The sequence below is a fragment of the Cottoperca gobio genome, chromosome 8 (assembly GCF_900634415.1).
Source record: "Cottoperca gobio chromosome 8, fCotGob3.1, whole genome shotgun sequence".
NCBI classification, from domain to species: Eukaryota; Metazoa; Chordata; class Actinopteri; order Perciformes; family Bovichtidae; genus Cottoperca; species Cottoperca gobio.
The window spans coordinates 13394814-13501500 of NC_041362.1; the positions used below are offsets into that span (position 1 = coordinate 13394814).

General features: G+C 41.5%; 5 protein-coding genes across 7 annotated transcripts; 1 reads left to right on the forward strand and 4 right to left on the reverse strand.

Moving 5' to 3' along the window:
* The first annotated feature begins 1441 nt into the window (after window positions 1–1441).
* rabep2 (rabaptin, RAB GTPase binding effector protein 2) lies at window positions 1442–7201 on the forward strand. The gene is made up of 12 exons (XM_029437041.1): window positions 1442–1456; window positions 1796–1952; window positions 2238–2320; window positions 2394–2750; window positions 2921–3016; window positions 3128–3226; window positions 3901–4005; window positions 4692–4770; window positions 4906–4917; window positions 5100–5254; window positions 6042–6158; window positions 6322–7201. The coding sequence occupies exons 1-12, from the start codon at window positions 1442–1444 to the stop codon at window positions 6424–6426; spliced, it is 1380 nt and encodes a 459-aa protein (XP_029292901.1). The 3' UTR covers window positions 6427–7201.
* A 760-nt stretch (window positions 7202–7961) lies between these two features.
* atp2a1 (ATPase sarcoplasmic/endoplasmic reticulum Ca2+ transporting 1) lies at window positions 7962–27057 on the reverse strand. The gene is given in 26 exon segments (XM_029437467.1): window positions 7962–8098; window positions 9766–9883; window positions 10805–10922; window positions 11682–11815; window positions 12001–12086; window positions 12498–12700; window positions 12856–12878; window positions 12880–13077; window positions 13178–13401; window positions 13971–14082; window positions 14262–14480; window positions 14873–14998; window positions 15419–15550; window positions 15660–15762; window positions 15862–15950; window positions 16054–16220; window positions 17652–17793; window positions 17966–18121; window positions 19174–19259; window positions 19339–19419; window positions 20698–20836; window positions 22166–22270; window positions 24597–24679; window positions 25353–25370; window positions 26688–26824; window positions 26935–27057. Coding segments are annotated over 25 exon segments (2991 nt in total). The 5' UTR covers window positions 26806–26824; window positions 26935–27057; the 3' UTR covers window positions 7962–8087.
* Window positions 27058–39549: 12492 nt separating this feature from the next.
* On the reverse strand, window positions 39550–66085 carry nherf1b (NHERF family PDZ scaffold protein 1b). The gene is given in 7 exon segments (XM_029437973.1): window positions 39550–40833; window positions 41119–41238; window positions 43279–43322; window positions 46096–46249; window positions 49200–49373; window positions 64965–65113; window positions 65116–66085. Coding segments are annotated over 7 exon segments (1155 nt in total). The 5' UTR covers window positions 65492–66085; the 3' UTR covers window positions 39550–40695.
* A 3031-nt stretch (window positions 66086–69116) lies between these two features.
* On the reverse strand, window positions 69117–80053 carry LOC115012473 (ras-related protein Rab-37-like). Its single transcript, XM_029438103.1, has 9 exons — window positions 79603–80053; window positions 78640–78750; window positions 76709–76750; window positions 75343–75409; window positions 75116–75168; window positions 74666–74731; window positions 73829–73885; window positions 73679–73755; window positions 69117–71476 (listed from the first exon to the last, which is right to left on the reverse strand). The coding sequence occupies exons 1-9, from the start codon at window positions 79711–79713 to the stop codon at window positions 71371–71373; spliced, it is 690 nt and encodes a 229-aa protein (XP_029293963.1). The 5' UTR covers window positions 79714–80053; the 3' UTR covers window positions 69117–71370.
* An 8133-nt stretch (window positions 80054–88186) lies between these two features.
* xylt2 (xylosyltransferase II) lies at window positions 88187–104924 on the reverse strand. Of its 3 annotated transcripts, none has more exons than XM_029438111.1 (11): window positions 104760–104924; window positions 99896–100430; window positions 99245–99420; window positions 97105–97307; window positions 96267–96347; window positions 95699–95915; window positions 95134–95310; window positions 94286–94542; window positions 93574–93769; window positions 92648–92981; window positions 88187–90737 (listed from the first exon to the last, which is right to left on the reverse strand). In XM_029438111.1, exons 1-11 carry the CDS (start codon window positions 104889–104891, stop codon window positions 90418–90420), a joined length of 2628 nt encoding a protein of 875 aa, XP_029293971.1. In that variant the 5' UTR covers window positions 104892–104924; the 3' UTR covers window positions 88187–90417. The 3 variants fall into 3 exon arrangements, with proteins under 3 accessions (XP_029293971.1, XP_029293970.1, XP_029293973.1); XM_029438110.1 differs by having other exon boundaries at window positions 88187–90740; XM_029438113.1 differs by lacking the exon at window positions 104760–104924 and having other exon boundaries at window positions 88187–90740; window positions 99245–99406; window positions 99896–100311.
* Window positions 104925–106687: the final 1763 nt, after the last annotated feature.

Here is a 106687-nt window from a genome sequence, read left to right on the forward strand (position 1 = left end):
TTTAATCTGCTTTACTTCTAACCGGATTGGTTGTAAGGTGATTATGATCTTTACAGCTTGAATTTTAGTGAACATTAACTTGTTGCTTGTCTTTACTGTAAAGTGAAACCTGTTGATTGTGAAGCAGCTGTGGTCAGTTAACTGGTAAACGGCCTGTTAGCATCGCTGACCATAGAAATGAACGGGCGCTGCTAGCCGTTAGCTAACACCTTAGCTTAACTTGTATCCAAACTGGACCTCATGTAACTTAAACCACGCTAACGCAATGCGAGAGCTCTGTCTCACTTCTTTTATGTGCTATTATCATAGCCATGGGACTACTGTACCAAGTCATATGTCTTACAACAAATTCATCTCTAGGTAGGCTGCTTTTTGAGACGAGATCCTTCAGTGGCAGTGTAGCAACTGCAGTCCCTTGTAATGCTAATGCCACTTGCATAAACTGCAGCAACAAGTGTTGCTGTGAAGTTGTCCAACACAAGCAGATCCTCATCTCTGGTCAAAGAAAGATAAATATTATTGTGTGAGCTGGAGTCTTCACATAAAAATGACAGCAACTGTTTTTTTTGTTAAAGAATAATGATGCTGAATTTAAAATGCATTTGCAATATGTAGGTCCATACAAATTAAAGTTTGTTCAAAAAAGGAAAACACATATAAAGGTACAAAAACACCAAATATACTTGAAGAAAAAATGTGTTATTGTATACATGAACTTAAATATATATTGAAGTAAAATAGTGATAATTACATTTATGACATATTAATAATAGTAAACCTAAACTATACCATAAGGAAACGTTAATCTAAATGTAATTAATATAAAGTAAATAATTAAACACACTCGCATAAAAATACATATAGAAAATAATACATTTATATTTTTTAATGAATACAATAAAAATGTAATAATGGAAAAAAAGAAAAATACACAAACTTAAGTCAAATACGCACGCACATGTGAACGCACCAGACAAAAACAGGCGTGGAAGCTCAAAAACATACTTAATATTATCATATCACCTTGATACTTTTGATTTACTTTTCCTAATATTAAGAGAATATCTTATAAACCTGCTTTTATGAAAGTTGCTTCATCACCTCTGACCCCAGACCTAAGCAATGAACAGTAAGATTACATACTGTACATTTCTTTGTCTGTAAATGTTAAGCCTAGTTTGTGGCAAACAGAGGGGTTAACACTTTAATTCCTTCCTCATATTAAGTTTTAGCATGGTTTAGAAAAAAAGTGGTTGGTTATATAATTATGATTACTATTTTTACACTTACAGCATTTGAGTCTGTAGGACTTTGCCTTTAGTTTATATTCCAATGTACTCAATCATTCTTAGATGGGGTTCATTCTCCTCATTGATCTTCTGGGGAACTAAAGAATTTAATCAATTGCTCATGTTCCCTGTCAAACACTCAAACAACTATCATGTTGTCAGGTCGGGTCATTCATGGTCTAAACCCTGACTCATGGAAATGTCAAAATACACGTAGACAGGACTGGCAGACCTATATTTAAAGGATTTGTGTGCGTCTTTCAGACGGCTCAAGCTACCTTGTGCTCACCTAACAATGATGACATAAACATACGTTGTAGCTTTACAAAACTGAATAATGCAAAAAAATAGAGTTGTATGCTGCAAAGTCCCAAACGTATAGAGACGAGACATTAGGTAAGCTTTATTCTTATCCTATAGTAAGGTATTTACATGTATTGTCTGATTGTTAGTAATTCTGAGTCCTTTATGAAGGCTAAACACAGCAACTTCTTTATCATTTTTAGAGGCTGAGCCTGCAGGCCCAGCTAGCCGAGTGCAGAGCTCAGGTCGAACACTGGCAGGGCGTGGCGACGATCTGTGAGCTGAGCAAACAGGAGGAACTGGCAGAGCTGCAGAAACAATGTGATCAAGAGATCCAGTCTCTGCAGGAGGCTCTCAGAGGTGTGTGTGTGTGTGTGTGTGTGTGTGTGTGTGTGTGTGTGTGTGTGTGTACACGGGGAAACGGTTACGTGTAGGGTTACGTATGCTCCTTTAAAAACAATATAAGTGTGTTTTATATATATAGTAACTTTAATAACTATATTATTATAATAACAGCTACAGTCTTTAAAAGTATTTTGGACTTATAAAAGCTTCAAATTTTTCCTTTATCTCAACCATTGAGGCAAACTGGATACTGTTCATCTGACTGGAGAATTTACTCATTATTTCATGTTGTGTTTACAGAGACCGCAGAGCAGTATGAGGCGAGGATATCGGTCCTTCAGTCTCAGCCGGTGGAGTGGAGGAGAGCCAGTGGACAGAACATGGTCAGTATTTATTTATTTTTTCCAATATTGTTCCCAAATGTTCTGGACTTAATACCTGCATTTGTTTTCATAGATCAGTGGGAGGAAAGGCTATAATGAATCCCCGACATCGATCACTAACAGCCTGGCAGAGGCCGAGGCCACAGCGTCGACGGACAGGAGGCACAACCAGCCAGCAGAGCTCGAGGCGGCGGCAGAGGGAGAAGGGACGCCGCCCACAACAGAAGCGTATTTTTCACTACGGCACTGCGACTCGGCCTCGCTGTCCTCCTTCTCCTTAGACACGCCCTCTCTGCCCAGAAAACTGCACGCTCAGGAAGACACCGACTCTCTGGTCTCCACAGGAACTCTGGTGCCTGAAGCCATCTACCTGCCGCCGGCCGGGCACCGGCTGGTCACGCACGGCGACTGGGATGCACTCAGCGCTCAGGTATGGATTTAAAGCCTTGAGAAACTGAGATGGACATTTTTCACTATTTCCCAACATTTTATAGATCAAAGGATTAATCTAGAAACTATTTGTCCGTTTACTTGAAATACCTAATACGAAAAAAAAAGTGATGATTTGCGGTGTAATGAAGGTGTTATATGAATGTGCAGGTGTCAGAGCTGCGAGGGGAAGTGAGTCGGCTGCAGGCTGAGAAAGAGGAGCTGGAGAAAGAACTGGACACACAGACCAACCACACACACAAACAGGTGAGCAGCGCTGCTCTGACTGTGGGCATGCCGCAGGGAGTGTGAGTGGATATGATGTGTGCAGATTTATACACATGTTAATTTTGTTTGTGTGTGTGTGTGTGTGTTCAGGTGTCGCTGCTCCAGTGTCAGGTCCACACTTCAGAGGCCCTCCTCCAGGATTTGCAGAAATCTTTTAGCCAATCACAGAATGCAGTCCAGAGTCGGCTGGTGAGTGATGTGTGTGTGTGTGTGTGTGTGTGTGTGACTGTCAGGGATGTGCATTTCCCTTAAAGAAAGAATTTAAAATTTTCGCTTTGCTTAGTTGCCGAGAGTGAAATTGACACACACACACACGACTGTACAGTAATGGTGACGCTACAGCTTGTTATCTTAGCAAGGTTGTCAGGCAATCAGGATAGGACAGATTACACAAACGGCAGAGATTAATAGTTTAGATACAATGTTTTAAATTAGTGATCTTTAGAAGTACTTTAGACAGAGCCAGGCTAGCTGTTTCTATTTGTTATGCTAAGTGAAGCTAATCGGCTGCTGGCTGTAGCTACATATTCACCGTACAGACATACGAGTGGTGTAGATTCTTTTTATTTAACTCTGTAACAAAGGGAATAATACCCAAAATATCCACCTTTTTAAATGTTCTTATGGTTTTATTTCAACCATCTTGATACAAACAAAAAGATGCCAATAACAGAAATGAAGTATCGGCTCTTAAATTGTGTTTTTGCCATAAATGTGTAACCCAGGCCCACGAAGACTCGCTCACAATGATCAACAGTAGTCACTTGATTCCTAGGGCTGTATAATTACTCATACAGTAAGATAAGGTTCGTTAACATGTTATTCAGTACGAGAAATTGTGACATTTGCATTTGTGTGTCCAGGCAGAGTTATCCTTCTCCCAGAGGAAAGTGTGCAGTGAGCTGTCCCGGCTGAAAGGAGAGGAGGTCGAGGATGAGCCAGACTCATCGTTTCCAGCAACACTGCAGGTAAAATGACCGTCATAGGTGTTCAGTGACAGTCTGCTCCTTGAGTGCTGCGCCAGGGCAAACTCACTTTAAATCCATTTTCTAAAAACTCGTATAAACATAGACCCTAGCACAATTAGTAAAGTAATCTATTTGACGTCAATCGCGTCCAGTTTAATTGAGAAAGCTGTGATTAACAGTTTCACATAGCTTTGTAAAGGGAACTGAAACCTGTGGAAACAAATCTGTTTGTTTGTTTGTGCGACTTCCTTTTAGTTTCTTCATCTCCGATAGATGTAGGGATGACTGAGGTGGCTCACATAGTTTACTTAATTCTTCAGAAAGTTTTGCTTTTGTGAACTTTCTTGTGTGATTGTTCAATCTTGTTAGCAAGTTGCCAATGTCCTGGAAGTATTTTGATCTTGTGTTGGTAGTTTTTATGTGTTTATTTGGATTCTTTTAATTTGAAAAGTCTTACAGGTGGTCGGATAGTGTTTGTGCTTTGACACCTTAATTGCTCTAAAGGTGCAGCCTCATTGCTGTGTGTGTGTGTGTGTGTGTGTGTGTGTGTGTGTGTGTGTGTGTGTGTGTGTGTGTGTGTGTGTGTGTGTGTGTGTGTGTGTGTGTGTGTGTGTGTGTGTGTGTGTGTGTGTGTGTGTGTGTGTGTGTGTGTGTGTGTGTGCTGACTGTTGACCTTTAACCTGCAGGGGGCGCACTGTGAGGAGCGTCTTCGCATTGAGATTGTCAACCTGAGGGAGCAGCTGGACACACGGACAGAGGAGAACGGTCTGTGGATATTATTATTATTATTATTATTATTTAGGGCAGGTTTTCAACACGGACTGTTTTCACACTGAAACATGTTTTATTTTCTCCCTTTCTCTCTTCCTGCCTGCTCCCATTTGCAACTCCTGTCATCAGAAGTTTTAGAAGGTGAGGCCTTGTGATTGGTGTAGGGTTACATTTAATTAACTTTATTTCACCTTTTAACCCTTGGTGAGTACAGTGTTATCTAAGCAATAGAACTGATGGTCAAACTAAGAAAATGAGAGCCAACTTGTAATAAGAGGGAGTTTTCCGTTAATAATAATAATCATCCCAGTTTGTGCGTGCAGTGCAGCTGTCCAGTCTGAAGACGGAGACGGAGAGGATCCAGGCTCGGAAGGAGCAGCTGCAGGCTGAACTGCAGGTCTGCCGCACTGAACTGGAAGCCCTGCGGGTGGCACTGTCTCATGTGCAGAGCACCAACAAGGCCCTCGGTAATGATAAAGTAAGTCCAACCGGCCTTTAACATTAAACTTGGTGTTAATGTCGATGCTTGCACAGTTGACTGCTGTGTGTGTGTGTTTCTCAGTGAATACTGTAGTGTTTGTACTGGTCATTCTCAGAAATGCTAATCCTGAAACATGTTTCTTTAGCATTAATAATCATATCTCAACACAAGATGCAACTTACTTGTTGTTTTTAAAAGCTTTCCACCACCTCTTGTGGCCTACCTCAGCTCATTTCATCCTGAACAGAAACAAGAGTTACAATCTTGCCCACATTGCGTATGAACATTTGACTTTTGGTAATGACAACTGAGTAACTCAATCTGCCGAGGAAGGCCAAGAGACGTGCTTGAAAGCTTTGGAAACGACAAGTAAATCTGACCTTGTGTTTTTTTTTTTTTTTTTTTTTGCAACGCTGGTGTTCCAAGGTCAAGAATGAACCATTAAGCTCAATTATTTATCATGATCCTTGTTCTCCGTTTCAGGAAAGGAATTAAGAATGAATGATTTACACATGCACACCTCCATATTTGACTTAATTCTTAATAGTTGCAGCAACTAAAAAAAATATTGTTTTCAGTCCCCGATTGTGATCCTGCTTTACAATATATACAGATTAAGACAGTGATGGGTAATATATTAATAATACTGAATTCTGGTTACATTTACATTGTGAATAGTATAAATAATCGCATGAATGTTGTCGATACTACCTCCAGGAGTTGTCAAAGTAATGCATTTTTCCAATCTGACACTTAATTTGACTGTTCTCTCTGTGGCCGTCAGGCGGCTCTGCATCAACAGTGTCTGGAGCTGCGTAGTCAAGTGATCAGTATGCGCTCCCAAGTCGACACCAGCCAGACTGTGCAGAGGGACTTTGTGCAGCTCTCCCAGTCGCTGCAGGTAACAAGCAGACCGTTAGTTGAGGAGTGAAGGGAAAAAAAATCCTGAGTGAAAGAAATTGGCAAACCTTTTTCTTGCTCTTGCACAAACTGATACAGATCAGTTACGCAGGTATATCAGGGACACCTTTTTATATTTTACTGACCTTTCTCTGCCCCTTCAGATGAAGCTGGAGGTGATTCGGCAGGCGGAGAGTATTGAACAAGTCAAGGAGATCCTGGAGGAGGGAGTCAGTGAAGCTGGTTCCTCGCCTGCAGACGCCTCGTGAGTAATGGAGAGACTCACTGGAACCAAAGAACACAGACCAAGAGACAACATCTCAAAAGTGACCGACGAGGACCAACAAGCCATCACCGCGTGAAACACTGTCGTGAAACACTGGGATTATTCAGATGGTGCTGCTAACACGTCATAACATTTGATGGATATTCCTAAAGAGACATTATTTTTGTGTTTTGTTTCAGAGGTGATGGTTCGGTTCCAATGACCGAAACTGCGACCAAAGCGATTTTTTTATTTAAAACCAGGAATGGTTTGGGGACACAAGTTCACATTCCCTTTATCTTACATCCAGTAACATGTTTATTCCTCTACTAATACATATGTACATTTATTTTGTTGTTTAAACTGACATGACTCCAGCAAAGCACTCAACAGTCCTAACACTTGATTTTGCACTCTTATCAGTTATTGATATGCAAACTACACAATCATTTTTGCAAACATTTATTTGCATGTTCTCTGAGAAGGCGGACCTCTAAAAGCAACGGATCACTGCAATAACGAAAAATAGTGATACTTAGTAGAAACTCACCTAAATTAACTACATTTCAGGTGTGATTTTTAAATATAAACAATAATTTGTCTTTTTATTTTAGCATTGTTAGCTGCTCCTTTTTAGCACAGCCAGAGTTGCTTTTTAGTCTTCAAGCTAATTTATGATTGTGGATTAGGACAGAAGCTAAGTACCAATATCTATGAAGAAATGTGAATGTGTAACATCTTGTCAATTTGTTCTGTGTTAATACATATTGAAAAAGTAAGACGGGCTGTCACAATGTTTTCATAATGAAATATTATGAGAGAGTTTCTCAACCCTGGACTCCATGCAGTCGGATTAATATGCAAAAGAGGTCACAGGAAATGTATAAGACTGATCTGCATAATAATATATTTCCTTACACTTTTCCTAAAATAGGATTTAATATACTGTATAATTTGATCATTTCCATTTTACCCAGGACATGAAGGCATGATCTTGAAATCTTAATACAAAATACGGCCGCTGCGTATTCAAGCAATGAAAGCTTGAAAAACCCTGAATGATGTAAATTGTTAACTTTTTACAGATGATACAATGAGTCTTAAAGTATTAGTATACATTTTAATTGTTACTTAATTGTAATAGCTGTATCCATCTCGCCTGTGCAACTGTCAGAAACTAAACTACATTCATAAATGTGTTTGTTTTTACGTTAATGCCACACAGCTGTAGAGGTCTCTGGGTTTAATGTTAGTTATTGACCACATTATTATTTCTGCTGAGTAACAGAACCTGGTTCAATGTCAGGAAATAGTGTTGAACATCAATTCACAGCATTGTATACAAAAAACAACCACACCGACGTCCGAGTCTGACATTTTCTTTAATACATATCTTTATTCTTTAAGAATAGAATCAACACAGAATATTTTTAATAACTCTCACCTATATATTAACTTCAGTACATACACAGAAAAAAATATTTTGCAGCTTTCTCTTGGTGTATTTTTAGATGGCTTGATGTTTTTATTTTGTATTCATGCCACTAGATGTTTTGATCACGTCAGGTGACAGTTGGCAGGCTCTCTTTCAGTCAGAGCGCTCAGCCGTCTTCTCTCCATCCTGTGTGTCTCAGCTCTTCAGCCGCTCTCTGTCGCACTTCGCCTCTAGACTTTCCCTGTAGAGGGAAACACGAGCATGTCAGTTGTGAGGTAAAGGCAGTGTGCTGAGGTTTAGTACTTAAATGCATTGAGTGAGAAGTCCTTTTATTTTGGGAAATACGCTAATTAGATTTTTAGCATAGAGAATATTGATGGTGCTCTTCAGCATCTTTCTATCTTCACACAACCAAACAGCTGGTCTGTGTCTGTCTTCATCTGCCTTTTAGCGCCTGTAAAACTCAAATAACTTTTGAACAAAAACCAAAGTGTACAAATTAAAATGTGCGTTTTATTTATAGGGGACTGTGTGTGTGGGATAATTGTTTTGGCTGAGACCATTAACTTCCTGCTCAAAGACAAGAGATAGTCCGATGCAACACCCGTAAAAGAGCAAAATTGTACAAATTAACGCATACATTGACCCGTCCGTCCACTTGTTTCCAGCATGGATGTATTCTCTAGGCAAGAAAGTGAAAATAGCATATTTCCCAAAATCATATCTTTACATATACATTGTTAGTCCGTTATTGAGCCTCTTACCAGTGCCACATAGTATGAAAAAGATGAGCTAAAATACGTTAATAAAATAAAGAAAAATATAAAATCGACTTAAACTAAATACAGAACTTATAAAGAAAAAGTCAGAAAAATCAAACATTTTTAGTATTATTTCTACATTTGTATATATAAAAGCAATGTCTGAGAATTAATATGACAACATTTTGACCAAAATGCACAAAGTCAAAGTGTGCTAATGTTACTATTTCTCCTTTCAGAGGATCTACAAACTACTGTAAGCAATAAGCTAATGTAATATTTCCAAGCTTCCAACAATAAACACCAATTATGCAAATACTATGTATGATGCTGAGATCAATTTCTCAGGATCCAAATGCATTAAAACAGAAACATTTGCAAGACAGGAAAAAAACTCAACAAAACCTACGTGCACGATGCAGAGTGCTTAAATCTTTAGCATGAGTCAGGGGAATACCTTGTTTTGTTACAGGGGCATGGAGGAAGGGGAGGTTTAGACTGAATTGTCAGAGAGGGAATAGTAAAAAAATTAATAAAAGAGCATCCAAGGAAAAGGAAAGTTAGATAAACGTCATCAGAATAAACAGATTAGAGGGTGGGAGATCATTAAAACTGAGTCAGGAATAAGAGAAGAGGTTAAAAATAGCAGTTCAAATACATTAAAAGAAAGTTTAATTGGGAGGTAAATTATGACATTCCATTAATCGATCATATATTCCATACAAATGAATACAGAAGAAGAAGTGGCTCAGGTTCAGGTTGAAATGTTAAAGGAGGATACAGTTGTGTAAAATATTGTGTAAAAACACATGTACATTTTAAAAGCAGGTCTTGTAAATCATCCCAGGTAAATGTTGAGGCTGCATACACACTCTTAATTAAATAATAATGTGACCAGCATCAGTCATGTGCAAAGCCTCTTTAAAATGTGTATATGTGGTGCGGAGATTGCACTCTGGATCATAAACTTCACCTGTAGATATATATTATATAGTGTAGTCGTAATATAATCACATCTGTTTTTGTACAGTGTGTGTATGTAAATACAGACTGACCAGCCAACATCTGTTCCAGAACCTTGTTTCCACACTAAACACCACACAGACACGGAATAAGGGAAAGATGTGTTGACAAGTGTTTAGCTCACCCTCCAGATATGTGCGAGCCACAAACTTGAGAACCTCATCAATGAGGATGACGGGGAAGGAGAGCTTCAGCACCATCAGCCACTGCTCCACATTCAAGTGGGTGAGCTTGAAGATCATCTGTGGACGAGAGAAACACGGCGTTAAAGCTGCCAAACTAGATGCACGACGTCCAGTAAGAAACAAGATGTATATTTATTATACTATTAACTTTGATGCTCTTATGACTACTCTTTTTAAATGTGAAGAAGAAGAAGACATATAAATGGTAACACTTTCTATAACGCTTAAGTGTACAGTGTATTATAAACTGCTTATAGCACTGTATAATTATAAGCACTCATACATATTCATAATACTTTCTAACTATAATAACACATTATAATGACATAAGGTCAAGTATCATAATACTTCATAATTGATCACTCAATGACATTTGTTTAGCATAGATCGTAGTGTATTATCATTCCCATAGTTGTAATACATTATGTTTCTTATAATACATTATAATCATATACTATACGCAGTATAATCATACAACATGTATTTTTATAATGCATTATCGACATGGGATTGCAAAACACCAACTATGAAGTATTATATTGTTATAAAGCATTATGAATATTTTACGAGTGTATATAAGTATATAGTGCTATACTCCAATTATAAAGCATTATAAGTATGTTTATAATTCATTATAGACATGGGCGTCTGTGTGAGTGTCTGCATTGTTCCCACTGAAGAATGTTATTTCTGTGAATATGTATCTGACTGTTTCTTCAACTACGATAGTGTGAAGAAACATTTTAAACAAAATATATAAAGTATAAAGTTTTTATTTGGCCACAGTATTTCCAGGTGTCCAGAAAGCTGAGCAGCTGGTTTGATCGTCTGCCACCTCTGTTAGTAATTTGGGCAGCTGAGCGTTGCATTTAAGCAATGAGAACATGGAGGTTGGAGCGGCAGTGTGTGAGGTGTGTGTGTGTGTGAGGGAGGAGTAGAGGGAGATGGATGTTTGTTTTGGCAGGAGGCCAGACTCACGGGCAGGGGGTCGACGTAGATGATCATGAAGTGAAGGGACATGGAGAGGGTCATGGCGCCCACCAGCCAGCAGTTGCTCCAGGGGGGCATGCGCACCAGGGACTGGTTCTCAGACAAGCTGGGGGGGAGGGAGGAGGAGGAGGAGGAAGGTGGGGTTGGATGGGGAGGTGGAGGGGTACGTTAATGCAGACTGAAAATGTGTGAGGGCATGTGAAAGAATGTGCAGGAAAATAAATGTGTACAAAAGGATGTGAGGAATGTGACACATTTATATGGTGAATATTGAAGGAGGACGTCTTTAACATGTTATATATTGTGTTTCTATCATCATCATAGTTGCAGTATCATACTCCCGATATGTTGCATTCACCCACTTGATCCTGGTAGCCTCTCTTTGGAAAGTTTAAACGTAAAAGTACTCAGTACATAAAAACGGCCCCCATCAGTGATTACTATTGCTGCTGCTTAAGGTGACAGGAGCATTTTACTGTTGTTGTTGTGGTTTGATGGGGATCTAATTTTATACTTTTTTCTTTTTAAATACTGTTACGTAGTTTACTCAGTGGTGAAAGTCCTTAAATATAAGTCTTGCATTTAAACCCCATACTTAAATAAGCGTACAGGAGTATTATCAGCTATCTAGCAGTACTGAAAGTATCAAAAGCTTTTCTTATTCTGCAGAAAATAGAGCTACTGAATTGTAGTGGAATAGAAGTACAAAGTGGCATCAAATGCACAAGCATGTTAAATGATTACCGTAGGTCTAGTACTTGAGTTAAATATACTTTACACCACTGGGTAGAATATCGTCTATTGTGCATTAGCAGTGTCGAGGTGAGTGTTTGGCTGTCAGTATGAGTTCACTGTGAAGTCAGACCTGTTGAGAGCGTTGCACATCTCGATGGTGACCAGCACAGACAGAGCCATGGTCATTGGGGGAGCCGCCTCAAACACCTCGCAGTGGATGCCTTCAAAGTCCTCGTTGTCCTCGCTGCACTGCATGAAGTGAGACTGAAAAAGAAAATAGAGACATGAAATCTTGCGGCACGGTCTCTGAGAAGCTGAGGTCCTTCCATGAAGTGTGTTTGTAGAGAGCCGTTGCCGTTTTGCATTAAAGTTTCACAGCAGCTGGATGGAGTCCACAGATGCATCATTTGCAGGAAAAGTACACAAATAATAAAGTGTAAAATACTAACCAGCTGGTGGAAGCTAACACCTGGGCCTTCGTCACAGTACAAGAACCACCAGGCAGCTGCTGCGACAGTTGCAGCACCAACATAACCTGGAGGAGAAATAACGGCGTTAAATAAAGAAGATCTGAGGCTTTCATCCGAAGTCGATCAAAGTTCAAATCTAAAATCTCAAATAAACATGTGGATGGTACTCGTATAATGGCTGCCAGAGAGCTTTTGATGGTATTGTGAAAGAAATCCATATTAATCTGGTGCCTGGTACCCAGGAGGCGGATGTGTTACCATGGCAACAACATCATTTAGATGGAAATCCTAGCGACAACGTTATCGAAAATCACTGGAGGCCATTTTACACAGAATAAAAAGGAAATTGCCACAATACACGGATGCTTCAACCACCAGGGAGGAGGGATTTATCTGCAGTGTCAGTAATACTCAAAACAAATCAAATGCTTCACTGGATGAGACGGTGAGAGAGAGCGAGCGAGCATGTGTTTTACCTCCGATGGCCATGTATCTGAAGAAGAGCCAGCCAGAGATGAGGGGCTCTTTGGGCGAGCGGGGGGCTTTGCTCATGATGTCCAGGTCAGGGGGGTTGAAGCCCAGCGCAGTGGCGGGCAGACCGTCAGTCACAAGGTTGACCCACAGCAGCTGGACGGGGATCAGAGCCTCGGGCAGACCCAGGGCAGCGGTCAGGAAGATACTGAGGCAGAGAGAGTGGCAGAGGGGAAATTATTGTATGACTAAAAACTCCAAGGCACTCTCTTTTTAAACAATTAAACTGCTTTATTGTCATGGCATGTCATGTCGGACAAGGTCTGACACTCCTCACCTCCATCTACACAAGTGTGTACTCACCAGACGACCTCGCCTACATTGGAAGGAGATGAGGTAACGGATGAACTGCTTCATGTTGTTGTAAATGGCTCTGCCCTCCTCAACAGCAGACACAATGGAGGAAAAGTTGTCGTCAGCCAGGACCATCTCAGAGGCAGACTTGGCAACGGCAGTGCCAGAGCCCATGGCGATGCCAATCTCCGCCTTCTTCAAGGCGGGGGCATCGTTCACTCCGTCACCAGTCTTGAAGAAGGGTACAGGGAGATAAGTTAATGTTACTTAAAGTTGTTATGGTTTCATTCCATCTTCAGTACAACAAAGTACGCTCTTTTCTTCTTCTCACCATAGCGGTAATCTCATCAAAGCTTTGCAGGATCTCAACGATCTTGGACTTGTGAGACGGTTCCACTCTGGCGAAGCAGCAAGCCTTTTGGACGGCGACCTTCTGATCGTATTGAGAGAGATCATCGAACTCACGACCGGTGAAGGCCTTGAAAGTGACATCCTCATCCTCAGTGAAGATGCCAATACGACGGCAGATGGCCACAGCTGTGCCTTTATTGTCACCTGGCAGAAAAGAAGATTTTATTGTTTCTGTTAAGACTTTGCTTGTTTTCTTATACGATGAGATTAAAAAACTGTCAGGCGCATTCACAAAGAATGGATTGCAGCCACTAATAGCACCTTGGATTGCGCATCATTTGCAACCACTATCTGCACCGTCTCAAGGTCCGATTCACCAAAGATATTGCGCTAATGATATAACAGCGCAACCATGCCCACTAAGTTTTGCAGTTGAGTGCAATTTGCCCCTTTTTTGCATCTGATTTTTATCATGTTGCAGTTAACAACAGCTACTGTCCAAGTTATGTCAAAAGACAGCTCAGCTGATCTTTGAGAATTGGGCTGTTTTTGCAATGAGGCTCATTTGCACAGAGAAGGGCCAATTTTGCACCAAATGCCAGCCTATTATCTATTCAAATATGTGCTCATAGCTCAGGAGCAAAAGAGGCTCTATTTTCTTGGCAGCGCAGTTAGCGATGCATTTCACCCTTTGTGGCGGCTTTTGGTCCTATTTGCACAGGTTTAGTGGACACAAAAGCTGCACAATCTTTATGTATGATACGTATACTGACCAGTGATCATGATGACACGGATGCCAGCAGCCCTGCACAGCTCGATGGAGCTCATGACTTCCTTACGGGGAGGGTCGAGCATGCCAACACAGCCGACAAAGGTCAAGTCAGTCTGACGAAATAAAAGGACAACAAAAGGTTTAGTTTCCTTTGGAGTTACTTGCAAGCAAGAAAATAAACGACTTCAACCTTCCAACAATTGTTATAGTGATATCCACTGCCACCAATGAGATGTATGTTTGTACAAATATCATATTTGTAGTGTCTTTCATTTCTTTATCAATCTCCTACCTCATAGTCTGCAAACTTGGTGGCGTCCTCCAGGTTCATCTCCTCCCTCCTCAGAGGTGAGTCGCAGGTGGCCAGTGCCAGACAGCGGAGGGTGTCCCGCCCGGTGCCCCACTCCTTGATGACTGACAGGATGTGGTCTTTGACCGGGCCGGTCAGAGGTACACGGGAGGTGCCCATACGAACGTACGAACAACGGTCAATGACTCCTTCTGGAGCACCCTGTTGACAAAAAGAAAAATGTAAAGTCACATGAATATGACTGTTCACACTGAGGTCGCATTACCAAAAATCAGACCTGTATATGTTTTAGGATCACATATGAAAGTGGCTAAAATCAGAATTGAAACGATCAGATTCCATGTGCTGTTCACACTGTTGTGAAACTAAAAAGATCTGAGTCACAAATGTGCAGAAAGAAATAATCAGATTTGGGACACTCTTGCCTGCAGTTTCATTTGCAACTCCCATTGGCCTCACATGTACTTTGTGTTTAGTGTTAATTAGCAAATGGTAGCGCCAGCTCAAAGCACTGCTGTGCCGAAGTTCAGCCTCACACAGCCGCTAGCAGGACTGTAAACTCTTTACAGTATAGTCTTGTGTCACACACTCACTTTGATAAACATCTTGTTTCCCACAGGGGCTTTGGCGGACTTGGCAGGAGAGCAGTAAACTGACATGGACTTTCTGTCTCTGGAGAACTCCAGCGTGAACTCTTTCTTCATCAGTTGCTTGATCACCTGTTAGAAAAGGCAAAGAAGGTGAACTGGAGGAAAAGGATCAAGGTTGTACTCTTTATGTTTGTGATTGTGATTTTGTTCCACTAATTAAACCTGCAATAACTGTTTTTTTACCACTTGGATTTGGGCAGTGGACATTGACATCAACTTTTAAGTTGATATGGCAAACTTGAGATAATTCTCTATGGGTTTGTCACTTTGAGCGACCCATTTCACGTACAAGTAGTCTTTTGATCCATTGTTTATATAAAAATATTGACTATCGGCACTTTCAATTTTTTCCTAAATTGATGTTGATGCAAACATGAAATTAAAACTGTAAAAGATTAGGTAAAACTTAAATGGACCTATGTTACACTTCAACATCTTTGTATACAAGATAACATATTACATACTGTATGGAATCTTTTGTGGACTTACAGAGCAGCAAGCGTTTGCCCTTTCCACCTTGGACAGGCCCCGCACTTCAGTGTTGAACACGTTCATCTTCTCCACCAGACAGGACAGCGCTGTTTCAGTGGCCTCACCCACTTTCTCATAAATACCCTTGGACTGCATCATAGAGAAATACGAGAGAACACATGTACATTTGAAGTTGGTAGTGCGTCACATTTAAACATAAATGTCATGAACACAGAATTCCCCAGAATGCTCTGCAGACCTCGTTGTAGTCCAGAGAAGAGTCGTTGCACAGAGCGCAGATTGTAGCCAGCTCAACCAGTCCATCATACTGGCCACACTTCATAGACATGCCATTTTTGGTACTGGTAGAAAAAGATTGACAAAAATATTTAGTCCAAAAAATTGTTGTTATGTGCATGCATGGTCTTAGAACATAAATGTTAAACTCTTTTGACACTTACACTTCTCCCTCGGGGGTGTACTTTGAGCCTGAGATGTCAAACTGGCCAAGGGAAACATTTTCACCATCGACTTTATCAATAACGAACATCTGCATGACAAAAAAACAAACATCTGCATTAGATCTTCTCTCATTTTCAGTCACTTTTCTGGATTGACAATGATTGTACTTGTACTTGTGAGTATGAACCTACCTTAGTTACACACATCTGGTTGGTGGTGAGGGTGCCGGTCTTGTCGGAGCAGATGACTGAGGTGCAGCCGAGGGTCTCCACAGAGGGCAGGCTTCTGACGATGGCGTTCTTCTTGGCCATACGACGTGTTCCCAAAGCCAGGCAGGTGGTGATGACAGCGGGCAGACCTGCGATGGACGGATATTGGATAAGATAGCCGCAGATAGGCAGGAAAGGGGGAGAGTGAGTAGGGGACATGCAGCAATGGGCAGCAGATCGTATTTGAACCCAGGCCACTACAGTAACGACTCAGACTTAGTAAATGGGGAGACCGCTCTACCAGGTTACCTCAATTAATCAAGACTTTTCTTTGTTTTTTGATTCTTCTGAGGAGGCATGCAAGAAAAACAAAGTTTTCTTCACGCATTCAAGTCACACGGAGTGAGTAATTGAAATACAAAATGATCATTTTGGGGCTGAAGTATTCATTTAGGCCAAAGAACCAGGTAACAAGAAAGAATGATCTGACATGTCTGTTCAAAACAACCTAGACAGTAAACCACCTGCCACTGGGCAGGCAGACAACAGCGGTGTTCCCCTCACAGCCCTTACTTAACACATCGGCTGGAGCACACCCAAACTAAGGTATTCCTGTGGGAGGGGGCTGCTGCACAGTCAGATCTGTGTTCAGATTCTTGGCAAAAAACAACTCTGGTGTGGAGAAGTTCTGGAGAGTTTCCAGTTGAGTGGCATTATGATGGCATCTGTTTGCAGATGATGTTGTCCTTTTGGCATCATCGGACTGTGACTGTAATGGGCATTGGCACAGTTTGCAGCTGACTGTGGTGTGACGTGGAGGAATGTAAACACCTCCGAATCTCAGACGGTTTCTGTCCCAGAATATTTAATCAGTCTCATTCAGACGGGAAAAGAAGTGTCTGTTTCAAGTGTAGGAGTTTTATGTTTTTAGGTTCTTAATCACAACTGTGGGTAAACCAGTTAGATATCAAGACAGAGCCGAGTAATCATGTAAACTCTTGATTAATTGACAACACGTCTTTCCAAGTGTCATCTATTGTTGGAGTTGGGTAGTCACCAACAATTAGTTCAAGGAAAAAAGGATTATTTGGCTTCCTGTCTATGACAAACAGCTGCTTCTCCAAGTTAAGAGGAGCCAGATAATCTACTTCAGCCACCAGCGGAAGAACCTTTAGGAGTTTATTAGAAAGGCGGACTGGGCAGGGATCCCAGGCCAGACCAGGACACCTCCTAGCAGAACACAAACAGAAGGTTTGGAACAAAATCCTAAAGAAAAAAGCTTCTCTGTTTACCTTCACTGCCACCAAAACCACCAAAAAATGAAGATGCATTTACTTATTTTTACTCTTCTAGACAGTTCATACCTTGAGGACCATCAACGTGACAAAATCCAAAGACCATGAATACTCCACTGATTAAGCATTGCGCTAAACTTTTATAACATTGTCGGGAAAAAGATCAGAATCGATGCAGCAGAACCAGAGACATCATCTTTTTAATGATTTTTAATTACACAAGATGAATCTTAGATATGATAATCTTCTTTGACAACTAAGTGGAAATCAAAACCAGGGGCTTACCTTCAGGGATGGCAGCCACAGCCAGAGCCACGGCAATCTTGAAATAGTAAACAGCACCACGGATCCAGGAGCCTCCGTGGACGGGGTCATTGAAATGGCCAATGTTGATTATCCACACAGCCACACAGATGAGGGAGATGACCTGGAGAACAGGCAGAGGGATGTGTGAGACACTGGTTGTAGCTTTGTTTTATATACCGGTACAAATGTTCTATCTTAAGTTATATCACGTCTCTATTTTGCAAAATGAATAAATAGACAAAAACTGTCACTGTGGTGATACAGTTTCAAATTCGTCCATCTGCCTCACCCACCTTGGACAGCTGCTCTCCAAACTCGTCCATTTTCTGCTGCAGAGGGGTCTTCTCCTGCTCAGTGGCAGCCATCTGGTCACGAATCTTACCGATCTCAGTGGAGACACCAGTTGCAATAGCAATACCAGTGGCTCTTCCTGCAGAGATGTTGGTGCCCTGAACGGCGGGAGAAAACCATTAGAGAGTTAGTCAATCTGGACCAAACGGATTGTCATGTTTCCCAGAGGAAGAGTCCTACTGATGTTGGTGATCACCTGACTTTTCATTTAGCGCCACCATGAGGTTGACATTTGTTGTTTTTAGTCACTGACTTTTCGTAAAGCACCATAATCATGTCAACAATTTGCTTTGTCCAATACTTTGGTTTATGAGCAAAAGTATCACATTCCCATCAGCCTGGGGTGGGCTTTGTGTTTGGTCCTAATTAGCAAATGTTAGCCTGCTAACACGCTAAACTAGGGTGGTGAACATGGTTAATGTTACATCAACATGTTAGCATTATCATTGTGAGAATGTTAGCATGTTAGCATGTTGACATTAGCTTGTAGCTAAAAGCACAGTGGTGCTTTGGCTTCATTGCATTAGATAAAACAAATAATCTCTATAAACAGATATCTTCATATGAATGCAGAATCTGTTCTGGTTTCTATTTGTGGTCTGTTTGTAGTCTGAGTAGTATTGACCAATAATGTTTGACCGGGCTTTGGTTGAATGCAGTAAACGTGTTTCCGTGTTTAAATCAAGAGAGGCAGAACACACTGGCTAAAATACAATCTCAGCACACTGAGATTAACTGCTAAATGAGTGTACACTGACTACTTGTGAAACAATCCGGTCGTAGACGTCGTCTCTCAACTCCATTCTTGCGTCTCTATTTGCTTATCGATTCTAAACAATGACCTACACATGGAAAAGGAAGTCTTGGCCTGGCCCCCCAAAAACATTGGCCGTTGCCCCCAGAGACAAAATTGTCGTCAAACTGATAGCCAATGGAATCTGAGATCGTGAAACAGCAATTGGCAGGAACTTTGTTTAGTATGTACAGTTTATGAACTGTTGTGGGCCTGTAGCTATGGCAAGTGAAAACTTTGATTGTGATAAAGAAAGAGGGGGGTTGAGAAAAGAGTTTAGGAGAATGAACGGCAAGGTGAGTGTGATGAAAGATAAACGTGGTAAAGGAAGGGTCAAGCAAAGAGAGCAGGACTCACGGAGAACAGCATGTTCTTCTTGTCCTGGTTGACGGCTCGGGGGTCTGGGATGGCATCAGTGTGTTTGATCACACTCACAGACTCACCTATAGGAGACACACATTTTGGGTGGTAAGGAAACAGACATCAAAAAGGCATCATGTCCGTCTGTCCTGTTACACCTACCAGTGAGAATGGACTGGTCCACACGCAGAGTTGTAGATTTGATGGAGATGAGCCTGATGTCAGCTGGCACTTTGTCACCAACTAGTGTCCACACAAACACAAACACAGAAATGCAGATTATTTATTTACTTAAAATTATTTTATATGATTTGATACAGCAGCTTTTGCCTTTTGCTGCATGAAGTCCAAACAGTTTCATATCAATCTGCCTGCAGCATTACAGCCGGATGGAGGGTGGGGAAGGGTTGATTGACTGGTTTTAGCACTCTGGATGCATAGTGTTGTTGTTGAAAACTGATACCACAGTCAGAGACAGAGGGAGAGGGAGACCTTGGGGAGATCATGAAATGAAAAGAACAGGTGTACAGCAAACAGAGGGAGAGGGAGAGACAGAGGAGTGAGTCCGGCCGTCGATATTAAGTGTATTTATACTCAAGCATGTTTTTTTTCTTCTCGCCGCAAGTTCCTTCAGTTCCCCTCCACCCCTTTTTTCTGTGACTGCCTTAAAAGGGCCCATTTCTATTCTCAAGGACATCAGGAGACATGTAGCTCTTCATACACACACACGCACACACACACACACACACACACACACACACACACACACACACACACACACACACACACACACACACACACACACACACACACACACACACACACACACACACACACACACACACACACACACACTCACACGCAACTCTTTTGAAGTTTATGAGTGAATAAGCCCAGAAGCTTGATTTCTTCTTCATGTGAAATCAGGAGTCAAACAAATAAGAGCTTCTAGTGCAACAGTCGTCTGTTTGAAATGTTTTCATCTCAAACTTGGAGTCGAACATTATTACTGTGAGATTGTAAAACCCTTGCTGTCTCGATTCAAGGTTGACAAGTCCTAAATAAGTCACAGAGATGAGCTTTGGCTGAGAAGAAGACTTTTTAAAATATATTTTTCTATGCTACAGACTTAAATTTCTCAATGTCCACGGTTACTTCTTTTGCTAGAAAACACAACACAGACCAGTGGCTCCATTTTTAACAATTGGGCAGATGCTTTTTCTTCTCCTGCGTTACAGCACTCACGTGTTAGTTAGTTAGTTTCAGGAAGTTGGCCTTGACCTTTAACCATGCGTGGCGTAGATTACTTTGAGTCACTATATTACACTCAAATGACAGGATTTCCTGCGCGACGTCGTACACCAAGTTTATTCTGTGACCCTGAACATCACTGCTGCAGCTGCAGCCGAACTGCTATGGCTTCTGACTGCTTCTGGAGCGTTTTCAGTGGCTGAATGGAATTTGAGTCCATGCAGCAGGTAAAGCTGTGAAAAGAAAGCCCTTCAGCTTTGGAAATCTTACCGGAAATCTCCACCACATCACCAGGGACAATCTCCCTAGCCTTGATTCTCTGCACGCTCTTCCTGTCCGACCGGTAAACCTTCCCCATCTCAGGCTCGTACTCCTTCAGAGCCTCAATGGCACTCTCTGCATTGCGCTCCTGTTGCAACACACAGAACAAAACATCAAATAATATGATAATTTTAGTACCACGACCTCCCTGACCATGCAATCAACTCTAGACAAACGCTGCCAGTGTCAGTGTCAGTGTCAGTCCTTGTGCTATAGAGTGTGAAACTCCATATACTAGTATGACACTGTAATGAAGTGTGAAACATAATAAGTTAAGGAGTCACCTAAAAAAGCTCTGTAAATGTGCAAGTCAATTGTAGTCTATATCACTATATCACTCTCATGGTGGACAAAATAACCTTATATAATCCCGTAAATATATAAAAATGACTAGAGTTGGTCATGTGTGAGTTCAGTTTTGACATATTGTTGCATTTTATGTTATTTTAGGTTTTCCGGTCATATCAAAAAGTCATAGCATCTGCTATATCATTCACATCAAGTGAAGGAAAATACTGTGTAAGAATTTCTTGGTTTTGTGCAGACAGAGAGTTTAGCTACTTCATCTGCTATTTACCATTTATTTTACATTAAATATCCACGACTAAAGAGGCAACAATCATAGTTGAAGTTTGGGGAGAATAGCTATTAGACAATATCTATTTTTTTATGTTTAACATTCAAAAACTCAGCTAAACTGCTTCATCAGTGCTTTGAGGGTTTGGTTTGGTCCGATTTGATTGACAGTGTTGGCAACATGAGCAAACAACTCTTCAGTGACCGCCATGTGTGCTTGCAGTGTGAGGGGTCTGTCTGCTGAACAACAGCTTGATGTTCAGTTCAGTCTGTGGTTTCTTCCAAGGCTGCCCTCCACCGCCTCAAAGTGTAAAGCCCAATTTATGCCAGCCGCCCTCCGTCGCTCCATTCTTCCCCATACCCCCCCATGTGTGAATCCTTGTGCATAGTTTCCAAATGACTGCCGCAGGATTATAATGAACCCCCCTACCACGCACACACGCACAGTCCCCAGGCCTGTGGTAACCGGATCGTCTCTCTGTATTTTTACTGTGGATTGCACAGTGTGGATTGTAACAAAGCAGACTGCAGTTTGAGCCTTCAAGGGTCCCAGTCCGCCACCCCTCCCCCCTTCACTCGCTCCCGTTGGCTTAACCTTTCGCCTTTTCACCTCCGGCTGACGTCAAGCCTCTCATTCCGGACTCCCTCGAACTCTGTGCTCTTGTGTGCTCGCTGTAAAGGACAAAAGCTGCGACCTGAACAGGCCGTTCATCGTTTGTGATTTATTGTGTGTGACTGTGTGTAAGAGTCTATTTAGGTGTGTGTAAAAGACAGCATTCAGGGGCAGGCATGTGTCCTTGTGATTGTGTGTGTGTGTGTGTGTGTGTGTGTGTTTCCTGACCTGCCACACTCCAACGATAGCATTTGCAATGAGGATGAGGAGGATGACGAAGGGCTCGACAAAGGCAGTGACAGTCTCCTCACCGTCCTCGAACAAAGCTAGTACCTGAGAGAGAAAGTACATATCAGAATGCAAATATGTCCCAAAACCTCTTTAAGTTAAATGATGAACATCTCTGGGAACTTGTATTGTATCAAAACATAGAAAATAGTCATTAGTTGCAGCCTCAATAAGGTTTTTTTATTTTGATATAGCAGCACAATTGTATAACGAACTGAAGTACTTTTTGAATCTCATTATATACATCACTCAACAAATCAAGTAATTCATTATTACTGTTGGTTTGCTGTTGGTTTGTTGAGCACCTGTTGCTCAGGGTTACAGTGTTATCTTTTACTGCTGGTCAGCATTAAACATAAACATGAAATAGTCAGGGCGAGTAGCTATTTATGAGAGTTATGAACGGGATCAAATGACATTGGTCATTGTTCTCTTATGTCATCCTATGTGTGAAATCCCCATGTGACTTTCTTTCCAAACCTATAGTCTAACACGTGTGGCGCCCCTGTGAGTGGGAGGGGGAGTCTGTTTCGGAAAGGCTTCGTGTTGACATTGACACAGATTTGTTGCAGGCCAGCGGAGCACAGAGAAGAGCCCCATCTCTCTCTCTCTCTCTCGTAGCATTTCACTTTTTGCTCCTCATCATAATCTGCCGTGTTTTTCTTTCGCCTGCTTTTCATCTCACATCTTTTCTCACCCCTTTTCCAAAAATAGTCTGTTGCTCACTCTCTCCAGTCTGTCTTCACCCTGCCTCTCTTCAAAGACACAATCGATCTCCAGAATAAAAGTTTGAGGCTGTCAGCACGCTGCAGCGGCATGACATTCTTGTGTATGAATAGGATGACCATGTATTTGCAGTATTTAGTGTTCCCTCTTTTAGACACCGTATACGACTCTGAATCTATTGCTCTCCTTTGTCATCGTAACAAACAATGCCATTGTGCAACTCAATCCCTGACCTCCCTCCCCTCCCTCCCTCCACCCTCCTCTGTGTCTCTCACTCTCCTCCGCTGCTGCAAGCCATCCCTCTTTCCTTCCATCCCTGACCTTTTTCCAAGGATACAGTTTCTCGTCCTGGCTTGAGACTTTCTTAAAATAAAGCTTCTGCTATGAATATGTGCACACACGCACACTCTCTTTCTCTTTATCTTCCTCTCTCTATCTCACACACACACACACACACACACACACACACACACACGCACGCACGCACGCACGCACACACACACACACACACACACACACACACACACACACCACACACACACACACACACACACACACACACACACACACACAGCCCATCAGGCCTTCTAAGGCCATAATGACAGCTGTGCAGGGAGGCCAGAGGGCAGAGATGGAGGATTAAGACAATGTGTCCAGCCTACACTCCTCCACAAAACACTTTTGGAGAGCAACTGGGGAGGGGAGGAGGGAGAGAGAGGGATTCCTTGTGTAAATGAGAGTGAGGACATGGATCCAAATGTAATTTAATAACTCAGCGATGTACACGCTGTGTTTGTCGGCCCCAGTGTGTGTGTACGTGTGTTTGTGTGTGTGTGTGTGTGTGTGCGTGTGTGTGTGTGTGTGTGTGTGTGTGTGTGTGTGTGTAATCACAAAGAAAACAGGTGAGAGGTCAGAAAAGATACAGCTCAGAGTTTGCTCTTCTTACGTCATGGTCAGGTTCTTTACTGTCCCTGAACGTGCACTTTTGTAATGAACATCACGCCCCGTTTACATGCAAGAAATGACCTTGTTTGCAACGACTTTGAGCAGCTAATATTTGACTTTGTCGCCTCTCAAGCAGCTCTTCCAGTATCGGTCGCCTCTACATTCAGACTAATCCAAATATTAACCTTAATATAACCATTGACCATTTGAGGGTTCTCAGGATTACATTTCTACTAAATATCTTCTTTATATATAATGTAAATATTATTATATTTTTTTATATTTTGTGTCAGATTGTAAAATGTAAAAACAGTTTAAAGGGGAAAATACTGAGATATAGTATAGAAATAAGTAATTCTATGAAAGAAACACAACTATTACAAACTGTTCAACGACAGGTCTGAACTCTAACTTGAGAGTTTTGAGAACATACACTCTTTTCTTTCTTTTCTTCATATTAATGAAAACAGTTTGTTCCATCTGTTTGTATGGAGTCTGTTACTGGGACTTATTAGGAACAGAATGATAGTAAAGTAAATGATCTAAATGGGATCAAACATCTCTGTCTTTTCACCATATGGTCCTTAAATACACAAGGACCATGTTCTAAAACCTTTGCAGGCTCCCTGCATGTACGCACTGTACCATGTAAATAGCAAATGCACTGTACCATGTAAAAGGGAAAAGTGAGCAAACTCACAAAAGAGATGCAGGCGGCCAGCAGTAAGATTCTGACCAACAGGTCCTCAAACTGTTCCGCCACCAACTCCCAGATAGTCTTTCCTGTTAAAGAAAAATACATCAAATCACATGCAGTATTTAAGTTTGTGTTTGTCCTTGCTGTATATGTTAGTATATTTATATATTTACATGATAAGTGGTTTAAATGTTATGGAATGTCACTATAACCTCATTATGTCACATGATTTTGCATGCAAGATAGATACAAATAGATAAAGTAGAAGATTAGGTTGGAAAAACATTGATTTTGATAAAGCAAAGGATAAATATTTGGAAAGTGATGATTCATTTTGCAAAGCATCTAAATGATGTGTATGATCTCAAACTCTCTTACTCTGTGTGCACAACACTAGTTTCCATGCGCTGCTTGTCTTTGGGCCAAGTTAATGAAGCTGACTAATCTGTAAAACCATCGGTGCAGATAAAAAAATAAATAAATGTTAGCTTGGGTTTAAAAGCACAACATTCATAATAACCACACAAACCAAAGACACTGAATGGCTTTGGATCAACTGATTTTTTAAAGTTGTATCCGTGTGAACATATTAGAAGTAGTTTGGGTCCCAATAACTATCTCAAAGCAGAGCACAAAAGCCAACGACAGACGTTAGACAAACAACTGTGTGACTTGTCAACACAGGAAGTGACCACCCGGACATGTGATTGAAACAGGAATAATTGAAAAGCAGGTGCTTCAGGCTTAAAGGGAACTCACCCTCCTCAGCTGGCAGCTCTGTGGGTGAAGAGAGACAAACGATATTAATAAAGCATAGCTGCATGCCACTTTTACTGCATAGTTTTTAATGTTTGCAACGTGAAATATCAACAAGGACACAACCATTTGGACACATTTATGAATGAAAACAAACATTACATGAAATAAACTATACTCTATTCCACTCCTCCCTTTATAATAAACTATTGGCAGGACTCTAAGTGATTAATTAATGTTAAGTAGCAGCCGCTTCGTTCAGGCCACCTGGTCCCCCTGTGCCAGTTTATGACACAAATATAGTGACTTTAACTGACCTTTACAGTGACCTTAATTACTCTGTTATTCTAGTTTGCTGCTACTCTGTCAACATCCTTTTGTCAGCTGAGGTGCTCCACAACAAACACAGAGTCACTGCAATGTGTGGAGCACAATTTGATGCAACAATATGAGACAGTAAAAAGTAGAAACCCCAGTAGGGATGCTCACAAACACTCTAGTTGTTGTTACATATAGGCTTTTTAACAGCACATATAATTACACAGGTGTAATTCATTAACATGAACAATTGCCATGTACTGCAGGTGTCCCAGTTACAGGGACACTTAAAGGCAACAGAGATAGTTAATGATATTAATTACACCTGTTATGACGTGCCCCTGCTATGACGAGGTTAAATGGCCTGCCCTATAGGATGCAAGTGTTTTCTCAAATGCCAGGATGGAGATCAATTTTACTCAGTTTGACAGAAAAACATCAACTCAAGGTCCACTTAAAAGTATTTTCAAGGGCATTAAGCTGCATTTCATGGCCTTCCTCTGCAGGTACAGTTTCCTCAACTCCATCCCACTGAGGGAGGCCACTGTATGAGACACAGTTGAAAAAGAAAGGAAATAAGTTGACCTTGAGTTGTTTCCAAAGTCAAGAATGAACTGTCATGCTTTAATTCACTAACAAATAAAGAATCTTCAATCAAAACTAAAGCCAGTAGCTATCGTCAGAAACCTGAAACTCTAATGCACCTGCTCCACAAACATCACACCACCTCCCTTTGTTTCCCGTTATTAGACCATCATCAAAAACATCACACAGTGCCAGTTCATCTGTCAGTCATCCCACTACATCTCCTCTTTCTTCTCCCCTTCAGTGTCTGTTTGTGCCATTTTATCTTCCTCAACCTCTCACTGTGTTTCTGCCTCCACTCACTCTTCCAAACTAAATCCAATGATACATGTGTTCCTCCATCCTGTAATTCCTCACTCCCTTCATTCATACTCTTCCTCTACACCCTCCAATGCTCCATCCATCCATTTCTCTCTCTCTTTCTCTCTCCCTCACCATTGTAGCCATACTTGTCCAGGTTCTTCTTGAACTGCTCAGGTGAAAGGCCGGTTTCTTCAGTAACGCCAAAGTGGGACAGAACGTCCGGCGACTCTTTCATGTGTGCGTTCTCCATCCTCGCTGAAACGGAGAGGCTTCAGGAACGAAAGGAATAGAAAACACAGAAACATTCACATCAAGTCTGAGCGGCCCAGCTGGCCTGATACTGAAAGTTAAAACAAGGGAAGCTCAAATGTTCACCCACCACTTTCTTGAAGTGTGGGATTGGGATTAAAAACTGGCAACCCCCCTGCGTTCACACTGGCTCTCGCTCTACCCCCTCTCTCTCTCTCTCTCTCTCTCTCTCTGGGCTGTTGTTCTCCTCTCGGAGCCCTGGACTGACAGAAAGTGCAACCCGGCAAACTGTCCTGAAAAGTTTTATACAGATGAAAAAGTTATCTCATTGGTGCTTGCTCACCATGCACTCATCCCTCATTGGCTGAGAACGTCGCAAATAGGTGGACAGGGATGGCCCTGTGGTAAAGAATAGTCGTCAGGGGGGTGGGAGAGGGCAACAACTGCAGAGGGGTCTACTGCCTGGCAAGCTGGAAATAAGATGTGCATTAGAGAACATGCATGGTCAGGGGCAACACAACAGCTTTCTGAATGAGAAGTAGGGGACACTGATGAGCCCACGACAGAGGACTATTTAGTGTATGTGTGTGCATGTTTGTGGACACGTGGACACTACTCAACAAGTGAATTAAATGAAAGGTTGTGACACTTCACTTCCAAGACATTTCCAGCGGGGGAAGGTTTGAGGTTCTTCACTTGAGTATTTATGATACTTTAGTTAGGCTACTACGTACTACAAATAAAAAATGTATATTAAAAAACAACATATTATAAGCTTAAGAAATACATTGCATTATTTCTTTCCCTCTTTCCCGTTAATCTTCTCACAATCCCTCAGATTTATATTAAATCCGTTTGGAGGGGGCAGGCCCCTAGGATAGGAACCACTGGACTAAACTAACACAATATTATAGTTAAAACTCCAACAGTCAAGTACAACTTAAGTACTTATAATGTAATAATCACATAAATAAGGTGCCATTTTTCTGCAGAAATAGTACTTTAACTTTTGATACTTTAAGTAAATCTTTCTGTACTGTGCTTTTAGATGCACTTTTTTTTTACTTGTAATGGAGTTTTAAGGGTCTGAATACTTCCACTTTTAGTCTTTTCATATCATAACTAAACATCTACCAGAGGGAGAGTAATCATGAAGACGTTAGGAAGCAGCAGTCGTATTATAGATGCCCTAATGCCCTCATAATTACACAATCACACATATAGATGAGAAAAAGGAAGGGAGGAGGGAAGAGCAAAGAGAAGAGCAGTGTTGTTGTAGGATCTTTGAACAGCATTCACTTAAGCCCCATTCATTGCTTTGGAAAGTACGTTAATGCTTCAGTTTGTGTGAGACAAATTGTTGATCACAACTTTTACTGTTGCCTGTTCTCGGTAACCTTGTCTTCTCATCGCGCCGTGTCACGCGACAGAACAAAAGGTCTGAAATGCTTGTGTATGTTCATGTTATGGTATAATGCATCACCAAATGCAAACCCTGTAGGAATCTGTCATCGCTCACAAATTGGCTTGGTCTTTAAACATTGACACATCATGACCTTTTAAATTCATATGGCGAACTGACACGTCCAACAGTCACGGAGCAACATTATCATTCATTAAGAAATGTGTTTCTGGTGAACATAAGTCCAAGATTCACTCTCTTTTAGCTCTGATCTCCATCAACTCCTGAAGGACATATCTGGCAAGTTAACTGCTAAGTGCTCCACTATGTTCACCAGCTAGTTGATAACTTTGTCTACCTGCTGTTTGGTGCGGAGCAGGGAGTGTACAGAGGCTTTTTACTGCTTTTTCACTGATAACAGCTGCCTGCTGTGGCCCAAAACACAATGCTATGAGAGCAGCTATGGGACTGGCATATTCAGGTAATAATATAGAATGTAATGAAATGACAATTTATAAACTGACCAGTCATTGTCATCAGAGTATAAACCCTCCTCACCAGTCTTTTCTCATTCCTCATCTCTCTCTTTCTCTTTGTTGTTTCTTCCCTCTATCTACCTCTATTGCTTGTCTCGCTCCAGGCCAGCGTCTGCTGCTCCGCGTGTTTCCCCTCTGAAACCGTGGTGCTGTTGTGGGCCGGCTGTAGCAGTGCAAAGCTCAAGGTGGCTCACTGACATTTAGCTCAATCTCCCTTTGGGATCAGGTTACTGTTGCTCATCCTAAGCACTGTGCTCTAATGCTAATAAAACACAGCAGTGATAATGATGCACACACACACACACACACACACACGCACACACACACACACACACACACACACACACACACACACACACACACACACACACACACACACACAGGTATTCTTGCACATTGATCGGGTCGGGTTGGTGTGTATCATGCACATCAAGTCATTTGAACTGTTTGTGATGAGATTTTACTTCAAAAGGACACAAATATATAAATAGAAATTATATAATTCCATGATATATTTCATTTATTGTACTGATATTATCCTTCCATAATTAATATAATTAGCTTTGCTTGGCTAAAGTGGGCCATTCTACCTGTAAGTTGATGTTTTCAAAGTGCCATCGCCCACAGGAGCTTGACATGTTGTCATGTTTCCTGTTGTGATTGTTGACTTAAGGATATTTAAGTCCTGGGATATCATGAGACAAGAGAGAGGACACAGGAGTCCTAAAACAGGACGTCCTCTGCTGTCGACCCCTCAGTGCCCTGTAGTCCATATCATACCTTCAAAAAGCTTCAACACTTTCACTATTCATATTTTTTTAATGAAAGGAATTATGGAAGATACGAGTAGATTTGTCTTATTTGAACTTTAGTGTATTTCTCATGGCCATAGGTGCCAACGTTACAGCAACAATGACAAGCCATAACTACAAGAACACATTAAATTCTCTTATCATTTTCTGGTCTCTTTAAAATGGTAATGCTGCTCTTTGAATCAACATCCACTATCTTAACGTTTGACTCAACGCAAAATGTAACTAACAATTCTTTATATTATCGATTCATCTACTGATTATTCTCAATTGATATTTTCTTTGGTGTATAAAATGTCCTGAATGTCACAGTTTCTCAGAGTCCAAGGTGACGTCTTCAAATGTCTTGTTTTGACCGACCAACCCCAAAGATATTCAAATCAATTTACTAAACAAATAACTCTTTAACAAATAGTTGCCAATTATTATTCTGTTAATTGACTAATACATTAATCAATTGTTGCAGCTGTGGATGAATGAATCAACATAAACATATCTTACATTAAATTTAAAGGCTTGAACATAGTAAAAATGTTAAACCTGTCTGATACATGAACCTGTTGATGAAATCTGCTCAAAAAAGACATTATTTTATTGAATTACAAAAGTACATTTCATGTGTTAAAAAAAAACATTTAATGTCAAAATGCAAACAGTTTTCTCTAGTGATGAGTGATCTAAAATAATTACAAAAACACTTGTAAGTGTAAGAGCAGCTTGTTGGTTTCGGAAGGCACATAATTAGTTAAATGGATATCACCTGTGTGTAGTCGGAGGGTTTCAACTGATCGACGTACAAAGAATTCACCTGTGTGACATTAAAGGGTATTTTTCTTTGATTCAATGTTGTAAGACTTTTTATAGGCACTGCATGTCTGACCGTACGAATATGTTTTCTAATATGTACACAATATGTTTGTGTTTTGGGAGGCTGGTAAGAGCAAACGGTGAAACTAAAGAAATTCAGCTTGATGATTGTCTCTTAATTACAGTATCTTCTTGCCCTTTTTTTGTTTGTTGGTTTGCTTGTTTTTTTATTTTTACTGTGGACCTCCACATTCTCCTTCCCCCCTGAAACGATTATGTGCATAATGATTTGGAGCTGGGACGGGAACATGCTCAGTCGTGATGTAACGAGCCTGTGTGAGAGCTTGTTGGCAGGCGGCTCGGTGTGGGAGGTGGGCATGTCAGGCCTGCCTGCCTGTGGCCGCTCATCAATGTGATAGATACAGGAAGCACTTTGAGAGAGGATGATGAGGGCCAAAAGTAGCAGCAGAGAAAGCATTGGAGTGTGTGTGTGTGTGTGTGTGTGTGTGTGTGTGTGTGTGTAGGTAGTGTGTATACTGCATCGTATTATTAGCTGAGGCAGGGCAGCTGGGGTTTGAAGTGCCCCACTGTAACTGTACCTATAGCAGCAGTTGTGAGCCTCTGGTATAAATAGTGTAGTGGGCATGTGGGCAGGCAGTTATGACACAATGGCAGAATTTCTGTGTTCTTTCAGGGAGGTTTGAGAATGTGACACCCTGCAGACGAGGACCCCACTAGATGCTACACTGAGGCTTGAAGGTTACACCAAGGTGGGGATGAGTGTGCAGAGCGTTTACATGCACAGCATATTATAGTTTCACCATGTAAACCGAAAACACCCCTTTTAAATGATAAAGAATTAAGATTAACATTTAAAAGAATAGTTAAAATTTTTCAAAACTATGCTTATATGATTAACTTAGCTTAGCACAAAGACCAAAATCAGACTACCAGCTCCTCAAAACTGTATTTGTTTATTATGTACAAAAATCAATGTGTAAAAGCAAGACGACTCCTGTTTCACGGGGGGTTTTGAGGTCTATTTTATTGGCTCGGAGCAGTAGCTTCCTATAGTCTCCACTTGTTGCCTGGCAACTGCTCAGAGACTCCTGGAAAACTACAACTTGTCATTTTTACTATTAAGTTATGTACGAATTAAACAAACAAGATATAAAATGTAGCTTTAAAGGGGCTGGTAGTCAAATGTGTTGTACCTTTAGACTGAGCCAGGCTAGCTGTTTCCCCTTGTTTCCAGTCTTTATGCTAAGCTAAGCTAAGCTAAGCTAAGCTAAGCTAAGCTAACCGGCAGCTGGCTCAAACTCATATTTATATTTTAACATGAGAGTGGTGTCAATCTTCACATTTAACTCTCAGCAAGAAAGGCCAGCTATTTCTGCTGATAAAGAGCAAACGTGGTCATTCAAGCAATAGCTGGTAGCTTCAAAGTAACATCATGTTGAACAAGATGGTTTTAATAAGATGGTGCACAATAAACACTGCAGCTAACAACTTAATTGCTTTCTCTGCAAGGTCCATCCTAATAAAAGACAGTTATGAATTCTGAATACTGATGGAAAAATGAACTCCGTCCGCACCTATCTCTCTACGCTGATGACAGTAATCTGTTTTTATGTGTATCTAAATGTAGTCGCCCATTAAACATCCACCATTAGCATTATTGACTAATGCTAATATTATTTCTAAAATAAAAAGGTTTTTATTAAGGATTTTATTAGTTTGAAAATGATTGTTTTGGGCAAAACAATAGTGCTGGAGAAATCTGTGTACAGATGAACAAAATAATGCATGTTCAAGTTACTCACATTCTTTCTCATTACAAACCTTTCAAATATGAAACTGTGCTGTGGTAGTGTTTACAAAGGTAACTATTGTATCTCAGATCATATGTGTGTTATAGACTCATCTCCTGCCAGCCAAACAATCTCTTGGCTGAAATCTGCCTGTTCTCTGTTTCACCAGCTCATGATTCTTGTCCTCTCCTGCACTCACTTCATCACTTTGCTGCCACGTGCCCCGAAAACTGTCCCTGGAAGTAAACCAAGGCCAGACGCTCGTCCCAAGTAAGTGTGTCCCTGAGAACATAAAGTGAGGACACACTCCAGGTTCTCTTGTTGCTCTGTTATGTCACCATATCTCAGGCTGAGGAACCCCCCCCCCCCCCCCTTCTTCTCACTGGTCCAAGGAGAGAGTAGAAACTGATAAAGGGCTCTTCCCCCTCAGAAGATCTGTAGTGAAGCAGAGCCAGCACGTTTTGTTTACAGAGGCCTGTCCAGTCTTTTATAAGACTTATGACATAAATAAAGGGCTCGGTTCCAGCTACTGCACAGCTTGTATTACATATTTAAATCTCTTTGATTTATAACTTGTTGAAGTGTGAACACTTGTTTGGGTTTGTTGCAGTTTCACAGTTCAATTCAAATCAAACTATTGAAATTAGGTGTGTGTTTCATAACGGGCATATTCTGTCAGATAATTACATAATGTTAGCTAAATAGTCCTTAACCTTTTTAGTCCGACAGATTCTTAAGATGGGACCTTCAATTTGAACTTATTATGTATATACAAGTGCTGTTCACTCTTACAGAGCCCTATTTTAAATTGGACACTTCACTTCATGTCAAAAAGGAAGAAAAAAGTTAGAATGTAAAAGTTAAATTGATAAATGAATTAGAAAAAAATCAACATGATAAAGAAATGTGCATCTTTTTGGTTTATGTTCTAAACTGGGGGTGTGTTGAAGTGACCTATCACCTCAGAATTTCTAAAATCCTGCATATGACCCTGCAAAGAGAGTAAATGTATCATGGTGAATAAGGAAATATGTATAGAATGATGCAGCTATAAAACATAATGTTTTAGGTTAGAAGTTGTTGTTGTTTTTATCAGTGTTTGTGAATTTATTGATGCAATGGTAGCCAAAACAGAATGAGTTCTTTTGTCAACTAATGTTTCTTTCAACTTGAAGGTACATACGGGAGACTTAAGGTAAATATTGGCATTAGAGTTAAGGTTGTTAATATTTTCTTAAAGTGGATGAAGAGTTTTAACATTCCTAAATAGATGGAATTTTTTTATAAGAATTGTTGCAGAAAATGCTTACGCTAATGAGACTATGAGCCCATTGTGTGTGTTAGCCCCCCCTCTGATCCGCGGTGCAGCTCTCTCTGGCAGGTTAGCTGGAGGAGTTTGGCATTCTTGGAGCTTCAGAGTATATTTAACCCTGTGGCTCCCCTGCCGGATGGCCCCGCCATATACGGGCCTGAGCGCGGGCAGGCTGGGAATGACTGAGTGCACATGGGCTGGTGAAACAGCAGCGGTGACAGGATGATGGATATGTGTTGAGCAAGATGGGAGGAAGTCCACTATGCAGAGGTTGAGAGAGGCAGACCTGGAGGACAAGAGAGTGTTTATCGCCCCCTTTGCTTGTTTTTTATTGACCAGCTGTGGCAGGATGAAAACAAACTGAAAACAGCTGCATGGCAAAGCGATGAGGAGGACTGAAAGATGCTCCAGCTGCAGGTTCAATTGCATTTGATTGGTGGCTTTTATCAACTGATGTCTCTTTTGACAAAACATAATGTGACGCACACACACAACCCCAGCCCACTAAAAAGGTCTGTCAGAAGCTCTTGGCAGTACGATGCAGGCTTTAATCACAAAAACAAGCGGACATGTGAGAGAATATAGAAATGTGACCTTGCAGGCACAAGTGTCAACATTTCTGAGCATGTCACAGTGTGTTCAAGTGTGAGTGTGAGACACACAGACAGACAGAAAGTATGGTATGCATCAGTGTGTGTGTTTGTGTGTGTGACAGGTGTTTAACTGGAATGGTGCTAAGCTTTAAGTGCTGTCCCAAACCAAGCCCTATTCCTGGGGTACACACACACACACACACACACACACACACACACACACACACACACACACACACGTTTTGTTTCACAGAGGACTGATCGCTCACTGAACCACTCCCTCGAATGGTGATTGTCCAATCATAGCTTAACAACCGTACCGTAACTAGGCACAGCAGGTCTGTCTTTGGATTTCTTCGCAGTGTTTTGGGAATGTAGTACGAGAAATACTCCGTATATTAAAAGTTTGGAGGGTGCAAACTTGTTTTACCCTCTCCAAAACCAAAATAAGAGAAAGAGTCAAAAGAATTGAATGAACTGTGTTTTTGACTTCTTTAATTGAGGCTGCTAATGTTAGCATGTCTAAGCTAACCCACAGTCATGAACTGGAGGTTTACGGTTTTAACGAGTAAAAAAAACAATTATATAAATTCACGGGTACTGCACAGGTGAAAAATAAACTCCTTGTCTCCGCTCCAAAAGTCCAAATTTATTGAAAAAAGATAGATGTAATCATTTCAAAGAACTTCAATTGTTTTCATATTCCCAAATATTCTGCTTCAATTCATATTCTTCCATAACCTTTTCACTGCAATCAAAACATTATTTGCTCTCCCGCTTGCTGCACACAATTTCACGCACCTGTAATAGCAGGGCGGTTTAGCAGCAATCTAACGGCCCCATAAATTACATTTATATAATCACAATAACACAAAATCAACAGACATTCGAAGCTTTACTTAAAAACTTAAATAAAAGCTTAAAAAATAAAAAGACATTCCCTACAGCCCTTGTGCCCGCCATCCCTGACACAGCCATCGAGCGCAGCCAGTGAAAGAGACTTTTCCTCGGGCTGGATTTGATATTTAAGAACAGAGAACCCAGAGTGAAAATAAAGCACTTTGTGGGTTTAATCATGGGTCGGGTTGAGTCCGGATTTGACTTGGAGATCATTGCGGGTAACGGGTCGGTTTGTGGTACTGAGCTGTGCGGGTGCGCAAAACTGGACCAGTTTAGCTAAGTATTGTAAAATATAAAGAATATCTTTCTGTAGGCTACTGCGTGCATATTACTATCCCATGTATATCTGATTGTTCATGTCATGTGAAAGTATTTTTAACAGGCTCAAGGTGGATGCTACTTAAGTAGCTAACAGCTATAGTAATATCTCACTTATGTCACAGTGTGCATGCATTGACTCAAAAACACTGGACACAGATTACTGTATATGCAGTCAGATTGTAGCGCTCGGGGTATAGCTGAGGGCAGGCCTACAGGACGGTAACCCCGGGGTCCATAAATCACTGGCAGTATGCGCGGAGCTCGATTACCGCTCCAGAGCTGGAACTAAAAGAGCCCAGTGCTGAAAGAGGAGCCAAGTAAATAATATAACACTGAGTCCATCACTGCTGCTCTGGAACAATTCTCTGTGGGAGCCTATGATGGGCAGAAAAACACTGACCATGGTGCATGAGCAGATTAAATATTTTAATGCTATCATCATTTTTCTTCATAAAAGTAAGAAAAACTTTTGTTCTTGAGATTATTTGACACAGCATTTAGGATTTATTTGAAAAGGTATATAGATTAAAGCAGTTTTTGTTTTTAATAGTCTGGAAAATGAAGGTAATTGACAGTGAAAGGGGTCATGGCTACAAAGGACCGCAAAAATAGTTAGCTGAACAGAAGGTCTCATTTCTCCAGAGCCAGTTGACAACACTTCCTATTAATAGTGAGGATTGTCCTTGGGTATTTTTATAAAAGGAGATGGGGTGTGAGAGTGTGCATGAGGAAAGTAAGGCAGAAGGGGATAAAGCTTTCTCAGAGAAGACAGAGAGAAAGGAGCTCGTATTACAGCAGCCTTACGCACCGCTCGGCTAATGCGTCAGACTTTGCCTTCACTCATTGACTTTTAACACCTTCCCCAAATCTTCCCCGTCCTTCTCAGTACACTTGATATCAGTAGGTGCGATTGCATCTACCTATTTTTATGCACAGTTTCAATTTGTGCATTAAAAAGCCGGAGTTGAAACACAGAACATTTGAAAAATCTTAAAATTACGCAACATTTTTAAGATACACTCGGATTCTTGGATTGGCTGACGTGCAAAAGCAGTCGATGAAAGCAAAATGCGATGCAGTGCAGTGGAATTTAGCGAATAAATGATGACATACATGATGCATGTGACTTCAACGTCCACAGAAGCTTCAGCGCCTCTAAAGAACAAAAAGTAGCTGCAGTTTAAAACCGTCTCCTCATCGCTGCACACAGAACTGACGTAACCTTCCTCACATTACTACATGTAACAAACAGAATCATATTACCATCCAGTTTTCTACATTGTTTTTCAGCGTTTGAGGTTCGACTGGTGCTTTTTTAATTACGTCATCTTGTGGCCTCTTCTTCTGCAACGGTATAATGGTTTTCCGATCAGGAGAATTAGCGACACCTACTGTTTATCTCAATAAAACAACTCATAATCACAGCATAACCGTAGTGGATGGAAAACAAGCATTTTCTTTTGCTGATTTTTGCGAAGTTTTGTTAAAATGTGCGATACATCCGGAGGGAAGACTGGGAACTTATTACGTGCATCTGCGTCATTTTCTCCACAGAGCTTTCTACACACACACACACGCACACACACACACACACACACACACACACACACACACACACACACACACACACACACACACACACACACACACACACACACCCCTGGTCTATTTTTAGCGTGCTGTGGGGTTTGAAGGTAGAGTTGTGTCGACCCCTTGTCTCACCCCAGCTCCAGGCCTTACAAGGACCCCCCGGCGGACACCGTAACCTAGCAACCAGCTGTGTTTGCACCTAAGCTGTGAAGGTCCAGCGCACGACCCGCACCTGCCCTTCATCATCTTAATTATTATGTTATTAACGCCACCATCCCCCATCCTCCTTCATATCATCATTTTGATCGGGCTTCAGTGTGCTAATGCAGCTGACAGTGTGGAGTTACAAGTTATATCTGGTTAGAGTGTAACGACTTACTGAGACGTCAAGAAGATGACACGCCAGCCTTCATATGTGTGAATAATGCATGTGGTGCTCTTTGAAAAGAACACTTCAAAAGAAATTAAAGTTCCACAATTTCTTAAGCACATTTGACCCGTTCTAGGGAGGTCTTTGATTACTTGATTAATCACTGTCAATAATTCAACGGATTAAAAATACATTAACTGATAATGCGCGAAACTGTCAACAAATGTTGTGTAGATGTATCTGCAGTATGCGGTCGTGCCACTAGTTGGAGCCTCGTACATTTGAATGAGATTGACTTACGGGTGTGTTTGGTGACTGCCTGGAGGGGCTTGAACCTGTGACACTCCAGTCCCAGAGCCAAACAATGCAACTTGCTTTGCGTTGTATGAAAAATAAAAAAATGGGACTTTTAAACAAAAGAAAATGATATATAATTTATTGTCCTTTAAAGATGCTTGGTTTGGTTTGGTGATCACTTTAGGTCAGTATGCGTAAGTAACTTCCAAGTGTGTGATGTGTGAAGTCAACTTTGTTTTAGACCAGAAGGAGGTCCGAGCTGTCGGAGTCTGATGAGTGCCCTCTTTAAATATATCGTATGTTCGAGCTGGTACCAATCCAGGTGATTGCTGCGATCCTACCACAAAGTAGCTCATCCAGCTGTTGCAGTGATGATTTAGATTCTTTATAACTTTATTATTTTCTATTTTAACCCGTTTTGTTCAGCTGCGTTAGGCCTACACAGAGTTGGAAGTAGCTGGCTCCGTCCAAAGGTAATAAAATGTGCCTACAGGGACATGATCTTGCTTGTTTAACCTGTATAGAAGTGCCGGTCTGTATCCCCCTTGTGCATGTTTCCAGTCTTTGTGCTATGCTAAGCTAACTGGCTGCTCATTCTTTGCCTTTATTTGCACAATAAAGGTGATTAACAGTCTAACAGTTCTGTAATCCAATGATCAATGTCATCATCATTATCTCCACAAGGTTGAAAGTTATTACAACACTCACACCTTTGAACATCATCCTTGCAATTATAATCAGAATCACACTGCTGTAATATCTTTAATAGCTAATTATAACAACCATCATCATTATCTTTCTATGCCTAGTCACCATTTTATGTCATTTAACCCTGATGTCCGTCAATGTCATGAAGTCCAATTATGTTAATTATCCCAGCGAGACACAGAGGGAGCAGCACAGAGTGTGACAGTGAGCTGTGATTATGATGGCAGGGCTGGAAGTGGAGTGGAGGAGCAGAAAGGTCGAGGCCATTAGAAAGAGACAGCTGTTGGAGACAGAGCTGAGACATGTTGGAGGGGAGGAGGAGCACAGACACTCAACTGCAACCATGAGTCCTGGGAAAATGAAATATCCACACAGCTTGAGGGCATACAATATGACAATAACACAGAATGTTCCAATCAATTAAGGGGTCAAAATGGGTGGTGGTGCTTTACAAACTACTTCAGTGTAAGGCTAATATTTAGAATACTATTTTACACTAGGTGTCAGATTGTTGAAATAAGAAATTAATTAAATTGAGGCTTCCAGGTCCAAGTGATTCTGCTTCCACAGAGAGGAAGAATTAAATGCAAAGGATTGTTGTTTCTTCTTCACTTTTTTCAACCTTGAAATAACATAAAACAGTTTGAACGAGCAGAAAGCTGCTGCTGCGCTGTTCTCTATGGGATGACAGTTGTTGCATCTCTGATCACAGATCACTTATCTTGCTTTGATGGACGACAGGTCTCAGAGAGAGAAGTGCAGCAGTTTTCTGTCCCGTGTGTGTGTCAATGTTGACACTTTAAACCTGCAATGACTCAAGATTTTGGCCACTTGGGGGCAAAAGAAACCGGCTATGAACACAACATTTATCAACTGTCGGTGGTTTCATCATTACGGGGACTCGTGATGATATACAAATATTGAGTATAGCTGCTTTCATGCATCTGCAGAAACATGCACACACAGTAAAGTACAAACTTGTTGCAATTGCTTATTTTTGCATATGAATGGTGTTCATATCAGCTAAACGTTTGGATTATTGAAAGACAGTACGTTGTATTACTGCTCTAGTTAATGTGCAGACTTAATTACACTTACTGATTCAATGCTTTTGAGTGCATATACAGTCTGACCAATATACTATATGTAATGCTGTGAGGTCATTATTGTTTTATAAAGCAGGTTATGATTATGCAATGTCAGATTAACTGTGTAGAACAACATCATTTTGCCACATTCAGAGATGAATTATTAAGCAAAAATAAATAAACACCCAGCTCCCTGGATAATGTTGTGATGACTGATTTATTACAGTATAGAAATTACTTCTTACACAAGCTACAAAAATCCTTCATATAATTAAATCTTTCATTTTGAAAAATCATCACTATTCTCAAAACTGGACAAAAGCATAAAATCTAGTGAAGCACGGACATTGTTTTAGAAATACATCACCTCAAAGTTACAGAATTATTGTTTTTAAGACATTGATAGAAATGTGTAAAAATCTCATTTCTCACGAGGGCGATAAACTTATTCCATATGATCAAAATATGAACTTAACGGCCATTCACAGCGGACAGGACGGTATAAGTTACTCATAATAAACTGTAGTTCACATTTAATAAGAGATGATATCATGAATTCAGACAAAGTATGTATACAATGGTGGACGGTAGCAAGGAACGACTAAGAGAGTGTATGTAAAAATGATATATATGCATACGTATATGTATACAATATAAGAGAACCCATTTTAAAACACATTATTTCCAGTTTAAAGCCATCAGTAAGGAAGTTCATATTAGGAATCATTCTATGAGGAAAGCAATGTTGTTTTATTACCTTATTTTCCGATCATATACTGTTTTTTGAATATCACAAAAAGGGCTTTACCATGTAAACTGTAATCTACACACATAAACACATTGCTGTTCAGTCAGAGGTCTGATCTCACAAACACACGATGAACTGATTGTCGGGCTGGTTGGACTCCTGTTACTGTGATGTTTAAAATGTTAGTAGAAACTTTGAAAAGACAAGAGGAGCAGACGGAGGAGGAGATCTTTAAACGTTTAAGCCTAACGATCAACTCCTCCTCGTTTCCACAGGCACCAGACTCTGGCCAGCAGGGACTGTCAGGGTCCACACACACACACTCACACACACACACAAACACACTTCTTCAACATGTTCAGTTCTCCTTCATTGGCATATCTTTCACTGTTAGTAGCACATTATACATATATAGAATATCTGGGTTATAATTACACGGAGAGTAATAAGAAGAAGAATACTATATTTTACAGAACGGCTTGATTTGTCTGATGCCAATAGTTAAACTGCTCTTTTAATGTCATGACAATAAAAAAAATGTCTCTTCCTAAGAATAACTATATAAAAGATGTGTGTGTGTGTTGAGCTGAGGTGGCCTATAGGTTGCTGAAGAGTTCATTTTTCTTGGTCCAGTCCATGGGCGGGGCTCTCTTGTTGGAGCGTTTCTGGTGGGCGAGCTCTTTGACCTGCTGCAGGGACAGGTTGAGCCCTGGGATGGCGTCCGCGATAAAACCCTGATTGATGAAAAGCGGGGGGAAAGTATATGTTACATGTAAGTTTGGCAACCAATTAAAACCTCTATGAATAACATTAATATTCACAAAGTATCCTTATTATGTACAAACTTTTATATGTTTTCTGAAATCTTTTTGTTTGGCCGTGTTCCGTGTTATGGCATTTTTAGGACATTAAGTTAATTGAATCAGACTTGTTATTACAAAAACGTGTCATTCTTAGTGTTATATTATGTATGAATACATATGTGGTTGTTGTGCTGCAGGATATTTCCTGAGACGTACCTCAGGTGGGGTGTTTGCGGGCGGGGTTGTGAGCGAGATGTTGGACGAGGCGTTGGATGGAGAAGGACTGACGGACAGCTTTGAGTCCCTCTCTGCCTCTTTGGCCCCTCTACCGTTCAACTGGGAAACACAAACACTCATCATCAGCATCACTTCATTATTATACAAGCAAAAATATCACACATATAGACATTTATTAACTTATCAACATTTACCTAGGAGCCATATTTCAACAAGAGTGATTGGGAATCATCTATGTGTTGCCTTACCAGACCTCACCACAAGGGGGCAACCTTGGATCTGAGTTGGTTTTTCTATCGAGTCGTTAAGAGGCTATGAAGTGTTTCTCTTAACACATAAGTAGTTTAAGAAAAGCTAAATACTGAGAAACATATTTTTTAAAAGTAAGGAAAAATAATGTTGAGTTTGATTTTTTAAAGCAATTGTACTGTCAAACATGTTTAATTCAGTGATGTGGATAAAAGGTGTTGTTTTTAGTACATTTAAAAAACAACATCACTTTAACATTAGTTTTGTAGGAGCGGGGACATTTGAGAAACTCTTCCTCCTTCTCTTCCTGTTTGAATTGTTCATTGTTTTATTCAGATTATTTCCTGCTCTCAGTGTTTTGTAGCAGTTTGATTGAGTTGCAAAAGTTGCAGTTAAATTCCTGAAGCCTCAGTAAAAGTGTCAGTGTGTAGTGTGTATTAGTGTCTCCCTTTAAAGAACGTATCTTTTAACTCACAGACGACTTCTCCCTGACCTCTCGCACCACCCCTCCCTCAGCTTTACTGCTTTAACCCTTTAACGAGCGTCTGTTACGCAACAATACGAGGAATATGTACCTTCACTGCTGCACATACAGTCCCTGAATAATGGGAAGTCCGGGTCAGACTTCACTTTGCATATTTGGCCCAAGCGACAGGCAAGCACGGTCCGCTCAGTAGTTTCTATTAGTTTGTGATCCGTGTCTTCATACAAGTCTGGAATGTTCCTATCTTATCAACACTGATTTACATACAACTCTAGTGTGTCCACTTGGGAACAAGACACTTTGGTAACCTGAGATATCCTCAAAAAGCATTCTTGGGAGGTTAGAAAACACGCACAGTAACACTTGATTTCTGTATGGATTCAACAAACAAGATATAACATGTAACTAGGTGAGCTTTAGAGGTACCTTTTGATGAACCCAGGCTAGCAGGTTCCCTCTGTTTCCAGTATGTGTGCTAAGCTAAGCTAACCAGCGAGCTGTAGCTGATTAAAGAGAGTTATCTAACTCTCTGGCAACAAGCGTATTTCCCAAAATGTCAAACTATTCCTTTAAATCTGTGAGTGAGTACACTTGCCTCCTACATTAAGTAAGTGTGTCTCATCAGGATTACGCCCAAATACTTCAGCAGGATTAACATGAAGCTGCTACATTCTTCGAGTGTAGCTTCTAGTTTTAATATAAACTGTGGGTCAAGCACTGGATGACTTTTATTTTGTATACATAATCCATCCTTGGTCAAACACTTTCAAATAATTCAAAGTTAATGGAGTACTAACTGGGTGGGGTTTTCCACATAGCACCATACAATGAATGGCAGAACTTTGACAATAACAGGAAGGTCCGTTCAGTACACGTCTCTGGAATTAATAACTCGGCCTCAGTTCTCTGATGTGGCAAGCCGCACCTGAATGCCAAAATGTTGCGTGCTACTTTGAAACCCTGCTCGACCTCGGGCCGCTGGACTGTCTGTGCCACGCGAAGAGCTACAGAGTATTCAAAGCTAAACTATTGTTGCCCCCCTCTCTCAGAAAGGAGAGGCTCCACCGGAGAAGAGGGAAGTTGCTTCTTCACACACACTTCAAAGTTCAAATCCTTTTGGCTTCGCTCTAAAGCAGAACTCCAAACCAAATGATAGCTCTGCACTCTTTTAAATGTGTTCCACACACACACACACACACACACACACACACACACACACACACACACAGTCTGTCACAAACACACACACAGAGGAAGGGTTCATTGTTTTCTGCTAATTTCTTGATTTTATTAATTGCACCTTTTTCTTTATAATCTTTACTTGACAATTTTGCAATATTGTCTTTGTTACACTCATGCCAGTAAAGCATATTGAATTGAATTATTTGCTGCCGGTGTAATCTTACCTTCTCCTCCATTTCTCCATTAATGACCGGCTCAGGCAGCGGACCTGTGGACATGAAAATGACACGAGAATCAGTCATTGGAGTCAAAAAACACAACTCTTCCCGTGCCTGTCAGGACGAATGTCACATCATGAGGTCTGCAGTCCTTCAGCTCCACTCTGCTCGATCAAGAGTCTTTCTGCAGATCGTCTTTCACTCCACCAACACTTACTCTATTACATAGCGCAGGTATGAGCAGATCATCTATAATTCACACATGGTTCATCTTCTATGAGATGCTCCTCCTCCTCTAATGCATCCATAAACCGTCTACATATCAGATAGCTGTAGTGCAACATTTCCCTGCAGTTTTTCCTCATAAAAAAGCATTGCCATATACCCATGTTTGAACACAAACCAGAGGTGGTAAGTGACATCATCACACATCCCTTACCTTCCATCCCTCTGATCCTCTGCACAAAGTGTTTCTCGCTAATGATGAATACTACTGGAGATAGCAGCTGGTCCTCCTGAGTTAATCTGAGATTCGAGTCCTCCTCAGGTCTCTGTGTGTGTGTGTGTGTGTGTGTGTGTGTGTGTGTGTGTGTGTGACTCTGAGAATAGGCTCTCCAAGTCCCAATACAGCTCCAGCTCCAGGCTGAGAGGCCACTTGAAGCGAGCGCCTTGGAAACCACACAAAGCCGCCGGGCAGCTCAGAGAGAGGCTGTGTGAGCGTGATGAAGTTAAGAGTCAGTGCAGGCAGGTGCTCTCTGAGTGGGCAGCACCATGTGAAGTGCAGGCAGTTACCTGGGAAACACCTCACTGGAATCTCTCCCCGAAGGGCGTTATTATTTTTAATCTTGGACTGAAACTCTGGAGGGTTTGAGAGTCCAGGAAATTATGACTGCAGTTCAGTTTCTCTTATGGCGCGTTGAGGTCCATCGCACAAAAGTACACAACGCAGGACAAGTCACCCACGAGCTCACTAATATATCTAATTATTTATTAATAATAAGTAAGTTATAAAAAAGTAATAAATGATTTCTTTTAAATAACCACCACCAATGTAAGAGAAATCAATTTCCTCTGTCCCGGATACAGAGGGCAGCACCCAACCTGTTCACCGGCTGTTGCCATGCCAACAGCTGGCAGCAGCATGTTTACATGAAGACGCTCATAGTGCAGAGTGGCACACACACAACACACACACACACACACACACACACACACACACACACACACACACACACACACACACACACACACACACACACACACACACACACACACACACACACACACACACACACACACACACACACACATTCTGTGGAGGAACAGCCCTCAAACTCAGAAACCAAACCACACACTGTGCTAGAGCTCCCCCTGGGGGCCGTGGTAGGTACACCTACTATTTCTATTAGTCATATTTCTAGTATTTATAAAGTTATTATTGTAATTATTGTTGTTGATGTGTCTCCCCCCCTCCCCCGCTCTGTCTCTCACTATGAGAAGTGTCATGAGATAACTTTTGTTATGATTTGGTGCTAAAGAAATAACACTGGACTTGACTGTTTAAGTCACTGAATCCCCGTCCAGCCCCTGGATGACCATATCTGACCTTATTGTGGAGAAAAGGCAGCAGACAGATCCCATGAATCATTCATGTATTCTTTTATTGAGCTTGAAGGTTCATTATTGACCTTTCAAGGTAGCAGTTTGACAAAAAAAGTCTAGACAATGGTCCTCTTATTGGAGGTTTTCTGGAGCTCTCGGCCATATCTCGAGTTATCACAGGAATGAAACGTCATACTTAGTGAACATCATTTATTTGTATAGCACTAACCAGCGTTACAACGTGCTTTACAACAAGCACATCAAACAAAGCAATAAAATACACAATAACGTTTAAATAGCCAGGCAAGTATAAGGAAAAAAAGAGAAATAAACTTTAAAACAATGAACGATTACATTGTACAACGATTTCAAAGAAGATACTGATGTTGCAATTTAGAAGTCTCCATGACAACTGAGCAAACTCCGTCTGCTGATGAAGGCCACGAGATGCAATTGAAAGGTCGGGAAAATTGCTAAAGGTTTTTAAAATCCTTAAAAAAAATTGTCAAACTATCTAATTATTGTTTTAGGATTATTTTTGAGTGTCAAGTTGCATTGTGGTATTTAAGTTTTGTGAGTGAGAGATCTGCATTTAAGCCTTTACACTTAGAAACAACACTGTTAATCAAGTGCAATCCCACTCTGATCTGTCTGATCTGATCTATTTATGTCTGAAAGATTAACTTTCTCCACACCAACATGAGGTGTGTGTGTGTGTGTGTGTGTGTGTGTGTGTGTGTGTGTGTGTGTGTGTGTGTGTGTGTGTGTGTGTGTGTGTGTGTGTGTGTGTGTGTGTGTGAGGGGGGGGGGGGCAGGAAGTGGCTCAGCTCTGTCTAAGTTTCTTGGCAGGGAGAGGAAAGAGAAGGAATAGAGCCGTGCAGGATAGAGCTAGACAAAGAGAGATAGAAAGAATCAAAGGAGGAGAGGAGAGCCAAAAGACTGTGTGACAGACTATTAATCTGTTGGGGTTGAGAGGAGGACAGGAGGAGGCGACGTCTATAACATGTCTATAACATGTCTATAACATGTCTATAACACGTCTATAACACGTCTATAACATGTCTATAACCGCAGCTGACAATCAACCTGGAGTGAAACATTATGAGCTAAATGCAGTCATTCTCTCTGTCCTTGCCAGACGACTGAACTTATGCTGCCTCTTCAGTGATGGTGATATTGTTCTCTGTGTGTGTGTGTGTGTGTGTGTGTGTGTCCTCTCACCGGAGAGATGGTCCAAGGCGGGGGCGACTCGGCACTTCCTGAAGAAGGCGTCTGTGTTGGAGTCCACCACCAGCAGACGGGCCACATTCCCACCGGCTTTAATGGCGGCCACGACTTCTGAATGCGTCTTCGCTTCGACTGACAGACCGTTCACCTGAGGAGAAAAATAGATTATTTTAGTTTGTTTTTTCAAACCGTGGCTTCTCTTTGTTCCCACAGAGAAGTGAACAAACTGTTTTTATCACTGTCAAGGATTTCTTTCTCAATATTATCACATTGTCTGCCAGAGGCTCCAGGGCAGGAAATCCTGTGTGTCCACGCACGTAGACACACACACACACACACTCTTTCAACCACTAACTTGCAAAACAATCGTCAAAGCGTGTTCAAATCCCCAAAAATAATGATTTTTGTTTTGTTTCAATTTGTCCTTCAAAACTACTGTTTTACATTTTAAATATAATATAATATATATATATATATATATATATATATATATATATATATATATATATATATATATATATATATATATATATATATATATATATATATATTTAACAATATTTATACCGTTGAGATTCTGGATCTCTTTTACAGGAGAGACCTGGTCAAGAATAGCAGCAAAACAGTGTTTCAACAATAAAAGCTACACATAGATTTATCTTACATTATAAACACTAAGGTTACATTACAGGCCATTTAGCAGACGCTCTTATCCAGAGCGACTTACAGTGAACTAAGTACAGGGACAGTCTCCCTGGAGCAGCTCAGGGTTAAGTACCTTGCTCAGGGGTAATGGTGGCAGCGTGGTATTGAACTCCCAACCTTCTAGTGTTTTGGTTGGCAGGTGTATCACTAGGCCACTAGGCCATCACCACCAATATAAAACATAAGACAGCTTGGACTCAACAGATTTCACCGTAGCTTTAAACTCGTACTATGTTCAGTCTGTCGGGTATTCCAGGCAGTGGGAGCAGAAAACCTAAAAGCAGTCTGGACATTTACAAAATATCCAGAGAACGAAGATCATGATTTGACTTTTATGGAGCATGTTAACATTTTATGTGGTACTTGACTCTGTGACACTTTAACTCCGTGTTATACAGTAACTCAACATGTCAGGTGGCTCGCTCCCACACCAGCTGAGGGTTCTGGGATAAAATCACCATGGGAAAGCATGTGAGAAATGTCTCGAAGGGTGTGTGTGCATCTGTGTGTGTGTGTGTGTGTTTAGGTCATAGGGTGGACCTGCAGTGTCTAAGCCAGTCCCACAGAGGAAGCTAGACAATAGCTGCTTGGCCAGTAAGAGAAGTAACAATGGCTGTCCGCTCCCTACAAAGCCCCGCTCCTCAGTGGGTGGTGCGGCTGTCTGGGGCCCTCAGGGGGACGGAAGCCCCTCGCTCGACTCTCACACAGACCCCGATCTCAGTGGAACTTTTAATCCCCCTGTCCTCTTTCTGTCCTCCTTCTCCTCTGATTCTTCCTCTTCATTTCACTTAGGAAGTGAAGGGAGGCAGTGCATGATAGTCCACTGCTGCTGATTTAAACACGTGTTAAATGTATTTCCCTGAGTGAGTCAGACATGTTCTTTGTGTGTTGCTTCTGCTGGTTAAATCTTAAGTGGAGGTATGGTTGGTTGTATGATATATTACAACCACAAGGTTTTATGCTTGTAATATACATTACAGGACACTAAAACATCTCTCATACATTAGCTTGAAATATTACTTCAAATGACCTTTTGTTGAGCATAACAGCATTATAGTTACAGTAAAAAACTTTTAATGACACACTTGTTGTTTTTCACCAGGATTGAATGATACAAAGTTTATTTTGAGCATCTGACAGTCTTAATTATGTGATCTGGAAATTGCAGTAATTCACATTGTAATTTTAGTTTTAGTTTACACACACACTCTCTCTGCTGTAGGCCAGTGTACACACTGAAAAGAGGGGTAAGCAGAGCAGACCCCAGACCAGTTAAGAAGCTGATTATTGCAGTGTGAGGCTGCTCACAGGGACAGTTACACCAGAGTCCTGCGGGGGATTTAAGACCCCACACAGCGGCTGTTAGTTCACAACACATTCCTCTGAACACACAGCAGGTCTTCAGAAACTTCAGAAGACCTGCTTGACTTAAAGACTTCTGAAGAATATCTTTTTAGGTGGATGTGGATTAGTCAGATGATTTACTTCATTAAAAGTACGAATACCACACTGTACAAATACTCTGTTACAAGTAAAGGTCTTGCATTGAAAATGTTACTTCAGTAAAAGTATGTAAGTATAATCTGGAAAATGTAACTAAAGTATTAAAAGTAAAAGTAATCAATTAATTTCCTTAAAACTGCCAATGACTTACATTACCAGACTAGTGTTGGACAAAGTACTTAAGTAAAAGTATTAATACCATATTGTAGAGAAATGATGTTACAAGTAAAAGTCCTGCATTCATTTATTCCCCCTAAATTAAAGTACACAATTATTAGCATCAAAATGTACTCAAAGTACAAAAAGTCAAAGTTCTGCACAACGTCCCATTTCAGAAGAATATATATTTCATTATTGTTTTATAATTATTGATGCATTAATGTGTTCCTCGCTTTAATGTTGCAGCTGGTAATTTTTACTATATATATATATATATATATATATATATATATATATATATATATATATATATATATATATATATATATATATACATACATACATACATACATACATACATACATACATACATACATACACACACATATACTACCCGGGTAGCTTGTGAATTTCACCAAGGAACAATAAAGTTTCATCTTAACCTGTAATAATACATGATACAGTATTTCTTGATTATATTTTGTATTATTAATCTGAATCTGAATCTTAATCGTAACTAAAGTTATCAAATAAATGGTGGAGTAAAAAGTACGATATTCCCTCTGAATTGAAGTGGAGTAGAAGTAATAAAGTAAAGTACTTATAAAGACCTTATTTAGCAGTTTGTTCAAGGAGTTTCTAAACTAGAAAATCATCTCACCAGAACAATAAAAATGTCCCTCTTATTGCACCGTACTGAGTTTCTGCCCGGCATGCTCTTATTGAAGTACCTGTACTATCCTGTCCTTGGGCAGCAGGCCGGCCCTCTCTGCTGGAGAGTCTTCATCCACAGCTCTGATGTACTGGCCCGGCCGCGCCCGCTCGCTGTGCAGGTTGAAGCCATATCCGTTCGACCCTCGCTGGATCACGCAGAGACGTGGCCGCAGTTCAGGACGCAACACCTCCTGGAAGAGCCAAGAGATAATACAGTATGATAAAACACTGTTATGTGGCATGTATCAATGGAGCACAACATTAGCGTCTAAAAATACCTCCACCATGGGCTCAGGCAGAACAAGAGGCACAAAGATGACGGAGAGCTCCAGGGAATCGTTAACCATGAATATCAAGCCGAGGTTGAACATACAGGTGGCTGCTGCATGCTCATGTGTTGTGCACTGTGTGTTTTTAACAATCATGTGTAAACTGCCGTTTAACTGCACGTGACTCCGAACTGCTTCCCAGGAAGGAAGAGGGTCTTGGAGGAATGTGATTTGAGGTCTGCTGGGAAGGTTTGTGGAGAATTAGGGGAGGTGGGGGGGGGGGCAGTCGGCGCTGCTCTGGCCTTGAGGAAGGGACCGGTTCCGGTGTGGTCCGCAGCCCTGCCCGCTCCAGGCTCCGGCGGAGGACAATGGAAGCTGGGCGCTCACCTCTGACCGCTTTCCCTCCAGTCCCACTCTGGGATGGCAGGAAGAGTTAGAGCTGTATTGTCATCCAGGAAAAAACTCAAGCTCAAGCCCCGAACCTCCCTTCCGCTGTGTGGAAGAAGCAGGTTCTTTATTTAGAAAAAGGCGCCTTAATGGCTTTGTCATCAAAGAGGTAAAAACACGACGAAATACAGGAGCTACAGAAATCAGGAGACGCAGCACTGGTCAGGATAATCTTTGTCAGTGTGACCAAATCTAACCTGACACTCCCTCCACATCAGAGCAGCTGTGTGCGTCCCGCCCTCTGTCAACCGAACACTGGAAGACAATGAACAACCTCTATAAATATGACTCTCTGACTCACTTTCTACAGAAAGTGCTGCCAGGAGGCTGATTGATGCTTCAGAACATCAGAGGACATAAATAAACTGTAGACGTTATAATAACTGACTCGACGGTTTCGGTCGTACACAGCTTGGCGCAAGCAATGATTGATTGTCACTTCACTGTATTACGTAAGACAATTGTTGTAAGCTTACACCCCTCGCAGCTCGGCCAATATTTGTCTGTTTTTCTCTCAGTAAAGCACCTATACAATAACACGCTTTGTAAACTTTGTGGTGGAGAGTAAGTGGTACTGAGAACTGTATTTCCTAGAAATCACGTGACGTAACATGAATGTGAAGAATGTTTGTTTTCACTAGGGCTGTTGCAATATCAGATTTAATACAGGGTTATCTTGGCCAAAAGAAATGGTGATAACGAATCTCTATAGAAATTCTGAATAATATTAATAATTTTGTCTATTTTTGGCAAATAAATGACACTCAAAATACGAGTGTAGGGAGGTTGAGAGAGAATCTGTAACCATAGCTGTACCGAAGAGTCGTTAGATTAATAAACAATATTATCATATGTGAATTATTAACATGATATCAATATCTCATTATATAATCACGGTTATCGTCAGTATATCGCGACACCACTAGTGTTCCCTTATAGGTTTTCGTCTGTCACATGTTCCTGCCAACAGAAGTCAATTCTGAAATTGGGTGTATGGGTGTCTATCCCTACAGGCATAACATCTTAATGTGACAGAAAAAGGGTCGATTTAAAAGGATAGTTTCTTGGAAATTCACTTGTTTGCTTTCTTGCCAAGAGTTAGAAGAGAAGATTGAAGAACTGTCATGTCAGTAGGCTTTAAGAAGACAACAGTCTGTGTGCAGTTTAGAGACGCTGGTCGGCAGGTTTGTTACATTTGGACAGAGTGGACAGAGGACTGTTCTCCTCTGTTTCCAGTCTTTATGCTAAGCTAAGCTATTGGCCATATCTTCATATTCAATGGACCAACGTGATCTCATGGGAAGGCGTAGAAATACCTCATCTAAATCACCACAGGTTCTTACCCATAATGCATAAATATCTAAAGAAAACAATGGGAAACCCTACTACACGGTGTCACACACTGGCTCAGATATAATACATTCAATGTAATTGGCAGTTTGGCTAACAGCAGTCTGTTCTCATCATCATGTTCATCTCTGTGCAGCTGGGGTGTTTGCTGAACATGTATCAGATGTGCTGCTGATAAGAGCAGCCAGAGTTTCATCATAATGGTAACTGATTACACAGCAATGATTGTCTTTGATTGCACGTCCTTTACCTTCTCAAGTGTTACACCCAAACTTCAAGTGAAACCACCTTCTTTCACGCAATCCAAAGTGCAGACTGTCTTTTCCTTTGAGTTAACGGATAGTTCAGCTTAACGTTTCTCTCCTCTGTAAGCCCGGAATGATCTAACAGGGCTTTCTGTCTTCTACTTTAGCGGTGTGACGGCAGAGTAAAGCACTAGAGCAAAGAACAAGATTCATGCAAGAAGCTCTCCCTTTAACAGTAAAGCACTCTCCGAGATTTATGAATACTGAGTTCAAATGCCCAGTGTTGGACACTCGAAAGCAGATGAAGCCCTGAGTGCCATCAACACAAACCACAGCCTTGGAATGAGACTCTCCGACACTCATCGGGAGCTCTGGCTGACGTTAGGCGTCCCTGTGCAGGGAGAGAGAGGCTCTGGCAGGGACAACAGAGGAGGGTTTGTGTCGGAGAGGAGTGAAGGGCTGAAGAATCTCCACGAGGGTCTGAAATCTGTGGAATCTGCTGAACACACACAAGCCAGGAGGGGGAACCAAGGACTTGTCAAACGTGTGTGTGCATGCTTTAGTGTGTTAACGACAAATACAATGTAAGTTCTTCTGGAGCGTTACGGCGGAAATCTGATAAACACAGCTGTCAGTTGCAAATATACTGGGCACGAGCGCAGAACATTCATGGGACGTTCTGTGAATTACAAACTGATATCATAAAACGCCTCGACACACTCATGCTGAATGGCCTTATCTGTGAGTGACACACAAATCTGTGCTCCATAATTTACACAATGAGAACAGCTAAATATTTGGTTTAGCTTTGGCCTGAGGTCAGCTTAACTCAGGAACATTTGCGTAGTTTGTCTCGGACTGCACATGATATGTGGAAGGAAAACACAGATTGATTCATCTACCTGTGAATTTAGTTTGGTTGTTGGGCAACTGTGAAAATCATTGACTAACTTTATTATCAATATTTCTGACTAGCTTTAAGATCAAAGTCACAGTTTTCTATTGTGTGAAATGTTCCTCTCGGCCCAGAAAAACAGCGTTTTCGAGATTGGACACACTATCGGTGACATAAACTTTCCTTTGAGGAGGGAAGTGTTGAAGAGGAACTGTTGACACATCTTCCCTCAATATGCTTCCCTTTGCGCTGACTCAACTTCCTGACATGAAAGAGAAATTAAAGTACAAAACACCCAAAAACACACATGGACCATAGGACTCTCTGACTCCGGCCTGAGCTGGTTCCGGTCCTACCTCTCTGGAAGAACAGAATATGTATCCTTGGGAGGTGCAAGTTCGCAGATACACCCAGTAACCTGTGGTGTCCCTCAAGGGTCGGTTCTCGGCCCCACTCTGTTCACCCGCTACACTCTGCCAGCATGGAATACCATTCCATTGCTACGCTGATGACACACAGCTATATATAAAAACCGACCCGATGCCATATGCAGTCGACATCTTCATCATCTTCATCAACATCATCATCAACATCATCAACATCACTTGAACACCTGCCTTGAGGAGCCTTGGATGAAAGAACATTTCCTTCAACTAAATAGCTCAAAAACAGAGGATATTTTAGTTGGCACACCACATCAGGTCCAGTCTTCCCCCATAACCCACATCACCTTTTCTGGTCAAAACATCCCCCTATCACCATCAGTCACCAAACTGGGTGTAAGATTTGATCCTCATCTGACCTTTGACACCCACATCAAACATCTGTGCAAGACCTCCTTCCACCACCTCAGGAACATTGCAAAACTCCGCCCCACACTCTCACTGTCAGATGCTGAACAACTCGTCCACGCCTTTGTCTCCTCAAGGTTGGACTACACTCCGTACCTCAAGGAACTCCTCCCTCAACAAACCTCCACACGCAACCTTGGCTCCTCTAAAAAAAACTTTGCTCCACCCCCCCAGGACCAAGCTCCACACCATGGGTGATCGGGCCTTCTGCTCAGCCGCTCCTTAAAAAATGGCCTAAAAACCTTTCTTTTCAAAAAAGACTTTCCGTAAAGTCTGTTGTTGTTGTTGTTGTTGTTGTCCTGCATTTTAGCGCCTTGAAATTACTTTTAGTTTGGAAAGATGCTTTACAAATACAATGTATTATTATTATTATTATTATATTATTATGGGAAAAGAGGCTTTCATTATTTAGAGAGCAGAGAAAGAAATAACTGTGTTTGACATCTAATAGAAGAAGCCAGACATCAACCAGCCTCTCTGAAATGCTGGTTAGCTTGACCACGAGGCAAATCTGACATGGATGATCCGTTTCCCACAGTATCCAGTCTTCACGCTAAGCTAACTGGCTTCATGTATAATGTGCCGACATTAGAGTCTCATCAAACCAAGGGGCAACCTGCAGGTCTGAAAAGTGAAGCCAATGTTTTCCCACTGGTTGCAAAAAGAAGTTTGTGTAGAAGTCTATGAGAAAGTGACTCTACTTCTCCCTTGTTTTATTACCTCAGTAAACATTTTCCTTATGAGTTCATGGTCTCCGCAAGTTTCAAGTCTTCTTCAATACAGCATGATGTTCATTTAGTAAATTATATATATATTTAGAGTAGAATAGACGATAAAGCAGTGTATGCTTTAGGGCATGGTTACCTTGTGATTGAGGTCACTAGCACGACGTCGATACCACCCCATTGTTCAGCTTTTTTTTAAATGACTTGCTGTCGAGGATGTCACAACCTCATTCCCTTCAGCGTACAGTCTATGCATCACAAATATGGAATGAAAAAACAAACAAAAATAAAGAATAAGCGTATTTCCCAAACTATTTATTTAAATGTTCTCTTCATCTTAATCAACACAGATTGAGTGACTGTAGTCGTAAAGTTGCATCCTTCTTTCCCTGCAGACATTTGACCTCAGGAACGGCTCTGCCGTCAGACAGATTTCCTCATTAACAATCAGTGGTTGTTGGACGCGCTGCTGAGCGGGAACCGTTTTTATTTCACTTACCTGACATGTCTCTGCTCTGTGAAATGCTAAATGGTATTTATGTCTTGTTTTGGTCTTCAGCGACACAGAATGTGCTGTATTGTAAATGACTGTATACCGTGTGTCATGATACCTTTGTTTTCTAGGGTGATGTATCATGAGTTGTGCGGTGATTCCCGGCTCTAATGCATTTTAGTGCAGCTAATATATGAGTGTAGTTTCATTCTCCACTGCACAAGCTTTGGAAGGATTTCAATAAGCAATTGCTTTGAATACCAATCACTCCAAAACAATACCAGGGCTGTGTTAATATTCTCAAAACGCTCTTCACGGCCGTCACACAAATCTCCCTGCGTCTGCCGCTCCAGCACAGTTTCTTTCTCTATGTGTTGTTGAGACTTTGCAGGTTTCCTGCCCAGAGGTTGATGTGACCCTGTTTCAGACTTGTTTCTCAGGAACGAAATGAAGCGCTCAATTCCAATTTTTTTTATAAAAACAGCTTTGGGGAAATCTTTCCTTTCCTCCCTGGAATGCAACAGTGATTGAACACAAATTATAGCTTTCAAAACTGTAACCAAACGTCAAAGATGTTTGAGGAATTTTCATGGTTCAGTCAAACATTATGGTTCAAGTAAAAAGGGATGAGATTACAAGCTATTGCTAATTATTCTGGTGGATAGTGGTCTAGTGGTACGGCTTCCAAATACAACACCAGACTGGTTGTGAGTTCAACACCAGGGCTGCCACTATTGTGCCCCTGAGCAAGGCACTTAACCCTGAGCTGCTCCAGGGAGACTGTCCCTGTAGCTAGTTCACTGTAAGTCGCTCTGGATAAGAGCGTCTGCTAAATGACCTGTAATGACATGCAATCTATTTCCTGCTAATTATCTTCACATTGAATTAAAAAAACAAGTTAACCTCAAGGTTGCGCTAGAGTAGAGTAGGGAAATCAAATACAATATAAAACAAAAAAATAAAATGCTTTAATTTTGTTTATTGTGCGATTTGTCTCTTTTTGGGCAAATTAATTAAAATCGTTTGTGTGTGGGGCGATCGAGGGAGACAAAGCGAGAATGGAAAGAAACGTAAATGATTTTAGCGCTGGATTATTTACACGTTATTATCATATGTGTATTATTAACATGATGTCAATATTTCATTTCTTTTTAATTCTACGGCCATCAACAATAATACTGATACATCCCGACCCCCCCTACGTGAGAGTCAAAGTCAGGTATCACCAACATCAGCAAGAGTTGTGGATCAATTTCATAGCAATCCAGCCAACAGTTATTGAGATACTTCAGTCTGGACTGGTGGACTGATTGCCATTCTTCGAGTCATGCCGCTAGCGTGTTGATAAGTGTCAAATGTCAGTATTTACATGCATATTGCAGCACAAAAAGACCACGGGAGCACAGGAGTCCTTGTTTCTGCCTACGAGGTTCCCACAGGTGATTGTCTGACAAGCCAGATTGATTGATTTGCGTCTTCTAAACCCTCTCATGGAGTAATAAAAAGCAGACAACAACCTCCATAATATCCATCCATCATGTTAATCACCCTCTGACTCAGCCACCGGAGATTTGCATCTGTCAAGCTCTACTGCTCATTCTGTTCGACGGAGGAGCGCTGTGGCTGCCAGCGACTCAGTCTCTGGCATTGAGGGAGCAGTCAGTGTGTGAAGGAGTGTGTGTGTGTGTGTGTGTGTGTGTGTGTGTGTGTGTGTGTGTGTGTGTGTGTGTGTGTGTGAGGCTGCAGCTCTGCCACTCAACCTGCCAGTTACTTCATATTTTCCCCATGCTTTGCCAGATGCCGGACTGATGTGTAACTACAGGCCTTAATAAAAGGAGAAAACATGTAGGACATCCATTACTGTAGGCTTCCTGCACAGCTCTGAGGCTCTGACTCAACTACTTTTTTTGTTTCACATACTCAGAGAAAAAAAAAGTAAAAGGTCACACGATGAAATTTCCTACAATTACGTAAACACCTCACTGATGTCTATCCAACGTCCGGCAAACTCACGAGTCCTGAAAATCATCAACTGAAACCTGCCACACTCAGCGCTGTGCATGCAGAAATGTCTGAAGCAGCCTCTCTTTATGTGTCGCTCTCTCTCTTTCTGCTTACTTCATCCCCCATGTCGCTCTAATAAAAGAGGGCAGCTCCCCCGTGACTTTGGCCTCTTTGATCAGCGTAAAGAATAACTGTTGAAGTGACACGCTGCCAGGTACCGTGGTTACTCAGTGACATGACACATCATCGGCCTTGTGATTGTCATGTGTCGTTTTTGATGAAGATTAACAGCCTCGAGGACAGACTTAATAAATGTTTGATGTAAACCTGGTTTCTTCTTAAACCACGAGTTTTGTGCTCTAGAGTGTATGGAGCGCACCCCTCTCTCAGGCAGGACGGGGGTGTTGGATTTCAAGCTGGACCATTAAACCAGCTGCGAGGCAGGCGGAGGAGGGAACAAAGCACCCTACTGTCCCCCCCCTTCCATTTGAGGATGGGACATACTGCCTCTACAAAAGACACCAAAGAAAAGTTCTGCTGAGGGTTCCCGTTACAATAGACTCTTCAGGGGGACGGCCTGGAAATAGAAAAGTAATGTCAGTCATCACAGCAGGGGTACAGGCACAGATAGGAGCAAATGGAGTGCTCTTGATTACCGGAGAGGCCTCGCCATCGCTTTAAGATCTTTGAAAAATAGAGATAGCAGAGTCTGCTTTTCCTCAAGGGTCCTCATCTTTAGTTGGTCCATTCTGCAGTAAAAATTGTGATTGCATTAGATCAGCCCAACGCTGACTGACAGTTTTGTCCTTTCACAGTCAACAAGTTTTATCTCCTCGGCCAGTCTTCCTGTCCCCGACCCTCCACCCTTACACCCACCCACCCTTACACCCACACACACACACACACACACACACACACACACACACACACACCACACACCACACAACTGCAGTGGTTGATGTAAGAAAATGGAGGAAGAGGCAAGACAGACGATGTTGAGATATCTGAGACAAACCTCATTGTGATATTTTAGCAGAAGTTACAACATGATGTGGTCAGCTTTACATTTACCCCTCTGACATACGAGCTCACATTCAACACGAGAGGTTCATTACACAGCCAGAGCTGAGCGAGCCTTTCAGTCAACAGAATAAAATAATTTAGTGTCTAATCATAGATATAAATCAAGAATGAGCCTAAAGGAAAAGAACATTCCTCATAAAGCTCTTCTTCTGTGTACTTCAACTTAAGTTAGGGATTTTCTACATTTCCCGAAATGTTTCTCCACAGAGCCAGCCACTTGTTGCACACCTCTGTTATTGGAGCACGTAGGCGGTGAGCAATAATGAAAGCAAAGGCGTTAGCAGGGACAAGAGATTGAGCGTTACCACACAAGAAATAGTTAAGCCCTTTAATCAAAACCTGCCTGGCTGTCGCATTATTGAAACGGAATATCTATTTATTTTCCTGTGTGATGGATTCTTCTTGGGTGACTGGGAAATGCATTTAGTTATTTTTCCTAATACCTGTAAAATATGAAACTTTGTAGCTTGACAGGAACTATTTCATGTTTTCTATCTGTGTTATCCAAAGAAATGAGAACAAGGCTATGAGGTCAACCTCCCCCCACCCCCCCTCAGTGGTGTGTCCTGTCTAAACCTTGAGAAGAACAAAAAGTTCCAAGTTTCCCCTTGGCTCTGTGAGGTGTTCTTACTCGAGGCACAGTGGTGCTGGAGCTAAAAGCTAAGGTCAGCATGCATGTATTCTTTGCTAATTAGCACTAGTAAGTAAGTATAGATGTAGTTTGCTACCATTCAGTACCTCTGTACCTAAAACTGCCCACCAACAACGTACACTAATTTGCTCTGTCTTAGTTGTACGGCGTCTGTGTCTCGTACGCTAGGAAAAGAGGTGGTGGACGGCGGGGGGTGAGTCTATTTCAGGGCGAGCACTGCAGCCAGTCACTTCCCCCTCCACCCCCCGGCAGGGCGCGGCCCTCCGGCTCATTGTCCGACCGGGGTGGTGAACCTTCAGCAGAATGGAGTGGGAACTGGAATGCGGCATTGTGGAGTCTCAGTCCAGTATCCCATGGGACCCAATAACACAGCAACCCTACCACCCACACCCACACACACGCACACGCACACACACACACACACACACACACGCACACACACAGACGCACACACACAGGGTTTAGGTTCCACCCCTGACCTGGGCGACAGTGATATGGCTGCGGGGATGGCACAGTGGTGCTGTTGTTTGGACTGACGTCACTGAGAAGTTTCTCTGACAGCGCTATGATTTGCAAAGACAACATGTCATTCATTGCTTGTGCCGCCCTTAATCAATAGCAGAGCTGCAACGTGTTTAGTCGACTAAGAGATTTGTCGATCGACAGAAAAATGATCGGCAACTATTTTGATAATCGATAATTATTAAAGTAATTTTTCGTACAAAAATGGCAAAAACTGCCTCTAAAATATGGAGATTTCCTTTTATATCATATTAAAAGTGAATATCTTTGGGTATTCGACATTTAAAGACATCACCTTGGATTTTGAGAAACTAGGATAATAATTTTCATTATTTTCTGCCATATAATATCGAACATATTGAAAATGTTGTTCGTTGCAGCCCTAATCAATAGAGCAATATGTTTTCTGTTGATGTGGTAGAACTGTATCCATAGCAGACGTTACTGTTGTACCTTCTGCCAGTTCATGACGGTCTGACATTTAAACAATAGTACATAATGAACTTGTGTTAGAAAAGCTAATAGTGGGTCGCCGAAGGGTTCAAGATGCTGACCTTGAAATCTCAATGTCTCTGGTTGCAGACCTTTGTTGCGTTTCCTCTCCACTCTCCCCTTATTTCCTGTCATCGCTAAACTGTCTGCTAATAGAAAGGCCAAATACTGCCCCTAAAATACTCACTGCACATTGGTACACAACTGTTCTCTCATCATATTAAATGTGTTTTCATCGTTTTCTTTGTTCTCCTCACCTCTTCGTTAAACACATGTTGTAATAACTTCTGCGAGGCCGTCTTGCGCAAACGCGCGTTTTCACATTATCTAGGGCGACATTTAGTGATAGTATTGTGTCATGAGTTACTCCCGCCCATGATACACCCTAATACAGCTACTGAAGGGAAGTGTGTGGAAAGTGTGGTGATGCCGCTGCATGTGGCTTTTGCAGACATGTTGATGCTCCTGCAACAGAAAACAGTGTGGTTTTGGTTAATTTGGTATAGATTCAATGTTACCTTTTCTGATCTTAATGGCTCCATTATACATTTTTATATCATGTACCATGATATAAACATTCTAAATGGATACAAATATTATATGTCTATTGACTGAATTAAATAACATTACTCATTCAAATATCCTGTAAATCTAATTTTGCAATTGGGTTAACGCTGCTGTCCTGGGGACTGATTTGAAACATTGGCCTAATGTAATAATACATGATTTCTTATTAAATATGTTTCTATCGGCTCGCCCTCTCACACGTAACGCACTTGAAATTGCGCAACTGATTACACAATGAAGCCCCTGACACCCTCCATTTCCCCTGAAACGCACAGCAGTCAACAATCAAGAGCAGCGAAGGGAAGGGTGACTCCCAAACTCTCTCTCACACACACAAACACACACACACACATGCACACACATTAACGTGGAAAAACCCACACAAAAAAAACACAACAGATGCCCAAACGTGCTGTACGAGCGCGTGCAGCAAGTCAGAATGAATCATGGCGTTCTATCTGACCAGACAAACACAATGACACGCACTGCTTTACCCAAACAGAGCCTCAACAATAGCTGACTGTGTCACAATAGCTTCAATGATAAGCAAACCAACAAACACAGCTGGAGACGCTGTTTACTTTCATGAGTCAGTGTGTCTGCTGCTAAAACGACATGCGATTCAACCTGTGTTACATTTTATTTTGTATATATATCTTGTTCTCATTGCAGGCTGCTGCGATGACACACAGCCATGTTGAGATCTCTAACCTCTAAACTGTAGTTCAACTGTCCTGCTGCTGGAACTGCAGGCCAGGGGGGTGAGATGAGGACCAGGAGGGGGGGGAACAACAATGACAGGAAAGCTGAGCAAACGTCCTGGGGTCTGTGCGCAGGCCAAGAGTCCCATAGACAGCAGCAGGCGGCCAGGAACACACCCCTGACCATCCTGGCTCAAATAGCTGCTATAGGTGGGGCTCTAATGTTTCACAAATGATCATCGAAAGCTGACGTGTATTCTATTAACAGAAATGTGTATCCACGGGCTATTCCTGAAGGCATTACATATACAGATACAGACGATTGTGGATGTTAAACTTCAGTGAACTACTGAAAGTGCAGCGCAAAGATACATCACATGGATGTGAGGTTACCCTCCTTTGTGCCATTAATAAGAAACAAATAATGAAACTAGAGCTGCAAAGATTAATTAGTTGTCAATTATTAAATAATTGACAACTATTTTGATAATCAATTAATTGGTTTCAGTAATGTTTTGTATTCTTCTCTGATTCCAGCTTCTTAAATGTGAATATTTTCTGGTGTCTTTACTCCTCTATGAAAGTGAACTGAATATATTTAAGTTGTGGGCAAAACAAAACGTTTAAAGACATCACCTTTGACAGGTGATGGATATTTGTCAATATTTTCTGACATTTTATAGACCAAACAAATAATCCATTCATGTTAGCTGCAGCTTTAAGTGAAACCCATCGCTGGGAAAGTCCTGCTAAAGATAAAGATAAGGAGTGAAGATCTGCCACTGTGGGAAACTCTGAAAACACTTGGTTAACGTCGGGGTTCACAGAACAGACAGCACAAAGTTAAAAAAAACATTCCGGATACAAATACAGACTGAATCTTCCCACTCAACAGCTTCAGGATGATTTGCTTAGGGAAAACACGTCGTCCCGTGCAGTTAAAGCGCCACGCTTTTTTATGTAAAGCCAGTCTAAAAAGCCAAGCATGTGTGGTAAAAGCAGTGGAAGACCTCAAGCTCTTTAATAAGCAGGTTTTATATGAATGTGCAGATTAGAGGCTCAGATTAGAGGAGGGGAGTGACATTGACGCAAAGTCGCCTTCTTGTCTCATTTCAGGCCTTTAAACAGTGTGTCCTCATTCTAGATACAAACACATTTATTTCACACACACACACACACACACACACACACACACACACACACACACACACACACACACACACACACACACACACTTTTAGAAACACTTGTAGCAGATCTCATCTCGCCACAGTCATTTTCATCTGACACATGCCCTCTTCCTCTCCTGTAATTAGTGTTTAAAGACAGTCTTATTTAAGCAGCCAGCAGTCAATCAGGACTCCCAAAAAAACTTCTCACCCTCACACTTTCTCGAGTCTGAATGAATCACTGACAAAAACAAAGGGCAGCGTGAAGAAGGATACACGGCTCCTGAGAAATAGATTTTCAAGGGTTTACCTGCAAATTGTCAGGCGCCCATAATAACTGTTGAACAGGTTTTTTCTCTTATTCCTGCTGCTCATACTGGCCATTCAAAGATCCTCTTCTAACATGCTTACAATGTAAGGGATTGAGAACAAATTCCCCAGTCTTTATTGAGAAAAATACATCAGCATCATTTTATCTCACACTGCATGGAGCTCATTTGGATAATTCTTTATGGGCTAATAAAAATCACACGTCATCACGGACACAAACGCAAACTTGTATCCACGCGATTTTTCTCGGTTGAGCTGATGGATCTGGATTTGTGATGCGAGCTGAGAGAGAGCATCCACTGTCACTTTACAGCACCCAACAATAGCAGAGTAACGATTTTACTGCCTGGTAAATAAAACAACGACCTTTGGAACCGATGATGTGGTTTGTTTTGTGTGTTTTGTTCCTCGATGACGACAATCACGACTCCTATTTTCTTCCTGGGCCACGCTCCACGTTTTCACCTTCATCACTGCGCGTGCACAGTTTTTTTTTTGCACCTCCCCTGCGCTGTCTCACTTTCGCCGTGGCAACCGTGAAGCGAGGCTCCTCAGTTTCCGGAAAAGGCGTCGCACCCCGAACCCTCTTTTGTGTCGTTTCAAAGACCAGAGGACGGACGTCAGTGTGACTGCTGAACCAACGCTGTGTGTGTGTGTGTGTGTGTGTGTGTGTGTCATTGGCCGGGCCATAGGGCTCGGGCACAGGAATGCCGGACAGGATGTTGGGGAGAAAATTCCAGAAAGACTCACAACTCACAGAGTCACAGCTAAAAAACACACCCTTAGGTGCCTTCGACTGTAACACGGAGATGCAGCACTCTAAACTGCATCCCTCGACTCCAATTTACACACTCACACACTCTACTGTGTCCTCTGTCTGTAAGTAACTTCTGGGTTGTGTTGCGTGCCAGTGTGAGTTGCACTGCCACAGCTACATTAGGCCATCTGTGGAGAGTATTGAGACTAAACACAGAAACAATCGCTGTGTATTCCTGGGACAAACAACATGACCCAGCTGTTTTTAAGAGCTGTGGGCATTAAATACCAGAAACATAACTCCAAAAGGCTCTGCATGCTCAGTTTATGAGAGCGGTCATTAAAGTGCAATTACAAAAAAACGATGTAAGTGAGTGGCCACCTATGAAAAATGCCAAAGATTCAGTAATGACAATGTGGCATTTCAGACATCTGTGCTTTCCCTTGAACAGCTGGGTTCATATAAGGAGAGGGAGTTTACAAATAGACAAGCAGCATCGGTATGATCCTCAAAAATGTTTCTCCTTCTCCACCACCGAGAGCGTTCTTATGAATGAATGAGAAGACTCTGAGAAAATATAAATATTCATGTGGATATGACGGCCAAGCAGTCAGAGACATTCTTTGTTCTTTGCATTTCAATTTGAGCTGAAACAATTAGCCGATTCAGCAATTTGTCGGAATTGAATCTACGTCTATTAAGTCATTTTTAAAAGTGCAAATGCCAATATTATTATACATATACTGTATATTTACAGGTTTTTTTTTGCTAAGCTAAGCTGAATGGCTGCTGACGGTAGCTTCATATTTACCGTAGCGTGGTATTCAGTGTCACAACCTTTTTAAACCTCACTGACCTCCCGTCAGCTTCGGAGATCGTACACTGAACACCAGCACAATGACCATTTCCACCACAGCTTCCCCATTTATTATATGATTTACAAAATCTTAAACTGGGGCATGTTGAACAACAATTTCATTATTTTTCAATTTTGACTTCAGCAAACCCTACAGGTTACAGAGCCGAGCTGCACATGGATGCACGGGGTCTTTTCCACGTCTTTGTTTCTGATAGCTGCTGTTGGCTTTTCTTCCCACCTCACCTCCACCCACAGTAATGTACCGAGCAGGAGAGCTGCACACAGACAGAAACAGCCTCAGGGGTAAACATCCAGGATGCAGCGAGGGGCACAGATGTTCCAGACTCGAGGGACCCTCTTCTCGTCCCTCGAGTGCTTTTTAATGAACCCTTGTTCTAAATCAAATTCACACACACACACACACACACACACACACACACACACACACACACACACACACACACACACACACACACACACACACACACACACACACACACACACACACACAGCGGAGTGAGAAGGAACGCATAATGTTTTACAGACAAAGATCAAAAGGTTGAAAAAAATTCATTTTGTGGAGATTGAAAAAAATACACTATTTCCTGTTGTTTGTTGTGGAGGGTTCAGCAATGTCAGATATTTGTTATGGTGGTTTTCCAAAGGCACCACACCAAATCTTTTCAAAGCGTGTTTGTCTGTCATTGATGCTGATTTAATACTTAACCTTGTGGCTTCATGTAATAACAAAAGGAGAAAACGGCTTCACATTTTCAAGTGATTGCTCTTTGAGGTGGCTGCAGAAAAAATCACAATCACATTATTTGAGAGAAGAAGGTTGAGCAACAGTTTGAGGTTTACAGAATGACACGGTTTACTTTTTCTTGACCCCAAAGCTGAACCAGGTTGTTGTTTGTCCTCTCACCCACAGTAAATGTCCAGCCAGCTGACCCTGCCCACAGCCTGGCAGCATGTGGGAGCAGATGCCTATGTTATCTCTGGTATAGACACAGAGCACCTATTCTCTTTGGATAACAATCCATAAGTGATGCATTCAGTGGGTTTCATACCTAGGTGTGTCTTCAACTACAGAAATTCTTAGTCAAAAAAAAAATCACACAATTGTGTCGACTAATTGATTAGTTGATTGAATGCATTTGTAAAAGTTTCTCCTGGAAGAAACATGCAAAAAGCACAACTTTAAAACGTGTGTTAACCAGAGATGTGCTCTTAGAAATAAGTAATTCATACATTTTTTAAAAGTGACAAATACTAATAGAAAAAGGACCAATTAGTCGAGTGTACAGCTGGAGGAAAGAAATCTTAAAATGAAAAGTGACATTGAAGAAACGTATTCTAACTTTGACTCACCTTCTCAGAGTTGATGCTCAGCTTTTTCTCGACGTGCACGTGAAATTCTCCGTTACTCTCCGGGACCGGCGTGGACTCCCTGGGTGTCCCCTCCCGCTCCTCCTCCTCCTCATCCCCGTTTACTGTCCCGTCCACCTCCTCCTCCTCCCCTCCTCCTCCTCCTCCTCTTCCTCGTCGAAGGGTAGCGGGACACCGTCACTGACATGCTCCTTCAGACACTTCATGTTGTGTTTCTTCAGCAGCTGCTCCGTGTCCGGGTCCACCACCACCAGCTCCAGCCGGCCATTGGTGGCTCGTATCCGAGACACAACTTGCTGGTGGCTCTCGTTCTCCACGTCGTCCCCGTTCACGAACACCAGCCGGTCTCCGGCGCGGAGCCCCGAGGTTTCAGCCGGGCTGTCGGGCTCCACTAACCGGATGAACTGCCCCGTCTTACCTTTCTCCCCGTGGAGGTGGAAGCCGTAGCCGTTGTCTCCCTTGTCCAGCGTGCACAGCCGCGGGCGCAGATACTGGCTCTTGCTCGGCATGGTGGTAGGCTTCGCTCGCCTGCACACTGCTGCTGAACGTGAAAGTGGAAATGACTACAAGACCTGCTGCCCAGGATGCTGCGGAGGAGGGGTGTGTGTGAATGAGTGCTACCCCTTCAACAACAACAAAAACCCAACCCCCGCCCTCTTGGGGAGATTAGTCCGTGGGAAACGGTGCTGGTGTTTGTCCCGCTCTCTGGTCCAGCTTCACGCACGAGTCAAAGTCTGACTTGATCCTCGCGCTTGTGTACTGACTGTGACTGCTGCTATCAGACAGTGGAGGTCCTGACCCGAGGACTGAGCTGAGGCTGCTTAAACTCACACAACTCCCTCTCAGTGAGCGACACAAGTAGAAAAGCCACTCAGGAAGAGGGAGGTGCGTTCAAGGAACAGCCCAGCTGGCAGCCTCATGCAAAGTAGGGAGGACCGGAGGAGTAAACACAAACCGAGGCTGTCCAGGAAAATACGTGAAGAGTGTGATCAGAGGAGATAGTATTGTGATTTTTTTCAGATGCAATAACATGAACATCTTCAAATCATGTGATTTAAAAATGTAACATTTATTTATTAATTAACTTTCTTTTGTTTTCAATCTTTCAGAGTTTTTTTTTTTTTGGTTTTCTTTAAATTGCATTAGTTTCCCCGCCAGATGTTGCCTTATTACCCCTCTGTGAGCAACACTTGTTGCATATTTTGTCGCATTTTACATATTTTTATTAAATTATAGGGAATTATTCTACCTAGGAATAATAAAGTATCCAGCCATTCATCTATTAATGTCGTTATAGCTGTATAATTTATCCAGATGGACATAAGTACAGTGTGTCTGTCTGTGATATATATTATGTTGTTAACTTATCACACTTCTAAAAAAACATTTGTTTGCATAATTTCCCTCTGTGGAGTATTGTCACGTCTGTGCCTGAACTCGCACCTGCCACGCCCCCCTCTGTCTCCACTCACTCACCTGCACTGCATCCACAATCACCGGAATACTGATTGCCAGCACCTGTGTTCACAGCATAAAGTCTCCTCACTCCCTTCACTCCGCATCTGGCCTCGTACAAAGTGGACTAAACCCCATGGACTTCCTCCCCAGATTCTGCAACGCGATTTTCCTGCCTTTTGCCTTTTTGCCCGTCTGTCTGCCTGATCCCGGTACCGTTTTCTGTTTGCTCCGTTGGTTCTCGTTTGTTCCGAGTTCGACTCGTGTACCTTGTTTTGACGCTCCCTGTTTTGTACTTTTTAGTTCACTGTGCTTTTACGCCAGTCTCCTTATTTTCCAGTGCTTAGAGCCTGAGTATTCCTGAGTTCCTGATCCTTGTGTTCACCCCTCCCCTGTCTGTATGGTGTTTCCATCTGCTCGCTGGCTGAGCCTAATAAACTATTGTCAATTCCATCTCTGAGTCCTGACGTCCGTGACAAGTATAGTCTGCCTTAAACCAGTATTTATCTCAGTCATGAAATGTTGAAATGTTTAAATCCTGCTGTGATTTCTTTCAGTTTAGTTTTTTTTTCTCATAGTTTTATTTAAATTGATTTGTAGTTTTTGCATTTTGTCACATTGTACCTATTTCTACTTACATCCTCATTTTTGACATCTTTTCATTTTATAACTTTTGTCAAACTCTTTCACACTTTCATGCTGTCATTCTGTGGAAGTGTTTTCATTTAGGACAGTCGATTATCTAAAACATAATGTTTATTCTCAACCATTCCTGCTATTAAAAGCACTAAATAGCAGAAGTTATAGGGACATTTCCTCACTAGGAATGATAAAGTATTCATCGATTAAAGTTGCTTTAGCTTTATAATCTGTCCAGAGGGACACATTAGTGTGTCTGTCTGGGATATTCCACAGTGATTATGTCACTTTATCACATTTCCCCCCCCTGTGATGTATAGTCTGCCATAAAACATCATTAACCCTTTCATGCATAGAGGTCACGACATTGGACAGCTATTCAAAAGCTGTTTTCTTGTATATGCAGGGTTTTGATGGTATAGTTGCACATCAGCCACTAAAGTGAAGGCTATTGTATCATCCCATACACTGCTACTCAGTTGCAAGCTGTTGTAAGTGCAAGATACATTTCTCAAAACCAAGATGGCAGACAGACAGCCAGAAACTTCCAGTTGCTCATCAATACCTTGCCAATCCTTCTATGGAAAGCGACCCTTGCAGTTATAAAAAATTTGGTGACATCAAGTAACTAAGGAATCATAATTCATAAATTGTCCAAGTATTGATTTTATATTTGGGAGGAAATTACAATATTGCTACTGTTGTTGCTGAAAAAACTTCATCTGCAGGAACAGTTTTGGATGTAATTCCATTTATTATTATATTATTTGTTATTAGAATGCACAAATCCTGACTGAGGTGGTCATAATTCATGTATGAAAGGGTTAATATTGTTTTAAATATATAGAGTAATTGTTAAGGGGGCGTGAGCTGCATGAAATAATATGTAAGCTGTTAAGACTTCTGATATGCCAGTCTTTAGATTCAAATTAAATGATCAACATGCACAAATGAGTTATTCTGAGAACCCTAACAAGAGATTAATACAGCAATAATGATCAGCATCATTTTTAAACTCCACAGTGTTTCGAAGCAACCCAGAGCCCCTCTGGAGATTCAGAGATATGAGTGACACGGTTGTAAAAATAGAGCACAGCAGGAAGCTGTTAGAAGTTAAACCTCGGGGAGGATTTGACTTTTCTGCTGAGAATGCTTTCAGAGCTGATAAGAGGAGGGAGACAGGACACTGTCCAACCTGGAGTAAGCCACCGCAGCATCTGCCCTGATAACTGCAGCATGTTTAAGTGCAGCTGTTAGTTTAGTTAATGGGAAGTCATCCAGATAATTACTAGATGACTTCTTTTCACAGTAATGGATAGAAAGGGTCCTTAATGTGTCTGCAGTGTGACTCATGGGTGTGAGTAGAGAGGAGCCGAGCTGCATTCAGGTGTTCAGCCCCATACAGGAAATGTGCTTAATGTATATAATAGCAAACCAAAAACAACCTGACAAATGCATTTAACCTGGTACTTAAAGCATTATGACACTTTAGCCTTAATCTTTAGTTTTGGACATTTTAATACTTACTTATGGTAATAGATCTGTATGCACCCTTGCACCGCACTGTGGGTACTGACTCTATTTGCACAAAATCTGCTCAATGTTGCAGTGTACTCTTATATTTTGTCTCTTTATTTGTCTCATGTGTCTTCTAAGCTACTGGATGCCTACATTTCCCTTGGGATCAATAAAGTATCTATCTATCTAATAACTTCACCTAACATATTAATGCAACCACAGCATTAACAAAAACATCATCAGATGTTGAGCATCCTTTCAAAAACAATGTATCTTTATACTGCAATAAAAAGACTCATAAGTACAGAATCAACATGTGTGCTGGACCTTTCTAATTGATAAAACACTTTTTCTAGTCTAATTTTTTAGTGTGCGACATACTAGAGAATAAACAGGGTAGCTGCTGCCACACAGTGGCTCATTAACCTCAGCACATCCTTTCTCACACGCACGCGCACGCACGCACGCACGCACGCACGCACGCACGCACGCACGCACGCACAATAAATAAAAAACACAACATACAATACAAAATATACTTTTTTATATATCTAATATGATAACAAAGCACTTTGTCATGGCACTTTGTGATCACCGTGACTCCTCAGAAGAGGGACAAATGTGACATTGAGCAAGTTTGACAAGCAAACATTCATAATGAACATTGTACAAAGAAACGTGTTACACGATGCGGTGCATGATCAAATACAGCTTCAGTACAGTCTAGACAACAACATCCATCGTTGAAGGAGACACACAAATGTTTGGGAGCATCTCTGTGTGTGTGAGTGGTAGGAAGGTAAATAGCATGCTGAGGAATCTCCAACCAAAATATATGAAAATCATTATAATCATCTTTTTGTATCAAGCTGGGGATGCTCATGCAGCACATTTACATGTACAGTATTAAGTTTAACTGGCCCTGAATTGAATGTACAGACAGAGACAGTGGACGAGCACCCTCAAAAAGTTGGCTTTATTCTATCTAACAGCAGTACAGATGTGAACAGACAGGATCATTTGAGCTACAATCTGACCGTGAGACTGACGTCCACTTCTCAAACACTCTGAATTATCAAAGAATAATTATGTAGACTGTAAGGCCAACAGGGGTTCAGTTCACAGCCTGGTAAAACAGGGATGGAAACAAACTAAGAGCTGCAGGGCAAAATGTGATATCCACACCAACAGTTGTATTGATTGTTTGAATTAAACTACTATTTATCAAGAGTCGGGGCTGCAGACTGCAGGATGACAGATGTGGCACTTCAGAGAATAGGATCGAACTCCGCTTTCAGTGTCTGCTGCTGCCGCTGGACCAAACAAAGCTCAAAGAGTTCAGCTCACTTTGTTACTGAAGCTCAGCAAACAGTTTCATTACAAACATGAATTTACGCAAGGTCCTGAACTACTCAATCATTGTTCAAGTTCTTTACACATATTCACACAGATTCTTGGTGGCATGTGATGTTAATAGATCCGTCTGCTTGGATTTCTCCGGCCCCTCCCTAACCGTGATGAAATAGCGTGCTGCAGGGATGGCGTTTTATTGTGGGCTGACCCGGGAAGTTAGCGTCGCCCCTGGTTCCCTCGACAAAAAGTCAATGTCAATGATACTTAGACGTGTTCGGAAAAATAATCTGTACAAATGATCTATTATGGTTTTCGAATGCAAATCACCAGAAGTGAAAAGTTAACATTAGGCTTTAATTGAACTCCACCACGGTCGCATGACTTCAACGTCACCACCACTAACCTCTTTTACAAAAGCCTTTCCTCTTAGCAGGAGAAATTGATGAATGTACAAGTTGGGAAGTTTGAGTTGGAATAGTTTGCAAGAGTGCGAGTATAAACACAATAAGACTGCAAAGGCGGCCTTTGGCGTGATGGCGTTTAACGTCCCTAAGACACTTTAAAGCTTCAAAATTCACCAGTGGGGTATTAACTGCTCTATTTTAAGTTGGAAAACAAAATGTGAAAATCTTAATTATTTCAGGCTTCACCATATTCATGAAGAAAAACATTGACTTTAAGACGAGGGCACCGGAAGTGCAAAAACGCTGACTCATTTCTGGGTTTTGGGATTTATTCCTGCAGCACGCTATAGACAAGACTCCGAGGTATACTGCATTACGTATGTTGACCCCTGCTGGTAGCGTTAGCATTAGCAGGCGCCAAGAAACGCTGTACATGAGACAGATTTGTTTCCATTCTGTGGCAGTACACACAACACATGGGCTGACTGGAAACTGTGCAGTGTCTAGAGCACAACAACATATTAAATATTTTGTAATGAAACTCCATGTCTCCATGTCTGCCCACCTCCTGTCTAAAAATAATAAACTCTTCAGATCTACACAAATCACAAGGGTGCCATATTATTAATCGAAAACAACACATTTTGAGTTTGCAGATATAGCATAGAACGATAATAATGTTTTCTGTTTGTCCCTGCAGATGGATATTGCATTTCAGATTGAATCTCCTAACTTGTATTTTGACACAATTGTTACCACAAACATTTTTATACGAATTACATAAAAGGGATTTAAAATTCACATTTCAGATAAGGGATGGCGGCCAATCAAGATTCACTTTCCATTCAAGCTAAAAGCTCAGTGGAGAAGACAAGGTTTTCTGCTTCTCAGGTTTGGTGCTGGGATTGGCTTTTCCTAAGAGAGCAGACATTTATTTATTTTTCCTCTCCCTCCCTCCCTCCCTCCCTCCCTCTCTTTCCATCTCTCTGTGTCTCTCTCTGCCTGACGATCAGCATCAGCTACATCAGGCCACAGCAGCTAGACTTGTGCTTCTGAGACTCGATGTAGTCGTGTATCTGGAACTTGGGCTCATTCTGCTGCTGTGTGGCTCTGTGCTTCAGCTCCCTAATGGAGAGAGACGCAAGACGTTAGATACAGAGGGGGCGGATGTGTGGGATGGAGCACAAATCAAGAAAATGAGAAAGGAAGAAAAGTAAAAAAAGCAAAGAGAGGGAGGGAGAGAGAAACATCTATATGTACTGAGATGTAATCTAAATGCTTCTGGCATGAATCATTTCATCTAACTTGCACTTAAAAAACACACAATGATTGCAAATCACCCACATTACTTTCTTCCACAGCTCTGGGAACAAGCTGCACAATCAGTCATTTCTTTAGACTAAATAACAATTCTTTCCTATTTCCAGCCTTTAAATTAAAAAAAGGTGTCTGCACAAGGAAGTCAGTCAAAAGTTAATTACACAGTTAATGTTTGAAATCCTCAGGGGGCCTCAAACATGCACAATCCCATTGTAAGGAGTCAACAGGAACAAACAAGAAATGAGCTAAAAAAAACAATTAGAGAGTATTAGTTACTGTGAGCATCAAAGAAAAGCACAAACATACTTGTATACTAAGAGGAGAAAGGTGCACCTTTTTAGTACAATTTGTAGAAACATTCTTTTTTTCTCACTTCAGAGGATTATTTATAAGAAGATTTAGCCTTTGAAGCGTAACGTATTTGATTTAAGGATCACTTGTAGATGACTCTGGAAATGAGAAAAGTGCTAATAGCTTCTCTGTATGATCCCTGAGTGTATTTGTTTTGTTTCTCTCTCTTTCTGGCTGTTAATTTTCTTTAGTAATAGTTGTTTGCGCTCATTTAAGTGGGTGGTGAGGTGTTGGGGCATCTTGCAACCAAAACATGAAGTCAACCTGCTGTGAGGCCTTGACTTAAAGCTCAGAATAAAGACGGCCGATCAACCAGCCATATCGTATAGAAATAAAAACACCTGCATTCTTTAGTGATTTCCCTCCTGTAGTTCATTATATTGAATAGCTACATGCAGTGTGTTGTGAGAGGAGTAACTTGTATTACATGGAATACGCCCAGGAATGCCACCCATATGTGATTGTTAAACATTTTATTATAAAACGTCCACTTTTCCAAAAAAGGCTTCCTGCCAGATTTCAGACCCTTGAGATTTGATCCCATTCAGCCACAGTAGTGATGTTGGCCGATAAGTTCTGACTCAAAGTCAGCACTCTAGTTCATCCTAAAGGTGTTGGATTGATGTCAGGGATCTGTGTTGCCATTCTTCTGCACCGAGGTATTATATTAATAAAAGAGGTATTTATGGACTTCTTGTTGTGCACAGAGGCATGTTGACAAAGAAGCTTAGCTTTTGCCACAAAGTTGGGGGAACACTGTTGTCTAAAATATCCTCGTGTAAGGCAGCATCTTTCAATGGGAAGAAAAGAAATCTAATTTATTCAATCAATTATGAAATATTAGGGCATATTGACTAAATTAACATCTGAATTAATTGAAAAAAAACTTATGCAATAAGCCCACAACTGACATATTACCACCTTCTTACTCCAACTAGTTAGCAAACAATTGCTTATTTACACATCCAGCAGACAGCGAGCAACATAAGTATTCATTTGGATATTCACTCTTTTTTGGCTCTGTTTTACCAACTGTCGAGTGAAATATCAGACTCTTTAGGTGCTAAATGCTCCACTCTATTCCCCAGCTAGGAGCTTACTTTGCTAAGGTAGTGGAGAAGATTCTCTGAGCTGCACCTTTTACATTACACTTAGTCAGGGGCGCCCAAAGCGACACGTGGGACACCTGTTGTATTGTTAAGACGCAAAATTAGGATCCCAAATTCCATAAATTAATGTAATATTATTTTATCTTTTAGGTAGTTCAATAACACACAAACTCCACAGAAGCAAATGATCTTCCACTTTTAACGATCAGCGCTGCAATTTCATAGCATGCTCTTGTAGCGGTCTCCTGAAATGCAGAGGGGCTGGAGGGAGAAGGCCTCGCTGTCAGCGAAGTTTACAGCTCGCCGGTCTTTAGCTTTTGCGCGTTGCTGTGGTACTTTGAAAGAGCTGCTACATGTTTAGTTTTAGCTTTATATAAAAAAATTGTTTTAATTAATTAATTAATTAATTAATTAAAAGAAAAAAATTCTAGAAACATCTGGTGGGCCAAATCAAACCTTATGGTGGCCCACTTTGGGAAGCCCTGCACTTACTCATTTCATCCATCGCTCATATAGAAATGTTGATAAGTGCAGCTTGAAGACTTACTTTCCTATGGCGAGAAAGGCCAGCTCCACATTGACTCCTGTCTTCGCACTGGTCTCCATAAATGGTACACCGTATTCCTATGACGGAAAAACGTTAGAGGAGCAAGAGGAGTGCCTGTCGTTGAGAATATGACCACACATCATACATTACCTTCGCCAGCTTCTCTCCATCCTCCGTCTTCACGACCCTCTCTGCAGCCATGTCTGCCTGTAAGACAGCAGTGGGAAGAGAAAACAACAAGTCATCATAGGAGGAGGTTGAAGGGTCACAGTTTCCCCATGCCATTGGCTATAGTGATGCACCATCGTGTCACCGCGCACGTCCTCTTATCTGCCGCCAGCTGCTGAGCCAGAGCTCTCTCAGACTGATGAGATGTCAGAAACTCAACCTCTAGCAGAAGAGCAGCACTCCCACACAGACTGATGCCAGCAGTCCTGCAGCTCGCACAGCAAATGATCTAAGCTGCTGCTGTGTGACATCTCTGACCCGGGAGAAAGGTGAGTCCTCTCTAAGCCACCAGAGGGAGCTTAGAAATATATCAACATCGACTGCAGATACATCACCAGCAGCGTTGTGGAGGAAAATGATTTTATGCAAGGGAAGCTTCAAGCAAGTGATAAGTCATTTGTGTGGCAGGTTCTGAATTTATCCTTCCCAGTCACAACAATCAAATAACATTGGGTGATGGGGAAGAAATGAATGTGTTGATGTGGGCGATTATGTCAACGGACCAACTTTATATTAACCACAGGGAAATTCTTCTCACAGACTAAAACATAAATCAATAATGACACACAAACACAATCAAGGCTGCGCTTCACTTCAGAGTTTGCATTCACGCATGTGCTGCATAGCGGAGACATGTTCTGGCTTTTAAGCATTCACATGTCTGTCTGAGGGTGATAAGAGTGTGTTAAACTTGTGCTAAGAGACCAGCTATCCTCCTGATCTTCTTCATGTAGCGCAAAAAAAGGAAGCTTTGCTCACCTTGTTGCCGAGCAACATGATGACCACATCCTTCTGGGCATACTCGTGTATTTCAGTCAGCCAAGCCTTTGAAAGTACAAAAGGCAGACAGATACAGGAGGAGGGGGGGGGGGGAGAAGAGAGATTGGTCTATAAAAAAAACAAATACCACCACTTACAGTTTGCCTGTTTGCATATTATCACCACCCTTCAATCAATCACGGCGAGACACAGTCACTCTTATCCTTGAACATTTTTTATTGCTTTTCATTAAGGAAACTGGAAAGTGTGTCGTGAAGCAAATGATAACATCGTGTCATTTCCATGGAGGGCAGTGAGAAAATGTTAGAGGTACTTTGCATGTAAACAGTCAGGGTGAAGCGTTCAGCCTGACAGAGTTTAGAAAGTGAAAATGAAGAGAGAGGAGAAAGAGAGAAAGAGTGGGAGGGAAAAGTAATTTGATAGTCTTACCCTGATATTGTCAAACGAGTGCCTACTGGTGATATCGTAAAGCAGGAGTAGTGCTGTAAAAGGAAACAGAACACCTTCATTGTTATCTGCACACTGTCTTATGCAACTGACACTTTCTATGCACACTAATAAAAATAAGATACACATCTTAGCCAGGTTACCTACACCACCTGTTCCCACACACTAACACACACATCAGGAAGTGCAATATAAAAAGCAAAGGTTACCCTGGGCATCTCTGTAGTAGGCGTGCGTTACGCTTCGAAATCTCTCTTGGCCAGCTGTATCCCAGATCTGCGTCACAAACCACATAATTACACAACAGCTAATGTGGGAAAAGTGAACATCCTAAACAATCCTCCACAGCCAACGACTAAAGCAGAAAACATACCATTATACCGCACTACAAAGCAAAAATGCAGAAACTATATATTTATTCAAAATGTATTTAAGACCAGAAACCGACTTTTTTTAATATAAAGTTTTTAAAAAACGGCATTATTTCAAAGAAAACAGCTCAACCAAGCCGCCCAGTCAAAGCAAGAGACACATTTAGCTAGTTTATTAAATTTAGGCAGCCTAGGTAGATAAGTTAGCCGCGGCTAGCCTCTAAAGCTAAATGTACTTTTATAACCCCTAGGTTGTTTCCTGTAAATGAAATACATCGATCATGATTAAATAACATCTTAGTAATTTAGTTTGTTGTCCCACATAAATAATCTAGAAACTAAATCTGGTCATAGAGACTAGAACAGCTAACGTTAAAATAGTCATGCTGGTAGGCTAAGTAGCCTAGTTTAGCAAACTGAACATCCTTGCAGATTTTATTTATGCCATATTACTTTCTTTTCAAATGAATCAGCTAAAAACCAATTACCATTACACATTTTGTTTGCGGTTACTGAGTTTTACTCATATTCCTTTAAGTTTTCTGAAGGCAGAGTGCAGTTTTTAGGTTGTATATGTATAATAATTGGTTTAATGAGACATAAAATGACAGTATTACATCCTATCAATTGTTATACTATTTATTGGCCTTAAAACTTTAAATCCTTTTCTCTCAACTTCTGCTTTTTTGTAGACCTAATTCCTTTCCATAGTATAGACTCATGGTGGTTTGTACTTTGGAATTAATACCAGGATTTTTATCATTTTCAAGGCCCCGTGCAAGAAAGAACAAATCTAAGGATTTACTCGAGCTAGCAGAGGAATCTAATTTGGGCACTTCCCACTCAGTGTTGAATGAACAGGTTATGATGATAGACGGGTATGTGCCTTAGATTAACAGCTTGCTGCTGGCACAAAACCCTGAAGAGCTGCTCATATCGCTACAATATCAGAGACTTTGATTGGATTGGCAACGCAAACAATGAATACCAACTGAGTGTAAAGCATATTTAGGTCAATTATTATTTGTAAATTACTTTTCTGATTATTTTTGATTATACATAATAGCAGATAAATATACCAGATAGAATATACCAGATGAGTCTATATATATATATATATATATATATATATATATATATATATATATAGGTCAATAGCTGTCAGGAGGATTAGTCTCACACAGGTAAAGGTCCATGTTCTCACCTGCAGTTTGACTTTCAGGTTGTCGATATCCACCACTTTATTCTGCAGACATGAGAAGAGCCATGAGAGTCTGACAATCCACCATATGCTTTAGAGACTGGAGGGCTGTGACAACTGCACAGAAATGAATGACGAATATCCCAGCAGACTAAAAAAAAGCTAAGAGACAAGACAACTAAAAGTGGCTTTGAACAATGGCAGAGACAGTCATTTGCTACACCCACACAACATCAAGGTCCTGGGATTAGACTTAATTACACAACAGTGAGAAAGACGACTGGCAGCATAACGACTGACTCCCCCGTTAATTTCCTGCAGCCACGTAGGGGTGCCCTCTGATTTCCTGTAGAGAAAGGATTGGCATAAAAATAGTTAAGGTCACCACGTTAAAAAAAGCTAAATGTTGTGACAGATGAATGTATTGAATTAAAAGAGGAGTGTAAATGAAGGTAAAGGTAACATGCAGTATTTTAACAGGCATGCTCCAACATGCAACAACAAAAACACATGTTCACGCTCTGTTTCATGGGGGCTGGGGGTTATTTTTGCAAGTTTTTTATGTTACCATAACCTGCTAGATCAACAAGCCAGCTGACAACCGCATTTCAACCTTGCACAGCAAAAATCAGCTAAAGAGAGATGACGGAAGTGTGACTAGAAAATGCTCTGCAGCACTTCCTCAATCCTTACATCTCTTCGTATCAGTGACAGGTCACCACAAACATCCCCGGCCCCGAACGCACACAACTGCACCCAAGAGAAAAGCAGTCAGAACTACACAGTGACAAAAGAAAACTCTGCGATGTATGTGAAGCTAAAGCTGCCACCTGTCAAATCCTCTGCCTTGGCAGAATGGACAAGATTCAACCCCTTGCATTAGTTGCCATGGGTTTCCATTCCCCCCCAATTATGACGTTAGAGGAGCATGCATGCTGAGTAACTGCTACAAGGAAGCATGCCGAAAATAGATCGGCCATGTTACAAGCTGCCACAACAGCCTGCCTATCCATGCACAGAGGACAACCTCAGCTCCCTGACTGAACTGCACCTCTCAAATTACTCTGTTTCTAAGAAAGCTTTGCCCCTTTTCATGAACACAAGCGAGAAAATGATTGCTTAAATTTAGAACCATTGTAAATGAAAACAGGTGCAAGTTCGATATTTGAATAGTTTTTTATGAATGGCCACCGGCCGCAGTACTTGTTGCTTTTGTTTGAGTGGTGCTTCTGAATGGACAATGACCCTAGATCATATATCTGTCAGACATCCATTACGCTCTCTAATGTCCACACAGAAGAAAACAACACATCACTCTGGCTAATGCAACTCAATAACCTCCTCAAACAACCCCTGCTTGACTTGCCATTAGTGTGAGTGTTGTGCCTTGATTGGAGGGAAAGAGGAGGTTGAAACATTCACTCCAAGTTGCCTTTTTTCATGTTCTTCCCGCAGAGGAAGATATACTGTAGAAATCTGCTCCAAATTCAGCGACAGTCATTGTTTGTTTGTGTGCGTGTGCATGAGGAATATGTGACTAGGTAGGGGCTCGTCTGTCAGCACTGAGTCCTCCAGGACCGAGCTGAGCAGCAGCCAATCTTTCCAGGAGACAGAGACGTGGGCAGGCATCTGCCAAGACATTTATGAAGCCATCATCCAACAGAGCCTCGCAGCAAGTGGTCTGTGAACTTGACTGATTGGTGAGAGGATTTGTACATTTGGTGCTATCATCGCAGAATGACAAAGTGTTCCCCGCTGAAATAAAGTGATAATTGGGCCAAAGTGGGTCCCTTGTCGCTTTGTAAATATCATTAGGATGTTTGTCAGATGGTAAATGTTTCCTCATACACGTAACAAGAAAGTAACACAAACACATGAGTATAGAACAGTATAATGAGCTATTATGTAAGACTGTTAAACCGCATCTCTCTCACCCTAAAGTCTATTCCAACGGTGGCTATAAAGTTGCCTCCCAGAAATGCCCCGTCTTTAAAGCGCACCAAGACGCACGTCTTCCCCACGGACGAGTCTCCCAGCAGCATCACCTAGAGCAAACCCACCATCAGAGAAGAGGGACAATATTACAGCTGGAGAAAAAATAACTGACAGCTTATACATGATGGTAGGATAAGAATTACAATGCCCTCAAAGCTGAGGAACGTAATGCACAACTATCATGATGTTTGAGTCGAGATGATGATGTTGTGCATTGTCTTATTTTGGTAAGATTTCAGTTTGTGTTGTCTGAGCTGCATGTGACACTCCAGAGAGAGGATTCAAGATGTTTGAAACAACTCTGTAATTTGAACTCTCATCATGTTTCAGTGTGCATCCAAAACTAATCAATATAATTACAACAGGATGTGTAATTATACATCTATGCATCCAGCACATTCACTTATTCACACAGTGAGTCACAGCTGCATAAACATATTCATAGATCACAATGAATTTAACTTGAATTTAACTTTTGTCTGTTGGTCTTTATTAAACAGTTACAGGTGTGCATGTGCAGCTTTTAAATATTTAACGGGAGGGAGCAACAAGTACACCCTCAGCAAATATTTGCTTATCAGTCAGGGCGGACAAAGCAACCTCGAGAGATTTAAAGGCTCAGAAAGACCTCTTAGTAATTAAAATCAAACATTAAGGTCGATGACTTGTGTGTACAAACAGTGGTCTGTTTGACAGGGAGAATGCATACATCGAGACTAAACAGCTGACAGTTAATGGTTTTAACTCATTATTCTCCAGATGTGGAGAGTCAACATTCATGTTGTTGCTGCCGGTACACCCGGTTGTGTTTGTGTCAAACCTACACTACATTCAGACACCTGTTCCACCAGCATCACCAAGAAAAACAAAAAACAAAATCAAGACAAGACGGAAATACACACCTTGAAGGCAATATCATAATACTCGTTAATAGAAGCGCATCTCTCCAACACATATTTTGACGTTCCGTTTTTAGACTGGTTGTCGATCAACAATGTATTTCTTTCGGACATTGCTATGGCAAGAAAGGAAGCGCAGGCTGAGAAAAGCCAAAGCGCAGTTTATCTTAAAATGTGTCAAAGAAAGACGCGCACGGTGTCTGTGAGATCTCCGCCGCTCAGTCCCGGTGTCCGCCAGCCTCCAGCCCCTGTGCTCGCATTACTGCGCGTGGCCACGAAATGATCTCCGGGCTCTTCCCGAAGGAGGGAAAAAAAAAAAAAATCACACCTTAATATCGCACTGTCAGAAGATGGATGTGAAAGGTCAAAACTTGAAAAACAATGAGCGCCGAAGCTGTTTCTGCGTCTACATCCACCAGCAGTCAACAAAGCGGTGATGGCAAACAGGCGGAAACATTTCTCTGCATCCTGGCGTGGGCAGATGGTTAACTGAGCGTGACTGTGAGGACGTCGGCAGTGTTTTTCTTATGAGTGAAAACACCAGTCTGTCAGTGTGTCAGGCTGACATTGTCCTCAAATACAGCTGTAGGGGTCAAGCGCGCTGTGGGCTGACTCATCCGCCACAGGTAGTGCTCGATCCCGGAGAGGGTCAGGGGGAGAGCAGAGACCCGGAGAGGAGGGAAATGTGACTTATTAGTTTGAAATACACTTGATGCATAACGATCTCCTAAAGATAGATGAAGTGTTATTGGTGCGTAAAATGGCGCGCAAACCTTGTTCAGAAATCTTTTTCCAAACATGTTTCCTTTATCTCAGAAAATGCTGGCAATCATCTTATATTATCACAAAGTAGTTCCTATGCTTTATTATTATTTTATCTTCTTTATCAACCCATTTTTTTCTTTAACATCCCTCCTCACAGCAGGCACAATGTTCCAAGTCTCGTCTAGTCAAGAACACATGCTTCTAAAAATATCCCAAATCTCCTCATTTAATTAGCATGATACAAGATGTCTAAAATGGTTTCACTGAGTCTGAAAAAATTAATCTTTTCCTGCAGTGTTTGTCTCCCCCCAGTGTTCAAGTCAAGGCTCCACTCGTCTCTGTGGCGACAGGACTAATGGCACATGGTCAGAGATCATTTATGTTATATAACGTAATTGTTGTATGTCATTTCTGGTCTAAACTCATCACTCGGACATGAACATAACGATGTAACATTTATTTGTAGATGGAGCTGATTGAATGGTTGATGTAATGATGAATAAGCTCTCAGATATATGTGTCTGCTCTTTTCTGGAACTCACTGCATTATTCATTATGATAGTTTATAAGAAATCAGTGAAAAGAAGTGCATCTAAGAAGAGTCTGACAAAGCTTTAAATGTAAAAAATGAAAGTTTAATCTACAGAAATAACCACAGTAAGGATAGATTTTCACCTTTTGTGCATTTAAGTCACTGCATGTTGACTACCTGCACCAAGCCCTGTCAAGACAAAGACTAAAACATGATGAAAGTGTATTTGCAGGCGCTTGACTTTAAATCCAGTAGCAGATTTGCAGCAGAGTGACTTATGTTGTTTATGTGTCACATTTTTCCGCAGGGCTTTTTGAAGCTTGAATCATACTCCACCACAATCTTATGCTAATGCAAAATGGCAAAGCCAATTTTATATTTAGCCAAAGTGATCACAGCTGAAGAATCATTCATTAAATGAGCAATATACATATTTCCTGTTTGTCTCCCTTTGCCTCCACACAGAGTGCACCTCCCCCTCACAATATCATAAAGCATAAAATCACTCTTCTTTAAAACATCCAGCAGCAAACAGCCGTGACTTTAATTAGCAATACTGTCTTCAGTAGCTGTGGGATCATTAACCATAATAATTCTAACACACGTATGAGTGTTGAGGATCGTAATGAATGCAGTGAGAAGATGCAACATCCCACACTGGAGAACATAACTGATTCATGCTGGACTTGACACACACACACACACACACACACACACACAAACACACACACACACACACACACACACACACACACACACGAAAAGAGAAGATTTGCTTGGGAGGAGTGAGAGAAAACATGCGAGGGAGGGTGTGTGGAGGACAGGAAATGTGTGGACTCACTGTGAAACCAATGCCCACAGTGGCAGTGAAGGACCCTGGGAGGAAGTTGCCCTGGTCGAACTGAACGAGCAGAGAAGTCTTGCCCACTCCGCTGTCCCCCACGAGGATCGTCTGCAGAGAGATGCAACATAAAGTTCCCACTGCCGCCTCCTTGTATATGGCCTGAGGCCCTCATGTGTTACTGTACATGTTCATCTGTGCTGTGCACAGCTGTGTGTTCTGTAATGCAACATGGCAGATTCATGCCTTCAAGAGGGAAGGGCAACATGCACCTTTGAACTGAGAAGTAACTTGAGGATGTATGTGTGTGTGTGTGTGTGTGTGTGTGTGTGTGTGTGTGTGTGTGTGTGTGTGTGTGTGTGTGTGTGTGTGTGTTTTGGCCTGAAACTGTGTTACTGTATAAGAGATGGCTGCTCACATCTCAGGCTGATGTTCTGCCTTTGTTTGTGCAACTATCTCTCTTTCTCTTGCATCTTTTTTAAGCTAACGAAAACCCAATGATGTTTGGTTTCAGGTGATTATACATGAATGAAAACATATTTATAATATAAGAGGAAAGATTTGAAATTCAATACCCTCAGATTTACATACTTGTTGTATATAAAGTCCTTTCCACGTCGATCATCACAACAGTAAGATGCAGTTTATTGATGCATCAGTATTAACAATCTATGTAATAATATATCAGTCACAGTCCTCTTTTGCAGAACACGTTAATTCCACTGATTCTCCTACTGAAATTGTAGTTACTATATGATTTTAAATGCAGAATGTGCAACTTGTAGTGGAGTATTTCTACATTGTTTTATTGATGGTTTTACTCCCAAAAACAAAGGAGTACTTCCAACACTGTTCAGTAACAAATCAAATCCTTAAACACACACAGTCAGTGCCGGTGCCATAACAAGCAGTTCTCATGGCCGAGGGTCATGCGTCACCCCAGCAGGGATCTGCTGACTTGTCATCAGAGTGCTGGACGTAGGCATCAACCGGCCTTGTCGCCATAGTTATCGCCTCATTGGGGGATGCTGTGCGGTCGTCCAGCCTGGAGCTCCTCAGCAGCAGATGCTTGCTTCTTAGTTGACATTTATCTGCCTTCCTCTTATCTGCAGTCTCAACGAGCCCACATGCTGCGCAGCATTACAGCATGCAGCGCTCTGCAAATTCTGCACATTCGACTTTGCTCTCCCATTAAAAACGCAACATCGTGACAGTTTGAGCAGATACATACGGGATGAAAATCAAAAGGCTATCTGTGGCTTTAAAGAGGATGCTTGGTCCCTTTGAAGATGTAGTCTATGTGAATGCTGAGTAAAGCAACCATTTTTAATGCTGAAAATACAGATAAAAGCTTCAGAAATCCAGCAGGTACAGACAAAATATTCAGGATGTAAATAATATAGGAATAGCAGGCATAAAGAGAAATGTTTTTTTTTCCAAACTGGCCCCTCAAGTACAAATGATGCAGACCAGAGGCAAGCTGCTGTGTGCATGACTCACACGGTGTTTGTGCCGTGTTCAGCTGGCCAGCGTGACATCAACATATTACTATTTCATGCCTCCTTCATTCAATTTTGATGCTGGCATGTAAACTCAGGACAAACGCTGTTGGAGAACAACGCAGCAGCGAGGCCGCAGTTTATCTCCAGGACCCACATGTCAAACTGAATGTATGCACGGAGAAATGATGGTGGGGGGTGTTCAGGGACTTTTAGCAGGGGTAGAGATGCTAAATATCTCCATAGCAACACGAGATGTTTCAGAGTTGTTTGGGTTCAGCCCCAGAGATGTTTGAGATGAGATAGTTAGCATGAAAGTGGCGAGTGGAAACTCAAGACTCTCATATATGCAACTGTATAATGAATCCAGTGGGTAGTCATTTCGTCACAAGTATCTACTCTACCTGTAGTGTTATTCATCAATATGTGTTGGTGGAAATTGCCGAGTATTGGAGATATCTGCCCTCTCTCCCTCCCAGGGGCGTAGCTAGGTTTTCAAGTTTGGGTGGGCTTAGCCCAGAGGTGAGGTGGAGCTGTGTGCAACTGCATGGTAGTACAGTTACCATTAAAGGAACTCTGATGGCACGATGATGGAGAAGTAAGTCTGGGAGTTTTGCCCTGAGCAAAGCCACTACACACCCATAGTGTTCTGTGCTGGTTGCGTCGTCAATATATTAGTGATGTTAACCAGGTCCATGTTACCTGGCCTTAGTCATGTTGACATGTCTTAGGAGTAGGGTGGACTTCACATCCTCTAGGGGGCATGCTCCCCCGGGCAGATTTTTAAAAACATTTTAAAGTGAATTGTCTGCATCTGGTGCACTTTGAGAGCAACGTTAAGATGCTAGATCTAATATAACTTTGTGGTTTTGGTAAGGGGAGGGGGCACAACTCTCAACACTAATATGAAAAATATATCAATCAAAGTATAGAAAATACCATAACCAATGACAAGTAAGTGAAATATTTTCATTTTGAAAACTTTATTCTTCAAAAAGGACCATGAGCCGGGAATCCCAGTTTGTTTCATTTGAATGTGAATTTCTAATTGTTTCTTACTAATCTCATACTTGCTAATAATCTCTGTGAGCCCATGGGGTTGGGGTGAACATATAAGAATATTTACTGTTGATGGTACCTGCAACTGTGAAAATAATAATAGAAATCCCTCCGCCCAAGTTGTTTTGTCCCTGGATTTTCTTTCTCTCCCTGACTTGAGCAGTTTGCCTGATCACTATGTTCTGCCTCTCCTTCTGCACGAATCATTTATTTAACTAGTACTTTGGACTATTACAGGAATTTAATCCAAAAATTACTCATTTACTCCTCGACCTGAACTAACCTCACACTGTTGGCTCCACGATCACTTGTTCTTTGCTGCTGCTTCCCTGTAGCAGAGCTGCACCTTTCCTTAGGACTCTTCTTATATCCATCTGATCAATGAACATTGGCAGATAATGATAGTGAGAATAGCTATTCACCCTTTCCTGCTTACAATTGTTTTCCATAGTGAACAAACGTTAGCTGTTCTGTAACTAGCCAGTTACTATTGACTACTAACAGTACACCAACACACATAGAAGACCTAATGTTACTACACTTTTCCCTTTCCTAGAGTTATTAAAAGTTAAGGAGCTAACACATATTAATAACTTAGTACAATTTCACACAGTGCATCTTCCAAAATGTCAACCTCTCGTCTCCAGCATGACTCGTCAGAAGTTACAGATATCTATCATGATATCAAAGCTGTGCTACACCTGTACAGTCTATGGCGGCACCCTTTTCCCCAGGGTCCTAGTGCCCGTGTCTTACTCTGAGCCATCTCTCCCCTCCCCAGGGATTTAGTGCCCGGTAGATTACATTGTAGAATATGAAAGGGAGTTTTGGGGCGATTTGGAAATAATATTTAAAAATATCTGTATAGCATTAACCCCTTTCCACACAAGAAGGAGCATGAGACGTGAATGCCCATTAAAAAAAAGTAGTTCCTCCATGAAACTGCTCACAACAAGGTCTGTCGATTATCTTTAGTAACCAGGTCGTGAGAAAGACGAGCCAAACTCACACCAAAACAATGTATATTGAAAAGCACTACAGGTAACAGGGAAAATATGTTGTATATTTGTTTCCCTTTAAGAGTATCATCATATCATACATAACTCATCACACAGCAGGGGTTACTTAAACAACATGGTTTTACCAGAATTAAAATAAAATGTGGTACTTTCTCTGGTGATCATTCTTGCCTTGCCAAATTAATATTTTGTCCAGTTTCCAGGTTGAATAACAGGCCCTGTTTCTGAGGTTTCTTTCCTTTTCTTTTAATGTGAATTCATCTCAAACAACATATCATTTAAGAAAAAGCCAGGCATGTCTTTAAATGTGAGCAGCGCTGTGTGGATTCTCCCAGAGACAGCACAAAGAGAGAACAGGAAGCGTCTTTACTTTCATGTTTCCCAACAAAGACATCATTCAGCAGATGTCTTTAAATGCTGATAACTTTACACTCAGCCTTCACATAAAGAATAATTATTGAACTGAAGGAAAACAGAGTTTAGAAAACCAATTCCTTTTATGCGTACGATGGTCCTTCTTGTATAACGATGAGCTGTTCTGACAAGATTTTGGGTTATACACGTTTGTATATTACAGCGTAAAGAAATTTCTCTTTGAAAAAGCTTCTTGTCACACAGTTTCCAAAAGTACTTAAAAGTTTATTGGGTATTTAAAGAACTGAGGTCCAATTGGCCCACTGTAGACTGGAAAAAGTGGAGCAATCTATATATGCTGTGTAGTTTCTGGCAGGCTGTGACTCGGCGAAAACAACAAATATAACCAGAAATGTGGTTACTGAGCAAGCGTTTGTTCTGGCCTCACACACAATGCACTGCTTGAATGGCAAATATTGAACGGTTCAGTTATTGAGCATCTTGAAGCTTATAAAGAGATCAAATCTTCAAAAGATCTGCAGTTTTAAAGCAGTAATATTCACAGACTGTAGAAACAAGCTTTAAATTGTCATGTTTGATTATTTGCCGTACAATAGACAGAAATATTCCTGCATATCTCGACCTTGGATTCACAAAGCGAAACATTTTTTTTCTCTGACAATGTAACAATGAATTTCCCAAAAGACTGCCTTTCTGCAGAAGTATGCTTCGGGTTATTATTCTTTCCCCCAGTACAGTAATAATAACTTAGAAAAGTAGAAATCAGGGTTTGAGCTCTTACCAGCTTTCCACTGTGTTTGGTACGAGACATCAGTGTTTGAGTGTGTTGTGTACAAGTGGATCTGTGCATCCAAGATTTCACTCATGAATACAAATGAACCCACACAGACATGCAGACACACGACTAGAGACCTGAGGGATTTTCTAGAAAAATACATTTTAACATCTACTGATTATTGAAACATCATCAAAAATAGGACCCTAAACATATTTTAATTAAACAACTTGAGAAGGTAAAGTCACCTTGAAGGGCTCATAGGCTTAAAACACTCATGTGATGAGGCGGTGACAACACCACGGTCATATAAAGTGACTTTAAAAAAAACATTACGAAATAACATTAAAAGTATAATTTGGAAAAAGTGTTAATAGGAAATAAAATAAAAACCCTGACTTTTGAAAAAGAGCATTTTGAAATAAAAAACTATATAAAAAATGTATTCAATTATTCAATAATATGTGGGTTCATTCATATATTTAAAAAACACTAAAACCACAGATAGTATCCTTATATACAGGATACCTTTATTAAGTTTTCCTGATGACATGTATAGGGATATTAGCTGGCAGTAGGGACTTCTTTATTGTAGTGGATAAAAATGTAATAGCTGGGCACACCATAAATTGAGAATCTTGGTGTAAAATTGCTGGAAAGTCATTAATTTCCTCTAGATGAGTTTATATTAAGTGCAATTCTGGTTCATTTAGCATATTTGACCATTTCAAACTTGACAAATCATTTAATCAAAACTAGTAGAAGTAATGAATGGATCACCTTGTGTGTCAGGTCTTCATTATAGGGGAAGGTGTTGGATGTGGGAGTCTGTCCATCCTCTGTGTCCGTGTCCACCGCAGATGACCCGTAAGCACTGTCCGAGGAAACCAGCTTCCCCTGCTCCTCCTGCCTCCGTGCTTCACAGATGTCGTCCATTCGGCTTGTTCTATAGTTTACACTGGTCAAAAGCAGACGTGGTGCTGCAAATAAATCAAACGTTCAAACTTCCTCTCCTTCACCTCCGCCCCTCCTTCACTGCATGCTTTGGGTTCACTTCCTGAACAAAGACACAAACCTGACTAAATATTTATATGATCAGAAACAAACCCGGAAGTGTAGTTTACAGTAGTTATGAAGTAAAAACCATGTCGGGCATTTATACAAGGAAGTAACGACATGGAAGTGTTCAGCACCCTGGAGAGCGCCTCTCCCTCTCATACCATTCTCCTTCATCTGCTTTGAAGTGAGTCACTACAGGTGAACATGGTCAACATTAAAGCACACCAACACCAAACCTCCCCAGTTGATTACTTACATTAAAACAAAAACTACATTTGTATTACAAGTTTTCTGAAACAAAAGTATCAATAATCAATATATTTTATGAATAAAATGTTGTATAAATTTGGCTTTGAATGATATATGAACAAAGACCTCTGAGATTACTTACATTAAGACAATCATTGTTTAAATATGAGGTATTATCTAATGCTAACTGTTGAACCATTGAATTTAGGAGAAATCTACAGATACAAATAGACAAAGTTAGTAAAATAAACACCTAAATGTGTATTTCTTCTTTTCACTGGTCTAAAAGAGCTGCTAAGTAACCAACAACAAAAACAAAAAGTTGGTTTAATGTAGTCCATCTGGAATATAAGAAACACCAAGAATTACCATCCTAGACTCCTGATAAGATGAAAAAACTGCAAACAACATCAGTAAAACTTTAAGCGTTTCTTTTTTTATTGAGTCATCAGACAAGATGCCTATGAGCTTTCCTAGAGGCAAACAGTGACGGCTGACTCACCAAACGGACTGCAGCTGGTTATCACAGCAGATCAAGAGATCCCCCCCCCCAAAAAACACAAGGTCTGCTTCAAACGACACTGAACATGGGGTACTGTCAAATACAACATCATTAGACAGCCGTTTTTAATAGTTTAACAGAGTACTGGCGATGAACGGACAACATACACACTTTGCTCTCAAACAGTATAGAAAAATAACATATTTCTTGCTCTCATATCCATAAAACTGGGGCTTCACTGAAGCAACTGTACTGTGCAAGGTAAACAAGGTCACTTGAAAACTCATATGGTGGCCAACTATTATTTGAGAACATTTAAAATGATGTAAAAATGCTAAGACACAGACAGGGGGTCTCACTATCCTCTGAAAAGGCATTCATTGCACGTCTCTGGAAGCTTTTATCCTGTAGTAAACAATTCATCTTACCACTAAGTGAAGGCAGCTTAGATTCTCTCGATCACGCCAAAACACAAACACAAGCATACAGTGTACTGTTGAACACTTTTGGTTGGTGGACTTAAAGAGTTGAATTTATATGCACCGTAGTAATTTAAATAACGTGTAATGTAAAGTAATGTGTGGCAACAAGAGCAAACAACACAAAGTGACATAACTGCATATAAACCGATACACAGGAGGTATAACGTGTTGTGTCGAACCACGTTTGCAATTTAAAAGTCTTGAATTTAAAATAAATGTTCGACAATTTGGGAAATACACTTATTCCCCATCTTGTTGAGTCAGAGGAGAAGATACAACTTTCATGTCTGCGCGGCAATTATGAAGCTACGTTAGCATTATATAAAGACCGGAAACAGCTAGCCTGGCTCCGTCTAAAACGCGTACCAGCACCTCTAAAGCGAACTAATTAACACGTTATATGTCGCTTGTTTAATCCGTGATAACAAAATGAACTGTTATGGATCTGACTAGCATTATTTCTTGAAAGTTAGTAGCTAGTTCAGACCAATAATTAGCTTTGGAAGTCAGGCTAGCCGTTTCCCTGGGTTTCCATTTGTTGTGCTAAGTTAGCCTCGTACCAACCCTTACAAAATAGGAGAGTAGTATCAATCCTCTCCTTTAACTCTGGACGAGAAAGCAAAAACAACTATTCCTTTTAAAGTTTGATCAACATGTTCTTCACCTTGCTAAACTGAATTCAGTTCAAAATAATCCTGGATTTAAAACAAACACACAAAATTCTTTCAGAGGATTTGAAAACAAAACAGCTGACAAAGAAATCTCAACTTCAAAGGGTCCACTTCCTAACAGGTGGAGTTTGTTGTCATATAACTGTAGCTGGATGGTTTGAGTGGAGATTGTTTTTTCATGTATTTTAAGGGACTCTGTAACGTAAAGTGTCTGCAGCCTTGATGCTGCAGCTGTCGGGCACTTCCTTTGACCACAAAAACAACTCTGAGTGGCTTTTTTTTTGTTGCAACAATGGACATCAAAGATATCTTAACACTTTACAGCCAGTTCAGGGAACTAACAGACAAAACAAATACATAAAAAAAAAAAACATGTTAAAAAAATATGTAAAAACTAAAATTGAAATACTCTTTACTTGCTCTTTCCTTATCTTTTCCTAACAGTCCAAGTGTTGAGTGATGTGTCTGTGCAGGGGAGGGACGGTGCTGGTATTTGTGTACTGTTAAATGAATGATTGGACCTTATCCACGACTCTTTAACTTCTCCTCCTCACACTGTAACCAAGTGACCTCTGTGTAACATTATAGTTTTACAGTAAAGTGCACTTCATCTGTCCGCTCCTTATGCTTACATAATAATGCTTAAAAATAAGCACAATAATATGATTCAGAGGTTCCACTCCCCCTTGAAATGTAGAGTTAAGATCACGCGATACATCCGTGTAACCGTTCAGCAAAACAATGACACAAGTCTATGCGCTTGCTAACGTCTATGTGCAAATTTCCAGCAGTCACGTTCCTCCTCTTTTATATTACCACGTCACTGACAATGTCTCGACTCCTCAGTGTAGGAAGTCGTATTATTGTTTATGTGCCTTTGAGCTCTGAGAGGATTCACACAAGTTGTCTTGGAGCGCTGCAGTGCAGGTCCAGCTCTCCCTCAGTTTTCGTGTGTATGTGTTGAAGTCTACAGTCTCTTCTCTCTTAGGGCTACCTGATCCGCCCATCACTTTTGACCGGGCACAGTTCAGACTTGGGGTCCGGGGACAGAGTGCTCCAGGAGGTCTTGGAGCAAGATCCCACGGCTGGGCAAAAGGAAGTCTGTGTGGCGCACAGGCCACCTGTGACCCAGAAGGTCGCTACGCTGCTGTCCACCCACGCTTCAAGGGGCTGACCCACCAGCTGGGCTTTACGCTGCGCCTCCTGCATGGCCGGCTCCTGGGGAGGCAGCTTCAGCACGGAGCTCAGCTGCTGGTAGCTCTGCTCCAGGTACAGGTCACCTGGAGGACCTGCATGGAGCCAGCTGTCCTCTTCTGGTGTGGACATTCAGATTTTGCAAACAAAGAGAAATTGAAAAAGGGAAAAGAGCTTTAAAAAGATCCAATGAAACTTTCCACACAAGTTATATCACATATTAAACTTTAAACCTTCAAGTTTGGGGTTGTAATGGTTGTCAAACCACGACACAAATGTCCAGGGTCTCGTGTTTGGTTACAGTGTTACTGTGTGAAGCAAAGCTCTCAGGGTGGCTGCTAATAAGCCTCAGATTGCAGTTCAATTTGTAAGTTTACTTATGGACCAAGTCAATTGTCAGCAATGCCTAGACTGGTCCTCTTTATTTTGTTAATTTATGTGAAATGATTTTATAAAGTTAATCTGGTTTAGTGTTCTTGTAGTTGACAAAGTAAACTACATATTTGTGATCCATTTTTCAAGATTTACGTCTTTAGTAGGAACAAATGGGCCACAGTGTAGGGATGTCGGCAAGTATTTAGACACAGACAAATGCATTGTTGGTTTTAGTCTTTCAATATGATTGTTAACCATCCATCCAGCTATCGTCTACCACTTATCCGGGGTCAGGTCGCGGGGGCAGCAGCTCCAGTAAGGAACCCCAAACCCCTTCTCCGGGCCACATCCTCCAGCTCCAACTGGGGGATCCCGAGACGTTCCCAGGCCAGATAGGAGATATAATCTCTCCACCGAGTCCTGGGTCTTCCCCGGGGTCTCTTCCCAGCTGGACGTGCCTGGAAACACCTCCCTAAGGAGGCGGCCAGGGGGCATCCTTACTAGATGCCCGAACCACCTCAACTGGCTCCTTTCAACGCAAAGGAGCAGCGGCTCTACTCCGAGTCTCTCACAGATGGCTGAACTTCTCATCCTATCTCTAAGGGAGACGCCAGCCACCCGTCTGAGAAAACCCATTTCGGCCAGCTTGTACCCGTGATCTCGTTCTTTCGGTCATGACCCAGCCTTCATGACCATAGGTGAGGGTAGGAACGAAGATCGCCCGGAAGATCAAGAGCTTTGCCTTCTGGCTCAGCTCTCTTTTCGTCACAACGGTGCGGTAAAGCGAATGTAATACCGCCCCCGCTGCTCCGATTCACCGGCCAATCTCTCACTCTATCGTGCCCTCACTCGCGAACAAGACCCCGAGGTACTTGAACTCCTTCACTTGGGGTAAGGGCTCATTCCCTACCCGAAGTAGGCAATCCACCGGTTTCCTGCTGAGAGCCATGGCCTCAGATTTTGAGGTGCTGATCCTCATCCCAACCGCTTCACACTCGGCTGCAAACCGATCCAGTGACTGTTGAAGGTCACAGACCGATGACGCCATCAGGACCACATTATCTGCAAAGAGCAGCGATGAGATCCTCAGGTCACCGAACTGCAACCCCTCTCCTCCACGACTACGCCTCGATATCCTGTCCATGAAAATCACGAACAGGATTGGTGATAAAGCGCAGCCCTGGCGGAGGCCAACATTCACTGGGAACGAGTCCGACTTACTGCCGAGTATCCGGACACAACTCTCGCTTTGGGCGTACAGGGATTGGATGGCCCTCAGAAGTGACCCCCTCACCCCATACTCCCGCAGCACCTCCCACAGTATCACCCGGGGGACCCGGTCATATGCCTTCTCCAGATCCACAAAACACATGTAGACCGGTTGGGCGTACTCCCAGGCCCCCTCCAGGATCCTTGCAAGAGTAAAGAGTTGGTCCGTTGTTCCACGACCAGGACGGAATCCGCATTGTTCCTCTTCAATCAGAGGTTCGACTATCGGCCGAACCCTCCTTTCCAGTACCTTGGAGTAGACTTTACCAGGGAGGCTGAGAAGTGTGATACCCCTGTAGTTGGCACACACTCTCTAGTCCCCCTTTTTGAATAGGGGAACCACCACCCCGGTGATTGTTAACAATAAGAACAATTGACTCACCTTTGCGTAGCGGCTCCTTATCTTTGAAGGTTAAGGGCATGACAAGGAAGCGAACTTCTGCCACGAGCTCCCACTGTTTTAACACTCGTACAGACCATGTACCGGGCCGCAGGGGGCGCTGCAGTGGGGGTTTGTACTGTGTGTACTCCGCATCCATATCCACAGTAATGTCATAAGATGCAGCCACCACCAGAGCTGGGTCAATCCATACAATGGTGGCTGTGAGATTAGGACCACGTGCCCACTTCTGGACAGCCAGCGGTTCATTCAAAGGGCCGATCACGCCGCCAAAGTTACGAAAGATTCTTTCTTTAGGATCCCACTCTGTGCCGATCTGCCAGGGAGAAAAGACATTACAATACTTTTTTTTTTTTTACATTATTAGTCATTTATCAGATGCTCTTACAGTGAACTACAGAGACAGTCCCCCTGGAGCAACTCGGGCTTAAGTGCCTTGCTCAGGGGCACAATGGTGGCAGTCCTGGTATTGAACTCACAACCTTCTTGTGTTCCATTTGGAAGTCGAACCACCAGATAATGATGACCACCAACACCTCAAAGACTAAACGAATGAGTCCTGAAATAACAACAGGTCATGTGACTCAAAACCGCAAAACAATGTCTCCTATGTCTTTGACTTTCATATTTTATCTGAGGACAAGGAGAGAGAATATGTTAGCACTTTCTGCTCTAGGCTTCCCAATATTAACATATTTTAAAAACTAATTAAACTTCAAAGTCCAGTTTTGGCCAGATCAAGCCCTGATAAAAAGCATCCTACTTTTTTCATATCAGGAAGGAAATCTTCCTTTAAAAGCAGTTTTCTTTATGTACCTTGATATTAAAAGTTTGCACAGGACAGAATCTTCAATGATAATGAAGAATCTTCATCTTCCTCTTCTTCTATCGACAAGAAGTACACTTACTTCCAGATTCTTGAGCCTTTCAAACTCCTTAAGGTTTGTCTCAAGTACGAGTGTTGCTTGGGGCACTGCCCACATCTCCAGCGTCTCCCTGACCTTTGAACCCACAGCCTGGACTTCCTGACGCACCAGATATCCTTGGAAACGGTCGTCATAAAAGTACACGTGTATTGATAGAGGGTAGCCTACTGGTTCAAACCTGCAGTGAGTGGAAAGAAGAAAAAAAGAAAAATCACACCTAAGAGGGATTTTTGTATTCAGCAAAGAAATTAACCTGTTATATCTTTTTATATATATATATATATATATATATATATATATATATATATATATATATATATATATATATATATAACTTTTAAAATAACTAACACTAACATCCAAGCCCTCTCGATATTTTTTTAATAAGGAAATTAAAGACCCAGATCTTTTTTTTTATTTTTATTTTTTTAAACCTGGCTTTTGATTTGGAGCGATGTTATAGCCTTATAGCTTTTAAGCTTCAATCATTGTTTTTTTTATGTTGATGTATTTCTTATTGTTTCTTTTTGTTTATGCTACTGAGTTTTATCTTTATGATTTTTAAAATGTCATTTTTGTAAATTATTGTCTTGGAAATGTTTTGTATTTTAAATGTATGTGAAGCACTTTGGGCCGCATGTTTGTATGAACGTTTCTATGCAAGTAAATGAAGTTGAGCAGAGCGTCTACGTACCTGCAGCCCTCCACGTTGCTCCGAGTAGTCACCAGATTCTTTAGGCCAAGACGGAAGAAAGCAGTGTAAGCAGTGAGAGCTGCGTCACTGAGCGAGTCCACACCATCCAGCTGCTCAAACAGACTCTCCCAGTACGCCTTGATGGCAATGGTGCCCGGAGCGTACTGGCCGTACAGGTGAGTGTCCAGGATGTCTATGGCCTCCTGGTTCACGGTTGACTCAAACTTACGGGCAAAGAATGTCGGACGGGTCAATTGCTGTAGGTAGAAAAAACGGAGAACAACAGAAATAAGCCTTTGAGACACTGAACCTGTACCAAATGTTTTTGTTTTTTTTACATTTTGAGCTCTTATTGAGGTTTTTGAAGAAAAAACGTCTTTCGTCCTATTTTATGACATCATCATCCTAAAGAAAAACATTCTAAATACTCAATCTGAATGAGGTTATCGGATTAAATGAGTTAGTCTGTGTTTAATTAAATCTTTTTAAAATAAATATATAACGTCAGTTTTGTCAAACTGTCGCCCAAACTCGTGATATTTTAGAGTAAGTTTACCGACCCGTTACTACAGCGCCACCACTGGAATCTAATTCTACATATCATTTATTACTAATAATATTAGTGTAGCCTAATATTTATCCGCAACTGTACATTAATATCAGGTTTAAACACGTGCAAAAATATGTAAAAAACTAAATAAAGTTACAAACAAAGCTTCAAAGTTTAAAACTATTTGGTACTGGCCTTCTCTGAACACATACTGGTGCTAATCAAACACAAATGAGAGACTGGGAAACAAAAGGAGAGAGAAACCGATGCGTCGTTGTTCAGCATCTGACACACTCGCCTGGATCCGGATGAGGTCTTGTGGTTTGAAATCATTGGGAGAGCAGCCACACCAGTCGACGATGTGCTTGTACTGGCATTTACAGCCCAGCTTACGGTTCCAGTTGGTGACACGCAGGTTGTTGTCCACCAGGCTGTCGCACATGTGACTGTTCCCGAGCACCGTGTGGAAGAAGGACTGGGAAGAAGCGGGGGTAATGACATCATTGTGCAATACAACAAAGAGTGACGTTACTGTAAACCGTCTAAGACAAAGTACAAACAGTTCATATCCACCGACTCTAAATTGCATATGGTCACGCCTCTATAACCCCAAACAAAAAGGGAGCAAACCACTGCTGCTGCCCTCCCCCCCCTAAGATATTTAACCACACAGTCGGATAAACTCAAGTGAACCCTTCTCTCGTCTCTGCTGCACGTTGATCCCGAAAGCTTAAAGTATTACATTATCTCCGCTGCTAGGCTGTGCTGAATTGACAGGGGAGGACAAGCATGAGACAGACTTGTATATCAAACGGTCTCGTCTCAACTACGGGAGATAAACAGACCACCTAAGGCCGACTTACCTCAGCAGGGAGCAGAGCGTAGGAATAGAACTGCTTCAGCCCTGAGACCAGGTCATCCTGGGAGTTGATGACGTATTCCACAAAGCGGCGGGTGAGCGCAAACCAATCAGAGCCGCCTGAGACCTCCAGGCCCTCTGGGATGCTGCGTTCGCCGAGACGCCACATGTGGTTGTCACACTCGTGGAAGAGACGGTCAAGGCCCTGCTTCTTAATAAACCTTAAACACAGAAAACTATTTAAATTGATGTGTTGGAGAGACATTCATCAAAGTAAATGATCAAATAAACCTTTTCTGTCTGAGCTGCCACGCTTTATTAAATAACTGCAAAGATATTCACTTCATCATGCTGCTTTTTGATGTCAACAACTTCGGCCCCTCTGGCTTACCGTCGACTCACTGGAATATCTCAACATGCATCATTTACCACTGAGTTACTACACATTTGTGTCAAAAAGTCCGAACGATGCTTTTCGTTTATTGCAGTGTAGTGTCACTTTAAATTAAGCAAAAATGTCAACCTAATGTGCGTTTCTCCTCTGGCCTGTTTATTACAGCTGCTACACTCACCGGGCATTTTCTCTTCCGTGGGACTTGAGGAAGTTCTTGTCTCTTTGCTGCGACAGGAACGTCACCAGCTCATCATTGGTCCTGCAGGAGGGTGTTGAGGTGAGAATAATTGAAAGGAAGAGGGGTGAGGTCAAGAGATGAAAAACATTTCTAGAAGATTCTTTGGAAAATAAAATGCTGGCGGATAATATTCATAGGGATAGGTGTTGTTGAGATTTTCACGGTACTACTAATCTTACCCATACTGCTTATCGATCTGGTTATTTAACCATTATTCGTTCTTTTTGTTGTTCTTTTTAAGAGACAAAAATTAAAAACAAATATATTATATATATTTTTGTCATATTATAGACTCTACAATGTTGTGATGGTGGAAATGTAAAACAAATTAAATTAGCTACTTTGGACAGGATTTGGTTGACAGAGGATTGTCTGTGTGCATCCAACCAATCAAAGCAGTGCCAGAAATCAGCAAGAAAGAAGACTATTTACTGCCAGCTCTGTGACTCCACTAACAAAACAATCCATTTAATGCTGCTACCGGACTGCTCCTTTCATCTGGCAAATGCCATGGCTGCTAGTAATGTTGCAGTCACTGTTGGTCCGCAGAGGAATCAAACCTCCATGCAGTATTGGAATAATTTAAACCACCAATGAACACAAACTGGAAACCAACTTTTTGCACCGGACATATTGTATTTAATGCTTGAGACGGAGTTGAGGACAACGTGCAACCGTAATAAAGGTTCAATTCAGCGAGTACAAAGCTACACGGTGGTATGTGACAGCTTTGCTGTGGACTAAAGATGTTGCATAATAATATTGTTACTCTGCTGACCTGGTGGGGAAATCTGTAGCGCTGAGATTGATGAAGAAATCCCACTTCCAGTCCAACATGGAGAGCAGGTCCTGCATGCTGCGTAGGTAGGCCTTCAGTAGACTGGCACCACCCCAGATGGTGACCATCCGCCAGGGCGTGGCTCGTATGTTTGGGTACTGCTGGGCTATCTGCAGGACCTCCCGATGCATGTAGCCGGACCGCTGGAGGATTTCAAAGCAAAAGGTGAAATGAGTGAAAACTGTCTTTCTGCATCACAAATGTAATCTGCTTCCCACAGATCTGCAGCTGCCACTGTGCCACGACTACCGCACAACGCTGGCTCGCGTTGAAAGAGAATTTGATCTGAACAGAACAACAGTGGTGCTTCGTATTGTGGGTCACCTGGATGATGGAAAGAGAACATTTAAATGTGCTATTTTTGCCTTGCAGCAAATTTCCTTCTCAAAGTGGCGACAGGTTGACAGTGACACAGAACTAAGATGAACTGAGTTTAATAGTTTTTAAGAGTTCAAACTCTCTAAAAAATAAAAAAACATCAAGCAGGGATGGAGGAAGTCTAAGAGCCAGGCAGCTGTCAAGCTTGATGCAGAGACACTAGAAGTGTTTTTTTCATTTTCTTTTTGTTTGTATCACTGCGTGTATAAAATACAATAATTATTATAATAATGATAATTATTGCAAAAATAATTGTACATTTATTGGACATTTTGTGGTCGTACTGATTCATGATCTTTGTCAAGAAGCGTTTTTTAAAGAAAAGGAAAAAAGAAAAGAAGCGGTGAGCATATGTGACCATTTGTCTGAAGACAAATCTGATCTCTTTGGAGCTTAATTAGATTAATTGCCAACTAATTAACAAGCAGCCTGCTTTCAAATGAACACAGCTAACAAAAGGTTCTGAAGCGATAAATTAGCAGTTTAAGGGGAAAAGACACTTGGAAATTAATTGTTCAGGGACATGAGGTCCAATCGTTTTGTTTAGTGAAGCATAAACATTGTGCCACTGACTCTGACCTGTCTTAAATAAAGAGTGGACATTTGTCGACAAATCCTAAATTTAGTCAGGAATTCTTCAGACACATAATTCAATAAGGAAACAACAGCAACAGAGTGAAACTCACAGTCCTCACTTGTAAAGGTTTGTGTGGTGGACTGAGAGATGAGGCTGTAAAACAGGTCACTTTGTACTGGAGTCAAACAGGGTTTTGCCTCAAGAGATAAATGAGGTTAGGTTGGCAAAGTGTCTAAGACTGTCTGTGGAGCGTCTGTCCCTACGGACTTATTCATCACTGCCTCCAGCAAGCCTCTCCTCGTCCCTTGTTGGCAGCAGAACAGAGCAACTCCCCGGGACTCAACAACCTTTCCGGCTACACAGGTGCACTGACGACAGGTGTCTCTGCACTGAACACACCTGAGGTCTGTGCCTCGGTATCGCCAGTCAGCCATACTTTTGTCTCTTGCCTTCCTGCTGCACATGATAGCAGACTTTCTAAATCCAGCTCCTAAGAATAACCACACTTTATTCTATCCAGTCTAATCCCCTTTACCACACTGAAACCCACGGGATATATTTAACCTTCATAATGCAAGAAGACCTAACCGGTAAAAGCTTTTGTGAGCGCAGTGTAGCCAGCACCAAGCAAGCAGAGTGGCAATTACACTCTTCAATGTTCAGCCTGAGCATAAATAAACAACACGAAGGTAGCATCATCAGCAGAACCTTTTCCAGGTTCCAAGCAGGGCTGCACAGAACGTCTTCTATTAAGATTTTTGAATTATGAGGTAATAAACCTATAAAAATAAATAACTCTTAATAAATGATTAATTGGGTTAAACGAGGTGGGTTCTTTTTTTCGGAAGGTGGACCATGGCACGCAATGTTTCTGCAAGTTATTAATAAAACTAAATGCCACGTTTTTTTCTAGTACGCTTATCTGAACACGCCCGCGGGTTGTGGGTCGACCTGTGCGTCACTACTACGCAGCCACCACTAATATTATTAGAGTAGCCGACTCTTTTTTCTGCAACTGTGCAGATAAACCTAGTTTAAACAGAATTAATAGAAATGCAAAAAATGTGTGATGCCACGTGCATATTACAGAGAATGTATGCACTGAGATTTCCTTTTAGGGCTTACCTTGTCCACATGTATGTAGTAGTAATGGTCATGGTGATATATGGCTTTGATGAGTCGCTTCAGCTGCCGTACAGCACGGCCATGGACCATCAGAACAAAAGCCACTCTGACGGGTTTCTCTACTTTGGACAGACTGTTGTCCAGCTCACCAACGGCCTGGACCTGATTTGATACACCTGTCCAAACAGGATAGAGACATAAAAAGGACTGACTCAGAAGGGTCTGGAGAGTTTCAAAAAATAATATCTTGTAGGCTGGGTGTTGAGAAAGACTCTGTTCAATGGATAAAAACAAATATTTTAGCTGGTTAAATAATGGGTTCATGTGAGAAATGTATACGTTTGTTTTGCCTTTGTTTCATATTTCAAAATGTTCCTTCAACAAAGCTTTCCAAAAAAACAAACCGGAAGCGTGGGTCGAGTGTTTTGCCCCCGGTGCAATGCATACACCCGACTTAATGTATGAAAGATATTTACACATATGTTGACAGTTTCTGGGCTAAACTTTATGGAATATTCAAGAACATTTGGTAGTGAGATTTTGATTGGAAATCCATCAGTGGGTGAAAATTAGGCAAATACATTCTGAGAAATCTCATCGAGTAGATTGTCTGCACCTTAAGCGTTGTCATATCTGTGCACAAGTTCTCACCGAGCTGGGGGCAAAACTGAGGAAGCGCGCTTGGCATGAGCTTCCTGCCCTGATGCTGACACACGATGTTGGCAATCTCCTGTCGGCACTGCTGTGACCCGGCGCGATGGAGTGCGGACAGCGCGTCCTTGCCCATGATATCACATTTAGGCACAAAGTCACTGCTTGGTTGGTGCGCCCCATCCACGCTGCCCGGCTCCCCCAGAATGGCAGCAGCTGGTACCTTGGCCGCCCCGTCTGCGCCACCTCGGGTCTCGCTGAGGTTACGGCTGCTGGACAGGTCATGGACACCGTCCAATCCAGCTCCTGTCATCCCCTGCTCCTGGGGAGACTTCAGCCTGATGCTGGGCTTTTCTCCTTTGCGGCTGGTTCCTCTCCTCAGCGCGCTGGCTGCGGTGCCCCCTGTCCTCTCCGACCTGCCGCTCCATCTGCCCCTGTCCCTCCCAGACAAAGAGTTCTGTTTCTCCCAAAGTGCGGTGTCTCTCTTGGGGTCCTGACTGTTCTGGTCAGGCAGCTTAGACCGTCGTGTTTTTCTCTAAGGAGAGAAAGAGGAAAGCAGGACAGAGAGAGAGAGAGAGAGAGAGAGAGAGAGAGAGAGAGAGAGAGAGAGAGAGAGAGAGAGAGAATAAAAATGCATTTTAAATCCAGAGTCATTGCTATAATAACGTCTTGAAAAAACACTACTGGGAGTAGGCGTCGCTTCACAATGCAGGAATGACATAAGGTAAACTAAAACCACGACTAAGACAACAGCTGAAAGAGCCCCAGAGGGAAGGATGTGTTTACTTGGGTTTGGTTTTTTTTCATTTCTCTGATCTGGGTTATTTTTAGCTGAGCCTCTGCATTTTTGTGGAGCTAATCTGCAAAAAGCACAGTTCTGGATAGCCACACAAACTCAAAGACACATAATGAATCCAGTGATTCAATGTAGAGACCTCAATCAACCACTGTCTTCACCCTCTGGCAACAAATGCAGGAAGAATGCATAAAAATGTAAGTCTTGCGTGTGTGCGTGTGTGAACTGCATGTATATGCATGTTTGTGGCAAAACAATGCACTTCAAGATCTCAGAGGGCTTAATACAGATACAGCACTCTGCCAGGAGTAACATCTTGTAAAATGTATTTTATAATCTAACTACTTAATTGGTTAAACAATTAACCACATAGCACTAATTTCAACACATTAATTACAGATATGAGAAGTCAGGATGCATTTTGTTCTGTGAATGAACAAAGACAGATATATTACATACATGCTCTTTGCTTAAGAGTAGCACAGGCTTTTTATTATGTTCTTTCCTTAACGTGATTAATAAATCTTCAACATCAAAGCATTTCATCATGACTTCATAATTTACGTACGACATTTGCATCTCAAAATCATCCTTGAGACTTTTTAAGACTCCCTAAATGTCCCGACATGATCCTCTTACATTATATCTGCTCTGAGGAAATAAAAGTGTTCCATAACTGGAATATATGTCTGTCACATCCCAAAAGGAGACATAAAGTCCAGAAAGAGTTTGTCATATAGTTGTGGTTCAGTGAAAATCAGCAATATAAAAGGAAAGATCAACAGGGGATGTGTTGAACGGTCTGTTCCTTTAATAGAAAATTGTAGTTGTTAGAAATAAAAGCAAGAAAGTTCATCTTTTGTAAACATTTCAGTTCAATGTCAGGTTTTTTTTAACTGAGGTACTGTAGTGATGTGAGGACCCAGTGTCGGATACACCACAACCATCATTAATCTGGGTTTCTTGAATACTACAGCTTCAATGTCCAAAGCGTGTAATATAATTTTAATGCAAGAGTACAGAGAATCAGTCTTACTGGAGCACATATCGCACCTACAAAAGTGGAAGGGAGGCTTTGAAAAAAAAATCAGGATTTAAGCCATTTTTAAATCTTCTAGCCAAACAGCCTCACAGCTTTGGTACACTAGATTACTGGATCACACAAAAGGCCCTTCAAAACGTGCCCTTCGAGAAGAGGAAGAAAAACAGTGAGTGGGCTGAGAGCTTTCTGCCTCTGTCAGACGATATGGCAGAACGCGGGCTAGCTCCCCTCACGCCGCTGGCACGCCGACAGCCCAGAGACGGTGGGAACAGGAGAGGGACTGGTGCTGCGTGGGGGAGAAGGACCCAGATAATATAGTGCCAATAAACCAGCTGCCAACCAACACAGAACAGTCTGCTACTGATTGCCAACTGAACTCTCAAACCCATTACAGTAAGAGGCATTGTGGAGCCCAGTTACATACCAGTCATTACAGTGCAAGCCTCTTTCAGTGAGTTTACATGCACTTCTGTAACCTGGGTATTGTCAGCTTTCGGCAGGAACCCGATGTCCCAAACATCACCTGAACAAGAGACATGCGTTCCTTTAAGAGACACCCGGTTCACACCGCTAGATTTCTGTTGAAGAAACTCAATAATTACATACTCATAGCTGCTAAATTAATAAAAACATAACTTTGAACTTCTATGCCTTTTGCCAGCTAACATTGAGAAAAACACTACTTACTTTTCGGCTGCACTAAATGTTGTCACAAACGTTGCATGCAGCAGGGGCTAATGTTTCAATTTTCCTTATCACTCGTTTCCACAGCTTTTAATTAACACCATCATGTCAGAAATGTATTGATTCAAAGGCAAGCCAGGCAGCCTCTTTACTTTCCAATTAAAGTCGAGTGAAACCATATCAGCGTCGCCATCTGCCGAAGCGGGAAGCAGCAGCGAGCGCTCAGCTCTGCAGGAGAGTACAGGCAGGCAGAGGGTGACACAAAGATGACAGACTTGTCTTCTTCCTCTGTCCTCACAATCTTTCCCTCCTTCTGTACGAGGGCTTTAAATATTAACGCACGCAGCTGTGTTCACACATGCACATCAAACCACTGATTAGAGCAGATGCGAGTTAACGCAGAGACCAACGAGCATGGAGGAATCCAGTCACCCTCGCTCATGTTACCCCTATTTTCGAGCCTCCCTGACTGAACATGCACTTTTCAGCAATGGAATGATGATTAATAGGATTTCTTTAAGCCTGAAATTTGATTCTGCATTTGTGAGTCTGCAAACATGCAAAGACACCATGCACTGACATTTGCATAGATGTCTGCCAACATAGCTGCATGTCAGGCTGACATGTGCACTGAGCAGCGGTGTCACAGAGTTCACAACGAATGAATAAGACCTATTTTCAACTTTAAATTGTTCATACAAAACTAAATTGGATTATTAATTTAAAAAAAGAACAAGTTTTTCAGTTTGACCTGAGGCACTGGACAGCAAATTCTATGTGTAGTGTAGTTGAGCTGGCAGGTGTGTTTGTCTGCTCCTTCGCAGGTGAGCTACAGACCATAAACCCCTACAGACATTTCTCTATCTTTTCTGAAGCATGTTTAAGCCTGAGTGCACCTGCTGACTTGAGGTAACAGAAAGCAGAGAGGCTCATAATGCAGAAAGGGGATTAAAGTCAAAAGCAACATTGCATCTGCAATAGGATGAATGACGGGTCAAACTTCCCGTTTCGTCACAATGTCACGTTCAAATGTGTCCTGGGGAAATGGATTACTTCCTCTAGGAAGTAAACACAAAGCCAATTCTCAGTAAGCGCCTGGTCTAGCACTTACTGAGAATTAGCTTTGTGCTTACAGTTTAGCTTAGAGTTAAGTGAATTGGTCAAAATGATTGTCTTCACAGGGCTTTAACGACATGATTCCTCTTTTCCCCTCTTTGAGTCAAACGTCTTTCTTCCACTGAAGCCACTGCATTATATCTGGTGCCTGCTTCACCCTCCAGACACAGATCTGCAATCTATCCATGTTGGGAGAAATATTATACACAGTCTGGGCTTTTCATATCATGATCAAGAGACGGCATGCTTCCTAACTCAGGTTTCACCTTACATTCCTGTGACTCCATCAGTATTGATGTGCCTCAAAAAAGGATTCCTGTACGAGCACAGTTCCTCCATGGGTCACACATCTGTTAACAAACTCACTTTACCTTATTTAGAGGGAGAAAGGCACTGCCTCAGGGTATTGCACTCCAGGTGTGCAAGGGAGATACAGCGATAAGCTTCCCAGAGTGGACTTAGTTCATGTTGAATGAATTGTTTGAGGTATATGCAGTGGAGGCAACTCTCTGCTCAACTGTAGCCTTAATCTCTGGGATATGCCCCCTCTGTGGGGGTTTTGGTATGATTCAAAGTTTAGTGAAGGTCACAGAGACAGAGCAGCCCCCCCCTGAGAAAGGCCTCTGGTGGATATAAATACAAACAGTAGAACAGATGCTGAATATCCTGGGACAGCTATATGACGCGTAACAGCGCATGAAGAAGATCTGTTTATGATCAATGAATCATAACGGAGTCCCATCACAAAAGTTGCATCACTTCATAGACCTCCTCTTACTATTAGATGTGTATTACTGGTTTGTTTCGTCTATCTGTCCATCATCATAGTGACTCCAAATATAGTGACAATCACCAGTGTGAAGACCACTGCTGCTTCTTAAACAAGTTAAAAACCATTTAACGAGTACTATAAATAACGGTAAGTTCATAGTTATGAACATGTAGCCTGGTGAACTGTACTGTACTAGTCGGCGTGTCGGTTACAGACATACATACAGACAGACAGACAGACAGACAGACAAGACAAGACAGGACAGGGCAGGTCCAGTTGTACTGAAATGTTTCGGAGCGGCGCTGTTTCCTAAAAGCTAACTTAGCTAGCATCTGCTAACAGTTACTGTATCATAACACACAGTGAGCTACGCTACGCGCTAACGGTTAGCACTACAATTAAATCCAACCGAAACACTGTCGTGTCACAAATAACCGGACAGATTGCGGCTCACCTCTGCCTCGCCCTCTTCCAGAGTTCTCAGACTCCATACCACAAGCCCTTGGACCAGAAGAATAGTTAATGCTGCGGCAATCGCTAGTTTATATCGTCGGAGCAGCTTCTGTACTCGAGCGCTGGCCACCATTTTTTCGACTCTGGTTTACGGGGAGCGAGCGCGTGCAGGGCGCATTCTGAACCGCGCGCGCACGCGGTGTCGCTCGCTTTCCTCAGGTTGCTTCAAAGTTTTTCTCCAAAACTAAATTTATAAACACTGGATGGATTTTGCTGTTTTTCTACAGTGTATTTTTGTATAAAACAAAATTGTTCAAAGGAAAAAAAAAATCATCCTTGTTGCTCTTTTTCAATTGTTGTTGAGTGCATGGAGGTCATAGACCCCTTCTCTGTGGCAGGTCGCTTCACGCATCGGCGGTTCTAAGGGGTTAATTCAGACACCAGTGCCCCCGTAATATTAATCCCAGACCCCACTCTGCTAAATATTTTCATACATTTTCAGCCCACACTTATCGCTTGATAGAGGAAATTAGTTTTATTCATGGCGATGATAAGTAAATAGTTTATACTAATTATGTTTATTACTGGCTGCTAGTTCACTTACTTTTATTCTGTTGCTACTTATTTTTACCATGGTTGTTTACTTGTGTTATTTTATTACACATGGTTTTGCCTCTTTTATTTGATATGTTAGCCTACTTATTTTACTTTTGTCTTTCATCTGCACCTGCACCTGTCCCCTTGCTGTTGTAACGCTGTAAACTTCACCATTGTGGGATGAAAAAAAGGATTTCTGATTTTGATTCTGATTCTAAAATGTACTTTAACACTGAACGAGTTATTCTTGTGTTTGTTGTTATGTGTGTTTCACTATTCTTTTGAATAACCAAAACTCTGGAGGGGGGATTGGGGGAGCTATTATATTATAGGCTATTTTGTTTCCCTAAAATTGCATGTGGAGCCAGCCTGTCCACCCCCCATTTGAAATGGTCTAGAACTGTCACTGCCTTTAAAGGGTCACCTGATATTTTCTTAGATAAAGCAATGTATATTTTTCTGATTTTGCTTTTTTTTTTGTGAAAAACTGGATAATGTCACCTCTCCGTGCTTCGAAACCTTTCAATCCAGGGAGGAAACAATCTAAGTGACAGTTTACATGTCTGGTATATATACATTTTCAATCATCTTAATCACTATATATTATTACAGGTACAGCCTAATTACCCGATCATTTCCTTCTTTCTGCTTTTACAAATACAAGCATCACACATAAAGACCTCCTTCTATCCCTCTTCATAACCTGTATGCCACAAATATTGAAAAAAAACAACATTATGTAGCCTAACATGATCTTTTCTCAACATTATGGGATAGTTTTTTAAGAAAAAAAACAAACACACTTTCACTTTGATATGTTATGTTTTGGAGACTCATAAATAAATAATTTAGAAAAAGTTGATTCTAAGAAGTAAATCAAACCAATAGACGATGTTTCTGAACTCTTTCATTCTCTGAAGACCGCAACATCTTTTAGCTCATATTTGATGTTTACTACATGCAGCAGAACTTCTGAGGTTTTTATTATAACATATTCACTTCATATAGAGTCCCTTAAATCTTCGGTATCTTCAGTTAAATGCAGTCTTTAAAAAAAATCTTCTAGGTTAGTAAAATACACTAGGCTATGTGACCATTCCTCTAACCCTTGTAGCTCTAGTAGTTTTGTTGGAGTACAGCTTCTTATCAGACTTATGTTGTAGTTGACTTACTTCTGCCTGCTGCCTTTGGTCCATCATTTAATATATTGATCCAATTCAAAAAGCATGGATCAAAGCCAAATAGGTTAAGAGATCCATTTCACCCTGTCAAATGGTTTTCTCTGCATTCAAAGCACAGGCTGTATATAGTTAGATGAGGTTATCAGATCAA

Coding starts and splice junctions, on each gene's coding strand:
- LOC115012473 (XM_029438103.1), bottom strand. CDS start 79,713: ATGTCCGAAAGAAATACATTGTTGATCGACAACCAGTCTAAAAACGGA. Junction 76,751..78,639: donor CCGTTGGAATAGACTTTAGG/GTGAGAGAGATG, acceptor TCATGTCTGCAG/AATAAAGTGGTGGATATCGA. Junction 74,732..75,115: donor ACTCGTTTGACAATATCAGG/GTAAGACTATCA, acceptor GTACTTTCAAAG/GCTTGGCTGACTGAAATACA.
- xylt2 (XM_029438110.1), bottom strand. CDS start 104,891: ATGGTGGCCAGCGCTCGAGTACAGAAGCTGCTCCGACGATATAAACTA. Junction 100,431..104,759: donor TGGAAGAGGGCGAGGCAGAG/GTGAGCCGCAAT, acceptor TTCTCTCCTTAG/AGAAAAACACGACGGTCTAA. Junction 90,741..92,647: donor TAAGGAGCCGCTACGCAAAG/GTGAGTCAATTG, acceptor TGTCCACACCAG/AAGAGGACAGCTGGCTCCAT.
- rabep2 (XM_029437041.1), top strand. Junction 4,006..4,691: donor CGTTTCCAGCAACACTGCAG/GTAAAATGACCG, acceptor TTTAACCTGCAG/GGGGCGCACTGTGAGGAGCG. Junction 6,159..6,321: donor AGCTCTCCCAGTCGCTGCAG/GTAACAAGCAGA, acceptor CTGCCCCTTCAG/ATGAAGCTGGAGGTGATTCG.